General features: G+C 34.0%; 3 protein-coding genes, 1 long non-coding RNA gene and 1 pseudogene across 5 annotated transcripts; 1 reads left to right on the top strand and 4 right to left on the bottom strand.

Annotated features, from left to right (window-relative positions):
• Positions 1-731: 731 nt before the first annotated feature.
• LOC143244363 (uncharacterized) lies at positions 732-13,547 on the bottom strand. Its single transcript, XM_076488900.1, has 2 exons — positions 13,413-13,547; positions 732-1,307 (listed from the first exon to the last, which is right to left on the bottom strand). The coding sequence occupies exons 1-2, from the start codon at positions 13,476-13,478 to the stop codon at positions 1,068-1,070; spliced, it is 306 nt and encodes a 101-aa protein (XP_076345015.1). The 5' UTR covers positions 13,479-13,547; the 3' UTR covers positions 732-1,067.
• LOC143244361 (nocturnin-like) lies at positions 13,469-18,253 on the top strand. Its single transcript, XM_076488898.1, has 3 exons — positions 13,469-13,608; positions 15,879-16,116; positions 17,115-18,253. Exons 1-3 carry the CDS (start codon positions 13,603-13,605, stop codon positions 17,924-17,926), a joined length of 1,056 nt encoding a protein of 351 aa, XP_076345013.1. The 5' UTR covers positions 13,469-13,602; the 3' UTR covers positions 17,927-18,253.
• A 2,738-nt stretch (positions 18,254-20,991) lies between these two features.
• On the bottom strand, positions 20,992-26,490 carry LOC143244362 (uncharacterized). The gene is made up of 2 exons (XM_076488899.1): positions 24,009-26,490; positions 20,992-23,197 (listed from the first exon to the last, which is right to left on the bottom strand). Exon 2 carries the CDS (start codon positions 23,136-23,138, stop codon positions 22,650-22,652), a length of 489 nt encoding a protein of 162 aa, XP_076345014.1. The 5' UTR covers positions 23,139-23,197; positions 24,009-26,490; the 3' UTR covers positions 20,992-22,649.
• A 150-nt stretch (positions 26,491-26,640) lies between these two features.
• LOC143244364 (protein croquemort-like) lies at positions 26,641-80,221 on the bottom strand (annotated as a pseudogene). Its single transcript, XR_013025041.1, has 13 exons — positions 79,611-80,221; positions 73,439-73,599; positions 58,998-59,139; positions 56,775-56,968; positions 52,668-52,759; positions 50,406-50,452; positions 45,690-45,762; positions 44,869-45,050; positions 42,176-42,294; positions 38,456-38,529; positions 36,430-36,484; positions 35,017-35,172; positions 26,641-34,047 (listed from the first exon to the last, which is right to left on the bottom strand). The product of XR_013025041.1 is annotated as a protein croquemort-like (transcript).
• A 10,947-nt stretch (positions 80,222-91,168) lies between these two features.
• LOC143236060 (uncharacterized) lies at positions 91,169-97,270 on the bottom strand. Its single transcript, XR_013019438.1, has 3 exons — positions 97,088-97,270; positions 91,841-91,966; positions 91,169-91,694 (listed from the first exon to the last, which is right to left on the bottom strand). It is a non-coding gene; the product is annotated as an uncharacterized LOC143236060 (long non-coding RNA).
• Between the last annotated feature and the right edge of the window lie 24,626 nt (positions 97,271-121,896).

The following is a 121,896-nucleotide window of genomic DNA, read 5'->3' as shown; positions in this document are numbered from 1 at the left end:
ATCTCATCGTATCGAGAATTGTACTGAATAGAGAAGAAATGGTAAGACTCAAAATTCGTCCAAAACTACCTATCAATTAAACTGCTTTGTCTTTACTTCAAATGTTGTAAACTTTATGTATAATCGAAAGTTTATATACCGTACTAGAACCAATACAGAGAGGATAATAAAATGCTGAAAGTAACCTGTCATGTTGAGGATATTTTGAGGGAGGATTTTAATTCGAGAAGGTTTTAAATGTATATATATTTTATCTGTATTTCAATATCTACTTGCAAAACTATTTGGTAAATGTATATGGCACACTTGATTACTTTTTATTATAAAATAACTTAATGGTTGAACATTTGTTTCGTATTGTTACGACGACGGTTTAGATAAATAAATCTACAAGGTATAGCCTTATTTAGAGGAACGGTGCACGTTTTATATAACTGTGAAGATTCAATTATTTGAAAAAAAAAAAAACATTTCTGAGTGTTTAGGTGTTCTGAAGTTATTCGGTAGGTGAAACAGATATTTAAACTGGTTGAATTAGATGTCATTCGGCCTGAATTATATCTTGTTTCAACATATACTGCTCAGTTGATATTTGTAATTCGTTGTCTTAAATAATAACTGCTAATTATGAATTGTTAGATTGTGGGCAACTATCATAACAGTTTTATACATAAGATGAAGTATCCGATTTATGAAGTTAATATATGGATGGGGATTCTGTAATAACTAACACAAAAATCCTAATTTTTACACAATTTATTTATAATACATTATTAAAGTATTCACTGTTACATCGCCAAACGTTTTATGCAAGCTTTAAGAACTTAATATGCATATAGTTAGCACATGGTATATATACGCTGTGCGAGGGTTAGGGTTCAGTTTGTATGAAGAAGTAACGGTTTTTGTTTTGGTAGTAGGAGTACTTTATATTGATCGCTTTAAAAACCCGACTATTAATTTCCTTTGACAGTGATTTACGTGATTAGTTAACGGCCATTGGCCACAAAAGTGTCTTAAGAGGCGAAATTAGTTTCCTAGAATAGGTCAATTTTCTTATTTTGGTACTATGGGAGAAGACATTCCAGAACATCAGTCGGAAGACTTGAAGGCCACAGGATGGTATTGAATTTTTTGAAGTGTTTGTTCACGTGGTGAAATGAACGAGTAATTGGAAGTGGGAAGTTGATCAGTTCTTTCTTACAACGCTGAACCAATTCATAATGGGTTAGTTGTCCCGTCATTTCAACGTCGTTATCTGCTGTGTCTTCATTTACCGTTTTCTGATTCGAAATGTCCATCCCGTCCTGGAAAGTATTATTACTGTAACTAGTAGAAAAACTAAAATAGTGTCGAAAGTGATAATTTTAAACAGAAATTTGAAAATACAAGTACGTTGTGTAACGAAGTAATAAAATGTAAAAATACATTTCAATTGGTGATTATCTTTGTTGTTAATAAGTACAAAAATTCAAATTAATATAACCATTTCTAGCATTGTTTTAAATAATTCCATCCATATTTACTCTGAACATAATACTGTTGCTCGTAAATCGTTAGTTTGTTGTGACTGGTTAAAAAGAAGCAGGAACGGTTTCATATTTGTTAGTTTTTTAACATAAGAAAATATATGATGAAACATGTCTGTGCACTTCAGTAAAGTCGAGAAAGTCGATATTTGACCGTAGTTAACAACACACTGAAATTAAATAAAATCTTACTCAGTACACTTCACTTAAAATTGATTCATCTAAAATTTGACTTCTGACATCACCTCTCAGAAATCCTTAAAGCGTTTGTTTTTAAAACTGGTGTAATTTCTGGTGGCCAAAAAATACATTAAAAACGGTTTCAAGAACAAAATGATGCATGTGGATATTTTAAAACGAAATATTACCCATTGTCAAAAATTACAAAAAAGGGTTAAAAAGCAAAAACAAAATCAAATTACCAACAAAATCGGCCCTTCTCTTATTAGGAGTTGTTAAAATACATAGAAAAAGTTTTAAATTAGGAAAACTATTTTTTCTTTCTTAAATCAAATAAAACACTCAAATGGTTACTATAAACAAGCCATGGTAAATTAAACAGTTATAATGTATTTCCTCTGATAACGGTAAGTGCCTTTTAAAAGTTTATTCATTTAATATATCGGACCTCACCTCCGGATATGATACCACATGGAAGCTGTTAGAAAGCTTTAACAATGAATCTTTTTGGGTCGGGAATAACATAGTGACTAACGTACCGGGTTCTTGACCCTAGGATCATGAGTTGTGTCATGTTACCTCAAAAACAAAGCGATTCTCACTGTGAGGTCATGGGTACGTTATACGAAAGTTAAGTTCTACTAGTACATTAGGATAGACCGATGATGCCTTTACTGTAGCGAATAAATGATGAATTTGTGAAACATACAGATGTTTTGTTTTATCTCAATTTTTTTGAATACAATTTAATTAAATATATTACTGTATTATAAAGTTAAAAATACTATATTTGTTAAACAGATATTGTTTACAAAACTGAATAAGTTAAATAAGTTAGATTATGTATTATGGTAACTTATGATAATTTTCTGTGTTACCCGTGGGTATTTTGGTTGAATAACTTATATAAAAGCGACCTTGGAGTCTCTCCATGTAATTACAGCCATGGTGCAAATACAGTTATGTTCTAGCTGATCACCTTGAATCTTGACAAGAGCTTTGTAGCACAGATTTCATAGCAAAAAAAAAAAACACATCATAAAGCTTTCATGTTAAAAGCACATGAATGCTTTTTGCTGCTTTCCATAATCCATGGCCAGGTGGTTAAGGCATTCGACTCCGAGGGTCGGGGGTTCGAATCTCCGCCACATCAAACATGCTCTCTCTTTCAGCAGGTGGGTGGGGGATTTATAATGTGACGCTCAATCCCACTATTCATTGGTAAAAACGTAGCCCAAAAGTTGGCGGTGGGTGATGATGACTAGCTGCCTTCCTTTTAGTCTTACACTACTAAATTAGGGGCGGCTAGCACAGATAGCCCTCGTGTAGCTTTGAGCGAAAATTCAAAAGCAACAACAACGTAAAACCATTATCAAACCTACAATTTTGAGATCATAGCACAGTCAACGAATTGCGCAGAATTAAAACCAAACCGTAATCCACCTCGTGTATGAGGACAACGGCTCCCAACTATCATTTCAACAATGTGATCGTACAGAAATTCAAAGGCACTGTATCTAGTGATATTACCAGTATCTCTTTGTATGGAATAGCGTGGATATCTGTTTCTTTCTCCAGATACTTGAGGTATTACAATTGAGTGGATATACTCTAAAACAGCTGGTGTACATATCATTTGTGTCGCTTTTCCACACACAGATTCTTCTTGGTTGTGTTTTGTATTGCTATAAGACAATGCACTTTGCTTACTATAGCTAATGCACGACTTGTAGGTCTCTTTCCTGATGCTTCTCGTGTCTCAAACTGATTCGTATTCATTTGTTTTCTGGAGCCGTTAAGTACAAAAGGTGTTTCTATCTTAAAGTCTATGATTTGATATTTGCTGTTCCACTGACATTTTATATTGACTGTAGTTTTCATGTAACTCTTTGATTTTAATATTAATTACCATTTTAGCATAACTTACTCAACTCTTGCTCTCTACATTACAATACAGGAGAGATATAAATCACAATATGAACAATCACATCACCTAATCGTAGTAGTCTTGGTATACGAACATTTGTCCAACCTCGTTAAGTGTTATTAAGTTTATGACAGAATGCACCATCAGTCACGAAGATATTAAACCAATTACAAAGACAGAACGATCTTAAAAGTGTGTTGTAGCATGCCTGTTATTAGTTTTTGTGAGTTTTTTATTTATTAGTTGTAAGCAACTTGCAGTTGGAGGTCGTAATATAATTAACTAATTTAACCTAAAAAAAACAACTCCAATCAGAAATGTGTATCAAATAATTTCATCTTTACAATTCACTGACTAATAAAGTATAATAAAATATTTTAACCTATAAGATAAGTCGGAGGTACAGCGACATCTGGTGACCAATCTTGTATTGTCATTAGACAATATTATTTATTGTTTGACAATTTTATTTGGTTATTTTATGATTTAAATAACCAAAGACGCGTGGAACATTATACAAGCATATTAAAATTATTGTTGCTCTCTTAGTTTAGGAGATAAAATAAGAACATATGTAACAAGAACCTAAACGTTCTCGAAACTACAATATTCAACGCGAACCTTAAAACGTCTCTTACAGCTCAAGTTCTGAACTGCTGGCCAGATAAAAGGCTGTTATTTAGAATCGCCAGTCACTGAACATGATTTGTTTGTTTTTATTTAAACCAAATAACTAGATAGACCAACTTTCGTACCGTGCCTAACTAACTAAATGCTTGTTGAAAGAGCAGTGCATATTCCGCAATATTATTAACCCTAACCCTTCAATATGGAGGTCGGTACGGTAACCACAAGATTATATGAATTTTACTGCAGTTGATTAACAATAAACTCATCTTAGCACAAGTAAACGTACACGATAGACTGTCTGCGCTATGTCCATCGTGGGGAATCTAACCTCGGATTTTAGCGTTGTGTCTCCCTAAACTTACCACTAGACCAACGGTAGGCCCAGTAATAAACGATTAAACAACATTTAACATATTATGTTTTAAACCTTCACTCACGTATTGTTACTTTAACATAGAATGTTGGTCAAAGAAGTAACTAAGTTTCTTTCTCCCTACTTATCTATTGTACTGTGTCATCTCATCTAAAACCTATATTAATCTCTCGAATCGATGCGAATGAAAAAATTCGACACCACTGTTTTCCACTGTGGATTAGGTAATACCTTGAGGATATTATCTCCGTTACCATTCGACGTGAATTACGAACGCTACTGTAATCTGGTTAAATTAATTAGAACTGCCTCTTAATGACACTTTAAAAATTCAAATTTTATTCCAGTCAGATAAAATATGTGGTATTTTTATATATCTTCTCAATTTCTTGGCTAAACTCTTTGACCAAGACGAATTCTACCAGGCAGCGTCTTTTTAAATGGAATTATACCAACTATTTAATGTCTAAGTCTGCTCGGTTGTTGTACACTCTCTGTTATAAAAGGCTATTTGTGTTGTATTCACAGAGATTGTGCCCATAATTTTTCTTTTCTTAATAATACTCGTTCACAAATGCACTAGAGGTTGTATCCTTAATTTATCACCTAACCCAGAGTGAAAAACAATGCTGTCAAATTGTACAATTGACAGCGGTTCGAGAGGCTATTATAGATACTAGATGAATGACACAGTACAATACATAAGTAGGGCGAAAGGAACTTAGTTGCTTCTTTGACCAACATTCTATGTTAATGTTACAACATGCGAGTCAAAGTTTAAAGCCTAATCTGTTAAATGTCGTTTAATCGTTTATTATTGGACCTATCATTGGCAATATTTTTTTTCATTTTTTATCATAAATACACACACACACAATAAACTAGTGTTGTATAAATTTTCATGGCTTTAATTATGTAACAAATTACGTAAAGCGAAGCAGGTATTAATATGTGCTAAGAGCTGATTGAAGTACAAATATGAAGTACTCTTGTTTCATTAAAAAACAAAAAAACAAACAGTTACGTAAAACCTTGCCTCACGCACTGCTGAATATCCAACTAAACATCAACTGCTTTTAAGGCGGTTTTCTGCCATTAATACTAACAAATGATGATCACGTGGGAGTGTTCGAAATGCACGTCACTCACGTTCAATGAAATGTGAACTATATAATCAGTAAGGTCTAAGGGTCATTGCAGTACAAGGAAAAGAGGGGGAAACTAGAGCAAATATCACTTTGCTACACTGGGATTTCCTACTTTCGTTAACCTGGACTCAGACGTTACTGTAACGTATGACTCGCTCTAAGGTGGAGAGAAGGAGAGCGGGTTATAGAAGTACTTTGTAAACAATTTTGACTTTTCACTGCTATCAGTATGACCTCTATAGGCTCAAATCGTTTAAGACGATACTATAATCTTCTTTCGGGAGATTTATATAAATTCATTTTGTATGACAATTTGTTAAAAAAGAAAGTCGACTTCTTTTCTTGTTTTATTTTGCTTGTAATTTTGAATTTCGCGCAAAGCTACACGAGGGCTATTTGCACTATCCGTCCCTAATTTAGCAGTGTAAGACTAGAGAGAAGGCAGGCAGCTAATCATCACCACCCACAGCCAACTCTTAGGCTACTCTTTTAACAACAAATAGTGGGATTGACTGCCCCATTATAACGTCCCCACGGCTGAAAGGACGAATATGTTTGGTGCGACGGGGATTCGAACCCGTGATCTTCGGAGTTTTTTTCTTAAGAACACTTGCTGTAAAGCACAAATAGGAGTTCGAATGCAAACTTTTATTTCTTGGCTCCATAACACCAACGACTTTTCCTCCAGCGAGTCAGTGTTAAGCTCCAGGGTTTAAAACGCCATAATTTGGGGTTTTATCCCTGCAGCAGAGGCAACACATATGGCCCATTAAATAGCTTTTACTCAATAATTCTTCAAGTGTAATAAACGAAATATTAGAGTTCTGTACACTAGAAAGAGTTACCTAACGCGTGGTAGCTTACACCACTAGAAACCCAGTTTCGATACCTGTAGTGGGCAGAGCATAGATAGCCCATTGTGTGTTTACCTCAAAACAAACAAACGTTATATTCAACCAACAAGGAAATGGGAAATTCCAAGTTTGAACTAATAAAGTGGTCTTCTTGAAGCCGCTTGGCAGTTTCCGGTCATAACTAGGCCATAGAGGAAGTGACAGTTCGTAGATCCTGTAAGTTGGGTACGAACACGGATATTTCTTGACAGTAAACAAGCACAGGCGATATTGAAAAGCAGATGAATATTCGTTAATTTGTACACAATCTTTCTTCGTTCTTGAACTCGTGATATTCAAGGAAAATAAGGTTTAAACATCGATGTAAATGAAGTGAAGGTTTTATAATTGTTTTATTCCACGAGTGACTTCAATACGCCAGTCTTATAGTTAACGTTGAATAAAAATCAAGACATTTCCTTTATATTACGAAAATAAAAAAATAAAAGTATGACCAAGATACCTCCCGATTTCTGATGACGTGGCATGACCTAGTGGTTAGGGCATTCGACTCGCAACCTACAGGTCTTGGGTTCGATTCCCCGTCACCGAACTCACTAGCCCTTTCAACCGTGATGGTTAGTCCCAGTATTCGCTGGTAAAACAATGTGTTTGCTTGTTTCAAAGATGTTATTTTCTTTCGCGCTAAGCTACACAGTCGTTCACTTTATTTTAAGTTGCCCTAACTGAACTTTTAATATGGTCTATCTATCTGTGTATACTTCTTCGTACATATAACTATCTTAGATTTTTTATTCTAAATGTGAAAATAACTGTAAAAAATATATTTCTACAACTTCGTCAACTGAAGATATTATATATTTGAACATGAATTTTAAAGCTTTTGGTTGAGTATGTTAAGAACAAAGCAACACAAAACGATATCTGTGCTCTGTTCACTACGGGTATCGTAGCCTTAAGTTTGTTGTTTTAAGCCTTTAAACTTAACGTTGAACCCAGCTATTAATATTAAATGTTTGTCAGTTGATTACCTTATGTGTAAATTTATTATTTATAAAGTAACCACTTACAAATTCAACATTAGGATTACACCACTACTGTATTTATAACCAAACCCTCACTTTAATTCTCATTAGTTGTGATCAAATAACATTTATAAAAAAAAATACATTTCACCTTCCTAGTTCAGTTGCTAAGACCTTCACTTTTGAATCTGTATTCTTCTACTGATAACTAAAAACATTTCTGTGAGTTCACTATTCTGTTAATAATAACTAAAACCTTTACTTTTGGATCTGTATTATTGTACTGATAACTAAAAACATTTCTGGTAGTTCACTATTCTATTAATAATAACTAAAACCTTTACATTTGGATCTGTATTATTCTACTGATAATTCAAAACATTTCTGTAAGTTCACTATTTTATTAATAATAACCAAAACCTTTACTTTTGGATCTGTACTCTTTTAATAATATCCCCACAGTGGTACAGCGGCATATCTGTTGTATCACACCGCTAGCACCCGGGTTTCGATACCCGTGGTGGCCAGAGCACAAATAGCCCTTTTATTGATATGGGGTGAACAACGTTTCGACCATTCTAGGTCATCTTAAGGTTAAGAAACTCTTAATAACCTTAAGATGACCTAGAATGGTCGAAACGTTGTTCTCTCCTTATAAATAAAAGTGTCAATACCCATACTAGCTGTTCTGAGATACATTTTTATTTCATGTGGGTTTTTCATCATCAAGAAAAAGTCCTTTGTGTAGCTTTGTGCTTAATTACAAACAAATCAAACTTCTACTAATAATCAAAAACATTTGTTTAAGGTCACTATTCTATTAATGGTAACCAAAACGTTTAAGAAATTACAGATTTGTGTTTTGTTTTGAAGAGAAACGTTTTGTCTTTTATTTATTTTTTAAACGCACACATTTCCCAGTCCAATCTTCACTGTTCTACGTAACTTGCATACTCAGAACACCCAAAAGTTTGAGTGACGTAATTTCTCAATGGTTTAGGTAAACGTGACATAAGCGCGACCTATATTTTTAAAGCTACCATATCATTAAATTCCGAAAGACAAAACGACAAATTTAGCAGTACTTTCTTCTGAAATCTAAGAAACAAAAGAGGGGAAAATGACGCAATAAAGAATTATTGTTTGAAGTAATATAAAATCACTTGCAATACAACAATAATTTCATTGATAAAAAGTGATTTGTTGTCAGTAGGGTTCGTGCTCAAGAGTTTTTATATAGCCAGGAGTTCTTTCACAGTTCTCAATAAAAAAAGGTAACATATGTTTACTCTTTTATTTATTTTTAATAAAAGACAGAATAGAAAAATAGTCTTGATGAATGAAAAACAAAAATAGAGGGGGACATTTGTTACCCCTTTTGTTTTCTTTACTTTTATACGTCAATTCATTGTTAATAAATTACGAATAATTTATCATGTTTCAAAATTACTTGTGTAGAGGGCAACTCTCTGTTCTGTAGATCTTACGAAAGGCAGTCAAATTAACCTTGAACTTGCCCTACAAGCCCGTGAACTAATAAGATCAAATACGCACTGGGGTCAGGGCGAAGGTCGAGATGGATTTGGGAGCAATAATAAATGACTTTATTTTCTGTTAGATTAAACAGAATTGCGCTACTTATAAGGAAAACTCCTTAATTAGTGTCTGATATATTTATATTCTACAGATTTCGTCATTTGTAATTTATCTTGCCAGACAATACTAAGAGACGTTATAAAGATAAAAGTCCGACAGTATTAAAATAGACGCAGACATTAACGTCTTTGTTGTAGTTAGTTCTCAACTATCTGCAAATAACCGAGTTGAAAAGAGTTATTATGAAGGCCACAGTGTCTGTAACTGGTAAATGAATTGACATTTAGGTCAAACAACAAAATCGTGAACAGGTTCTGTACATTTATTAGAAAACAAAACATTGCTTATAGTATTATTAGGTGTACAAAATATTGGAAGCTTAAACAGTGATCAGGTATATAAAATATTGAAGGTTTATAGAGATATTAGGTATATAGAATACTGTAGGTTTATACAGTTGTTAACTACAAAATATTGCACGAGACTAATACAATTTTTAGGTATACGTCATATCGGAGGTTTATACTGTTATTAAATATGCAGAATATTGGCGGTTTATACGGTTATTAGATATACAGAAAATTGGAGGTTTATACATTTATTAGATGTATAGAATATTAAAGGTTTATACAGTTTTTTAGATATACAGAACATCTGAGGTTTATACAGTTTTTAGGTAAACAGAGTATTGGCGGTTTATACACTTATTATATGTATAGAATATTAAAGGTTGATACAGTTATTAGGTATACAGAAATGTTAGTTTAGGTAAATGTATACCATTACTAGCAATGGTTTCCTGTTTGGCATTTATTACACAAGTTTCAGGGTAAAAGTACAGTCTAGACTGTGCCGTTCGACATGTAGTTCTACTAACTAACTATATGTAACGACGTATTTTATTCTGTCCAACTTCACTATATTATATATTACGTAACTTGTCCTGAAGATTTAGATCAAACCTAACTACAAAACAACTTAATTGTGATGCCTGTCAGAGTTTGGAGGATTATTAAACATATGAAATACTGAAAGGTTATACAGTTATTAGTTATTTAGGATATTGCACATTTACCGTATTTCCCAGCGTCAAAGATGCTATTTTTTCCCAGAGTAAGTCTCAAAAATTTACCCTGCGTCTTCCAGGCCGAAGGTTTTGTTGCTCATAGGTCTACACCTAAACCTAGAGGAAGCGTTTCGATACTAGACAGTAATCCAAGCCCCTCTATACGACCCAGAATGAAATGTTTAAGTTACTTAGTATTAAATAACAAATAAATAAACAAGAACAAGTCACCGTACATATGATGCTGTAATACCGGCACTATTTTTAACCCCTCAGGCTTAGAATAACGTTATTGCTGGTAATAATACAGATATTCCAGAGATAATATAAGGTACACACTTTCAAAGGTAGATATGATAAACATATAGCTCACAAAAAACGAGAAGTGTGCAAGAGGATGTATGTACCACAAGTCACTAAACAATCCACGAAATATCTTGGTAAGATTGGTGGAAGTGCTGCGACCTTATTCTTATGTTTGTCTTTTTTTATCAAAATTTAGTTAATCAAAATGGGGGTACATCTTCGACGCCGAGAAACACGGTACTCACTTCCTTCATGGGTACTCTCGACTAGTGGAAAATGACAGCTAGAGGGAAAGCTACAGATTTATTGTGCCAATGTGAAAACTTTTTCTTTGTGTGTGTGTGTGACTATAGTAAATTTATTAGTGTTGAGAAGATTTGGGACTTTAAAGGTAGGTTCAACTTGATAACACCGAATCTACTACCAGAAGGGCGTTACATAACACCATATCAACAATGTAGATTCAATCCGATATCATAAACCTTATAACATTCATATGTATACATATCTGAGTACTAGGGACTAGGTAGCATTAATTCCCCTGGTAGAGGAATATTTGCGGTCATGGATTTCCCTTCCTTTCTGTTTTTTTTTACTTGTGATCAAGGGGGTACTATTTCCACGCTTCGGTATTCCCCGTGTCACTAAATAGTTGGTATTTCCGCATTTGCTAACTGATTTGTTACTGTCTTTCACAGCAAACAATATTCCAATTAATGAAAATAACATTTAGATGAATTATCACGAACTTCCTCGGTAGCTTCACTGCACGTTCCAAGCATATCATTACGTGATCGTTTTAAGTTCAGTATCTCACTAGAAGCCACTGTCTATGAGAGGATCCATATTTTAAGGAAGTAAAATAAGCCCGAAACTCAGTCGAATGTGTTCATTTACTCCATCTATATCGGGTAATCCCGAGGTTTGTTTTTACATCGAAACCGCATTAGAATGTTTGCTGTGTCTACCAAGAAAAATCGAACCTGGGATTCTAGCATTATAAGCACGCGAGCTTGCTGCTGTCCCAACGTGGGGACAACCAATTTCCAACAGTGACAAGTTTTGAGAACGGAGAGCTTGGGGTATGAAACAAAAGATAAATGACTAATATATACAAAACGTGTCTGAGTGTTTATACAACAGAAGAGAATTGTTTGTTTGTTTTTAAATTTCGCGCAAAGCTACTCGAGAGCTATCTGCGCTAGCCGTCCCTAATTTAGCGGTGTAAGAGGAAAGGCAGCTAGTCATCACCACCCACCGTCAATTCTTGGGATACTCTTTTACCAATGAATAGTGGGAGTGACTGTAACTTTATAACGCCCACACGGCTGAAAGGGCGAGCATGTTTGGTGCGACGAGGACTCGAACCCGCGACCCTCGGATTGCGAGTCGAACGCCTTAGCCCACCTGGCCATGCCGGGCCCAGAAGAGAATGTAAACTATTAGTTAACAGCGACGGTAACCAACTGATGAATCAATGCATATAGGCGCCCGCAAAAATTTTTCCAGGATGGATTAGGGGAAAAGCAATGTGAAGTAAATGAAATTCTTACACAATTCACATGCGTGTAGTGAATGAATAAAAAAAGGATTAAAGAATTATGCTTTTCATCTTTTTCAGGGGGACGTGCTCCCCTTCACCACAGACTCCAATATCGATGCATCTTACTATTTATAACTAAGAAAGTAAGAAATGTATATTTAATCAAATATAGCTATTACCAAAATGTCTTTTCAATTTCGCTCTTAGAAGCTTGCTGTGACTGGAAGGTAATACTGATAATTCAGTGTATGTTTTTACCAGGGGCGTAGATGTTTTACACCCGATGGGAGGATGATTTTTGCAACCACTTACGTGGACTGTTCCATTTGCAAATTAGTAATCTCTGATTACATGAACCTGAAAGCTGTAAACATGCAGTCACAGAGTAATCTTGTTGCCACGATACTTGCATGTATACTTAGGCCTACTGACTGATACTACGAACTATCGCTTATATCGAAAAGCTTAGAAGCACGCCTATATTAAAGATATACATTTCGGCTACTGAAAAAGCCTACATCTAGACCTAATTATGTAATTCGATTGGTAAGAACACGAGAATCACAAGAACAAACACACAATTTGTAGGCCTGTGATGCAATAAAACAATTCAACAGACCAAACTGTAGGGGGGATGATTATATGTACCATACCCCCCACCTAAATTGAAGGGGGGATGTATACCCCATCCCCTCAGGATTTATGCCCCTGGTTTTTACTGAAAATCTACTACGCTATCTAAATCAATTAAACTTTAATTACTTGCAGAGAAAAACACAAAAACATGCGCTATTAACCAAGCACAGAAGTATCACTTTTAATAAGATAAAATACAAATCACAAGTTTATGAAGTTGTATATTTTAAGATATATATTTTATAGTCTTTCTAATATAAAAACTCTTCCTTTTAAAACTCATAGAATATTCTATATGTATCTCTGTTTTACCTTGAACCACAGACACTGTTCCGAAGTTGAGCGGGTAAATCCCCCAATTTTTACTTCATTATATCTCATTATCAGTTCCTCCATTCCATTTCAATTTAAAACCTTAAATACAGCAGATGAAGAGCGTATTTCCCCAGTCACAATCTCAGATTCTTAATATTGAAATATTTTAAATAAGCTTAACAACAAGGGATACGAAAGTTTGTTTGGAAGGTAGATATTAAAGAGCAGGAATATTAGTGGTTTTTAGAAAGAATAGCGGTAGAATAATTTCAAAAATACATTACTAGCAAGACGAATGGACTTTGAGATTTATAAGAGGAGGCCTCGTCTGTCGGACACACTTTGTACATCAAGACCGTTCTCTCCTATAGGTGCTAGAGCAGCCGAAGTCGAGTTTGCTTCGTAGCAGAGTGTGTTCTTCGCTGACGACTCCGCCTATACGTACTAAGGTTAAATATTTGAAAAACGAAGAAAATGAGCGTAAGTATCGTTATTATTCAACACGCGTTTATTATTTTGGGTTAAGATTCTTGAATAAAGATTTCAAAAGGAATCATTTTTCTGTGTAAAGTAGCTTCTACTTTATTTGCATTTCATTAATCCTCGCTAAGATAATTTAGGCTAATCGTTTTTATACGAATGTTTTCACGGTTTCTATCTTTAGGCCGTGTACGATTTAGTAATGTCAAGTTTATATTATCAGTCTGTCTAATTCAGGCTTAAGAAACTGTGATATTCTTTTTCTAATGTGACACCAGTTATTTTGTTTTATTCTGTGGGATCTCGCTATTTGGTCTTTATCCAATATTGCTTTGAACCACGGCTCTTTTGGGAATTGGTGCAGCATGGACAGAAGGTTAAGACACTCGACTCATAATCTGAGGATCGGGGGTTCGAATCCCCATCACACCAAACATGCTCGCCCTTTCAGCCGTGGGTGGGGGCGTTATAATGTTACGGCCAATCCCACTATTCGTTGGTAAAAGAGTAGCCCAAGAGTTGGCGGTGAGTGGTGATGACTAGCTACCTTCCTTTTTGTCTTACACTGCTAAATTAGGGAGAGCTAGCGCAGCTAGCCCTCGTGTAGCTTTGCGTGAAATTCAAAAACAAACACATCTTCCGGGAATCCTATAAACTTAAGTTAATATTCACTAGTTTTAAAACACCAGTAATTATTTTTGAGTTTCGTAGGTTAACGAACTCCTTTTTAGATTATCTAGCTCAAATACACTCTATTAATAATTCTTAATCTATGGTTCTCTTCATATGGTCCATGGCATGGTTGGAAAGTTTGGAAAAGAAGCGGTGGGGTAGTGTATACATCTAACTTTAGTTGATCAATATATTTTTTAAAAATCAGGTGGTTTAGACTGATTGATTCGAATATTCGTACAAATCTTTTCGTGCTATTTGCGACCTGCGCTAGTTCTTCTTAGTTTTGAAGCAAAACACTAGGGAAAAGACAGCCACCTACCACCAACCTATCCTAATAAAATAGTGGGATTTGAATCTCGTGTAACGTACCCACGGCCTGCGGTAGCGTGACACATTCCATGGAACCTCGGTCCACACCCCAGCACACTAACCACTATGTTATGGTTTGGTTTGTGTCGAATTTCGAGCAAAGCTACTCGAGAGCTATCTGTGCTAGCTGTCCCTAATTCAGCAATGTAAGACTAGAGGGAAGGCAGCTAGTCATCACCACCCACCGCCAATTCTTGGGCTGCTCTTTTACCAACGAACAGTGGGATTGACCGTGATATTATAACGCCCCCCCGGCTGAGAGGGCAAGCATGTTTGGTGTGACGGCGATTCGAACCCGTGACCTTCAGATTATGAGTCGAGTGTCTTAACCACCTGGCCATGCCGGGTCTCACTATGTTACGCCCGACCTGAGAGATTTATAAGATTAAAGCGTATTGGTGTCATATTCAAAGGTCAGGCACTCGTATAGTAGATGGATAAACTTTTAAAAGGCACTTACGGCTGTCAAAGGAGATCCATTATCACTGTTTATAGTAACTATTTGAGTGTTTTATTTGGTTTAAGAAAGAAAAAAGCCTTTGTATGTATTTTAACAACTCCTAATAAGAGAAGAACCAATAATTTTAATAATTTGATTTGGGTTTTTTAACCCTTTTTTGTAAATTTTAACAATTGGTAATATTTCATTTTAAAATATCCACATGCATCATTTTGTTCTTGAAACCGTTTTTAATGTATTTTTTGGCCACCAGGAATTAAACCTGTTTTAAAAACAAACGCTTTAAGGATTTCTGAGAGATGATGTCAGAAGTCAAAGTTTAGATGAATCAATTTTAAGTGAAGTGTACTGAGTAAGATTTTATTTAATTTCAGTGTGTTGTTAACTACGGTCAAATATCGACTTTTTCAACTTTACTGAAGTGCACAGACATGTTTCATCATATATTTTCTTATGTTAAAAAACTAACAAATATGAAACCGTTCCTGCTTCTTTTTAACCAGTCACAACAAACTAACGATGTACGAGCAACAGTATTATGTTCAGAGTAAATATGGATGGAATTATTTAAAACAATGCTAGAAATGGTTATATTAATTTGAAATTTTGTACTTATTAACAACAAAGATAATCACCAATTGAAATGTATTTTTACATTTTATTACTTCGTTACACAACGTACTTGTATTTTCAAATTTCTGTTTAAAATTATCACTTTCGACACTATTTTAGTTTTTCTACTAGTTACAGTAATAATACTTTCCAGGACGGGATGGACATTTCGAATCAGAAAACGGTAAATGAAGACACAGCAGACAACGACGTTGAAATGACGGGACAACTAACCCGTTATGAATTGGTTCAGCGTTGTAAGAAAGAACTGATCAACTTCCCACTTCCAATTACTCGTTCATTTCACCACGTGAACAAACACTTCAAAGATACGGTACCATCCTCTAGCTCTCAAGTCTTCCGACTGTTGTCTTGGAACATCCTCTCCCAAGGTACCAAAACAATAGAAATAAAAATAATCTATTCGAGTAAAATGCTTTGAAAGTATTAAAATAAAAATAATACAACATCATGAAATGAATATCTGTTTATTTTAAAACTGTAATCTATTACAATAATTCTTGAGCAAGGGAAAACAGAACTATTTGAATGTTTTGATTGGTTATTTTGTATCAGACTTATGCATCTAATGTTTGTAGAGTGGACTTGTACTGCTAGAAACCAGGTTTCAATACCGGTAGTGGGCAGAGCACAGATAGCTCATTTGTAGTTTTGTACGTAATAACAAACAACAACAACATTTTTTTTTTCACTAATGAGTTTAAAACTGTAAATAATTTATTTATTATAATATATTTGAAATGTTTCTTGGGTTTCGCGTTTTACAGACGTTTATTATAATTCAAGATTTCTGTTAAATTCTATATTCAGTGAAATGAAAACTGATAGATGCAATATCTGCTCGGTAAATAGAATCACAGATTCCAATATCACCCAATCTCAGTTTTATTTTAAGGAAGTATGCATAGACTAGTGATTAGCATGCCGAGTTATGAAATAATAAGTCCAAGGCTCGAAGATGTGCCGCTGAAAATAAACCACACTTAAATTGTGGAGGCATTATAATTAAAACATTTAATCTTCTTATAAGGTTGAAAGTAACTGGTAGGTGGCAGGGTGACAGATACTGTTGATGGACTATCCTCTTTCTTGTTATCAGGTCAAAATTAGGATTAGTTTTGAAGTTAAGCACAAAGCTACACAATGGGTTATCTGTGCTCTGCCAACCACGGGTATCGAAAACCGGTTTCTAGCGTTGCAAGTTCGCAGACATACCGCTGTACCACTGGAGAGTGGGGCAGAAAAAGGAACAGCTATGCTAAAACTCTACGAATTTCGAGTTTCAAAATGTTATATTCTATATTTTACCGTGAGCTTTTAAAATTCTTATTATATTTATTTATTGATATTTTTCCATATTGTGCATTAGTTATAGGAGAAAAAATTGACCGTTTTGTGGCTTGCCCACTGGAGGTTCTGGACTGGAAGACTCGTCGGTGGAGGATTCTGGAAGAGATTCTCTTTTATCGATCTGATATAATCTGTCTACAAGAAGTGGACCATTTTGAATTTTTCAAGAAGACGTTAGGAACATTGGATTTTTCAGGTGTGTTCTTTCCTAAACCAGATTCTCTTTGTTATTACATTAAGGACAATAATGGACCAGATGGATGTGCTATTTTTTATGATAACACAAAATTCCGGTTACTCAAGACAGTCACCAGGGTGCTGGAAGTTCTAAACCACAAGACAAATCAAGTTGCAATTATCTGCATCTTGAAAAGAAAACTGGACAATCGCGAAATTTGTGTGGTCACCACTCATTTAAGAGCTCGACAAGGCCACGCCTTAGCAGAGTTCCGAAACAAGCAAGGGAAAGATCTTTTGCGGTTTATACAGGAAAATTACGGTAAAAGACCTCTGGTTCTTGCTGGAGATTTCAACGCAGAACCAACCGAGCCCGTATACAAGACCTTACTGTCTTGTCCAGCCCCAAAATTAAAGAGTTCTTACACGTATTTAAGTGATACACGAGAAGAACCATTTTTCACAACATGGAAGATACGAGAAGAAGGAGAAGTTTCCCGCACTTTGGACTACATTTTCTTCACACAACGAGATTTCAGAGTTGAACAACTCCTGAAACTGCCACTAGGGGAACAAATTGGAGCAAACCGAATCCCTTCTTTACGCTACCCTTCCGATCATTTTTCACTAGTATGCGATTTTAAATTCAACTAGCTTCTCACAGTTTAACAGTTTGGAGTTCTTACGTAGATGAGTAGAAAGAAATACTGTTTTATTTCTGTTACCTTGTTGACAGCGAGAGTGGCAAGCACGTGTCGAGATTAAAATGGAAACGCAGCACTATTTCCCTTGACCCACCAATGCAAATTTGCTTCCAGTGCCCCTGTTTGTACAAAAACAAGACATAATTATGTATAAAACTGTAAGAGCAGTTGGAAACAAGCTAGAATTCATAATTAGCACTCTCATATCTAATTATTTAAGACGGCGAGTGACATAGATCATGTGAACAATGCTCATTAACATCTTACAAGATATAATCGTACCAGAATGATATCTTATAAACATTTACTTCAACCTAACGACTTCTTCAGAACACAAGTATTTTTCGAATAAAAAAAATTGCATTTTTGTAAATAGAGCAAAAACATTAAAACATTTTGAGCGTTTCGACTGAGGTCGTATGTTTTAGGCTTAACAACACTTATACATAAGGGAAGGTGAAGCAATTTGCATAACGTTTAATTCAGCACGTGTCTTATGAATTCACAAACTTTCCCGCTTAGAAACATTTTTAAGTCGCGGTCCTGTAAGCAGTAGCGAATAATGGATGACTTGTTATGTATATCCTTGTCTTAACAATTAAAGAGATAAAAGTTTGGACACCCTGTTACTTTATGAATGGAAATAAAGATAAAAAAAAAAACGGTTTAAAGAACTTCGTATCTATATATCGTTACTGATTTCGTTTGTTTAGAATTTCGTGCAAAGCTACACGAGGGCTGTTGACCCTCGCCTCCCCTAATTTAACTGTGATAAAATATAGAGAAGTAGATAGTCAACACCACCTACCGTCAACTATTGGGTTATTCTTTTACCAACGAATAGTGGGATTGATCATAACATTATAACGTTTTCACGACTGAAAGGATGAGCTTGATTGGAAAGAGGAATTCGAATCCTAATTATTAGGCCTAATTCGTTATTACTTAAGTAACATAGAGGGGTGAAGACTGATAATAACTATTCTATATTTTTTTTAAATGTTAGCACGATTTATTCTAGCACAAATTAAAATTTTTGTTTTATTTTTTTACCCTTCAGTTAAAAATTATTACAACATGCTTTGTATGTTCAGCAACATTTTTAAAGTAATTGAATGTTGTATAAATCAAAGTGAAAGGATAAACGTTTCAAATTATTTTTACAACCAATTTTTCATAAGATTAAATGGATAAAACCAATTAATCATATAAGACGTGAATTTAAAAAGTTGTTTGTTTTTTGTTTGGTGTCTTATGGTGCAAAGCATCAGAGTTGAATTAAAAAAAACGTTTGGAAATTAATGAATGGCTTATAATTTACGATATATACGAGTTAACTAAGCCTACTGATTTTTGCATTGTCATAAACCTAATAAAAGTTGCTTTGGAAACATATCTCAGCAAAACGAAAACAAAACAAAAACTAAATAATTATTGTTATCAAAGTGTTCGATTTGTATCTGCTAAAAACCTTTCAAACAGAGGTTGACTTTCTTTCAACAAACCCAACAACACACAAGTTTGTTACATATGTTACCGATTATAATTTTTAACATATCATTTTTTAATAGCCCAAAACAGTTTCGCAAAACGAAAAATATAATACCATTTCATTTGCAAACGAAATGTATTACACATCACTACTGACAAAGCATTTCCTTTAATATAAGAGCTCATTAGGTCGGTTGGGCATGCAACATAACACTTTCCGTCGAAATGCTATTTATAACAGTCATTTATAAGATGTGCGTCCATATGGTATACAAATCGTATGTCAGTATGAGTGTCTATTCCTGACTCATCAAGAATTGCAAGGAGCTCCATAAGCATTTGTCGTTTTTATACATTTTGTTTTATTAATTTTATTTGCGGCAAATATACACGAAAATATTTCGAATTAATACTACAGGATGCCCCTAGAGTCTCAACGGTAATCTTTAAGACTCGTAATAGTTAAAGCTGGGACTTGGTCCTCGTGGTGAACACAGCACAGATAACCTACTGCAGCATTTCTCATACGGGGTCCACGAGAGTATTGCAAGAAGTTTGTGAGTAATGTCCGAATTATCATTAAAATGTTTATTATAAAAAATGATTTAGAGGATAAAAATATTCGTATAATTAGATTTATACGAATTAAAAGATTTAATTTCGGAATACAACTTTTCATACACACCGATTGGTTTGTGGATCCTCAGGTGTATGTATTTCACAACCACGCAAGAGGGGAACCACTTTAAAAAGAAACTAGTATCACCACATTCTAATGGTAACGTTGGGAATTTACCTTGACAGTTATAACCTTCGCCCAAGTAATTTATTTTTATCTAAACCATTGGTTATTAAAAAAAAAAAAAACAGCACTTGACGAAATCAGTAAAATCTTAATTTTGAACGATAATTGCGTAGGTTTTTATTTAAAATATACGCGGAAATAGGGGCTGACTGAAATCTAATCTTGTGTCCCTAATAATGGTTTAAGAAACTGTTAATAATTACGATGATGGTTAGCACCGTTCAAAGATATTTATATACAACCTCGCGCTAGTACAGTGGTAAGAATACGGATTTACAATCCTACAATCAGAGGTTCGATTCCACTCTGTAGATTAAGCAGATAGCCTGATGTGGCTTTGCTATAAGAATTTTGTTTTTGTTTTGAATTTCGCGCAAAGCTACACCAGGTCTATCTGAGCAAACCATCCCCAATTTGACACTGTAAGGTTAGAGGGAAGGCAGCTTTTCATCACCACCCATCGCCAACTACCGTCAACTATTGGGCTATTCTTTTACCAACGAATAGTGGGATTGATCATAACATTATAACGTTTTCACGACTGAAAGGATGAGCTTGATTGAAAGAGGAATTCGAAGCATTGTTTAATTCGTTATTACTTAAGTAACATAGAGGGTGAAGACTGATAATAACTATTCTATATTTTTTTAAATGTTAGCACGATTTATTCTAGCACAAATTAAAATTTATTTTTTACCCTTCAGTTAAAATTATTACAACATGCTTTGTATGTTCAGCAACATTTTTAAAGTAATTGAATGTTGTATAAAGCAAAGTTAAATGTGACGTTTGGCCAATGAAAAAACATCGCGAAACCTTCAATATTTTTTACACTCTCGTGTAGACAAGTTTAGACACTGTAAAGCACAAAGCTACACAGTGGGCTGTCTGTGCTCTTCTCGCCACAGGTATCGAAACCCTTATTTTAGCTTTGTCACCCCGTAGACATATTGCTGAGCCACTGGGTGGCGATCTGACAAGTAAAGGTATACCATAACTGACGTCCATCTTCATAAGTTGTAGTAAAGTACCACTAATATAATTAAAATGTTGCTTTTTTTTCGTTTATATTCACTGTACGTTGATTATTGTTATCAAAATACACAATGACAATAAGCTGCATTCCTATGGTAACTTAGAGCTAAGAGAAGTGTAGTTAACCCCATTATATGGCTCGGCATGACCAAGTGATTATAGCGCTCGACTCTAATCTGAGAGTGGCGGGCTCCAATCCACGTCACACCAAACATACATGCTCGCCCTTTAAGCCATGGGTGCGTTATAATGTGACGGTCAATCCTACTATTCGTTGGTAAAGAAGTACCCAAGAGTTGGCGATGAGTGGTGATGACTAGCTGCTTTCCCTCTAGTCTTACACTGCAAAATTAGGGATGGCTATCGCAGATAGCCCTCGTGTAGCTTTGCGCAAAATTGAAACGAAACCAAAATGTAATAGGTTGTAAGACTGGGAACAGTTTCATTTTATAAGCGTGTACAATAAATAGTTTTTTTTTTATTGAAAATTGAACTTCAGCTTTGAGTATATACACAAGCGCCGATTGAATATTAAATATTCCTTAAGTTTTTCCTTTGAGAGGGCCCGGCATGGCCAGGTGGTTAGGGCGTTCGCCTCACAATTTGAGGGTCGCAGGTTCGAATCCCCGTCACACTTAACATGCTCATCCTACCGGCCGTGGGGGCGTTATAATGTGACGGTCAATCCCACTATTCGTTGGTAAAAGAGTAGCCCAAGAGTTGGCGGTGGGTGGTGATGACTAGCTGCCTTCCCTCTAGCCTTACACTGCTAAATTAGGGAAGGCTAGCGCAGATAGCCCTCGTGTAGCTTTGAGCGAAAATTCAAAAGCAACAACAACGTAAAACCATTATCAAACCTACAATTTTGAGATCATAGCACAGTCAACGAACCCCTGTACGTCGTAACTAATTTAAGTAAATAAAGGAAATAAAATCTTCCATTCAACAGCCTTAAGTTTTAACCAAGGTAAATTTCAGAAAGGTGTGCTATTTTGAACTGCGTTTTCAATGCAGTTTTCATTGGAAACGCATACTGTGATTAATAATTCATTATTACAAATTAGAAATAATCTGTTTATGAAAATATGCGTATATGTAAAAAAGGAAGCTCACCTAAATTCCACCCAAGGTAATACATAATAATAAAGAAAATCAAGATTAGTTTAGATTGAACATTTAATATACCATTAAGAGTAAAGCTACAAATCAAAAGAAATATAACATAAAGACATAGTTAACATAGCAGAAACGAATTAGTCCATGTAAAGTTAATACACTCTGAGGAAAAGTAAGGTCACTATGAGGCTAACTATCTTTCATCATGTTGTGTTTATAGTTAATATTACTTCAAAACAATGCGCCTGTTCTGGTGATTGGCAGCAAATGTGTCTATAACAGTATCAATATCGAGTTGTTTTGCTCTCCTGGAGTTTACTGATACGACAGCAAGGTTGCTGGTGCGGTTGTTACCACTGCTGTTGCGTAAGTATGTCTTGAGAAGCTTCAGACACGAGAAACTTCTCTTACAGGCAGCTGAAGTGACAGGCAGGGTCACAGCGACGCATACAAGTTTGTGGAGATCCATGAAGGCATCCTTGTATGGCTCCAATGGTGTGGATACTTCCTGCCCCTTGTCTTTCTTTCTGACAATTAGCCGGTTCAACTGGTGGACCTCCACTGCGAAGTCATCCTCTGCCACATCATAGTTTGCTGCCATTCCTAAGAGTGCTTGCTTTTCCAGAAATGTGGAGTGTTTGGGGTTCAATGCAGTTGCACCCATTAGAACACTGCAGGCATCAGAGGAGAATCTTCTATTCAGCTCGTTGAGCATCCTGTCTATGATGGCATAGAAAGTGTGTCTCCTGGCATCCAGAACATATCCGTGAAATACTGTTAGAGAAAGTGTTTATCTTTAACCATATAGCACAAGTACTTAATTAGAGGTTAGTGATAATGTAAAATTACAGGGCTAATTAGGAACACAAACACAACTTTGATAGGGCATGTTGTAAAACTGTGGGCAGCTAATGGGAGTGAACATGGGGGGTAGCGTGCGACTGGCATCTGGATCTCGATCGGGCTGAGCCGATCGTTAGCCATACGCAGAGCGTACACCATGGTCAGCGGCTCGGTGATCATACGTTTAAGGCGTTCGAGGCGGAAATCGCGCGCTCGAACAAAGCAAACCCGCAGCCTGGATATTGAATGGTCATAGTAACACCAAAACAAAATGTCTAAATTGTAGTTGACCTTCACAGAAAGGCTGGTTTCTTCATAAGTTCACATTATTCATACAGGTCAAACTGTGATTGTGATATTGTTCTTATTATCATAAGTGTGACAAGCACCTGCTACAATAAAGTAACTACTACATTACATTAAATTAGGCACTTCTAAATAGCCTAATGGCAATTTCAAAATTCATTCTTGAATTGTTTAGAAATATTATTTAGTCAGTTGACATGTAAGGTTATTATCTAATCATAAGTATAACATTAATTGGATTGTAAGTCACAATTTTAAGTGTATGCCACAATCATCAGTACAATTTTGGATGGCTGATACACAATGCAAAATGATCTCACAGAGGACACAACACTGGCTAAATGCTTCATAGTTTTGACCTATACACAATACACTTATACATGCATGTTATGTTTTACTTTTCAATAAAAGATAAATGAAATTAATGGGTAAATACCTGTGAAACCTGTGGTTTATCAAGTAAAATCTCTGATGATCTGTTGTAACTTGAACTCAACTTGGTTGTCTAAACTTCGTCAAAGCTCAAGATAGAATAGCATTACACAGGGAGCGGCAATACAATGCATGAGTTTCAGTGCATTCAGTACGTTGCTATGGGACGCATGACACATACTTCCGTCTTAATGAAGACGTTGAGTTCTACAGATCAATGTCTCTTTGATGTTAATTGTTAAGCAACAACGACGATTGTGTTTTCCATATTTTATGATATGTAGGTAACAATATTGGGGAGGATGCTTGGTTCATTTTTGGGGGGGCTCAAGTCCCCCTTGGCGCCGCCACTATTTTATTAGATACCTAAGTAGAAAGTTAAAACACTTGATAGGCTTACTTCCTAACTCATGAATTTCTTTTCTACTACTAAGCAAACTATCTTAAAGTTGTCTTTTCACACTAAACATAAATCTGTATCAGGGTATCATTTTCTTTTACTTTTTAACAAAATTTAGCTTCAATGATTACAAATAGTAGCAGAAACGCTACCCAAAGGGCGGCTGTTTGTGCAGTAATTACTAATCGTGCTCTTCCTACCCCAGTGAAAAATGTTTTAGAAAAACTGAACATTTTCTAAAAACGGATTTTTCTAGGTTGTCTTGCACTGGAAAATGCTCGGATTGTGCTGATATAAACTGTGATGCCTTTACATATTAAACAAAATTTAACTGAAAAACAAAAAAGTATTTTGAAGAATTGTGTTGCACACATCAAGCTATTTTTCTAATTGTCTGAATCTTAATATCCAAACTATTAATTTTTATGGACTTTTATTTGTGATGCCATTCAATAAATTGCGCCCATTATATTTATTATTTCGGTCACGTATAAATAATTTATTTAAGGTTCGCTGTCCTTATTTTTTTCCCCGCTGATAGAGAGATACAACGCTACAATTAGGGGTACAAGTCCCCTCAATGGACTCAGTAGGTAGCCGGATGTGGCTTTTGTATAAGAAAACACAATAATTATTTTTAGGCCTATGGCCAGGTGGGTTAAGGCATGCGACTCGTAATCTGAGAGTTGCGGATTCGCGTCCCCGTCGCACCAAATATGCTCGCCTTTTCAGCCATGAGGCGTTATAATGTGACGGTCAACCCCACTATTCGTTGGTAAAATAGTAGCTCAAGAGTTGGCGGTGGGTGGTGATGACTAGCTGCCTTCCCTGTAGTCTTACACTGCTAAATGAAGGACGGCTAGCGCAGATAGCCCTCGAGTAGCTTTGTGCGAAATTCAAAAACAAACAATTTTTAGGCCTGACTTACTGAGAGTGTAGAGCTAAGATAAGCTAAAGTGTTTGATGATGTTCTATTGTAAGCTATATGTTTGATATTTTAACTTAGCTGTTTGTGTGCTAGATGGAGGTTGTCCCCGTAAGAAACAAATAATTATAATAAGATGACAAAAATATGGATTACAACAAAACGAAACATTGCAGGAAATATCTCAATACTTTGGTATGCTTCTATATGGATTGAAAATATCTTAAAATCTGGCTGATGGTCAACCTGGCTCTTCTCTGACAATCACACACACACAATCAGTGGTTCGATCCTATACGATAGACTAAACTTATAATTTTCAAAGAGTAGAATACAAGATGGTTCGTTTTTCATAAATACAAGAACTCATGGCAATGTTACGCATGATAAGTTCATTAAACGGTGCCATTTTTAAATACGAGTCCACAGTGCATTTTTGTCATTTTCACCTTCTATTACGTTTATTTTTAAGCGCATGGTAATACAATCGATTATTTATGATGTACTCATCACCAGTAATCGAACCTCGGATTTTAGCGTTATTAACCTGAAAGCTTATTGCAGAGCCACTAGAAAACATAATACAATGAAGATAAAATACGTTTCTTTCTTCAGTTTCTAAAAGGGTACCAGTAGTCTAAATCAATCCCAGTTATATATATATACGTTCAGTTTCGCTTTGTATGCTTCTTTGTAATATTTCATCACTACTTTATGGACTTTAATGGAGTAATAAATACTTTTTCCAGATAAGTTATTCATACGAAATGCGTGTTTGTGTCAGAGTAGGGTTTACAGTTTTTAACTCAACTTTCAGGCAAGTTAAACAACTCATCTAATGCTTACATAATTACATTCTTTATTAGTGTAGTGTTTTTCAAATATGTAGAAAGAAAATTCTAGTTTACCCTGTAATCTTCATTTCAAAATATTCGCAAACATACTTAATTTGTAAGAAAAAATTGTCTACAGTAAAGCTACCAAAATTAGGACTAACGAAGTAACTAAAATATGATCACAAAGCACGGGCTTTTTTTACAGTTGTTTGTTGTCATGTACAAAGCTACACAAAGGGCTATCTGTACTGTGTCCTCCACGAACACTAGAAACCGTTTCTTAGCGTTATAAGAACCTTTGTACTACAGCCATAACAAATTATTAAATATTCATATTCTTTAATTTTTTCAAGGAAGACGTTGTGAAACATAGGTCAAAAGTTCGTTTGAAAACGTGACTACAACGTTTTACTTTCTAATTTATTTATTATTTTTACGGGCGAAACCGAGGAAAAAGGACTTGTTTCACTCACGGTAAGTATAGAAAACTTTTTATTATACACATAAACACAAAGCATGCTGATATACAAAAAATAACCAGATTACAATAGTATTACAAAAATAGCGCCACTCGGAATGTAATTACCATTCACGCCTTGAAAAGGCACAAACATTACCACTTAATAACTAGAATTGCTTTGTTGTGATTGCTATTAAAAACATTTTAATTTCAAAGTGACAAATGGTTTATTATAGAATATTAAAACACTGGAAAAAAAAAGTGTCTTACAAACATTGGCTGTTAAAGACCAGTCATGAAAGTTGAAAAAATAGAAAACGAGCTCTAACACTATGTAAATATGACCAGTCATGAAAGTTGAAAAAATAGAAAACGAGCTCTAACACTATGTAAATATGACCAGTCATGAAAGTTGAAAAAATAGAAAACGAGCTCTAACACTATGTAAATATGACCAGTCATGAAAGTTGAAAAAATAGAAAACGAGCTCTAACACTATGTAAATATGTACTAAAATATATTTCAAAATTAAATTCTATTGCAAGTCTTCCACATAAAACAAGATAACACTGTACCATCTACGTGTATATGCAAGGCTATGAAGTGTAGTGGCCTGTGGTACCGGGTACACCAAATATTTCACAGTGATGTTAAATTATTATCATTATACCCAGTAGCCTTAGATTGACTAAGAACTTGAAATAGCCCTTAAAACTATCAGTATCAGATATAACTTTTTTCTTTTTTTTTCTTCTGTACCATAATCCAGCAAAATGTTTCACAATATGAACAGTATTAATATTTTATACATGGAAAACACTTGAAATTCCATACAGGTAAAAAAATAACGTATAAATTGTGTTCCAAGTTTTTCATTACTTAACTACACCACAGTTTACAAAACTGACCACAGCTAAATATTTAGGTTTAAAATAACATTATACTTGTTGAAACTGCAAATAATTATTGAAGGCTATAAACAGGTGCTTCTATTCTAGTCATTCATATACGTTGCCTTTGGTAACATGTGGTTTTCTGCAAACACTGGTACATTCAAGGAAATCCAGAACCATGAAGTATGTATTATAACTTGTGAATGTAATAATTATTTACACACATCTACATCATTTTTTAACAGACTAATTTGACAGAATATTAGTTATAAACGTGGTTATACAACCCTTAATCTGTAAGTGGTGATGTCACGAATAAACTGAATTTATGGTAACGAACTGAAGGTTTATTAACTTGGAAAAGCCCAAAACAACTGTCAGTTATTAGATGCTTTTTTACTTAAGTCACATCAAAAGAAACAAATCAACTGTTCACCACAGACGTAAATTTATCAGCTTTACTTAGAATAATGATATAAGTTACAAAACCTGGTTCATGACATATTAATTATAACTTCAAGCTCCCTACAACAACTCGAAGTTGGACTAACAAACCCTGTTTCAACTGGTTTATAAAAACAAAGACTTTATTGTAATTCTAACATTATACAAGTCTTGTAAAGTCACTAATGCTTTGTCTCATTCACAAGGGTTAAAAATGTGAAAGGCTTGGTAAGTTTTTTTAAAGTTCCATAAATATGTTCTACTTCTGTTAGGCCATTTGGTTTGAAAACATATTTTGTGGAAATGTTTGGGTTCCCCAGAAGAAGGACTAAACAATAATGAAAAAACACAACTGTACACTGTATCTTAGTTTTAGGCCCTGGTTATTCTTCAGGTTTACTTACACTACCTAACTCTATATTCATTAAATGTTCCCTTTTGGCTTTATTGCACAAATATAATAATAAAACAATTTTGTCAGTATTTCTTTTGCATCATATAATTTTCTTAATCTATGACAAAATTAATTACTTAGTTGTTTGAGGAATAATGACATTAAATATTCTGGGTTTTTGTCTTTTCCCTTTTTTGTATGAATCTAGAAAAAAAAGAACCAGATGAAAAGAAAATTAACTAGTGTAACAACTATTCTTTAATGTCTCTATTTCTGAAACAAGTTAGCCAGTGGTTTATAGTTTAAGAAATAATTTGCAGTTTGTTTACCTTTTGGTGGATCACTATCATAAATCACTGACTCGAGACTTTAATTACCAATTGTTCTTTGAAACTGTTTGTATGTCGTAGCAGTATCTTCATCTATCACATTTCCATTGTTGCTGCTGCAGATAAGTAACTGATAGCTCTGGGTAAAGGTGCAAGTTTGATTGATTGTTTCAAACATGTATCCCTTACCCTCTTTGACTGGAATCAACCAGTTAGTCTATTTTATTTACTAAAAAACAAACAAACAAACAACAATTATATTAATGCCCAACAGTAGTTTGTTATTTAAATAGTGGATAAGCTGAAAACATGGGACATGTGCCAGTTAAAGTTGTCCTCATAAGGCACAGTGGATAACTAACTATATGCTAGATAACCATCAGTGATGGGTTATCTTCAGAAGGCACAGTGGATTACTACATGCTAAAATATAATTGTAGTTGTTTTGAAATACCAAAATGGAATAAACAGTACATTGCCACTGTATTAAACAAGGTTTGTTTTTAGCTATAACTGGAACTTCATTATTTCATAGGTATTAAAAACACTTCATAAAACATAACATTTGTCTTTGATTTATACCAATATTTATAGTGCGAATGACAAAAACTTAACATCACATTCCATTCTCTGTTTCTATTATTTGATAATAATGCCATTACAATTTGTGTGCACGACTGGGATATGTTGACAGCTGTACAGACCGTGTTAGCTTCGTACCATTACTAGTAGACACAACTGACTATAACACACTTAAGGCTATGCCTGTGTTCTCTTAGTTTCCATTTAAAAAATTTCACAAAAATAACCACAGCAAGTTCTCAAGTTTGTCTGTTTCTGGTGTGTGTAATATATTTTACACAAACCAGTGAAACAGAATGCATACACAGAATCACATATTAAACTCCTCCAATTTACCAGTTTGTTTGTTTGTAGTCAACCAAAAAGCTACACAATGGGTTTGCTGAGCTGTGTCCACCATGGGTACTGAAACTCAATTTTTGGTGTTATGAGTTTGAAGACTTACTGCAGTGTGTTTTCTTCTCAAAAAGGGCCCAGTGAGCAGTGTTTCCATTATATACACATGCACACACTACTATTATACAAGAAGGAGAATGCTTTTATCTATCATATGTACAATTAATTATTCTATTTATGTCTTTGGTTTTTACCAGTTCTATACCCATCAAATATTGGTGTGAACTACAGGCAAACAGATGTACAGCTTATAATCCATTTACTCTCACCTGTTAATCTATATACCCTCCCTGCTAATCTCCCTTAACATCTTTGTATTGATAATCAATTATTCAGTCCTTCACTTATCCTACATACAACACAGTATGTATTCAGTCTGGATAAAAACAACTCCTGAAACTTCAGTGCCTCTTGTTTTTTATTCTCACAGCAGTGCATTATAATACTTTTAATCTGGAGACCATTGGGGGCACCTAAAACATGTATGTACAGTTACAGTCATGTGAAAAAGATAGGACACCCTATGAAAGCCTGTGTATTTTTGTAACATTTTTGGATATATAGATATTTAATCTCAATTTCAACAATACTGAGAGATTATAGGAATATAACTAAACAATTAAAACTGAAAATAAGATGTTTCAAGATCTTCTGTAAGTGTAATTCTACAAAAATGCATATTCTAACTGAGGAAAAGTTAGGACACCCCCACATTTATTCCCACTTAAAATGGCTCAACTCACATACAGGTGTATCACACCAGGGGCACATGATTAGAAGATCGTTACTCAGCATTTTGAATGAGGCTTGCCCTATTTAAACCTCAGACATTTAGTTTGGTGTGCTTCTGATTGTTGAAGTGAAAGTGAGCACTATGGTGAGAGCAAAAGAGCTGTCTGAGGTCTTCAGAAAGAAAATTGTAGCAGCTTATGAGTCTGGTAAGAGATTTAAAACATCCCAAAATATTTTGAAATCAACCATTCCACTGTCCAGAAAATAGTCAACAAGTGGAGGGCTTTCAAAACAACTGCCAACATGCCCAGGTCTGGTTGTTCAAGCAAGTTCACCCCGAGAGCAGACTGCAAGATGCTAAAAGAAGTCTCCAAACACCCTAACATATCGTCACGGGACATACAGCAGGCTCTGGCTACTGTTGATTTGAAAGTGCATGCCTCTACAATCAGAAAGGGACTGCACAAGTTTAACTTGCATGGGAGGTGTGCAAGGAGGAAACCTTTGCTTTCTAAAAGAGACATCAAGGCCAGATTGAAGTTTGCCAGAGAGAATGTAGACAAAGACCAGGACTTCTGGAATAATGTTCTTTGGACAGATGAGTCCAAAATTGAATTATTTGAACACGAGAACAGAGGACATGTTTAGCATAAACCAAATACAGCATTCCAGAAAAAGAACCTCATACCAACTGTGAAGCATGGAGGTTGAAGTGTCATAGTTTGGAGCTGCTTTGCTGCAGCAAGACCTGGACAGCTCACAATCATAGAATCCACCATGAATTCTACTGTGTATCAGAGGGTGCTTGAGGATCATGTGAGACCATCTGTATAAAAATTAAAGCTGAAGCAGGACTAGACCATGCAACACGACAATGACCCAAAACATACCAGTAAATCCACCAAGGACTGGCTGAAAACTAAGAAATGGAGAGTCCTGGAATGGCAAGGTCAAAGCCCAGATCTTAATCCCATTGAGACGCTGTGGGGTGACTTGAAACGGGCTGTAGATGCAAGAAACCCCTCAAACATTTCACAGCTGACAAAATTCTGCATTGAGGAGTGGGGCAAACGTTTTTCAGACCGATGTCAGAGACTGGTAGATGGCTACAAGAAGCGTTTCACTGCAGTTATTTCAGCCAAAGGGGGTAACACTAGCTATTAGGGGGTAGGTTGTCCTAACTTTTTCCTCAGTTCGAATATGCATTTTTTAGCATGACATTTACAGATCTTGAAAAGTCTTTTCTTCAGTTTCAATTGTTTAGTTATATTCCTATAATCTCTCAGTATTATTGAAATTGAGATTAAATATTTATATATCCAAAAATATTACAAAAATACACAGGCTTTCATAGGGTGTCCTAACTTTTTCACATGACTGTACATTTAAATCAGCCAATATTGTCATTACAAACTTGTAGTTGATAGCTACAGGTTAAATCCTTTTTCCTTATGTCTTATTTACATGCCAAATTATTGGCAAACTGTACTCTAAAAATCAGCTATCATCTATCTAAATATATGTATAAAGTTTAAAATAAAAATCACTATTTTACAATCAGTAATAGTTTTCTGACAGACAAAAACACAACTGTTTATTCTGTTTTGACTAAAAAAAAATAGAGAACCTAATTAAAATAAACAGTACACAAAACTTATAACTAGGTGAAATGTACTCTCTATCAAGAGATAAGTTGTGACTACTGTATATTAATCAATTCAGCTTTTGTGGAACTGTTTTTTTAAGACTTTTATAAAGGTTAATAATTTTAGTCCTATCTACGTTTTGGCCAGATTTCTCACTTAAATGTCACAAAGTTTTTAAACAAAAAAAACTAACATTACACTGCATGATAAGTTTCATCAAAATCTGTTTAATAATAGTTTTATATGGTTATATAGACAGATCATGATACTATATGTACATGTGAACTAAGCCAAGGCACAAAATCAGTTTCTAAATTTTGACACTTGTTAGAGAGAAGCATGCCATTTTTTTTTGTCTAGAAGCAAATAAACTCAGTTAAAATGTTAAATTTTATTCCAATGCAATTTATAGAGAAAAAATAAAGCAAAAATGTATAACTAAAATAGCACAAGTGAAAGAAAGAAATATAAATTTATGAAACCACACCTGTTTCATAAGTTTCTGTTCAAACATTTCTCTTATACATCTATTGTATGTTCTCTAGTTTGTTTACTTCTTCACAGTTTCATTAACGTTCACAAATTTGTAAAATATGGAGCTTAATATACATAATAACTATGTACAAACAAACAAGAAAAAGCACTTAGTAGCAGTAAGTTACTACTACTGGTACTATATATATATATATATATAAAAGCAGTTTGGTGTTGCTGAGTTGTATAGAACTTTAGAACACTGTAAAAGTATCAAATTTGGCCTTTACACACAGAACTGTTTTTCTTTTTGTTAATACCCTTAACTTAAAAAAAATGTTGTTCTATTGAATTTATTCTATGCAACTATGAATACGAAAGACCTTGTTTAAATCACCCATGAGAATTCACGTAACCACTTACATCTACAAAATATTTGATTTGGAGCTATTGTACAACAGTCACTGATTTTTCACAGTTTCATATATATTATTATTATTAGTAGTAGTATGCTAGAATGTTATCTCTATAACCCTGAAAATATAAAAAAATTACATGAACTAATGAATATTCAAATGACTTGTTAGGGAAGGACTATTTTATAGACATGGTATCTATAAACTGATCTGAAAAATTATTTGCGACTTTAAATCTCTAGTGATATTTAGATATGCAATTTATTCCTAGTTTTAAAACTCACACACCATTATAACAAGTTGGGTGAGTTTGGCATTTTATGGCACAAAGCCATCTGTCTATCTGCACCAATAACATGTTGTCTAGTCTGTTCTGCTAATAAGTGAATTTTTGGATGTACTGATGGAAAGTTTAGAGACAATGGGAAAAATTTTAAGTTGATTTATAATAAAATTAACATTGTATCTAGTCGGTAGTTACAAACATATATAACAATTGATACTTCAAACCATCTCTACTTAATTAAAGAACTGAGAAAAAACAAAGACAACTGTACGTTTCTCAAATATATCATTTATTCACTATCATTGATTCTCCAGTAAAGGCTATGTGAAACTATAGTCATGAATAAATGATGCATTTGTAAAACAGATGACTGCCTTATTTTTCCTCAATTCTGAATATATAATAACATCTAATTATTGATAACTCTTACTATGATACCATAAAGAAACATAACTAGTTGCCAGTCACATTAATAACTTGTACACATCTCAATAAGAATTCTTTTAAAAATGAGGTCATTGACAATCAAACACTTGTACATATTTAACACTGCTGAATGACATATAATTTTTGACAAAACGTCAATTAAAATTATCACATAACCAACATCTTTCTGTTTTGAAAGTTGTTCCTGATTCTCTTCATAAGTGGTTTCACCCTTCATATGTCTGTTTCCAGTCTTGACCAGTACCCACAAAAAACAAAAACAAACAAACTAGTACCTGAGTGTTGAAATGAAAGGTTCTTTGTTACAGCTTGTAATTCAAAATCTTCAATTTTCCTCAATAATCTTTCATAGGTACACCATCATATTTCACTTTACCTTGTTTCTGAATCAAATAAAATCACAAACATAATTTTTTAAACAAACAGAATATATAATCTCAGTTTAACCAATTAAAGGTTACATTTTTTTGTATTAACATTAGTAGGACAAGGTTAATTACTAAAATATCTTGTGTATGTTGTATATAATTATTTAGTGACATACAAAGAAATGGTTATTTACTAAAATAACTAGTACATGTTCTATATGGCTATTTATTGAAATAACTGGCACATGTTCTATGTGGCTATTTATTGAAATAACTGGTACATGTTCTACATTGTTAAAATACCTGCTGTTTGTTTTTGACCCACCTACTACATTATTAATTTATTACAATATTGGTGTTTGTTTGACTCATCTGGTACATTATTAACTTATTACAGTATTGGTGTTTGTTTGACCCACCTAGTACATTATTAATTTATTACAGTATTGGTGTTTGTTTGACTCACCTGGTACATTATTAATTTATTACAATATTGGTGTTTGTTTGACCCACCTAGTACATTATTAATTTATTACAGTATTGGTGTTTGTTTGACTCACCTAGTACAATATTAATTTATTACAGTATTGGTGTTTGTTTGACAAACCTGGTACATTAATTTATTAAAGTATTGGTGTTTGTTTTACACACCTGGTACATGCTGTACATTATTAGAGTACTGGTGGTCTCCCTAATTGTCAAGTACTTACTAAGTTAGTCAGTTATAAATTACTGAATTACCTGGAATTATTCAATTTATTAATTACTATAATTAGTGATAAAATGAATACCGAAGTCGAACTCATTCACATATAGAAAATATTACATTCTACCAACAGTTCTTATTTGTTCAGATTTATCCATTTTATTTTGTTATTATTGTTGTTGTTGTTGTTACTAATGTGAAAAAAATTTGATTATAGCAAAAAATGTTGTTAACTGAAAAACAATAAAAAACACGTATAACCAGAGAATAAAACTTACCCTTTTTCTTGCAATTCTTATAGCAAAGAAGAATGTAAAAGTCACTATTATTCCTCCCAGTATGACCAAAATAAAAGATCCAACAGTAACATAATTTGGAAGATCACTAGTAACAAGTTGAAGCCTTTTAGCAGATTCATCATCAACTGTAGCTACCTGTAATAGCAGAAACACTTTTAAATATGATCATTTTGAAACACCACAATTACAGCAAAACACATATTTTAAAGGAATAGTTTAGTTAAAAACTAGAGCACGAATTAAATGACTAAATTTTCCAAAAGAGTGTCTTCTAATGTTCAATTACTACTCAGATGTTGTTAAACAGTTTCCATTATTACAAAAAGAAAACTCTTGAATGCTGCCTGACCAACCTTTGAATGTTTAGAACGTAGAACCATCTTCAAATTTCTGAATAGCAAACAGAACACTGAAAATAACCCTAATTATCATTCAGTGTGATTTTACATTCTTATATTAATATAGCATTATTCTAGATTTATCAGTCATTTCTGAGTATACATAGTTTTCATATAACATGTGGTAAAGCATGTCATTATGCAGGTTTTGTTCTGTGTGCCTTTATCATTCTCTGGAGGTAACAGCTGTTCTACCCATGGTGGATATTGCTGTAATGTTGCATGCTGTGTAATAATTTTGACGATGGTAGGTAAAATTATATCTTGAATTATATCAGGTGATATCTTGAAGCTATAACCGTGTTTATCTTGGAACTGAATTGACCAACAGTGACATACGTCCTCAGGATACACTGTTACAGATATTAAGCATGTAATACTACAGTCTCTTAGTTAGACCTTTCTCTCTCTCTCAAGCTATTTGGTAAGTGTGTATAAGATATTTCTTAGTTATTAATGTAACTTAGAACTACATAGTAAAGGTGCTGTTCTTTCTCATGTGTTCAAAATAATTTGATTCTGACTAATTACAGATTGTTTCATTGCATTTATGTACATTTTCATACAGTCTCTTTCTTTCCCAAACTTGTTCAAAGTCAGCAAATTTGGAATTGCTTTATAATAAATATCTTGTTGAACCTCCTGGTTTTATGTGGATATATTCTTTTTTTCTAAAGTTACTTTAGTTCATAGGGAATATACCATATTCCTACTAATAAACTTTTAACAGGTTTTATACTACTTTACTAAAAACATTTTACCGTTCATCAAAATAATTACAACTAATGTAACCCTAAGTATGTGTAACTGTTAATAAAGTACAACATGCTATTTTCAGCAGTATGCTCTAAGTATCTTTACATGATTCAAGAGAGTGAACAGTATGCTAAATATTAATGGTTTACATAAAGGATCTATGCTTAAAATAAGATGGTAAACAGTATTATTGTAAATCCTGATACACTGAAGTTATCTTTTTATATTAAAATTTTACCTGACTAAACCAAAAAATAGGAATGTAGCGTCTCGATGTAATGTTTTGGAAAAACCTGTTGGAGAAATTTAAATACATTAATTTGTTATTCTTTATTGCTTTTTTTTTATAAAAAAAATCTATACACAGAGATGTATATACACATATTAATATATACAAAATTATAGTGTACAAACATGAAAGAAAAAACCTTTTTCAACCTCCTAAATGTTGAAGATTTCCCTGACGTCTTTTGATTAGATAAAGATTGTAACACTTTGAATTATGAAAACTGTTGCATACCTTATCCAACGTCTAACACTTTAAGTGTTACCTTTACTATAAAAGCCAAAAAGAGATGTTCCTCAATTAATGTACAATGATACATCAGTTTAATTACATTTTTGTTGGAGTTAAGAGTATCTGATATGTGATGGTCACTGTTTGTAGGATGATGAACACATACATCAGAGAACTGCAAGATAATGTATTGAAATTTGTTTCAGAAGCTCCATGGTCACTGTCTGTGGGGTTAACAAACATGCACTTAGGAAGACTGTGGGGTTACAAACATGTACGTGGGAAGACTGTGGGGTTACAAATGAGTATGTGGGAAGACTAAGGTTTTAAATTACTAAAATGCTTCTATACTGCATTTACATTTACAATATTTATAAGATAATGCTTTAAATTACAATAAAAGTAATCACAAGTGATTCCTTTTATAGCTCAAACACTGTATTTGCACAAAGAACCTTAAAATATAAATAACTGTATAGTAATGACAGACATCATTTTTATTTAAAAAAAGACTGTGTACAAAAGGTTATTAACCTTTGTCATTTGAAAGTATGTGAATGAAATCTTTCATTCAAGCCACTGGATGAGAGGTCAAATCTACACATAATTCCATGTTCAACCAACTGTTTTGATGCTTTAATTAATTTAAGATAACATGATACAGCAACAGTATTTGAAAGCAGTGTACAGTGCAGTCATATCTGTTGAAAACTGTGGAATAATTCTTTGTCAGGATCATTTTTTACAATACTTCCGAGAGATTCCTGCCCCCCTAGTTCCACCATTATGTACCTAGTTTTGCTTACATACAACTGCCCATAGCACGTACAAATGATGCAATAAACTATACGCTTAGATAAACAACCAAATGAGCTTCTACTGTCTATTGTTATAACAAAATGTTGCAGCAAGTGTAATCATAACCTTTTTATCTGTGAGAATGTTGCATGGGTCACTTTCAATAGGTACAACAACCAATGTTCTTATTGTGTCTATACAAATCAACATGATTTTTGTTGAAATTGTACCAGTAACACTATTTTTTTGTGATTTCAAGATATGTGAGCAGACAGGACTCATAAAGTGATTTTATATATATTATTTACAAGGACCTGCAATGAGGTTTTACGTATCCCGCGACGTGGTCACATGTTACTCATGGGAACCCGCGACGTGGTCACATGTTACTCATGGGAACTCGCGACGTGGTCACATACTACTCATGGGAACCCGTGATGTGGTTATATATTACTCATGGGAACCCGTGATGTGGTTATATATTACTTATGGGAACCTGTGATGTGGTTATATATTACTTATGGGAACCCGTGATGTGGTTATATATTATTCACATTATGCTGCAAAGCTGTTTTATGATTAATTTTGCCCATTTCCCACATGACTCTATGCAGAATATTGACTTGAGTTGTTCTCTAAAAGCCTAAACGTATCAGTGGGTAAATAATACACCCAAGTTGTAATGGTCCTGTCAAAATTATGTCGTAAAAAATCAAACATACTGTGTAGAAATGTTGTAGGTGTATTTAAATATAAGTTATTCAACTAATTTATACGTCTTCTTATCCGTCAATTTTACAAGTAGCCACCCCTATGACACTGTCAACGTAAACATAGTGTAAAGTAATGATTACAGGCACTAACATTTCATGTTTAATGTAACTTACTATTATAGTGATCTAATTTTTAAGTACATTAAAAAAAAAGGGGTAGTAAGAAATATACTTACTCCATGCCTTCTATCTTTTCAAAAATAATATTAATCTGCATTCTTGCTTCAACATTTACTGGCACTCCCATTTTCTGAAAATATTTATGAATAAACAACTTGTGTAGAAAAAACTTTACAAATGAAAAACTACTTTTACTCCTTCAGTACTAATAACCATTTTAAAATAGTGTTTTTAATAATAAAGTTTTCAGTTTGGTGATAAAACGTTCAAAGAAAATAAATAATTAAACAAAAAACAAACAACCTTCTTAAAATAGATTTGTTTAAATATTCTTTCAATGGTTTCAAAGAGAACTAGAACTATATTTTAACACAGATGTAATGTTGAGTTTCAGCTGTAAAGGATTGTTCCTACCTGCTTCGGGAGCATTACAACATTTTAGGTTCTATACTGAAGCCTGGAGAAGGCCTCAATATAAATACTGATATAAGTAGGTAGCCTGCTTTGATTATAAGTTAATGATACTATAAATAAGGCTAAACATAGTTACAGGAGTGTAGTGTTGCTATGTAAGAGTTGTTCTTTAATTCTTGTGTGTGTTTACTTTTGTAAATTATACCAGAATTTGTTGTCTAGAGTTCTGGTGGCAAGATGATGTGCATGGCTAGAGATTAATTATGCCATTATTATTGTAACTTGACCCGCAAAAAAATCCTACAAAGCTGTTGACTTGTACTGATAATGGTCCAACAATGTTAGAGCACATAGACCTAATGAGCCATCTGCTACCACTTGTTGGTGCACTGAAGAGATACATGTACCTTAGAGCATTTCCCTCTTCTCAAATTGAGTGGTATTAGCAATTCTTGGAATAGTAAATGTCAAAGCTGATCTTTCTAGTTGTTTACTTATATTTATGGGTATGTTTTAATGAAGTAGTAATGTTTTATTATTATAAATTTTGGAACATAAGTCTTTATTATTAAATCTAAAGGAAAATGTAAATAATACGAGTAACTAAACTCATTACTTATTAGATGCCACAAAAAATCAGCGAATCTCTTCAACATGTGGAAAACTGAAAGTTATAATTTAGAGCTGGTAAAATTAAATTTAGTACAACTCTAAGTTTATTTGCTTGTTTTTTATAGCAAAGACACACTGGGCTATCTGCTGTGTCCACTGCTGGGAATCAAACACTGGGTTATAACAATGCAAATCTGTCGATTTGTAGCTTTTCTGACAGTGGAAAGGACAAAACTAAGTAAATACTTTATATGAATTTTGATATTTTAATGAAATACTAAATTTCTGTATTAGTAGCAGAAGAAAATTAAGTGTTGGAAACTTGTAACTAGTTTAACTAGATAACTTTTTGTAACCAGTTTAATTAGATAACTTTTTGTAACTAGTTTAATTAGATAACTTTTGTCTTGTTCCTCAAGTTAAAAACCAAAACAAGTCAATGGTATTTAGTATTACTTGGTCTTTCATGAGTAATTATTAAACTTAGCAAATATTCATTCTTCATACTGTAACTACACAGTATTTATAATTGCACAAATGAAAGCAAACCAGAAATATGTTGCTATGACGTACATCACGCATGTTACTGGATTAGGCTAAGATACTGTTAAAGAGATAATTTCATATCTAATGCCAATCAGCTATCTGAATAGTTTTCTTCTTGACATTTACTTCTGATTGGTATTCCGGTATGTTATTTTATGTGTGTCTGTGTGTGTTTTAAAAGACCAACTTCCTTTAACCCTATTGCTACAGTTTTTTCCTACTGTCAGAGGTCAATGGGTATGTCCTGATGTTTGGAAACTTACATTCAGAATTTTATTCAACTAATATTTTATGAATTTATGTTTGTAAGTTTGGTATCAAATTGTAAATTAGATTATAATTTCAATTTTAGTTTTATACATTAGTTAATTTCTTAATTTAAAAATAAATATTAAAATATAATTCTAAATATTGGTTTAAATTAGATGTTTGCAACATCAAAAGTCTCTAATTTCTTTATGAATTAGGAACTCAAATTACCAATACTGACAAGCTAGCATCTAAAATAAGAATATTCTAGCTTTTCTATTTGTTAAAATATCACTATATTAAGTGAATTAAAATCAGTGGTTCTTCCCACCTCTTCCATTTTAGAAAATGGTTAATTATATACACCCACTTTGCACTGTCACACATTTATAACCAATCAGAATTTTTCCCATGTGGTTTTCTCAGCCTATTGAAAGTAGGAATTTCCCAACATTATTTCATTTGTCTTCAATCTCAGAAGAAAGGCGTAGGTGAAAATGTTGTTCAAAGTACCACACTATTTTGGACCCAAATACCTTTTAATAAGCCTGTTAAATTACAGTGAAATTATGTGATATCAGTAATTTATAATTTTTTGTTCTTTTAAAAGTTATTTTGTTTGATATCTTCCATGTGTAAAATCCAGCTTAGGCTTAGCATGCAAAGTATGCAGCATGCCAGCTATGGCAAACACGTACAAACGACTTTGCAATCATAAGTAGTAGACATCATTAAGAACTTATTTGTGGATAGTAACTTATAGGTAATTCATTATAAACAAAATTTGATTGTACATTATAAACAAGATATGTCACTTTGTAAAGGTTTCTTTTTATACTATTGGACAAAGCAACGTGAATACATGTGCGTTCATCATTGTAACTTCTGTAATGTTAGTCATACATCGCTAAAAAATAAAAATATATAAATGTGTAATATCATGAGATAAAGCTATTTAAGCTAAACATTCGTGGTTTTGTGTTGTAATATGTAGTTATTTTAGAATGAAAATAGCTCAATTTATATCTAGTTCTTAATTCTTTTATGGTGGTTACAAGGTCAGTCAAACAGATATAATAGCAATAATAACAGATATAATATAAAGTGTTTTCTAAAAAAACGAATGATAACTGTTTGCAGGTTTCTCGAATGTACTGTGATTTTGAATATGAAAATTAACAATTTTCTTGTGCATAAAAGAATTATAATCTTAAAATTAAAATAACTTTTTATGTTGGATAGTTAACATTAAAAACAAATTCATGAACAAATCATTACTTAAAAAATCTTAAAACCTTAATGACAAAATTTCTAATATTTTGCATATCAAAATCTTGTAATATTTACTGACAGTCTGCAAAATACTGCATTAGAAGTTATAGTAGAAAAATTATAACAAGCACAAAATAGTTATGAGGTACGTCCCTGAGACCAATCTGACAGTTAAGAGAGTTAACAGATAACAAGCACAAAATGGTTATGAGGTAAGTCCCTGAGACCAAGCTGACAGTTAGAGAGTTAACAGATAACAAGCACAAAATGGTTATGAGGCAAGTCCCTGAGATCAAGCTGACATTTAGAGAGTTAACAGATGGCAAGCACAAAATGGTTATGAGGTAAGTCCCTGAGACCAAGCTGACAGTTAGAGAGTTAACAGATAACAAGCACAAAATGGTTATGAGGTAAGTCCCTGAGACCAAGCTGACAGTTAGAGAGTTAACAGATAACAAGCACAAAATGGTTATGAGGCAAGTCCCTGAGACCAAGCTGACATTTAGAGAGTTAACAGATAACAAGCACAAAATGGTTACGAGGCAAGTCCCTGAGACCAAGCTGACAGTTAGAGCTAACAGATGGATTTCTTTGCTATAATTAATTTTTTTAATTCTGATTCAACATTCCTATATAAATGGCAATTACAGAATACTACTTTTAAATATGGGAACTCTATTTACTGGTTCAAGATCAATGAAAAACTGGTGAGCTTCTGGATCTGGTTTCATTCCATCTACAAGTTGTCTATAGGAGGAGTCGGCATATAAGAAATGTGGATAAGAAATGACCACTGGCACACCTTGAGGAAAATAATGTTACTTTAGAAATTGATTTCATGGTTGTATCAAAACTGAGCATGTCAAAATGTCGACATTGTTAATAATAATTGAAACATATAGCAATTATCTAAAGTTAACTATAATTAAAACAATATTAACATTTGGTCAAAGCAAGTTATTCACAAAAATCAAACTAAAAATTAATCCAATGATGAACATAGCTAATTTGATATACTGTTATTACTTAGAAAAATTAAAATCTATTGCTTCATTAGATGGATACCCTTGCTGTTAGTCATATTTTTTGCCATAAACCGAACAATATCTCATGAGATTCAGTCAGCTCAGTTGTAACTGTATTTAAAGTTAACAAAGGAAAATAATTATTGTGAACATTAATATATAATCACCAGCAGTTTGTTTAATGCAATATTGTAGATTTCATGTTCCTAGGAAAACATAACACATGTATTACAATCCTTCTTAAGAATAGCTTGTTACAAATGAAAACCTATCAAATGGTTTCAACTGTGTAGCTTGATATCCGAGATAAGTCACCATGAAAATGTTATGATACAGTTATTTGTTAACACAAGGTATGCATAATTATGAGGAAAAACAAAATTTGAGCCCTTTACCTTCTCAGCTTGGTCAAGCATAACAAATCTATCAAACTCATTAGAGAAGCCCCTCCCATCTGTCCTGCCTCTTAGAAACAATCATGTATATATTTTGCATATGCTGTTGTACATGTTTATAACTAACAAAAATAACAGATTTTTTCTACCTAAAGCTTATTACACTGTTATTTATTTTCAGCAGACATAAATAAACAACTGGCCTTAAATTATTTGTCACTGGTTGTTTCACTCTGATCAGCTAATGAAAGTATGCTACACTACTGATAGCTTATTTTGAAAGACATAAATTATAGTAGTTTTGTGACATTATGTTCTAGTGACTCATATACATTTTGTGTTTGAAAGTTAAATGAAGTATTATATGTGGCATGTTACAATAGTAATAGAAAATGCTGATTACAAATTATACTTCAATGAATATTGTACAGACTGTACAAAAATCACATTGGTTGGTACAAAAATTAGTATCAGTCTAATTAAGAATAAATAAAGTTATTGTCATCAAGGATTTAAAACTTTTTCTTGGCAAAGCTGAAAATGTTTTTGTTTGTTTAAAAATTTCTTTTCAAGGTTTAATGCTAATTAACTAAATTAATTTGAATTGCTTAAGAAGAAAGTGAAATCCCTAGTTGGAAAAACACTAAGCTGAAAAACCAGAAATGAATTCACATCTACAACTAGGTCAACAGACTAATGATTTCACTTTTTTCTTAAGCAATTCAAAAATTCACAAATATATCTATACTGATCTTATTATTACTGCATTTTGCCATCTATAAAGAAGAGCAACAGAATGAGAAAAGGAGAGAATAAGAACACTACTACAGGAGGAAAAATTCCAGGAAAGAAAGAAAGATGAAGACAGATGCTTCTCTCAACAGTTGATAAGGAACTAGGAACTATCACTATGGAAACAAGTGCAATGAGAGACAGGAATCAGTGGAGTACCATGCTCACCAATGCCTTAGATGGACATGGTATCCAGAGAGAGAGAGAATGAAAGACATTTAAGAGATACACAGGAATAATAATACATTTGATGACAATACTGAGGTTATGTCATAAAAGTTCACTAGTTTTTATAAATGCAATGACCAAAATAAACACAAATGTTTCTTATATTAATCTTTCTTTGTTGAAAAAAACAACAAAAAACATCACACAATTTCTTGCTATAACAGAGGAATGTCTTTTTATTAACTGAATAAGCATTTGGTTGATCCATCAGATGGGCTACATACTGAAGAAGGAATGTTGACTTTAATTTTAAACTCACTATGTATATTTACAAGAAACATGGCAAGCATGTTGCATGCAAAAAGAGTGATGTATTAGAAAACTTCCTGTTATTCCAGCAGTGATTGGCTGATTGCAATTATGTTGTAGTATGAATTTGCCCACCAATCACTGCTCACGTAACACTTCTCTGTTATGCCATCAATGACTGGTTGAATTGTAACTATGCTGTAGCTAGGATTTGTAAAACACTTGTATGAAGACAGCATTTATGCAGATTTAATATTTTTACTGAAATGTTTGCAAAAAAAACTAGGAATATTAAAAAAAAATTATAAAACTCAATAAAACAATAAATTTAATTTTCACATGCCTGATTCAGACAATAATTCAGCAGATTTTGCAACATAAAAACTTTTACTTCCACTCATCCCAAATAACAGATTAAGAGAGATTTTGTTCACGGTGGCATGATTTTTGAAGTGAAAGAATTATCATTAATATTTTATAGAAATTCTTATAATGATGTCCAAATTGAGGGACTTGTAAGTCACATAAGTCTTGGGCATTTGAAAAGTAGTTTTATACTAAGCAAAAACTGTAAAGAGAGCATAAATCTAGTGTTATCCGAGAAATGTTTTCTCCATTTGAAACACAGTGAAAAAAATAAGTATATAAACAGATACTTTATGCAAGTAAACTAGTTGCAAAGACTACCTTCTGAACACGTTGATGCATTAAGTCCACCTGCAGGAAGACACTGGGTTCCATTGGAAGAACAGAAGCATTTGTTGTTAAGGTCAAGCTTGCCGTTATCCAGAACAGTGTTATCAGCCCAATAATGGAAAGCTGTTATACCCTTAATTTCTGTTTCTTTAAGAAAGGAGAGAGAAACAGATCTGTGGAAAGCATGAGATAAAAAAAACAATTTACTATACAGAAATAATAAAATGAAACTTAGCACTGTTGGTTACTTCTTGCTCAAAACGTTATGAAGTGTACATATAAACATTTCCATATTCTTATACCGGTAAAACAGGACCCAAAGATCACCTCTAAAGATAGTTGAATTAGAACTGACTAGAAACTTAACCTTGGATTTTAGCAATGAAGTCCACAGATTTACTACTGTCCGTTTAAAGATTTATACACATTCAATATCACTTTGTTGATAATAAAAATGTTTTCATGTTTTCCTTTGAGCTTGGATGTTTTATAATTTGAAGGGTGGCATCTGAAAGGTTGTATTAAAACATTCAGAGACAGAGAAGAGAAACTGCACGAGAAACAAAATACTGGCATGGAACGTTTCTTTTGGGAATGGAAAAATCATCATAGAAATAAACTGTTTATAGAACAGACCTTGGAGAGGACTATAGTTGTAAGTATGAAGATTTTTAAAAAAATTTTCTGTAAGTATAACATTAAGTAAATATTTGAAAATGATAATATATTAACTAGAAAAAAAAATTTTGGAGTAAAAAAATTGTTGAAACAATCAGAGTTACTATCTTTGCTTAAATTTACAAACCCCTTACCTACAAATGTCAGAAACGTAAACTGTCAACTTGTCGTCCTTTGATTCCCGGAATGGTGGCCACATGTCCCCAGCTATGAATAAAAATAAAATATTTTTACATATGTATGTTTGCAGTAGAATAGAATACAAGACTTTTAAGTAATAATAAAAAAACAAAAACAATTTAAATACTACAAATGTTATATTTTAAGAGGAAAATTCAAATGTTACTGATATTAGTTGTTGTTGCTATTGAAATTAACTGGTAAATAAAAAAAAAGATAAAAGCCAGACTTCTGTTACAATCTCATGTAATCATACTTATAAAAAAAAACAATATTGTACTAAGACCTGCAGAAAAAAGATTTTATGAGTAAAAATATAAATAACCTTTACAATTATAATGTTGTTTAAAAAATCTTCAAACACCACTTAAAACATTTGAATCAAAAGAAGCATATTGTGGTATACCAAGATTCATTGATATCCCTTAAGAGTACTTGGATAAAAGCTGCAGAATAACAGGAGATTTGCAAGGAAATGTTTTACAGAGCCAAAATTTTGAATTCTCAGATTCCTAATGAGACTAAATTATGCCAACACAGTGAATCTATCTTTCATTTTGAAAAACAACAATATACAGCTTAAAACCATTGCAGCTTTTGTGGCAATTTTTCTGAATGGCTTTCAAAATCCTACTTTTGCTAAAATTTCTCAGAAACTAGCATCATCATGTTCTAAACTCAGAAAATATAGCATAAAATACTAAAAATTCACAATTATTCTTCTAAAGGTGAAGATGCTACCTGCATGATAAATGGTAATTCTTGCTTCAAAATAAGGGGTATTATTCCATTTATGGTGTATCACACAACTTTCGAATAAAAAAAAATCACTGTTAATTTTTATACAGCAAAATCCTAGTAAGTTACAACAATCTTTCCTAAAAGAAAGTGCATGTAATACCCTTTCTGAATGACCTAGTTCCACAAGTAACTAGGGTGATAACCACCATTTTATACTAAGATTACATACACAATATGTAGTGAAATTTTTGAAACTTTTATATCAGCCACATGGATAAGATGCATATGGAATGCCTATGTATTACAACATTACCCATATATTTAATGAAAAGTAACTTAATTATACCACATCAGTGAGAGGAAAACGTGTTTAGGCTTAGAATTCAAGTAATTAATACCTTTGCTTACAGGTCAGTGAAAAAAACATGGATACCAGTAATGCCCCAAAATGGCTCACAATATGACAAAATAATAAAATGTGACAAATATGATTTTCTAACTAATTTTCAACATGTTATCTATCACAAACAAAACAAAAACTTATGTTATACCCACCAATTTAATGGTAATATGTTCCATAATTGAGCTATAATACAGAAAATAGAGGGAAAAATGGCATAACCTGATTCCAATGGTCATCTCTGAAAGAACAAATTGAAACTTACATAAAATATTGTACACATGGAGATGTTAGTTTGTGGCAAGTTTCAAGTTAATGCTCCATGGTTTGAACACCTATGATACACCACCAGTTGGGACAATAAGTATGTGGCTGGTACTGTCAGTGTCATTCAAGAACATCAACAATAGTACTGCAGTCATACTGCATCTGTTATGGTACACAGGCAATTACTCTTTTACTAAAGAAATAGCTTAACCCTCTAAACATGGGTGGCTTAAAGTGTGCACCTCACAACCCTTTTAGAGACTTATGTTTCAAATTTAATTCAATGAGTTTATTACTAATGTATATCAATAAATTTGGCAAAAACATAATTTGTAATTCGAATTTTGATATAAGTTTTAATTTCAAATGCAGATATCTAAATAAGTTCTTCACCTTCGCTTCTTTGTATCATGTGAAACGTATTAGCTTTAAATTACCCATTTTGAATTTTCTTTTCATCCTTATATTATATTCTAAGTTTTTCAGTTTTGTACACTTATATGTTAGTTACTCCAGAGCTAAAATATAAAGATATAGTATTTAAACGTTTTTGATTTATAGAGATATGAACAAGAAAGTCAAACAAATGTGCCATGCTCTGCCTAGTATATCCTGTCTTTCAAAAATGTCATTAATTTGCTATGGCAGTGTTTCCCAAACTTTTGTCCTCCACCTTCACTAAACATGGTTTCCTGTGCAGCTCTCTCCATTTGTTGAATGAGAGAAAGGGCGAGTTAAGTGACGAGATATAATATATGGATAAACTATGGCATTTACTATTGGATTATTTCTAATAAAAGGAAAGAAAAAATTCTAATTTACTAAATGAGACAAGGCTAGTAGATTTATATGCAAAAACGGCTCGTTTGGGTTGAGAAAATATTTTACATAGAAGAGCGAACAACGTTTCGACCTTCTTCGGTCATCATCAGGTTCACAAAGAAAGAGGTAACTGACCGGAAGCTGACCACATGTTTGAAAGGGGTTGTGTAACGGTGTGTCGAAATGTAGATGGTGGTATTAGATGTTTGAATATATAATTTTATTTATTTATTATATTAATATAGGTATAAAGGCGTTCCTTTATATTGGTTTATTTTGGGTTTAAGTTGTTGTATAAGTAAGGCTTCTTTAATTTTGCGTTTGTTTATGTTTGTTTCTTTATTTAGTATTTGAGTGTTATCTATGGTTATGTTGTGTTTATTTGACTTGCAGTGTTCGAAAACGTGTGAAGGTGACTTTTTATGTTCTTTGAATCTGGTTTCCATTTTTCTACTTGTTTCTCCAATATAGAAGTCGTGGCAGTTATCACATTGTATTTTATAAATAATGTTGGTGTGGTGTTTGTCAGTGTAGTTTTTACATAGTATAGACCTCAGTTTTGTGCCTGGTTTTATACTATGTAAAAACTACACTGACAAACACCACACCAACATTATTTATAAAATACAATGTGATAACTGCCACGACTTCTATATTGGAGAAACAAGTAGAAAAATGGAAACCAGATTCAAAGAACATAAAAAGTCACCTTCACACGTTTTCGAACACTGCAAGTCAAATAAACACAACATAACCATAGATAACACTCAAATACTAAATAAAGAAACAAACATAAACAAACGCAAAATTAAAGAAGCCTTACTTATACAACAACTTAAACCCAAAATAAACCAATATAAAGGAACGCCTTTATACCTATATTAATATAATAAATAAATAAAATTATATATTCAAACATCTAATACCACCATCTACATTTCGACACACCGTTACACAACCCCTTTCAAACATGTGGTCAGCTTCCGGTCAGTTACCTCTTTCTTTGTGAACCTGATGATGACCGAAGAAGGTCGAAACGTTGTTCGCTCTTCTATGTAAAATATTTTCTTAACCCAAACGAGCCGTTTTTGCATATAAATTTTCTCAACAAGTGGGTTTCTCAACATCACTGAAGGCTAGTAGATGTTAGGATAACTAGTTTTGAAGGTTTCAGTATTATTTTCTTTTGTTTGCCAGCATGGGAGCTCTGCTTGACTACCTAATTGAATTATTCAACCAATTTCAAACTTAGTTAGAAAGCAACATTTTGTATTATAAGTTGCATATTTAATTTTTTAAAAATTCTCAGAGCAAACTATAGTTACTGAAAATTAGGATTAGGCCATGACACAAATTTTTAAATCACTTAGTTACAACTATGAAGGCAAAAGCCTGAAAAAGAGACAAGATTAGAGACATAGGCACTAAATGTCTTGTCTTTTATGTATATATTTTTTATCTACTATTACAAAAGGAACTAGAATGTAAAAATTAGAAACTTATTGGGTTAGATAAGAAAAATTCAATAAATAGTTGTGTATTGGTGTTCAGCATGAGTGTGATTATGTAAATTGACAAACAAATGCTGGTAACTTAATTTGTTTTGTTTAAACAAAGCTTTTCCATGTAAAATGTAACTATTGCTGTAGCTTGAGAGAGAGAGAGTATGTGCAGTTGTAAAGAAATAAAAACCAATTAACTTTAGCTGTAAAAAATAATGTGTAATTGTCTGTTAAAATGTGGAATTATTCTAGAAGAAAAGGCAGTTTTGATTTATTTCATATATTTTGTAGTGGTTACAAGACTGATCAAATGAACCAAGCCTGTATACAGTATTGGTGTACAGAAAAAGACAGTTTCATAGCAGAAACACTTACTCTATTAAAAGTTATAAGGTTTAGTTTCATGGTTGCAGGGTTGGCCAAAATGACCAACCTTGAATGGTACCTGATCTCAAGAGTTAAAACTGAGCATATAAATATAGAGAAATTACCAACCACAGCCTTGTACGGTTTCAAAAAATACATTAACTGATCAGATAGCTTTAGATGCTCATGTACTAAAAATGATTGAAATGATCAAAAACTAATTTTCTCCTTTCTAAAAATTTAGAAAAAAAAAAGCTGTAATGAGTAGTATTTGTTATTGCTGAACTACCTTGGCTGATTAGTGAAGAATACAGAAAAATGTTTGTCTTCAAATGGTCATGTTATCAGTGTTATCTAACAAAGCAATTACATTTAACTTGACTTTGGTTATGGAGATAAGGTTCTTTCTCTCTCTCTCTCTTTTTTTTTTTTTTTTTTAAATAGATAATTCTTGTACCATTACACCTTGTTGTATTAATATTATTTGAGAGAATCACAGAAATATGGAGATTAAATAACTAATTTTTATTGCAATTTTCCTTAATTTGAGTAAAATACTTGTTGGTACTAACCTGATCCATTAATCATGTCACATGTACCATCCCAAGCACCAGCTGCCCTGTTTAAAAATATACAGTAAAGAAAATGTAGGTTTAACTTATTTCATTTCTACAACTCTTTAGAAATATTATGCAACAGAGCTAAAGTTTGGCAAGATTAAATACAGCTAAAATTTGGCAAGATTAAGGCCAGTCTAGTGTGCCAAAAACATTCGTACTTCATATGTTCAGCATCATAAAAAACAACATTTTTATTATTATTCACAAACAAATATAATACAAAATAACCAAATGGTAATTAAAGTTTTCCAGTTTACCTTTATAGCTAAAATTACCAATTTTACTAACCGGAATACATGAATTATTGGTATTTACATTTTATATCCAAAATCACTTGTGACAAGCAAGTTCCAAACTCTTTTCACTAATGACACCTAAACCCAATTACCTTGACTTGTGGAACACTCTTATGTTCTTATTTATTCTTTGTTTGATAAAACTCTTAGTACCTTGTTGCAACACACAGTTTGGAAACCACTGTTCTAATGATGTATTTTAGAATGTGCTAAATCTCATTATATATACAAGTTATACAAAAGAATGTATGGAAATATAAATGTAATTTTGTACTATACAGAGATATGAGAGATTTCATATTGCCAGAAATCTTGTACTTCTCTATTTGTAAATGTAGTGCACAACATTTCTGCTTATTGGAGTCATTTTCTACTCATTGGTCACATATGCATCCGTATACATTGAAACACTAACACTATACATTGGGCACTACTTTTATAATATAATGTTTAGTGTTAAGTGACAAATATTTGTAGTTTTGGTCTATATTTAGGGCAAGCTGATTACTAATAAGCACCCCAAGAAGGGGCACCCCCTGTACATTACACAAAAAAATTGCATTTATAACAATATAAATTTAAAACTATAGTTAAACTATTTTTTAAACTATTATATTTTTTATTAAAACTGTAAATTCATGTTTAAGACATGTAACATTAATTTAGTCAGTTGACTTGCACTGTGAAAACTCAATTACTCCTAGAGTAATGAGACAGGTCTACTGAATAATACAAGATCTGGCAAAGTATCTATCACAGAGTAATACCGAGTTTCTCTAAACTCCCGAGTTTGCACGAATGGAATAGAGATTGAATACACTATTTATTAAAATATAACACCAACACAATGTATGTATTTGCTTTGGCTGATAGACTTTTGTTCATGGTCAATTGCATCTAATTACTTGCACTTGTTGGACCTAGATAATCCACTGCACTATTTTAATTTAATCTTCCTTGCTTCACAGGTAACATTAAATTTACTCACAGTGACTAGCACTATCCACGTGACTAATTATTTTCATTCAAACACAGAGGAGACTAACATCAAAATACCACCTTACGTACAGTTAAAGAACACCTCTGTCTACATTCATTCACTATTATGAATATTTACCCTATGGACAGAACAAGTGATCTCAAAGAGAGCAAAAGCAGCTAAAGTGATATCAACTTACTTTCTTGACCATGTTATGCAAAAAAATCTACAGATTCTCAGGATAACTGACAAATTTATTATAATACTATATTAATATTAATATAAAATACACAATATTTTCATATACTGCACTGTCAATTGTATTTAATTGTGATATTTTGATAGCTTAGCCTCGATGTGATGACAGGCAGGTTGAAACCAACTCTGCCCTTAGTGTTAAAAAACTTAAATTATAGCCTAATATAGGAGAACTATTAATCTAAAAATGTAGTGCAGAAAATGAAATAAATACATCCCTAAATAAATACACTGTATTTACCTTACATGTCTATCATACTTCTTTATAAAATCTGTAGGGTTTATTTTTTTTCTATATATATATATATATTTTATAGAAAAAACTGTGCTAAACTTATGATGATAAATATGTTGCAAATAAATCATTTCCACCATAAACTGTGTTTTTTTTAAATACACCTTTAGTTATTTAACAAAGACTTCACATAACAAAAACCACAAAATAATTTTTGAATATATTATGAAAAAGTTTTTGTTGTACAGAAAACTGTAAATGAACAAAACATCAGAAAAAACATGCAACCCTTAAAGATGTAATTTTTGGAATTAACGATACTTATGAATCAGCTTCATATATACATAGTACCTATGAAATTCAAAGGATACATGAAAATATTAGTTTTCTGATGTAAAAATGATATATTATCTCTGAAAATTAGAAATAATTTGCGACGTACTAACCCACTTCCTTTCCACATGTTAACATGTCCAAGATTTTCTATTTTATCCTTTCCAGTGAAAATTGTATAAATTCCATCATCTGTGTTATTTTTCTGCAACATAATAATTGACATGTAGTTAGAACACTAAATGAAACTGTATCAAAACATTTTAACCTGAAATATGAATTTCCACGACTGTGTTGTGTGTGCATACATACATACATAATCAATAGGTCTAAGTAAAAGCAAATCTTCTTTAACTTTATGAAAAAGTTATTTCCATTTTTAAAATCATTATAATTATTATAACAAGGAAGGTTTAGTAACCCTACACAATACCTTAACGTTTATACATTTTAGCAGTCACAGAAATATGTTTTCATTGCTAAAGTAACAATTCAGTTCTTTGATATTACTGTTTTACCCTGTAGTTTCTCATTCTTGAAACCTTAGATCTTTTTTTATACTTGTCTTTTTCTCATTTCTGATAAGCATATTTTAATTATTCTACCTCTTAAGTGCAGAAATGTTTCAAGGACTGCATAACTTATGCAAACATGTACAGTATTATAAGGTGACCATTCATTATTCATCCAAAACATCACACTTCTGTACATTCCACACAAAAAGAACAGCAGTCTCCCAGTTGATGTTTGCAATAATTTCTGGTAAATTTGTTGCAAATGCTGTCCCTCTTACTGAATTTCTGTAGGTGTATTGCATAGATCCTGTCTGTTACATATTCCACATCACTGCAGCATTTGCAATGATTGTGTCCAAGATGCTTACCAATTTTAAACTAAACGAATGTGGCAGGGATTCAGTTTAGAGATAGAGAAATCTAAAGAATTCTCTCTCCAACTGGGGTGGTCAGGAAAGTTGTAGTTCCTTTTCTTCCCCTCACATGAGAAATTGTTTGAATTTTCATGGTTTTTTTTTTCCTTTACTTTTATTTTTATACTTTTAAGGAAGAATGGGGTATTTGAGAGTAATACGAAAGACGGGAGAACTGGACGAGGGCAGCATAAGTGAAATTAGCCAGACCTTGGCCCAGGGTCAGAATATGCTGGCATCTGGAGAGTTGATTTAAAATGAACTAAAACTGGATAAACTATATTACCAATTTTAGCAAGCACTGTTGTTTATAAAGAGCTCCTCTGTGTACATTGTGGTGGACATGCATAGGAAGAGGAGACATCAGGTAAATAATGCAAGTATAGTTAAAACTGTGTTCTCTGTGGTTGTACAGGTGGTACACAGATGCAATGACTTTCAACAGGTAAGCTACAAGCAAGCAGTAGATCCAAGGAGCATTTTGAAAAGAATAAATCAAACATGAACAGCAAAGCACTCAAGTATCTTTAATCACACAAACAAAGAAAGGCACTGATGTTTTACTGGCAAAGTTAATTTTATAAATTCTCTACAGATGAAGATGTAGAATGAAATGTTTATGTTAAGTATTGTCTCATAACTAGAATAGCACTATATTACAATAATTCTTGATTACGAGAAACCCACTTGAAGTAAAAATGTATCTCAGAATGGCTGGTATGGGTAGTAACAGTTTTACTAATAAAGCAGAGAACAATGTTTCGACCTTCCTAGGTCATCTTCAGGTTAACGCTTTTTTTTTTATACTTTTATTTGGTGTTATTTTAAAGCAAACACTTGGGAATTGTTTTTACAACAATTAAATTATTCTACAGTTAACCTAAAGATGACCTAGGAAGGTCAAAATGTTGTTCTCTGCTTTATTAGTAAAAGTGTTGATACCCATACCAGTTATTCCAAGATACAGCATTTTACAAGGTTAAGTCCAGACCAAAGATTCTAGTGTGTATAATATTCAACATGTAGATAAACTATGCCAACAATCACTATCTTCTACAAATCCAAGGCAAGATAAATAATCTCTTGGAAAATTACTTATAGAAATCTCTAGGCTATATTTCAACTTGGACATGATCCTTATCTGAAAGCAGTGTTTTATATAAAAATAAAATGAAGTAAGTGCTAACCTCTTCAACATATTCTTGTATTCTTTATCTATGGCAAAATATTAGTGAATATTTATAACCTTTCACATTTTGTAACAAAAACAATCAGTAAATTTAACACAGAACACTTTACCTTGACATAAATACACATAAATGTTTGTATCAATAACAATTCAATGTGGTTTCATTACAAGGTAAATACATATTATTACGGCCATAGCTAGAGTGAAAATTTACCTGTGGTCCAAACAAGGAAAAAGCACCTAGGGCCAGCCCCACATATTGTGTACCTTTTCCATGTAGGTGTAAAATTAAGTAGTGTATTACATTTAATCTTAAATTTTTACTAAGGTCTGGACTTTAGTGACCTCATCAGTTAAAAAAGACAAAAATACAACCCGAGTCCTTTTTTTGCCTTACTGTTTTTCATTTAATTGGTTTTGTAGCATCACAGTCGTCTCTTAGTATGAAAACGCTTTTTTTTTCTTCAAAAAGCAATAAAAGTTTAGTTTAAAACCTAATAACTAGGAGTCAATAACCAATATTAAAATATCTTTAATGTTCATGATAAAAGTAACATAATACACACACTACAGGCATTATTATTGAAAAATGTTTTTCAATAGTGTTTCTTTGGAGTTGTTCTCAGTATAGTATATATACCACAACTTTCGGTCTCCTGATTATTAAACTTCTCACCTCCTACTTTCTTTAAATTAAAATGTAAGGAAGTGATAAAATCGTCAACAATGAAAGGATTCATTTTTTTTTAAATACATGTAAGTATATATACCTAAATAACATCATTCTGTTTAAGTTGCAGCTGCAGCATGGCCAGGTGGTTAAGGCAACCAACTCGTAACCTGAGGGTCGCGAGTTTGAATCCCCATCACACCAAACCTGCTCCCCTTTCACCCTTAGGAGTGTTATAAGGGGATGGTCAATCCCACTGCTCATTGGTAAAAGAGTAGCCCAAGAGTTGGCAGTAGGTGTTGATGATTAGCTGCCTTCCATTTAGTCTTACACTGCTGAGTTAGGGAAGGCTAGTGCAGATAGCCTTTGTGTAGCTTTGCATGAAATGCAAAACAAAACAAACCAATCTTTTTAAGTTACGAAAGTATAAAATACTTAAATTGTTCATGAACAACAGATACGCTAAACAAACTCTGATAATCTTACATGAATAGAATTTGAAAAACTTTATGTGTGGGTTAACCATATTAGTAGAGTTGCCTAATAGCTTTAGGTGTTCTCAATCATTTACGGTCGAAAATCTGGGCTTTCATCTAATTGTAAGCTTGTTAAAGTTCTGAATGAAGATACCTTTATTGAATTTCTACAAATATTCATTTAAGTTTTTCATTAGTTACAGTAAAAAATCTGGGCTTTCGTCTAATTGTAAGCTTGTTAAAGTTATAACATATAAAGTTTTTACGACAAATGTTTTTGTTTCCCTATACCTTTTGTTGTGTTATTTTAAAGTGACACTTGGGAATTGTTTTTACTACAGTTAAATAATTCTACATCATATATAAATGTAAGAATGGTTGTGCAAGCTTTACACTGTTATTCTGTGATGAACATTATAAAAATGTTCTTAAGAATCTATACAATTCCACTTTTTTTTTTTTTAATAGTTTCACACGTGCAGAACAATGTCATTAGAAATGGTCAGTAGTGCATTTGTTAGATTGGAATTTATAATGGGCTGTTTCTGTCTTACATTAGTAAGTAAAACATTTTGGTCTGGAATTAATTGGGTTGTTGAGTGTTCTATGTTTCTGTAATTTAAGTTAATTGACAGTATAGAATGACCCAAAATTTTTCTACAAGAACTGGTAAATGTTTGCAGAAAGGAAGTAAGAGAATGTCCAGATGTTACCCATCTCCAATCCTCAGTCCTGGTTGAGAGGTGGTTGGTACATTTTAATGCAGAAAGACTGTGTAGAGATCAAAATGTCATTCCATTTGTCACACAATGCAGAAAGGGTCATTATAAATTCCATCTCTACAACATTTATGCCGTCTGAAATATCAGTAAAATGAGTATACTTGTTGTTTGGATGTACACTATTAAAATTTTGTTAACCACAGTAAGAAGACGTTACATTCTTGTTATTATGTACCTCATAAAACCATCCAAACTTTTCTTGAGCTGTAGGAAGAAAACTTTTCACAGCTTTGAGGAAAATATCTTCATAACCATCGAACAGAAGTTTTGTATTGGCTGATGAATGAACCATGTGCTATTAGCTTTGTTCAACAACATGTCAATCATTTTAAGGCCAAATATTTCATTCTTCATTTTCTGTGCTGCAGCCTAAAAAATGTATGGAAAAAAAAAAAAGAGTTGATTACTTGGGCTGATTGTGTAGACTATGAAAAAATATGAATAATTAAAAGATTATCAATTACAAAAAAGTCCACAAAACCATAAAAACTTACCATATGAAATACAATGTAGAAATGTGAATATCTTATGATTTAGAACTATTTTCAACAAACATATCAATCATGGAATACTGTTTCATCATGTAGCAACTATAAATACAGTCCTTTGATAGATTGTTTAAGCAGAGTATTCATGATGAAACTTTGTAGAATGGACAGCAACTGCCTGTTGTGGAGACACAAGTATAGAGGGCAACATTTCGAAAGTCTTCTGCCGTCTATTCAACAAAGCTTCATTATAAATACAGTTAATTCGTGTTAAATTCAGTCAAACATTCTCCATATTTTATGGTGAATCATATAATGACTGAAATCCTTTACTCAATGTACTACATGTTTGTTATGTTACCAGGTAAACGACTTTGTCCAAAGTTAGGGATATTTTCTAAAAATGAAAATACTAATTCCTTCATAATTTATTCAACCATTTGGATGCTATAATCAAGTTTATCTGACTTGACAACACTTGACATTTTGTGTGACACAAGAGTTTACTGTCAGAAGTGCTGTTGTTCCTCGTAATGTGACACTCAAACATACTCAAATTTCCCACCTTAGTAGCATACATATATACATCACTGAGCAAAGTGCAATTAGTGGATCTGATATTGAGAAAACGGTAAGAAGACTGAATTCAAAATTTAATTTATGAGTAGATAACCAACACTTTTCATGAAGCCATGTTACATTTATGATTCATGATGACAAAAAACCCACTTGAAGTAAAAATGTATCTCAGGACAGTTGGTATGGGTATTAACACTTTTATTTTAATTAAAGTGCTAATACTCATACCAGCTGTCTTGAAAATACATGTTAAATTTAGTTATGCACTCAGAATTAAGCAAAAACTTGTAGAACATGGAGGAAGTACTTCTTTAGAAATGCACATCTGGAATAGTGGTATACCAGATTAACAGTTGACTACAGCAATAATATTTGAACATGTATGAGAATCACTATAAAATGTACGAAAATGCACTACAGCTATAGAAGTTCTTAGCAAGCATCTATTTTATTAAACAAGAAAACCTGATGCTAAGCTTCACCTGGTTGCTGTTTACAAAATCATATTTATAGGTTTTCTTTCATACACTTTCATCATAAAGACACTGACAGATACCAGGCTGGAATATGTTAGACAGTTTCATAGTTGTTGTTGAAAACTAACTTTTTTCATATCTATTTAATAGAGTGAGACAGTCACTGAAACATATGATGATCTCACCAAACAACTGTGTTGAATAATGTCTTGGGTCCCATGCAACAGTTGAAAGATACAGACTAATTACAGCATGTATCCAGTATTGTTGGCTATTAAAGCAGCTGGAAAGGACGTCATAATTTGTAAATAATCAAGCATACATTACATTGTGTCTTAAAAATAAATACAAATAATTATCTCTAAATACAAAAGTATTGTTCTAACCTACAGTAAAGTGACCCTAATTAGAAAATTGATTACAGTAAAGAAATTAACTAAAAAATATAAAATACAATATAATTAAAGTATTTCACTTTATTAGGAAAGATCTATGAAATTTATACAAAATTTTAATTTTCAACTTGTTTCCAGCCAATTAAAAACTGAGACCAATTATAAACCTATAAGAATAACTTTTAACTTCTTTGTTTGGTGGCTTTAATATAACACAAGTAATTATCATGTATTAACATACTACACTTGATGGGCTTCGAAATTCTTTGGTCAGTTTATGAAAGAAATATATTTATATTACACTTCATGCAATATACTACAGTTTCTAATTATTTTAGATCTAAGGTATAAGTTCATTGACAACAATAATGTTTCAAAAAATCATTCCAATTCATACAGCATTCAGTCCAAATTCCATAAGATACATTACGGTAATTGCACTAATTGTGATAATACTCACTATTGCAGGCACATTCAATGTTGTGATGATATCATCAAGAGAGCCAATGGTCAAATCTGGCTCAAAATGCCATGTACGGACCTGTATGTATGAAACAGTATCATTCTCGTTCCATGTGACATTCACCTTCTTTCTACTTTCTCTGTACAAACGTAAAGAAAGAAGAAACAAAATATCATACGAAGAACTAAGCCTCATAAGAATTTAACACAACACGTATGTTTAGCAATAATTTAAAACTGGAAATGAACCTGGTTCTCCATACATTATTACCAGTAAAATACTCGTGAGGTTAATACTGTCACATATCCAATACACATAAATTTTGTAAAAAATTATTTTAAATATATTTAGCAAGTAACTTATTATGTATGCTTCACTTAATAGTTCTTCTTTCAAAAGATAAACTGAGAGTGGATATTTTTTTACACAGACAAGAAACAAAACTTTTCACTTATAGTACTTTGATCATACAATTCTATGGAAAGTTACAAATACCCGTTGTATTAATTGTTACTTCCTCATGGCTACAAATGTAGCTATTTGTATACATACGAAAGATTCCAGAGATTGGATTAATTTAAATTTGCATGACACCATATCTGTAGACCGACTTAAGTTTCTCTTATAAAAATTATGGAACATATTTTTGACTAGTATAGAAAGTAAAAACATAAGGCATCATACACCAACAACATAATATATCTCTGAAAAAATAAACAATAACTGAAAGCAAACTTCTAAAAATCAATTGTGGCCAAAAGAAGATATATTTTAAATCTATAATCAGATGGAGCTGGACAGTTAAATAAACTTACTAATCAATTAATTGTGAAACTTTTCAATTACATTTACTTATTTATTACTCTTACATGAGACTCTGATAGCTGTAATGACTAAAAAACAGTAATAATTGGAAACATTAATTTATTACAATGAACAGCTACTAATTAAATGAAAATAATAATGAAAATATAAAGGTAATGTTTCAATTACTGGAATAGATGCAATACTCAAAAACAGTATTTATCAGAAATACTAATTTCAATAAATAGATACAGGTAAATAAAAAACAAGTAGACTGAACATGACAAAATATTTCTCATAGAACCTTTGAAAATTAACAAACGTGTTGTTTCAAGGCATAGAACAACTTCGATTTCATATGTTCTTTACACTAAAAAGTTATATACAACAGTAAAAAGACCACACTTACAAAGGTATAAAAGTTAATGTGACAACATTAAATCTGTAATTATGTTTAATTTGGCAAGTTAACATATATGTTATAGGAAGCTATGTTGAGAACCACACAAACATGATGGTTTAGAATAAATCCAATGAAATATCATTGCCTAGTTTCTCACCACCCTAAATATTGACCTCATTTATTTTGTTAAATTTGTTACACAAGGCAGTTCTCTACCAGCTAGACAGTTCAATATTTCACTACAAGGCAGGAATAAATTTTAATTATTAAAACTGAAAGTGTAGTTTTCAACATAATTCTGCTAGAGCTTAAATGAAGAAATATGAATTTAAAAATAACTACTTGTCTAATGTACGTTATTATTTTAAGGTCATCTATCTGAGGTAATTCAGTCTTGATCATAGAGCTCCCTCCCATTTAGATGATGAGATCAGTTAGATGGATTTTGTGAAGCATGACTCTTCAAAGTCTTAATAATAAGCAAAGATTATTTAATAAATTAATTTATTATAGAATTGGAGATAAACAGAATGTTAGATGTTGTAAGGTAGAAAATTGTTATAAAAAAGCATTTGTTTTGATTGACATAGTACGTGACTAGAGGGATGTTTTTAGGACCACCTGAGCAATTTTGTTCCCTATGTTAATGACTTACTACTTGGGCAATTACCTTTCCAAAATTGATGTTAAGATACTGGAAAAACTGATTTTATGACTGTTTCTTTAAGCTGAAGAACCTAAACAAATTTAGGATAAGGAATAGTGTAAAATTATCCACGTGAGTTGAGAACATTTGGAAAAGGTTTTTGTACAAAAAGAACATTGATAACTGAAGAGACAAAAAAGAAAGACTCAGATGTGATTATTGGTAATTATCTCAAAACTTATGCTGGATAGTTTGAGTGAAAAACAGACATAACTGTAAATACCCCACAAATATGGCACAAACAGGCCCAACTAGAGGGAGATCAGGGATGTCAGTGACCCAGGGCCCAAGTGTCTAGGGGGCCTGGGAGGAAAGCCTATATATAATGCCTTGCCTCTTAGTGTGTGCGGGAGCCCCTTAATGCTTGCTGCCCCGGGGCCAGTAATGGCTCTTGACTACCCTGGGCACAAAAATCACACTAAACAAAAACACAAAAGAAGTGACAATACACTAAACAAAAGATAAAGACCACAAAACTCTTAACAAAAACAACTAGTCATTTTACAAATGTTCATACAACTATTTAATTAGTTAAATTATTTGCACAACAGCTGCAAAAAGAAAAGTGACAATAAGGTGCCACTTTATTGGGTATGATAAAAAAATTAAAGGAAAAAAATGCTACAAATTTTGATTGTTATATCTGTATAAAATTCTAGTAAGACCCATCATGGAGAGTCTGAAACTTTGAGAAAAAAAGTGAAAAGTTGGTGAAAGAAACTGAAAGATAGAGGTGGGCTTGCTAACCAAATGATGTGGCAAGGTTCAGTGAAAAGAAGCCAGGACTTGTTTTGAATTTACAGGTTGTTTTTTTTTTTATGCTGGAAAAACTTGAAAAACTTTGACAAGACAGAGGGTAGCAGGGATAACTAATGTAGTGAGAGGTTTTAAAATTTGGAAGCTTAAATAATAATAACAATTTGGAGCTATGAAGAAAATATTTTTTTCTAAATTCTTAATAAACTGAACATGATTTGATTCAAGGACTTAAATTACTATAGGCTATAATAAACAGCCCAAAACAGATCTTTTGAATTTAAAACTTAAATAAATACTAATTTTAGAGTTTCATGTTTGTTTATCCCTCAGACAAATTTTGCACTTTGTGCTAGTTTAAAGAAATGTGGTTTAGTTTACTAGATAATATAGTAGGTGTGCCAGTTTAAATTTATTTAATCACTTATTGTCAGACACACAGGGGGTTACATTTTAAAAAATGGATTGTATACTTTGGTTGGTTGTTTTGGCAAATGGTGGATTTCATGGCCAACTGCCCTCTCTGATTTGATCTTGTGTTCTAATACAAATAACAAACAAATTAACCACATAAATTTGAAATATTTAATTTTCATTCCTTGATCATGCTTTCTTGAACAACATTCTTTCCTCAGATGTTGTCAATATATAATTAAATATAAAAGAAATAAACCTGATTAACGTTCATAAATACATTTAGAGAAGAATTAGAAAAGGTAGATAGGCATAACATAATTAAAAACTGGACATGCAATATGAAAAAGAAAATAAAGAAAAACTTTTGTCAGTAACATCAATTTAAATTTTCTTATTTCCTGTTTTTATGCAAATAATTCTCTACTTTGACATCTTAGGCTTAAAGACACTGAAGTGTTAAAAATAAATTATTAAAATAGGAAAATTACTAAAAATATCAAAATACTTGTATATAAGCATAAAAAACTTTTCATTTTGCAAATGTGCTGCTCTAAAGCACATCTATCTTTCATGATAAGGATATTATCCTAGCATTGTAGGCCTGCAAATGAACTACATGTATAAACCACGCTAATCATGACACAATAAATATTCCATGATCTTGTTGCTTGTACAGAAGGTATAAACAGTGCCAGTACATTTGGTAATATCTAAACTAGGGACAGCTCTACCTTTCTTTTTGCTTGAACCATCATGCACACCACAAAAATTATTTTTCTTTCTTAAGTGGCTCTAATTAATGTAACGTTTGTTTCTTCAACAGTTAACATCTGACCTTGTTTAAAGTAAACGTTTCACAAAACGTAAAGGCACTTACACCTAAACCTAGATGGCCTTGGACATTTTTTCTTAGTAGGATTTCTGTGTTTACTTTGTGAAGGTATTTATAATGGCTACGATCCCGGAAAAATGAAAGGTATCGTATCACAACTACAGTAAAAAAACAACCCATAACTCGTCCCAGTAAGTGGGTTTTTTTTTTTTTTAAATTGTACTTCTCAAGGCTATCAAGTCCTGTCGAAGTACAAATATTTGCGATTTATCTTAACACCACGTGAAACGCTTCCTTCTGTTGAAAGACTCGCTATAGTGATTATTACAGAGTTATTCCGGTCACTATTAAAGTAAAGGTGCACTCTGTATGTAAATTTAAGCTAATACTCTCGGCCCCGACCGGAGTGAATGAGAGGGTATTGCAATCCAGTCCGTGTGTGTTTGTGTTTCTGAGAACGTATTTCGAAAGCTAACAAATCGATGTATTCGAAAGTTTTACGCACGATGGAAGTTACAATGGGACAATCCTCCTTAAATGTGATACAAATCCGGATCTGGATCACTTTGAGGATTTTTTTCCTTTAATCCTCGGGAATATATGACATTTTCGTAGTTTTGGGTTAATATCTCTGTAAAATGTGATCGCACTTGTACCAAATTTCATTGGCACACTAAGAATTCAGAAAGATTTTGTGAGTTTTCAAATGTGAAATTGAATGTTATCCAATATAAACGCATAAAATCTCAAAAAGGAAGGTCGCGGGTTCGAATCCCCCTCACACCAAACATGTTCGCCATTTCACCCGTGAGAGCATTATAATGTGTCAGTCAATCCTACTATTCGTTGGTAAAAAGAGTAGCCCAAGAGTTGGTAGTGAGTGGGTGAAGATTAGTTGCCTTCCCTCTAGTTTTAAACTGCAAAATTAGTGACGGCTAGCGCAGATAGCCTTCGTGTAGCTTTGCGCAAAATTCAAACTTAACCAAATCAAAAGAGGAAAGGAGGGGGCGAGAATATGAAAATCTCTATTTCCTCGTTTTACTGTGGGCTATTAAACAGACGTATACTACGTTACTACTTGTAATGGAATATCAGAAAACTATCCCTACAATAATACACTTTGTCAATTTTATTTTAACTTAATTTATATTGAAGAAATATATATGTTGCAGATGCTCTAAATAGAAGATGCGTGTAACGTTAAGAAACTTTATCACCATCCTACTAGTACACAACATAAACAATGCATATAACCCTCGTTTACGAGTGCAAAGATGGTTAATAGAATATAAAATGCAGCGTACTAGTGTTAAAATATAAAACTTACATGTAAACTTTTCAGACAAAAGTTGAGATTAAAGCAAATGTTAGATAATTTGAAAGTTTATTTCATCACTTTATGTGTAATATCACTTTAGTAATGCAATGACATAGATGATATGAAATACTTTTAATATATGGTGGTATTTTTCACACCAGCTCTACATTCTAGATTCTCATTACATTTTCTGGTGTACATATGGTGTTTGTTTCCTGAACTTTCTCCTAAACTCACTACTGGTCCTGTATAGCAAGGTAGTTAAGGCACTCGACTCGTAATCTGAGGGTTGCGGCTTCAAATCCCCGTGACACCAAACATGTTCGTCCTCTCAGCCGTGGGGGCGTTATAATGTTACGGTCAATCCCACTATTCGGTGGTGAAAGAGTAGCCCAAGAGTAAGTGGTGATGACTAGCTGCCTTCCTTTTACTCTTACACTGCAAAATTAGAGTCGGCTAGCGTAGATAGCCCTCTAACTTTTCGCGAAATCCAAAACAAACCAAAACCAAACCTCATTACACACTAGCTACGCAATATCCTCCCATATTTACTACCACAACGAAAGTCACCTGTTGATGCACAAGCCAGTGAAACATACAGGCTATCTAACGCAAAGCACGATGGGATAGGATGTACCAGACTGTGAACCTTATAAACTTCCTGTTTATGACTCATAGTCAACAAAGTATTTCATCCTTTCCTAGTTAGTTGTTTTTATTAACGACATTGCTGTAGCTTTTTCCTTACCTAATTCTTATTCGAGTTTGAAGAATGATTTGTGGCAGTGGCTGTTGAAGCACTTAAAAGTTAAGCCTAGAAAGCCAGCTAAGTTTGAAATCATGCGAGTAGTGTTGTTTCTATAAATTGGCACACAATTGACGATCAGTAATGTCGCAACAGACAATGATGCCACTTGAATAAGTCAGATTTTTTTTAGTATAATTGTTTATGTAATTGTTTGTTTGTTTTTTAAATTTAGATTTCCGGTAGCTGCTGTAAGTAATCAAGTTTTGTTTCTTTTCCTATTAACGCGGACGTATTAAATATATTTCATATCGCATATGCCCCCAGTGGCATATGCCTGCGGACTTAAACTACTAAAAACTGAAATTCGAAGCCCGTGGTGGGCAGAACACTGATAGCCCTATGTGTAGCTTTGCGTATAATAATAATACAATCAATCAAACGGTCATATCGCATATATAAGTATAAAATTCATTCTTCAGTGCACAAACAAATTAATCTAAAGAGCTATATATCGCAAATTTTATAACTCTGTAGATTGGTAAATCTACATCAGGCCCGGCATAGCCAGGTTAGTTAAAGCGTTCGACTCGTAATCTGAAGATCGCGGGTTTGAATCTCCGTCGCTCCAAACATGCTCACCCTTTCAGTCATGTGGGCGTTATAATGTGACGGTCAATCCCACTATTCGTTGGTAAAAGAGTAGCCCAAGAGTTGGCGGTGGGTGGTGATGACTAGCTGTCTTTCCTGTAGTTTTACACCGCAAAATTAGGGACGGCTAGCGCAGATAGTTCTCGTATAGCTTTGCGCAAAATTAAAAAAAACAAAAAAAAACAATAATTCTATTTTAACGTTTCACGAAATATCTAGAAAATATTGAAGCATGATTATTAACAGTATGGGCCCGGCATGGCCAAGCGTGTTGAGGCGTGCGACTCGTAATCTGAGGGTCGCGGGTTCGCATCCCGGTCGCGCCAAACATGCTCGCCCTTTCAGCCGTGGGGGCGTTATAATGTAACGGTCAATCCCACTATTCGTTGGTAAAAGAGTAGCCCAAGAGTTAGCGGTGGGTGGTGATGAGTAGCTGCCTTCCCTCTAGTCTTACACTGCTAAATTAGAGATGGCTAGCACAGATAGCCCTCGAGTAGCTTTGTGCGAAATTCCAAAACAAACAGTATGATTTTTATGTTTTTGACGTCATCAGCAGCACTCTTACGACTGGACAGTTTATTTTGTTTTTCATTCAATCACGTGAGCAGACATTGCCATCCTACGTATATCATTATTGTTCTAGGATTACTTTTGAATTTTTTTATTTTGTTATGCATTTTATCCGCCAACTTTAAAACATTTCTGTTTTAAAAACTTGAATGTTTATTTGGCAAATGTAGATAAATGTTAATGTTTTTCAGTGTGTATGCAGTTCGATGATACAGTTAAAAGAAATACATAATGACGTAATAATGCTAGCGAACGTGTATTTTAATAAAACGTGTTTTAAATTAGAACTTTCTTTTTTAAATACATAGAACAACGTTTCGACCTTCTTCGGTCATCGTCAGGTTCACAAAAGAAGGTCGAAACGCTCTTCTATGTAAAGTGTTTTCAGCCCAAACGAGCCATCTCAACAAGTGGGTTTCTCGTCATCACTGATTATTTTGGCGAACACAAGCTCAAAATGTTAAGTATACAGCAGTTAAAAGTCAAGGAAGTAGCGAAGGGGGGTTAGGATGAGTTTGTCAGCATAAACCCAAGTTTGTGTGAATTCTGTTTGGAAAAAAATATTCGTCTTTTTTTTTTTTTGGGGAGGTCTCGGGCAAAAGATATTTGATGTAGCGACGAATATCTGTGCAAACAACAAAAATGCTGAGAGAAAATCGACAGACTTTCAGTGACAGCAGATAATATTCGTAATTGGATCATTTGAATATGCTACGATAATAATGCAAAAAGTGAAACACTACGAGTCCGAGAACCACTGTCCACACTCCAGCAACGCCCATTTTCTCCGTGGAATACTGAAAGTATCCTCCCCCCCCCCAAACAAATATAGGGACTACCCTTCACCGTTGGTTAAAAGAGCTTTTGAAAACAACGAGTTTTGATGATGAAAGAATATAAGTTGCGTAATTGAAACAAATTATTTATAATGTGTTCATTTCTTTATAACGTACATTTAACAGCGCTGTTAAGACACTATGTCGTCTGATATATTTGAACATATGGTATTATGTTTGATGTGCTTGTGTTCAGCTTGATGAGTGTGTTTTCTTATAGCAAAGCCACATCGGGCTATCTGCTGAGCCCACCGAGGGGAATCGAACCCCTGATTTTAACATTGTAAATCCGGGGACATACCGCTATACTAGCGGCGGGCTCAGCTTGATGAACAAGCACACAACATTTATTTATATTATTAAAATACAAGTGCAACAATACATAGTTATAACACAGATAATAGCAGGATTATAATACTACATTAACTAACTAGCTGAAGTACCCGTCCTCGGGACGAAAATTATGCAAATTCACGGTTAACAGTTATCGCAGTACATGAAAAGTTGCTTCCCTTATATGTAACTGTTACAAAAGCTCACAAAAACTGCAAAGCACAAAATGTGAAACCGCAAGTTTACATGTGGCTTCAAGAAACTTTCATGCCAAATTTGGTGCAGATCCACCAACAGGGGCCGAGGTAGTGATAAAAATTGCAAAAAAAAAAAAAAAAAATTATAAAAACTGGAAAACGCAAAATTAAAAAAAAAAAAGTCTCGCCATGAACCCAAAGACCCTCCACACTAAATATGGTGAAGATCCACCTACAGGAGGGTAAGGTAGTGGTTAAAAACCCGCAAAATTGAAGATTTGTACGTAACCCCACACTGACCTAATGAACCTCCAGACAAATTGGATGAAGGTCTCTCCACACCCTGCCAAGTAGTTACATTGACATACAACAGACAGCACTGTCATATGTATATAGATTCATGATCGTTCTACTCGTGGGAACTGTGCAGCCTGAAATCTCTGTGGCACTAGTATCTCCCCTAATATCCTCAGCGTCTTTTTCTGAGTCAGTCACCAGGGAAATCAGACAAAGATGTACAATTCCAACTTGTTTTCGACTGTTTTCCTTTCTTCAGACTTTGAAGAGCGTCTTTCCTGAGAGTACAGTTCTCAAACTTGGTGAAACATCTGTATTGAGCTCCATCATACATATTATCTTCTGGTCATATTACCTTCTCTTGCCCCAGAAACACCTACTGGTGCCTTCATCTAACACTTCTTCCCTTACACTAAACCATCACTTGGTGGGAACATTTAGACTTACGATCATTTTCGATCTGCAGATTTGCAAACTTTCATAATCATTATCAGGACGTTTAAGAAATATATAGCTTAATTTTAACTTATAAATAATTTAATTAAACCATTTTGTTCCACCCTGAGGCAGAAATTTATTAATCAAAAACTGAGAATCTTCAAATCCTGTCTTCGCGTTTCTATCATTGACCAAGGTAAGCATGAACCAGGATTTTAGGTCTCAAGGAACGTAATTAACTCTCTACAATCGGGTTATATAACAAAGGAAAGCCTCAAGTTTTCCAAAAGAGGATACAAGTTAGACACTTCAATTTTTAGAATACATACGACATCTGGTTAGCTATGATTTTTAATGAATTTTATGAATAAACAAATAATTATTGAAAATAGGAAGGCGAAAAGCTGTCAAATATTTATACCTTACTATTTTGTTTCTGGTCAGGCCAAGAAACAAGCACGAATTTAAATTACCCGGAATTAAGCTTTCTGCGCTTCAGTAAATTCACATATATTCTCCTACTGACTCAAAGTCAGTCATGAGTCATGCTTAAAAATCACAGTTCGTAAGCTAACAAAGCCAGTTCTACACGGCATGCTGGGATCAAATGTACCTATTATGTGATCTACCATCTGTGCACACATCGTTCCAGAAAATTAACCATTTTTATTTCGTGTGAAGTAAACTACAGTTTGTCATTTACCAGGTTTTGATAACAATGAGTACACAGACAAGTAACTGCAAAAGTTTAGTTAGCTCATTTATAAAAATTAAGACTGGTGTTACACGTGGAATTTTCTGTTCTGTTACATCATATCACGTGAAAATAGTTTCTCAGTAGACTGATTACACCGAATCCTAGGCAGTATTTAATGTATTACAAAACAAACAAGCCTTACGTTTCCTTTAGGTGTTGAAATTCTCACGATAACTTCTTACTTTTAGAAGGAACTATGTTCTTAAATAAAGTAAACTTCAAATAGATTTTACAGAACACAAACTATCGTACACAAACTAACTGTTTTACATAAACAATATTAACTGGACACTTGGTCAGGTCTGTTTATTAACGATATCCTCTCGTGTCTCAATTTGGTTGGTTGAAAAACAGAAGAAATAAAATGCTAACCGACCTGAAAACGTTACCCGTATTTTCTTATAAAATTGGGGCAACCACACTATAGCTTCAAATTTTTATTTTTATGAAACGAGCAATTATCTTGCAAACAGAAGTGCGGGTTCGAACCACAGCTTGTTTTAGATCTGTATCTTGGTTGTAAAAAACCTAACCTAGAAAACAGACCCTCTGTTCCATTTCAGTGCTCGTTCTTCCAGAAGAAGCCATTAAAGAGAAGGCTTAACGACTCTTTACGTTTGCAATGCAACGTGAAGTTATGAGATTGTAGTCATTCTTTTCTCTCTTTCTTTTTCTTATTATTTTTTCTTTGAAATTTGTTCGGGGACAAAGAGGAAACAATTTATCAGTTGAGGATGGTGCTAAACTCCAAAAAATTTGTTGAATTTCAGCACAAAAACCTACAAGTTTTTCAACAGATAAGACAACAACCCCTCTAACACTGCATTTCCCGCGACTCTGAATTGGAATACAATACAAAAATAACTTGTATAAATAAGTAGACCACGGATATTCCGTTATTGGGTGAATATCACATCCGTAAGCCGACATAAGACACTACTTAAGATCCTGTCGTGTAATTATTCCGTCAATTATCAAACGTCACGCCCACAAATATCTACACTATAAGCAATGACGTCATTCGTTCGTTATGTCTTTCTTTTTCATCTCGAACTTTCTGTAACAGCCTACATAATGGTCAGTTTGTGATTAATGCTGATTGGCTATTTCCTGTTTTAATGTCGACTTCTTTTACTGTGTCTGAAGCTATATACACGAGACTGAGACGGGTTCTCATGTACAACCCTGCCGACCCTCAGTGAGGGTAATAATATCAATCCTTAGCTTTTTCATTAAGTGATGAGAAAAACACAGTCCCTGAGCCCAAAGTAGCCAATAACACATAATGAAGGGTGCAGAAGAACAAAAGTCAATATCTTTATAAATATAATAGTACTGTCTGTTGTCTGTCCATGTAACTACTTCGCAGGTTGTGGATGGATCATCACTAGATTGGGTATGGAGATTCATTGGGTCCATGTGGGGAGAGAGGGTTACATAGAGATTTTCAGTTTTCGCTTTGCGATTTTTATGGATAGTTTTGCATTTTTAACCACTACTTCGCCTTCCTGAAGATGGATATTCACCAAATTGGGTATGGAGGTTCAAAGGGTCCATTGGGAGGGGGAGGTGGTTACATACAGATTTTCAGTTTTCGTTTTGCAATTTTTATGGGTAGTTTTGCATTTTTAACCACTAATTCGCCTTCCTGAAGATGGATATTCACCAAATTGGGTATGAAGGTTCATTGGGTCAATGAGGAAATATATACAAGTTTCCAGTTTCACATTTTGTGTTTTGCAGTTTTTATTATATTTTTAGATATAAAGGAAACAACTTTTCTTGTCTTGAAATAACCTTTTATTAATCATGAATTTACATTAGGATACGGGTACTCCTGCTAGTATAACATAAATAAATTCCATGTTCCAAACACACGGTTATTATTTAATATGATATAGTCTTCGACAGTGCTATTAAATATTATTCTTAACTTTATTTAATACAAACTGGAACGCACTACTAATAAGGTACACAAAATACGACCAATATCTCCAGAATGTATCTTAATTATCTCAGTATTGTTAATGTATCAACGTTTGGTTAACAGCTCGCGATTATGTCCAACTTCGTTTCAAGCGAATGCTAAGTTATCGGCAATCAAAGCGACCTTCTATGAGCGAAACATTGAGGTACTAAAGATACATATTGGAGATATGGATTGCTATATTCACTCACCCCTGATCTAGTGGAAAATACCAAGTGCGTTTACATATATTTCACAGTCTGTAACTGTATGGTTTACCACTGCAGTTTGTCAACAGTTTTCCAAAATCGCAAAGAAAATAATTCTTCGTTCCTTGAAAAATTCTAACATATTTGGGAAATTTTGTCTACATTTCTCCCGATTTTACTAATTAGTGTATGGTTTTAATAGCATAATAACGCGATACTTGAAAGGCATGCAACTAAATTAATACCCGAAAGTCTTTAAATTTTTTGATAAACTGTCGAGGATGAAGACAAGGTCAAGAGTTTTAATTTACTCGTATGTAAAAATACATTTACTAACTGGAAAAGAGCCCGGCATGGCCAGGTGGGCTAAGGCGTTCGAATCGCAATCCACGGGCGTTATAATGTAACGGTCAATCCCACTATTCGTTGGTAAAAGAGTAGCCCAAGAGTTGGCGGTGAGTGATGATGACTAGCTGCCTTCCCTCCTGTCTTATGCTGCTAAATTAGGAGCAGCTGGTGCAGATAACCCTCATGTAACTTTGTGCGAAATTCAAAACAAACAAACAAACAAACTAACTAACTAACTAACTGAAACTGGTAATCGAAGGTTAAACGAATAATCGCTAGTTATGTAACGCGTTTCTTTTAGTGCAAAGCAGTCTTGGATTATCTGCTATGATCACCGTTGGGAATCGAGTCGTTGAATTTTAGTCTTGGAAGTCCGTAAAATTATCACTGTCTCGCTGGAGGATCCATACAATTTGTCAGGAACAGGCAGAAGATATCATATTGCTGTTTTTCCCTCTTATTACAAGCAAAATCTTTATTCGAGCGGCACTCTAACCAACGTGTTTCATAACGAGGTTCGCTTTCCGTAGCCCTAACACGTTGCAAACCTGCCTTCATTCGTTTTGTCGGCACTGTATCTACAATTAGTTGGTAATAGCCACTGAACAGAAGAACCCGGACATACAATATAACTCATTTAATTTTTTTATTACTTTAATTAGTCATGCTATTTAAATGAAATGTGGCTTTTACCCTGAGACTATTTTTTTCCTAGCCAAAATTGTGACTTTTTCCTGTGACTATTTCCTTTCTCATCTTATTGGTAAAACACGGTGCACTATTATACCTGACATTATAACGGTATCTAATGAAACGTTGTAATTTGTAAAATTGTTTATTTACAATTCGTATATAAAGTATTATAGTGATTCGGTTTCATAAATGATTATTTGCATATTACTTCAAACTTTTTTATAAAAAAAATACTACAGGTCTTTTCTAATGGTTTTTCAAAATTACAAAACAAACTGACGCGAGAAATCAAATATTTAGGCCTAGCTTCTAGAGTTTTTTTTTTTTTTATATACTTTTGTACATGATTGTCTCTTTTCGGATTCAAAACATAGTACTTGCAAGTTGATATCTTTGTAATAAAGCCGAACTATTTGCTTTTAAACGGCTAAGAGTAAGTTTCAAAAAGAGAGAGGGAGAGAGAAAGAACTAGTTTTATTAGACTAGTAGTAACAAACACCATTTCATAATACTGAATATAATATTTATAGAAAATATTAGAACCTTTTATGTTCGTTTGCAGTTAAACACAAAGCTACACAATGAGCTATCTGTGTTGTCCACTAAGCGTATCGAAACTAGGTTTCTAGCGTTATAAAGTTCGAAGACTTAATTCACATTGTACTCGTTAAAAATAATTTACTATTTAAAAGTAACAAATTACAGTTAAAGCTCCACCATCCAGTGTGATAATCAGTGTTGAAAAATAACCATAAAAACTGAAGCAAAAACAGAATTAAGCCTAAACGTTCATAATATTTTGTGGGTAAAAAATAGAACATACAAACATACATTTTTTCAGGTTTGAAAATATGAACTTAAGCCTAAATTACTTGATTTTTTATTGAATTTAATAAACAGATGCTCCCCAGTGGCTCAGCGGTATGTCTGCGGACTTACAACGCTACAAACCGGGTTTCGATACCTGTGGTGGGTAGAGCACAGTTAGCCCATTGTGTAGCTTTGTGCTTGATTCAAAATAACAACAACAAATAGATAATATGAAAATATATCTGTGGTTTTTGTCTAGTTTATAACATGATATATTTTTGCTGTGAATGGTATTATTTCTGTAAAATAAGGACAAGTAATCTAGCAGATAAATATTTACTACATAATGTACCTGAATACATAAGGTCCGACTTCTGTCAGGTGTGGCTTCTCTGTCAGTGACAATACTCCATCGGGATTTGTTAGGTTGAAGAAATAAAAGTTTATAAATATAGGTACTGGAACGTTCTTCCACTGCTCAAAAGTTTCTGATTCTGGGCTCAGTATTAAGTGCTTAAAAAACAAACAAAAAATCTTTATCAAAAATACAATAAACAATGCACGTGATGAAATTAAAATTACGTATATAGAGAAAGTGGTGTTTCAATATTCAATGAAACTGTTGGGGCTTTTTGGATAGGTAGAATGAATGCATAAGACAGTTTCGTCACTCATCACGGAGAAACTTGAGTGCTTTACATTTGACTGATACAGAATTACATTATATTATATTTTGTTTAGACGTGTACTTACGCTGCAACTTTACTATTTTGTTTCGTTTTCAGCAATTATGTGTATTCCTAGAATTTCAATTTAACCATTTCTTCATGAGCTTATTTTACATCTCCTAGACTTGTATCGTTTGTTTTCAAAGCTTTAATTGTATCAAAATCAAAAGACAAACTGGGATATAGAATTAATAATTCTGATATTAAACAAGAACCAACGGAAGTGACATCATTGCTATGAGACAATGCCATTTCCGATTAGTTTCAAACAATGAACCCGCCCCAGCATAAACTCACAGAAATGTACTTACACAAATGCTACAGATTCTTAAACGCCAATGGCTCCAATCTGCAAGTTCAACTTACTTGTTTTCTATTTCTTTCGACATGCTATCTAAATTACATCTTAATTGCAACACAATTTTCAACTAGTACATGCTTGAAATAATGGAGAATGTGTACAAAACGTTGTAAATAATTATGAGTTATCAATTACAGAGCAAAAATGTTCATTTTTCTTTTCATAAAATCATAGTCATTGTATATTATATGAATAATTTATGGCGATTGTACAGACGTGAGGTACTTATCGCTAGTTCAAGTGGAAAAAACAGCAACAAAACAACATTAACTGAACAGTAGCGACACTCAACCAATGTAAAGTAAGCTTCTGAGAGCAAGCACGACGTCCATTGTTACAAGATATTTTAACCGGGAAGAAGGAAGAAGAAATTTTACGGGTATAGTCAGGGAAATATCCAAAACCCTAATTGTACTGTACTCAGAAAATAAAAGTAATTTGAATAAAAAAATTCAGACGATAATAAACTTTTCAACATAATTACGAAAATATATAACTATCAGTGTCTGCGTGTGTTCTTTATATAAAGAAACTTAGTACCACTATACCACAACCCGCCAACAGACAGATTTTAAATTAATAGCTGTATTCATTGTATTATCTTGTATCAGCTATTATGTTAACCTGGCATATATGGTAAACATTAAAAATAAGAGGCAATTGTTTTAATGAAGATATCGATTTTTCACGATCGGTCAAAATTGTAGTTTCAAAATAATAACTTGTCTCATTTCCAAATTCGTATTTTTCGCGTATGTTTGAACGTTTTAAATCAAACTGCATCGCAAAATTTCCACTTTGAGAACAACAGCCTCGTGTTTTCTAACTCTTATCTGTTCGCGAAAACATATACGTAGATGTGGTATATGAATTTAACTGTGAGTAATTAAGTAGTTTTCGCAAAAACAATATTTAGAATGGATTACGTATCGCGCACAGTGAATTAATATTACCACAGATGTCGAGAAAAACGACATGGAAACAAAAGGTTTGTTTTTTTATTTCGCACAAAGATACACGAGGGCTATCTGCGCTAACCGTCCCTAATTTTGCAGTTTAAGACTAGAGGGAAGGCAGCTAGTCATCACCACCCACCGCCAATTCTTGGGCTACTCTTTGATCTATAGAAGTGAATACTTGTCAGTGATTAATACAAATAAATATTATACGTGCTAATTTCCATGAACAGTTTCAAACAGTGTTTTCCCTTAATCAATAAATATATGTATTACACCACGATCTTCTCAGAATTCTTATTCAAATTTTTCTTCGAAACACCATAACAACTTTTATTGCTTCATCGTGTGAACATTACTCTGAAACAATGGTGTAAACAAAGGCATACAATATGCGTAACTGTTTGTGTTTTCTCCCTACCGTACTAGAATCACGTTCTCTTTTTTATTTTTCCAAACATACTTAAAAATATTGTTCTTATAGCTACTACCCTACTTTAGTTGCCTTATTAAAGCAACGTAACTATATGATATATTAATTTTCCCTTCTGGTTCTCACATTTCTGGTTAAACTGTACCCCTCCGCTCCCGCTTTTTTACCTGGAGAATGAACAGAAATAATATTATATATTCAGTATATATCAGAAACACATAAAACATTTTATCAAAAAGGAAGGCGTTCACGAAGTGTACAAGTAATACATTTTGTTAAAGAAGAAGGCGTTCACGAAGCCTACAGATAAAACATCTTGTTAAAGAAGAGGACGTTCATGGAGCCTACAGATAAAACATTTTGTTAAAGAAGAGGGCGTTCATGGAGCCTACAGATAAAACATTTTGTTAAAGAAGAGGGCGTTCATGGAGCCTACAGATAAAACATCTTGTTGAACAGTTAAACCAAATAAACCGAGTTATTCCTCCCAGACCTGTCTATCTAAAGTGAATTCAAGACACAAGAACAAGACAAAAACAATCGTTAAAAGAAAACTAGAATATTTATATAGTGTAGTATATTAATTTTACCTTAACGTTAGGTATCATAATTTGAGGAAAGTACTGAAACGTTATTACGAACAAACTTGAAACACTAAAACTACACTAGAGAAAAAAACAATTATGAATGTGCATTGCAAACCACAAGAATATGTTAGTAATGTTCAGTCTATAAAAATCAGTAACCGTAGATCCGGGCTGCAAATAAATATAACAAAAATTGGCGAGAGGGAAAAATAAACAAACAAGTGAAAAAGTGTCGATAAATGATGTGTTACTCTCATGGGAAAGGAAAGGGCTGTAAGCTATTAGTTCCGTGTCACGTATCACCATGGCAAACAGAAAGGTCGGCATTTTTGACATGCAAATATCGCAACTATGAAATTTCTACTCATCCACGAGCATCAAGCGACTTATATGGATTCAGGCTGAGAAACAACAGTTTGGTGTCTCAAAGATTGATTCACAATTTGTGTTCGAGAGTAATGGGAAAATCTCGTAGTCCTAGAAACATAGTAAACGAGTGTCAAAAACACTGGACGCAAATAGCCAAGCATCAGATTTCAACACTCTACAGCTGTGGTGCCCTCCCTCCTTCCTAAGAAAGGTGAGAGTCGGAAGGGAACAGCACAACTGTTTGTTTTTTGAATTTCGTGCAAAGCTACACGAGGGCTATCTGCATTAGTAGTAACTAATTTAGCAGTGTAAGACTAGAGGAAAGGCAGCTAGTCATCACCATACACCGCCAACTCTTGGGCTACTCTTTTACCAACGAATAGTGGGATTGACCGTCACATTATAACGCCCCCACGGTTGAAAGGGCGAGCATATTTGGTGTGATGGGGATTTAAATTTGATGAATTTGTTTGTTTATTTGAACTTAAGCACAGAGCTACAAAATGGGCTATCTGCACTCTGCCCAACACGGGTATCGAAACTCAGTTTTTAGTGTTGTTAGTTCGCAGACGCATCGCTATGCCACTAGGGGGCTACCAATGCTTTACGGTTAGAGAAGAGGCGAGGGATAAAACGTACGTCACTGTAATTCAATATTATTTAAATTTACAAATAAATAACGACAGAATATTTTATTTTTGTGACATATACAAGGTTCTATTTTATAGGAAATCGTTACGTCAGTTTAACACAGTAGATTATCTTTAACGAAAAATTTGACCACTCTATAGATTTAGTCAAGTATATGTTATCACGGAGGTCTCCAATATAGGCTATATAAATAATTAACATATTTTTATTTTAAAATTATCTATACGAAATGAGCTTAAAAAAAGAAAAAGAGTATTATTTACTGAAATATACATAATACAACAGTACCCACTCCCCAAATTTACCATGTACCCCAAAAACTTATCTGGCTGTTGGGTTGGGTCATGACTTGATAACCCGTGTGCAATTATAAACGTCACTACTGATATGAAGAGAGTTTAACAGTACACAGATACACCAAAAAAGGAAAAAACACACAATAAAACAAGAAAGAATGTGAGGGTCAGTAGTAGAAAATAAATATTTTATCATATCAGTGAACGGCCCTGAAGAATCACTTCACATTGTAGGAACACATCTTTTGTTTCAGTAACTGTTGACATATTTAATTCCCGATAATAACAGCAAATCGCAAACGTACAGATAGATACTCTAGCGACAAGAAAAATAAACTTTGTGAAGTATTGTATTATATGATAATAAACATATGGTAAGTTCCAGTATCTAGCAAATTTCAAATCAAGAGTCCCTGTTGAAATGCGTGACCCGAAAAACCTTGAACTCTTACAGGACTTTGAACCCAGACGATACGGAGCACGTGCTTTGCAGGTGCTTGATTCTCTCTCTACAGGAAGAGAATACTCTCCTACTCAAATATTCACCCAGATTAGATTAAAAACAATTTTACAATTCTAATTATCATTAGTTTCTACTATAATAAAATCGCTACCATTTCTGGGCATATTTTTTGCCATGCAAGAATTCATATATTAAATCCCTTTGGAGACAGCATCCACAAATTAATTATCGAAAATTAATTTAAGCGACTACTCAAATATGAAGGTAGTGATAAGTCCACATGAACGACAGACAAAAAAAGTTTAAAAGACAGAAAGTTCCCTAGTGATTCAACGTTAAGTTCATGGGCTTACAACTTTAAAATCGAGGGGTTCAGTTCCCTGAAGTTCAAAGAGCGCAAATATCTCAATGTGTGCGATAAGACACCCAGAAGATGGAGACATTCTAACTAGGTAGTACTTATCTTTTTACTACATGGAAACGATTAACTGATTTATTATCCATTTAATTAATTACATAATGAAACAACGAACCTGTCTTAATTAACGGGGCTGTATATTCAGCAACAATATATTGGAAAGTATAAATACAGAGTTTAGGTTTTAGCATTGAAAATAAAACAGTTATAAAAGAAAGAAATCGACACAGATATATATCGATCTACAGGCCTCACATGAATATTTAACATATATCGCATAAAATATTAATTCTGCGTTTAATCTAATACTGCCTAAATAAATATATTTTCAGTAATTGTTTTACCTAGCTTTGTCAACTTGCATATATTATTTTTTATTCAAATTATGTTGCTCTTTTAACCACATTAATTGTAGAAAAGTGGGAAAATAAAAAGTTTATCTGAAAAAATAGTAGTAATAATAACAAGATATTTACAAAATAAATTAGACAATGAATTTTCATATAAAATAGTGTGTTTCACAAGTTGTAATCATTTTTAAGTGCAATCGAATAGTTGTAATGGCTTTAAGGACAGTTTTTAACGTGTGCCATCCCCTCTAGTACAAGTTCGCAGTAAAACTGAAAATATAATGCGAAATAATCTTGTTTAGATACAAACTTGTTTAATTGTTAGTGTTATTACTAGCGTTACTTGTTAAAAGTAAATCCATACTATGGGCTATCTGCGCTGTGTAGTAATAATAGTATTTAGGCCTTAGTAATTAAGACCTTACGGAAGAACTATCATAATAATATTAACATAATTAGTCAAACTCAGGTTAAACTTAGATAATTACTTATGATTATCTACTGAAGTTAAAGGTTTTATTAAATTACGTTTGTAAAGTGATACTGTTTTATACGCTTAGTGTCAATGTTAAGGATATAACGTGCTTCCTCCCTCTATCTTACAGAAGGGTCAAACTAGATTTTCCTGTGTGTACTAGATACTATACCGTTAACTTTATCATGCAGCTAAAAATCAAAAATAGTTATTCTCTAAGTATGAAGACCAGTAATAATTTAATTTTTTTTTCCAATATCGCTGTACATCTAAGTTATACTGTTCCAAAATTTACAACTAAATACAACTTACTTGCTTTAAAAGTTAAACTCACTGCAGAGTTTTCAGTTCAACTAAAACAATAACCTATTTAGGCCTACATTAATTCGTGAAATTAGTTTTAACATATGAGGCAACCTTTTTTAAAAAAAACTTACCTCTCTGACCTGCCATCTCAGTATATTAGGAAAAATCAAGTAGGCTACAAGGCCTGCAATAGCCAGTAATAGACCTAAAGAGACTAATATTCCAGCTTTACAAACAACTCCCATCTCACGGCTGTGTATTACCAGTTAAGTAGGTTACAAACTTGTGATAAACACAGGCGAGTGAGTAGTTCAGCACGTGATATGTTGAAGGGATAACACGATTTCGGGATGAAATTGATGGATTTTCTGACATACAACAAAAAAGTACTTTTAAGTATAAGCGAGCAATAGTGACACAGAAAATAAATGTGGTTAGACAGAGTCCAAGTTTCAGCCAATAACTACCCGTTGAAAGTTCTACAGTAAGCACCATTGAGCAGCAAACTTCTAAATTTTTTGAACAATAGATCAACGTTCCCCGTGGTCAAAGGTTAATTTTTGACTTATCCGATTCCATTATTGTTTTGCGGGTTAGAACCTGTTGCTTAGTTTACACGTTCGACAATTCGTTTGACTGTTGCTAGGCTCCTTTCATACAATACATGATACAAAAGTCCGAGCAGTAGTTACTTCTACCATTAGTCTTGTCCCGCTTCTGCTATGTAGTCACATGATTTAAAGTTACCAACAGTGAAACGAGATGTGACGAGAACTGGCTTTACAGCTGTTTGTTGGTTCGTCGTAGGGCTTTGTTCAAAAAGAGCAAAGAAATACGATTGTAGGTCAGTTTGCAGAGAGCAGAGAAGTGAATTTCGTTTACGTCTTAGATTTAGGACAATGCTAACTGTCGTAGTTGAGATCTGTGACAGCTACTAGTGAGTTTATATCTTAGTGAACATTTAAGAAGGCTAAAAAAACGTTTTAATAGTTTCGTTAAATATTGTGATCACAGCGATAACAGAAAAAAACAATCTTATTCCATTTCGGTCTCTTGCAGCTATCGAATATTGACTCTTAAAATCAAATTTTCTTAAGTAAATTGATTTTTTATCAGTGTAATAAAGCTACTATTTTTTAAAATGAAAAACGTACTGCTGCAATCATTCTTATCACAGAGTTCTGATAAGGCGTCCAAAGGTGATTATAGGTTTCAGTCACCTAGATGTACTCGAATTGTGTATGTTTTGTTACATCAAATTCAGAACGCGCTGTGTAAATCCGACGACTTAATGGCAGTTCCACCGGGGAACGTACTTGAATTTACGACAAATAAAAATAATATAGCTTAAATATTATTATATATTGGATCAGGTATGTTTTATATAGCAGTTTAAACGTCACCACATTCTATTCTATTCATATTAACTAGATAGTGTTTTTTCCTAACCACAAAATTAAGAGATATTTTATAAATAAGGTACAACCATTTTTGTTAATTTTTCTAAAAATATTTAACCATAATTTTATAAATACTCCTGCTTAAACATTTTCACTGTGAGTAATCGCGCTCCAAATTTTAGCTTTATAAGCTTGTACACTTATTTCGATAGATAAGCAACTGGCGAATACTTACTTTTAACGGTAATCAAACGTACTGCACGTGGCTGAGTAATTAGCGTGCCCAGACTATGAGTTGGTGGTTCGACTTTCGTTGTCTTATAGACGCCCTCCACACTTTGGGATTGTGGATTCACTGTAAATGTAAAGGTTAAATTCCACAAAGAGACTGGTCAGACAAGAGTTGGCAGTTAGCGCTATTTGGTCAACAAATAACTTACTATTAAAGAGTAATGTTATTTTATAATAGTATGATTTCCTTAAGCCTAATGAGTAAATCATATTATTTGCCAGAAAACTTGAAGATAGGTGAACGTAACTAAATAATATTTCTTTAAATAGCTAACCTTCAGTTTATCATAGTGCTGAAAACCCTACATGCAAGATTCAATCTTTGATCCGAATATGGCGAAAGGTGGAGAATATTAGAAGTTGTAATTTTATATCACACCATGATAACAAAATGACCCTCGCTGAACGTAACCGTTCACATTACACCGGTTTACTGTTTTATTATTTTTATTTTTCAAGACTATAGCTTAAAAGCTAGCATTTCTTATTAACTACCTCCTTTTTTTTCTTCTCTTAAAGTTCTGGAGATTTATTTGAGTTCGATCTTCTATTTAATATTTTACTTGATCGAGACACTAATTTTGAAACAAACCCTTTGATTAAACATCGAAGCAATAACTTTATACACTGAATGATGAAAGAACATGATCCGCATGCGTAAGTACAGGCGACTTACTCTGGGGAAGGAGGAGAGAACGTTTTAAAATATCTTTCTCAAGGACTAAAAAATCATATGATTTAAAAAAACGATATTACTATTTGAACCTCTATAAAGAACAAACTTGGGTGGGTCAGAGTAAAATCTGAGGGAGTATGCCACCCCTCTCCTAGTACAGGTCATGAATGTATGTTTGTTTGTTTTATAATTTCGCGAAAAGCTACACGAGGACTATCTGCGCTAGCCGTTCCTAATTTAGCAGTGCAAGACTAGAAGGAGGACAGCTTGTGATCACCACCCACCGTCAACTCTTGGGCTACTCTTTTTACCAACGAATAGTGGGATTGACCGTCACGTTAAAACGCCTCAACGGCTGAAAGGGCGAACATGTTTGGTGGGATGGGGATCCGAACCCCCGACCCTCAGATTACGTGTCGAATGCCGGGCCTTTTTCTCATTAGACAGCATCAAATATTGTAGCTTTAAGTTGTGAATTAATGGAAACATGCATGGCAAGGTGATTAAGGCACTCGACTGCAGATTCCATATTTATATTAAAAAAAAAAGACTGATACTAAACAAAAATCAAAATAACAATTAAATGTAGCAATTATAAGTAGCGCAGACGTTAATATTTTTGAAGCCTTAATATTACAAATAATCTTAAAGCGATCAGAGAAGCTACTTTCGTAATAACGTATTGTCATATGATTTAGTAATTATTATTTTAAACCCTAACATGAAGTATTTACTGTGATTGATTTGTTTGTTTGTTTGTTTGGAAATTTCGCACAAAGCTACTCGAGGGCTATCTGTGCTAGCCGTCCCTAATTTTGCAGTGTAAGACTAGAGGGAAGGCAGCTAGTCATCACCACCGACCGCCAACTCTTGGGCTACTCTTTTACCAACGAATAGTGGGATTGACCGTCACATTATACACCCCCACGGCTGGGAGGGCGAGCATGTTGAGCGCGACGCGCGGCGCGAACCCGCGACCCTCGGATTACGAGTCGCAGAGCCTACGCGTCATGTGGTATGAAGCATTTTTTAACTTTGCCTAGGAATACAGCAAAAATATGATAATTCATTCAAACCTAATTTACAATTTCGGACATCTCGCCAGAATTTTTAGCCACATTTTGAGCTAAAGTTAGACAGATGAGTACTCTGTGTATTGGCAAAATCACACGTTGATGGGCTGTTCTATTTTGAAAGTTAAACAATTTTTAAACTATATTTGTTCTTCAAATGAAATTAAAATCTTCAATGAAATGTTAAACTTTAAGATTTATATGTAAGCCCGGAGATGTAGGCTTAATACACTATGTAACAGCACGAATTAATAAGATTTTAGTAAAACTGAAAACAGAAGAGGGGAAGGCAGAATAAAACACTTATTCACTGATGATTTCGGGCACCATGTCGTTTGTACAATGTGTATTAACATGTAGTAATATAGTAGCGCATGCGAACTGATTGGTTTTGTTTAAGTTTTTCCAAAGTCTGTCCCAGACATTTAACAGAGTGCACCAGCTCTTCCCATAATGCTTGATAAAAGAAGGTAGCTTTAATATTGGTAGCTTGTTTCCTGCCCGGCGTGGCCAGGTGGTTAAGGTACTCAACTCATGATTCGAGGGTCGCGGGTTCGAATTCCCGTCACACCAAACATGCTTGCCCTTTCAGCCGTGGGGGCATTATAATATGACAGTCAATCCTCTTTATTCGTTGGTAAAAGAGTAGCCCAAGAATTGACGGTGGGTGGTGATGATTAGCTGCCTTCCATCTAGTTTGCACTGTTATATTAGGGACGACAAGCGCAGATAGTCCTCGGGTTGCTTGGCGCGAAATTCAAAACAAATCACGCTTGTTCCTTGTATCTAACTATTACTAGATGGCACATGTACGTTCAACAGTTTCTTCGTCAACCTTACTCACTGCGTATAAAATAATCTAACTTACTTTGTTACAATATCTAGAATATCTAACACTTTAATCAACATATTTACTATAACTTGAAGCTCTTTACACAAACCCAAATGCATCTTTTCTTAAATTAGGATTCCTTTGTTTGTTTGGAATTACGCGAAAGGCTGCACGAGGGCTACCTGCGCTAGCCGTCCCCAATTTAGCAGCGTAAGACTAGAGGGAAGGCAGCTAGTCATCACCACCCAACGCCAATTCTTAAACTACTCTTTTACCAACGAATAGTGAGATTGACCGATATTATAACGTCCCCACGGCTAAAAGGGCGACCATGTTTGGTGTGACGAAAATTCGAACCCGCGATCCCAGGCCTCTTAAATTATAAATTATTTTTACTAAAATTATTATAAGAGCCACTGGCCAAAATTTGTTCAGTCCTTTGTTTAGTCAAAATGCTACAAAATACAATTGCTAGGCCATGGAAGTCTTATTAAAGATATAAATGTTTTACAGGAACAAAACTGAAATAAACAATTATAAGGGTGGCACACAATTCAAAATCACGAACTGTATGTTGTGTATTGATACTGTATGTAATGGAAAAATATGTGCACAGAACAAATATCTGAAAATAATAAGACACCAAAGAAACGCCGAAAGATCAAATTTCCTAGCGTAAGTACATTTAGTATCAGTAAATATAATACGTCAGCGCTTTATTTCTATCGTTAAGACTACCGAAAGTTGACGTCTTTTGTACGTGGTGGCATCTAGTGGTGAAATATCTTTTGCGTTATAACGTGTAATTGTTTTACACAAATTTACTTACAAGACTGTACCCTTTATGCACCATTTTATTGTTTCTAAAAAGGTGGCACAAATTCTAATAATCGCGCCTATATTTCTTTATGTTGAACTGGCTGTTGTTGGTCACGTTTATTGGGTATACAATTGCATTGTTGGATAATTGTACTTTGTTCGAAGCAGTCGAAGTACTTAGCTAATGGAAACCGACAACATCACAGACAAAATTCTTATACAGTGGTACCTCGGTTCTCGAACGACTCCCTTCTCGAACAATTCGGTTTTCGAACATATTGTTTGAGAAAAAAAATGTCTCGGTTGTCGAACATAAACTCGGTTCCCGAACCAAGCTGTCGTGGTCCGAACTCCCGAAATAACCCGACTGGTGACCCGAACGACCCTTCGACCATTTTCGGCCCACGCCAAGCTTGCCCAAAACATTTTACCCGCACCTGTCGCTCAGTCCACACCCCCGCTAAAATCTGCTGTGAACGTTCTCGTTTTTCTTTTTTGTTTTTCTAAATATTCTGATTAGATAAGCCACCATGGGGTCAAAGAAGGATAATGAAAGCAGCAAACCAAAAAGAAAAGTTGTTAGAGCCACAATAGAGGTAAAAAAAGATCTCATAGCGAAGTATGAGAGTGGTGTTCGCGTGTCTGACCTTGCTACACAGTTTGGTGTGGCGAAGTCTACAGTCTGCACCATACTGAAAAATAAAGAGGTCATCAAAGGGGCTGATGTTGCAAAAGGAGTGACAGTGTTTACGAAACAAAGATCACAAACAATGGAAGAGGTAGAAAAACTGTTGTTGATTTGGGTAAACGAAAAACAGTTAGCTGGTGATAGCATTTCTGAGACCATCATTTGTGAGAAAGCAAAGCAGTTGCATGCTGACCTCCTGGAAAACACCCCTGGAATGAGTGCTGATACAAGTGATGCCTTTAAGACTAGTAGGGGTGGTTTGAAAAATGTAGGAGGAGAAGTGGCACACATAGTGTGGTGAGATATGGGGAGGGTGCCAGTTCTAACAAAGACGCTGCTGATAAATTTGTTGGAGAATTTAAGGACTATGTAGAAGCTGAGGGTTTTATTCCCCAACAAGTGTTCAACTGTGATGAGACAGGCCTTTTTCGGAAGAAAATGCCAAAGAGGACCTACACCATTAAGGAGGAGAAGTCACTGCTAGGACACAAGCCAATGAAGGACAGGCTAACTCTATTATTATGTAGTAATGCAAGTGGAGACTTAAAACTTAAGCCTTTACTTGTGTATCATTCTGAAAACCTGAGGGTTTTTAAGAAAAATAATGTCCTGAAAGGTAAACTAAATGTCATGTGGAGGGCTAATAGTAAAGCATGGGTAACCAGGCAATTTTTTATGGAGTGGGTCCATGAATTGTTTGCCCCAAGTGTAAAGAATTACCTCACGGAAAAACAGTTGCCACTCAAGGCCCTTCTTGTGATGGACAATGCACCTGCTTACCCACCAGGCTTGGAGGACGAGTATGTGGAGGAGTACAGTTTCATTACGGTGAAGCTCTTGTCCCCTAACACGACTCCTCTCATTCAGCCCATGGACCAGCAGGTCATATCGATCTTTAAGAAACTCTACATCAAAGAACTGTTTCAAAGGTGCTTTGAAGTGACCTCTGATACAGAGTTAACCCTCAGAGAGTTCTGGTAAAATCACTTTTATAACCTCCACTGCTTGAGGATCATAGACAAAATCAGGAGGGAAGTGTTTTTGAGGACCATGAATTCAACCTGAAAGAAATTGTGGCCACTCTCAGTAGCAGATAGAGATACTTTGAAGTCTTTAAGGCTGAGCCTGTTGTGAATGATATTGTCTCACTAGACAAGTGTATGGGCTTGAATGTGAGTGGTGATGATGTGGAGGAGTTGATGGAAGACCACAACACTGAGCTCACCATAGAAGAACTCCAAGACCTTCAGAAGGAGCAGCAACAGAAGGCAACTGAGGAACTGTCTTCAGATGAGGAGGAGGGAAGGGAGGATGTTCCTAGTTTACTAATGAAGGAAATGTGTAGAAAATGGGGAGAGTTACAAAGTTTTGTTGAAAAATTTCACCCTGACAAAGCTGTAGCAAACCGCAGCATAAATGTTTTCAATGACAATGCCATGTCTTACTTCAGAAACATTTTAAAATGCAGGCAGAAACAAACCTCATTAGACAAGTTTTTAGCGAGAAATAGGTCCAGTGAGTCTCAAGCAGATTGTAGCGGTGTAAAGAGACAGAAAAGAGAGAGAACCCCAGAAGGAGAGTTACCTGATGTTTTTATGGAAGGTTACTCTCCTTCCAAACAATAATAACCCTCCTACTCTCCACGTTCCTCACCACCTTTCACTTATGCCATCAGCTCTCCTCTGCACAGGTAAAGTGCAGTTAAATTTTCACATATTGTTTTTTTATTGTGTTTATAGTTTTTGTGGTTGATTTTATGCATGTAAGTATTATTATACAGGCATAAATAAGCAATATTTTTACTTGATATGCTTCATAATGCGTAAATTTTGGATGTCTGTAACGGATTAATTTAATTTACAGTATTTCTTATGGGAAAAATTGATTCGGTTTTCGAACAGCTTTCTGGAACGGATTAAGTTCGAGAACCGAGTTACCACTGTATTTCATTTGTTAATTGTTACCTATCCGTATGAAAATTTTCCATTTTCATAATACAAAATGATTATCTTAAAATCGACGAAGTTTAATTTGGCAAACTGCCAAACGACTGATTTTACGAGGAATTTGTAATATAGACATCTTTTTTCTATTGTTAGATTAATCTGTGTTTTTTTGTTATCTCTTGGTGAAATATTTCAAAATCTTCGTTATGGCTGAATAGACAATTTATACAATTCTTTTCTTGAGTGTTAAGTCGCGAGAAAAAAGTATTATCTCTCTGACGCAATTTGTCGTCTTATCATAGTGTTTCGTTTGTTTGTTTGTTTTTTGAATTTCGCACAAAGCTACTCGAGGGCTATCTGTGCTAGCCGTTTCTAATTTAGCAGTGTAAGACTAGAGGGAAGGCAGCTAGTCATCACCACCCACCGCCAACTCTTGGGCTACTCTTTTACCAACGAATAATGAAATTTACTGTGACATTATAACGTCCCCACGGCTGAAAGGGCGAGCATGTTTGGCGCGAAGGGGGTGCGAACCCGCGACCCTCAGATTACGAGTCGAGTGCCTTAACCCGCTTGGCCATGCCGGGCCCATAGTGTTTCATTTACGACAATGGTGACGACATAATTATTTATTGTAATGGTAATTACGATTTAATCGAGTTATACAACAACATGTACGAGAGCTTGTTTGTTTGTTTGTTTGTGAATTTCGCACAAAGCATCTCGAGGGCTATCTGTGCTAGCCGTCCCTAATTTAGCAGTGTAAGACTAGAGGGAAGGCAGCTAGTCACCACCACCCACTGCCAACTCTTGGACTACTCTTTTACCAACGAATAGTGAGGATTGACCGTAACATTACACCGTTCCCACGGCTAAAAGAGCGAGCATGTTTAGTGTGACGGGGATTCGAACTCCCGACCTCAGATTACGAGTCGAGTGTCTCAACCACGTGGCCATGCCGGGCCGGGCCAGGCCGGGCCGGGCCTGGCTGAATAGATGAGGTGCCGTATTTCGAACTCTGAATGAAAAATAGCAAGTGACGTAGTTACTGTGCAGAGGAGACCAAAATGCTTAGGACCTTCGAGAGCTCAGGGGACCCGGTAGAGTTAAACAATATGTTAATAATGTTTATATAAAATTAAGATTTCTAAACCGGTGCGCTTTATTTACGTATTTGTTACTTAAAAAAATAAATAAATGAATGTAATTGAGTCGTTTTCCATTTGGTGCTCACTCACATTTCGTTTTGTAAAACAACTCCGGTAATGCAGTAAATTAATTAAAAATAAAACGTTATGCGACATCTATTTAACAAATTCTGCGATATTAAAAAAACGTATAAAAAGTAAATCTTCATCTTGTGTCTATTTCCCCACATAAGTTCACGAGTTAAATATCAGACGATGAGTTCCGCATGAGTTTCAAAACGATATGTTGGTCGAACTGAAATAATACTTTCAATTTATCTTACGCTTTGTGTGGGGTGGGAAAGGCTTTGCCAATAGTTGTGTTATTTCTAGGACCACATGTAACATCGCTGTAATTAAAGAGTTCTGTTTTCAGTTAGGCTTATGCACAACTAAGTACAGTGTTTTCCAAAGTGTGGGCCCGGCATGGCCAGGTGGTTAAGGCACTCGACTCGTAATCCGAGGATCACGGGTCCCCGTCACGCTAATCATGCCCGCGCTTTCAGCCGTGGGGGCGTTATAATGTGACGGTCAATCCCGCTATTCGTTGGTAAAAGACTAGCCCAAGAGTTGGCGGTAGGTGGTGATGACTAGCTGCCTTCCCTCTAGTCTCACACTGCTAAATTAGGGACAGCTAGCGCAGATAGCTCTCGTGTAGCTTTGCGCGAAACTCAAAACAAACCCAAACCAATCCAGAGTATGTGGCGCGCCCCCTGGAGGGATGTGGCCTTCCGGTAGAGATCCCTAAAGTAACGACCTTAATCTAACTGAACTATCACTTTGCTCTCAAAGTGTTGTTGTTTTTTCTCCTTGTTACTCACTCCTTACAAACATTTGTTCTTTTCATTTTAAAAGCGGGTAAATGTTGATTTTTGCCGTGTTCCTGATGGAAAGTATTTCAACGTAAAGGGAGTGAGTGGAAGTAACTGGAAGTTTGTTGAGTCATGTGAGCACCGCTGTTTAAAGCTTGGAAAAGCAGTGACTTGTTGGATATTAAAATATTTTTAGTAAACTGTACAACGTACAATGGTAAAAAGCTGGGAGACTTTGTATCAACTAATATCTAGAACCTTCGTCGGTCTGGTAAATAAAAGGATGGATTAAGTTAAATATATCAAACGACAAAAGTAAATACAAAAAAAATATTTAGAAAAACAGTGTTGCATATGGGCTTGCGCTTCACTTATGGCCTCTCATACTATGCATTTATGTGTATTCATGCATATATGTGAGATTTTCCATTTTTTTGCTTTTAGGTCTCTCTCTTATCTCCAACAAGTCACTATCAAAGATGTTTTCTTGAAGTTAAGCGCATATCTATACAATGAGCGATTTGCGCAGTGCCCACCAAAGGTATTGAAAAGTTTTTTGTTTTGTTTTTAGCGTTACAAGCCTCCAGATTTACTGTTGTGCCACTAGGGTGTACGCCAACAATAACTCATTTCGTTCGATATTAAAACTCGTCAAGAGCAAATAGCTACTTGGGGAGCGAATTTTAAGAGGAAAAACATCATCTAAAAAGATACTTTTTATACGCCTTTGATTTGGAACCGCAATGAACAAACTAAAAGAAATAAAAAGAACTTTTAGGCTTTATGGTTTATAGTACCTCGTCGTAACTTTTAGATACGTTTCATTTCGTAACACTTAATTAGTTTACATTTTTATGAGTTTATTAATGCTGCAAAACCTTAGGATTAACAAAAGATTTTTTATCACGGTTATGAGTATCTGAGATTAAAAAACAATGAAACTTTCTTAGAGTTATTGAGAAAAGCTGATCATATTGAAATTTAAAAATATAATTTAGTATTAACTTTTTATTTGTCCCGGACACATCAGTAAACTTGAGGTGTTATAACATTAGAATTCGAGGCTCTACCCATACGGTACCAGTAGTACAGTGGTAAGTCTGAAGGTCGTGGTGGATACAGCTGAGATATCCAACTGTTTAGTTTTGTATAACCCATCGTACTATTAAGGGTAAATAGAAGATAGAGCAAATCCATGATGACGAGAAACCTACTTGAAGTAAAAAATTGTATTTTCAAAATGGCTGATATAGGTGTTAAAACTTTAATTAAAATAAAGTCAAGAACAATGTTTCGACCTTCTTAGACCATTTTCAGGTTAACGAAGAGAGTTTGCACCCGTTTTTAGAATACAAAATAGAGCAAAAGTTTTGAAGTATAGCTTCCCTGCGCGACACCTAATTAGATCAATTCTTCTTAAACGGATTGCAAACGGAAAGAGCTTTAAATAGTTCATGAAACTGAGGGTGAAATAAGGTAAACGAAGGGCGTTGACTAATTTTCTTTTTCCTATATTAATGTTAGGTTAAAATGACACCTAAGCTATAAAACTTAAAGCTAAGCCTAATGGCACGAAACTCGTGCATTCACTGCAGCACCTGTACGTCTTGATGGAGACGTCTTACGGTTTTTGCAAAACCTAAAGGTAATGATATCTCTGTAGACAGGACTCGCCATTTCGTTGTAATGTAGGCACTTTAACAGTATAGTTTAACGTGTATGCACATGACAGAACTATTGCTCAAATTCAGGAAGTTTGAAAATTTTAATAAAGAGATTGGACTTCAGGTCAAGAGGATTTTGATCGTTGTGTTTTCGGCATAAAATGCAATAATTTATGTGTGTTTGTACATAATTTGCAGTTATTTTACAAAATTATAGCTATATATTGCTTAAATAATGCCTCTTTTCTCTTGTTTTTAAATAATAAAAAGAAATTGAGTGCATGAAATTTATTATTACCAATCAAATGTCAACATACATATCACAATATAATAACATCTATCACATATCAAGTCAACAAACATATCATAATATCACCTATTTCGTTATCAGTGCATACGAAATAGTACTTGTACCACCTACAAAGATCAGTGTGCAAATATATCTTGATGGATTAGTGTTATACTTGAAAGCCCTCACAATGTCAGTTCTAGATTATACTCAAAATAATCACAAAGGCTGTTAAACTTTACACTGAGGAGACTGTGAATGGTATTTTCATGTCGGTTGTCTCTGGAATCTATTTGGATCCTCCTCACAGTAGATGTCCTCTCAGAGTCAGCATCACTTTGCTCAACTGGCGAAGAATATCAGATTTAATCTTTTTACCTGGTAGCTTAAACTTTCCAAAACTTGGACAAAGTGGTGTGCTGATCGTCAAATTTAGGAAGGTCAGCTTTCGGAGTAAGGATATAGTCTCTTGTTTGATCTTCTAACTAGCTCTTTTGTTCTGGCGAGATTGGTATAAATCTGTCAGATAGATTGGCAACTGTAAAGGAAAAATCAAAGGATTGCAAAGGGTTCCATATACACTTTAAAAATACTAATGTTATAACACTTTTATAGTAGCTTATATTATTTTTATTAAATAAAAAAACAACAACAAAAACAAAAATAGAAACTACTCAAAATTACCATCTTCTGGAGTAACTATCTTTAGTCTCAGGATTCAGGTGTGAGATGGCCTGTAATACTGGGCCCTTGAATGAAAACTTTTCAATCACAGTAGACACTACGGTTCAGTAAAACTGCTTCGCAAAACTGAAATAGAATACAGTATATCTGTAATTGCTATAGCAAAAATAAGGATACATATTTAACTTAAATTCGGTGTATTTTTTATTTTAAACTTTGTAAAATCATGAAAATTTACAACTGTAATACTTTGGCATAAATTAATCTCTACTTAATCAAAGTATATTGAATAATTGTATTAGATATCGTTATACTTAAAACTTTCAAATTCTGAACACTGCTTTTTTTACTAAACTAAAAATGTATATCTGAAGAATTTGTTGATTACAGCTGGGGAAAGCCATCAAGTTCATTAAGGTACTCTCTGGACGTTCAACCAATGGCAATCTTGTCGACACGAGGGCTATCTATGCTTTGGTTTGGTTTTTGTTTGTTTTTTTAATTTTGCGCAAAGCTACACGAGGACTATCTGCGGTAGCCGTTCCTAATTTTGCAGTGTAAGACTAGAGGAACGGCAGTTAGTTATCACCACCCACCGCCAACTCTTGGGCTATTCTTTTACCAACGAATAGTAGGATTGACCGTCATTTTATAACGCCCCCACGGCTGAAAGGGCGAGCATGTTTGGCGCGACGGGGATGCGAACCCGTGACCCTCAGATTATGAGTCGCACGCCTTAACACGCTTGGCCATGTCGGGCTCGGGTGGCGATGACTAGTTGCCTTCCCTCTAGTCTTACACTGCAAAATTAGGAACGGCTACCTTTACGATCACGTAATGGTTTCATAAGTTCTTGGTATATTTTGTAACGGACATTTGAACTAGTGTCTGAGCGTTCCCTTATGTTCTTTTGTGCATTATTCTTTATTCGTGTGAATCTTAATTTCATTATGGGGCATGTACTTATCAGTTCTTCCGTATAAATCAAACAGTTTTCATTGTTGTTTACAATTTGCCTTTGATGATGAGAAAGGCACACCTTTCCAAAGCGCTCGGGCTAGAGGATATCGTATTGTTGTGTTTTTACCATTATCAACAAGATTTATAACAAATGTTGGTATATATTTGGAGTATGACATAACCTAGAAGTGATTAATTTTTGGAGGGGTCAAGATCAAAGGTCAAAGTGACGAAAATTCAAAATATCTTTATCTGTTAACGTAGGGACGGATTTTTCGCACTATGTTTGCTCTATAACTCAGTCAGAAACTATAGGTTATGAACAGATTTCTGATGAAACTTAGTGGACGTGTGAACAATATGTTATGTTACTTCTCATTGTGCTGTAAACATGGCCTGTGTGTCCATCGTTATCAATGGGGCCTCGGCATAGTCAGGTGGTTAGGGAGTTTGACTTGCAATCTGAGGATCGCGAGATCGAGTCGCCGGCACACAAAACATGCTCGTTCTTTCAGCCGTGAGGGCTATATAATGTTATGGTCAATCCCACTATTTGTTGGTAATAGAGTAGCTTAAGGGTTGACGGTGGGTAGTAATAACTAGCTGTCTTCCCTCTAGTCTTACGCTGCTAAATTAGGAAAGGCTAGCGCAGATAGCCCTCGTGTAGCTTTGCGCTAAATTCAAAAACAACAAACGTTATCAACAAACACATTTTCGTATTTTTTGAAAACTGGTTACGATAGACCCTGCGTGACGGAATTGTGGACTTTTTCTGTTTCGCACAATAGAAACTGTCTCTAAATTCCATGTCTACCTGTTCGAACACTAAGGGAAGCTTTCTTTGGAGGTGTTGTTTGTTATTATTTTTATGCTAACAGCTCGAGCGTTTTTTCGGATCTGTCTTGAATCAAGAAAAGCTTAACATCCATTGTAGCGCACTCAAACCCAGGATTTAGTCTCAATGACTCGTAGACTGGTCGTTAATGATAAATAAGAAAACTACATGCTCAACTTAAAGGTTCCAAATGACCCAGTGGAAATATTGAAATATGAGGGTTCCAAGCCATCCAGTGTCCTGAATTACCAATTCATACATTCTTTCATCTATTCACTGTACTCACAGGGTAACAACATATATACTTTAGGTGGTGGAACACAGGAATGGTTAATTCATATTTTTTTTTCATCCCAAATGCTCTCAAATTGTTGGTGAGATGCTGATTTTGTATGTCTGGAACAATCGTTTATTCTGCCATGCACCACAGAAAAATCTATGTGACAAACTGTACAAAACGCATGACTGTCACTGACTTTTGATGAAATGACTGGATATTTTGGACTCTACTCTTTCCTAAATTTTTGATTCACAGTTTTAGTCCTTTTAGATTCGTCAGAAGCAAGACAATCTGGTGAACGAGGCCTCTTTTTTTCCATCTTGTAAATGATCGCATTGGTGTTTCTATGTCGCTTAGAAAACGAGAAATACCCATTTACGCGATCGCTGATTGGCTGACAAGCACTGATGACGTAATTATGGATTTCCCCACATACCCAGTATGGAGAAGCACCGCGCTCAAACTATTGGTAGTCGTCGGAGATACAAATATTTTTTTTTTATTATTTTAAGCACAAACGTGATCATCGCAAGTAGTCATTTGGACTATGTCTTTTATTATCAAAATATATTTGTATCTCACTAGAAATTTTCTTTTCATCCCTTTCAAGCCCTGGGGGAACAATTTATCACTTTATTGTATAGGCCTATATAATATACAATAATTTGGGAGTTGCAACAAGTCGTAATATTTGTCTATATGAGCGTATAGTCGTAATATATACACCAAAATCGTAATGATTACGCTCAAATAGTAATGGTTGGCATCTCTGCACTAACGTACCTAGCTATTTCTGTTTAACCAAATACTACCTATATTGTTCATTACTATAATTACAGTAACGCATACACGTGCCAAGCTATTTCTACTTAACCATACTTCCTGTATTGTCTTTAGGTATTATTTAATATTGCTGGTAAGCACCGTATGCTGGAGAGCTGGATACATTCGTGATGTACAGGTTACCATAGATATTTTAGTTCTCTAGTTATTCAGAATGTTTTATGAGCGATCTATATTTGGCCTAACTATTTTACCAACGTTTTGTTTCGTGCTGAACTTAATGACAATCACCTCGAATGTGTCATTTTAACACTTTGTCTTGATTAGAGACTGTGTGACTGAACCATGATATGATTGACTGAATTCTTCCTGACTCTACCAGAATTAATAAAATAATTTAAGGAAGATGAAAGCGATGGAAGATTTAACGAAAATTGAGAAAGGAAATTAGAAGAACGTGACACGTGACGAAGTGAAGAGTTAAATGATGACGTAATATTCTAATACTAACAATAGAAACAGATCTCGTTGAAAATAGATCTATCGAGAATAACCCCAATATCATGGTACAGTTACGGTTAACCTTTCATAGAATTTTCTAAAAAAGTCTCAATATCAGGGTACAATTACGGTTAACCTTATTTTCTTTCTGGTCGTTTTATCCAGTTACAATATATTTTATTTATTGTATAGAAACTTCTAATTTATATTGTTTTATTTACATAACCACAACTTTCATCTCCCTCTGGAACAACTTCTGCCTTCGTTTTTTTTAAACAAGACAATGTTGACTAGTAACTCTTTTGATGACGTAACTGTTTCTATGTTCCCCGAGTCTTATTGATTAATCTTTTTTATCCTGGTTGTCAAGGTTGGAAGTACTTGTTGTTAAGCAAACTTTGGAAGCAGTAGTTGCTAATGGAAACCAAACTTTAGAGTTTACGTCGCTAAGCAGAATAATTTTAAAACTATTTTATTGGTCCGAATTGTGCTGTCATTTCTTCCAACAAGCCTAGCAAACAGATTATAAGTTTCGGTTCTACTAAATGAATTTCTGGTTTAGTGTCAAAGTAGGACACAGCTTACGAAAGCCGCGATTGTGTCGTACGTCATCGAATCAAGGAAGTATCGCGGAGCAACTTAAGCTCGTGCTGTTCTTGTCTTATTCTTTCTAGACACGTGCTAATTATAGAAGGAAATATTCTCTTCTTTCATTCAACATTCATAACATGATGTCAGCAAAAGTTGTTGCTTGACGTTAAGCACAACGCAACACAAGGGGCTATCTGTGCTTTGCCTATCAGGGGTATCAAAACCAGATTTTTAAAGTTGTGTGTCCGTGGAAATGCCGTTATGCCACTGGGAGGAGGGCTTTCTGAGCTGATCACACCAGAGAACCAGAGCAAACAATTTTACGTTTTCTTTGATTTTAGTTTCAGTGCTTTACAGGCCCTGGGATGGCCAGGTGTTTAAGGCACGCGACTCGTAATCTCAGAATCGCGGGTTCGAATCCCTGTCACACCAAACATGTTCGCCATTTCAGCCGTGGGGGCATTATAATGTTACGGTCAATCCCACTATTCGTTGGCAAAAGAGTAGCCCAAGAGTTGGTGGTGAAGACTAGCTGTCTTCCCTCTAGTTTTACACTGCTAAATTAGGGACGGCTAGCGCAGATAGTCGTCGTATAGCTTTGAGCGAAATTCAAAACTAATCAAACCAGTGCTTTACAGTTAATATAAGTATAGAGATAGTGAACGAGTTTAGTACGCATGTTTCTAAGCCAGTTGTAAATTAATTAATCCTCAAGCTCTCACTGATTCCACAAGTCATATCTTAATTTTATTCACTGTTTTGTTTTGTTTTATTATTATAATAAATTATTTCTTGTGGCTTCTTACTTCCAATTATTCAACATAACTCACTATCGTGATTTTACAGAAAACAAAAGGATGTAAAACTATGGACAAGGAACAAAATTTTCAACCTACATATTCTATATTAAACTGCTGGTCTTCCATATTAGCCCAGTTGATTTATTGACGTTGGATGATAGTGACAAGTTGCTTACAGATACGTAGGTAATACCTTAAGGTTCTCCGATTATTAGAAACGATTGTCGAGGAACATATACACGTATTTCTACAAAATGTTATTTGATTTATATAATATCAGTTTATACTTTCTTTTCCCAAGACACGATTTCTTTCAGCTACAGTAAGATAATTTTGAATAAGCGACTCGTCCCCATGGAGAGTTTAGTTACGATAACAGTTATATTTACGTAAATAACTGTTTATGTAGGTGGGTTTCATGTTTTTTTTCAATATAATATTCTTTATGGGGTACTTTACATTATTAATACAAAATAAAAATGAAAATCACCCCTTACCTTAGGGCTTAGTTCCTCTTGCTTCGTGGGAGGTCTTAGTATAACTACACGCAAACGTAGGTATTTCATGCATTAAAAACAGACAAAACAAATGATAGACTTAATATAGTTAGGCTTGCTTCTTAAATAAATACTTAACAATACAGGTACTGTTTAAACTTTAAAGTTAATTGCTAATTACTTAATTATTTATAAAGATGTTTAATGTACTAACTTATTATAAGATTTTAGATTACACTTTATACTATTCATATAGAAGCACCAGAAGGCGATGATGTCATAGTTCAATGAAGTGACACCAGAGGGTATGCTAGAAGAGGGTAGGATTTGTTTTGTAATGACAAGTAAACCACTTGAAGTAAAAATGTATCTCAGGACGGCTAGTATGGGTATTAATACTTTTACTAATAAAACAGAGAACAACGTTTCGACCTGAAGATAATCTAAGAATTTTTTCTCTGATTTATTAGTAAGAGTAATATTTGTTTGTTTGTTATTAAGTATAAAGCTACACAAAGAGCTATTTGTGCTCTGCCCACCACGGGTAACGAAACCCGGTTTCTAATAGAATAAGTCCGCAGATGAACCGCTGTGCCGCTAGGGGCAGAGGGTAGGCAGATGAGGTCATCTATGATAAACACATAGATAGCAAATGTATCACAATAGGGTGAAGCACATAGGATATTAATGTGTCTCAACATGTGATTACATTTTTAACTTTACTGTTGGGGTCAGTAACAATCAGAGTCTTAAAATTTATATCCTAGTTGTATAATATTTTATCTATAGTTATCGGTGATGAAATGTTTCTGATCTGTATTACATTATATTTTCGCCTTATAAGTAAAACTTATACTAAGTCTGCTAGTTTAGTTTTTAATTCTTATTATTATCGTAAAATGTATAGTTTGTGTATATATGTACCTGAATTACGTACGTTTTACAAAGGCAAATGTTGTTACTATAGGCGGATAGTGTTATTAAGAGCAGTGTTAGTATACCTTTGTACAAGGTCCGGCATGGCCAAGCGCGTTAAGGCGTGCGACTCGTAATCCGAGGGTCGCGGGTTCGCATCCCCGTCGCGCCAAACATGCTCGCCCTTTCAGCCGTGGGAGCGTTATAATGTGACGGTCAATCCCACTATTCGTTGGTAAAAGAGTAGCCCAAGAGTTGGCGGTGGGTGATGATGACTAGCTGCCTTCCCTCTAGTCTTATACTGCAAAATTAGGGACGGCTAGCGCAGATAGCCCTCGTGTTGCTTTGCGCGAAATTCAAAACAAACTATAGCTTTGTAAGGTATATACATACTTAAACTTGTCCCAACGTATTTTTATAGATCTTATTAATATATTGAATTGTATATTATAAGTTTTACAATGAAGGATGGTGTTTCTAAAGATAGGCAGTGTTACTGTACTTCTATAGAACTACATACGTATTTAAACTTGTTTCAACTTATGTTTTCATTTTTATATTTAATCGTGTGTGTGTGTGTGTTTTTTTTGTTTTTTTTTTTTGTTATAGCAAAGCAATATCGGGCTATTTGCTGAGTTCACCGATATTTAATTGTACTACGTACACCTCACAAAGTCGAATTGTGTTTCTCCAGGCAGAAAATTTTACTAACACATTTAACACTCTAAATAAAAGTTGTTCATTTCGACTACCAGGCATAGTCACGTCTATTTTATTCTTTAGTGATATCGTGGTCGCTGTCAAATTGACTATCTAAAATGTATCAATAAGCAAGATGACTATAAGTACGTGGGTACATGAGCGCAAGAATACTGGTGACAGCACACAGATACACTGGATACATAAGATATATGGATGGGTAGGGACTTACGGGCCACCCTGTACTTTGTGGTCAGGAAGACCAACACCATAGTCAGCATTAACTTATGAATTGACACTCTTGATGTTTCTTATAGCATTAAGGCGCAGTTCAAACAAATGATTGTATACATACATTTTGTTCCATAAATACAACAACTGAAACGTAACCAGGACTAAACTTTCCAAGAATTTATTTATTTATTTATTTACTTTTATTTGGAGGGGGAATAAATTTCTTTCACACAAAATAAATCCTACCTAAATAAATCTTATTTATCGACCACTACTATTTCTTCACTGTTTTATTTGACAATTGTGTTTTTATATTGTTGTGTGCGTGTGTTGGAATATTCGAATATGAAATCAAATAATCAATACATTTATTATTACAATCCACAACGATCTAAGTTATGACTGAAATAAGCTCTCTTTATGTTTTTAATACTCGCGCTGACACTACACGTGCGGGAAATGCATCCGATTCGTCTCGTGGTCCGCAGCGCAAATCGAGTACAAATGAAAAGCGGCTACAATAGGCGCGAGCGAGACTATCTCTTTTCCAGAGGGTGTACCAGGTCGAGTTTATCTGAAGGCGGGAGTTCCTTGTGCAAGGAGGGCTGTAGGTGTTATTTGTGAAGAGAGGTTGATCATTCCTCAAGGTGGTCGAGGGGAGATTTAGGGGCTCACATACAACAATACATACACAGGGGGGAGTGAAGACGGCACGGTCCACTCCTTAACGGCAGCCGAAGGTAGGGATGACACTATAAACCAAAGGGAGCGGGGAGGGGAGAAATCATACACAGCAATATTTTGTAGCACATTAGAGAATTACATATGACGTTTATAGAATTTATAATGACCGAAACTTGTATTGACACTGCACAATTGCTATGCAACCGCGCAGATAACGGAAAGAAGAAAATCCAGGTAAATATTAATCGTTTATGTCTTATTTTCCTATACCATGTTTCAATAAAACAATATAAGAATACGAATGTCTAACTTTCTAGATTAGCTGAAGTGAATCCATTCGTATGTTTTTGTACAACTCGTTATTTGTAAACAAGGATGGTTGCCCGTTACATTGTGTAGGTCTGTACTACTGTAATCTAGTAGTAGTAGAGTAGGAATATTTATATTTAGGTAATGTTTTGAAGCAAGTATGAAATCGAAAACATTTCCCAGTCTTGACGTCACAAATGCACATATTTGGTATCTTGAATGCATATCCTGTGGTAGAATCAAAAGCTCGCAATGATCCATGTTGCTGCTCTGTTAAATTTAGCGTCAACCACACCGCTGCTACAAAGATTTGTTACGGCCACCGCTACACAGATGAGTGTTGTATATTCATTAAAAAGGACCTCGTCTGTTATTATTTTATAGACTTTTGATAATGAAAGATGACATACGATAATACGTAAATAATAAATCCTTATTTTCAATAAATCAGCAGAGCTACAAATGCTAAAGCGTACACACTTATGCGACGTGTGTATTATGGCGGGACCCACTGACACAGCCAACAATGGAGTTACAAATGGGGCGCCAAGACAAATAATTTGAAAACAGCGAAAAAGTGAAATATATATTGTGTTTAATGTGTGTGTTTTTTTTAATTTAATATTACAAACTATCTAAAAATCTCTTTAGGTACAAAATGTATTTAAATTTTTAAACTCTATACTTGGAAATCGAATGGTGCGAGATAGGAGCCAGCGTCAGGCCGTACACTATGAATAGAAGGCCTGTGATCCTGCAAAATATTCCCCCAACTCCTCTCCCTTCTTTGCTCTCATGGAACATTCTCAGGGAACTTTTTATGGGGTCCCTCCTACAATCCATACCACATCCATACCGGTGAGAGAAATGTAGGATCCGGGGGATATTGCATCGAATCATGAGCAACCGAGTTGTGTAGTTAAAATAATAAAAATTGTATAGCCTTACAAAAATCGGGGGATTCTATGGATCACGCATTAGCATGCGTATGCGTCTGCAGAGATTTCCTTGTGTTCACTCTACAGTCCACAATGCCTTTCGACAGTCTTCAATTTTTTTCAGTGATCTGTTTCTTTGTTCTTTGGGGAAACCTTTTTTCTATTGTCAAAGATACCAAACTGTTAATTATCACAGGCATCTTCATGCTTACATTATAGAGTCAATGAGAAGCTATGAACTCCTGAGCATTCCAGATCTTTATGATCATTACCCATTGCCTTGTTATGTGAACAAAGGTGAAAATATGATCATCCTACATCACTACATTCGTGGCGACTGAATGATGACAAATTTTAAACAGCAACTTAGCATTCAAGCCTTGGCCAGTATCCTTTAAGCTGGAAAATTTGTCAAGTCTGCCTAGATCTACTGCTTTGCTGTTGTCGCAAGGGAAGTCTATTGAGAAAGAAGGTCGCTTCCATTTACTGAATGCGGTCTACACTGAGGTTTCCAACTATACCTTGTAAGTGCTGTGAAGTGAATACCATGTGTACCATTTCTGATTGCAAGCGTGTAATTATATCTCTTCAGATGTCTTCATCTGTATTTGATAGCCTGCCCAACCTCTGTTTTTCAGATATCCCACTACAAGGCAGAATGATCAAGTAGTGGATGAAATATGTAAGCACTACCCTCAGCTGTCAGATGTTCCAAATCTAACGCCCCAAGGTGTTCGTTAAGTACTATCCACATGTGCATTATGTTATGTTTGTTGTGAAATATATTTTCATCACAAATATATTCTTTTATCTATGCATTTGAGTTTATGAGCGCAAAAGCCAATGAACCAAATACCAAATACAATTCTTTCTAAAGTACATAACAGGAATGACCATATCACCACTTGTAAGGGTATAAATTTATTCTGCAAGAAATATATTCATTAGTTACAAAATAAATTAAATGGTATTTTTGTGTTGCATAATATTAGTGAAGAAACAAGTGAAAATTTTGTGGGAAGTTATATTTTTTAAAATACACACAAGTACATATATCTACCAAGGAGGGGCTGTGGAAAATACTGTTTTGATACTTTGAAATATTTGTTGTGTTGTATACGATGTAACATGACTCAACTAATGAAACTCAACTAAATTGACGCTAAAGAGAATACATTGTCAAGATGAACTCGTACAACTGATTTATTAACCAGTATGTGTATGACTTTGTTTCTCAGATTAAACCTGAAAAATGCCAAAAATGGTTTAAAAGAAATACTGTTTAAAGTAATTATAGTTATACCAGGGCAGTTTTGTTATTCATTCTCAATAGAACTCATTCTGTCAATTTTAATTGCAGGAGCTGTGGAGGATAAGGCTTCGTCAGAAATTCTAGAATAATAGAAAGCGGAAGGATTCATCATTACCTATAGTCCAAGAAAGAAAGAAAAAGATGAAAACTGCAACAGATGAAACCACATCTCATAACAGAGGCTATATGGATTAAAGCAATACTTGTGTGAAAAGCCAGTTGGGGAGGATGAAATTCCACCGAAAAACACAAGGAATGGATGAAAACTCGTCTGTATTGCAAAAAAAAGGTGATCTTTGTAAAGTGGACTTGCTTATGGATAAAACTCTGCATGATCGTAGGAAACTGGTCATTGACAACACTCCTGTAAATGAACTTATAGAGCATTATACTTTCCTTGTGGCATCATCAGCACAGCTATTGAATGAATTTAAGCGGCTAGGAAATGATGCAGAAAAAGGAGTGTCCAACTTTCTTAATATAAGGACTCAGTAAATTCTCACCTACAGGACAGAAACATATCATCAGAAAATAATCCATTGGTAGCATTTCTTATGAAACAGTCCTCACACATGTCTGATGTTACATCTAGTATTGCCATTCTTGGTATCCGTTTTCTTCTAAAAGAAAGTGAAAGTATCATGGTGGGTACTGAAGTTAGGGAACCTGTTGAGAGTGGTATATACATTCAATGTGGTTCAATTTCTCAGTTCTGTGATCAGGAATTCAAACTATATGTTGATGGTTTTGATATTTGTGCCACTGAAGATTTTGTGGAAGCATTCACGATGTATATAGGGAGTTTTTATATCTTCAACTTTACATTTCCAACAAAGTTCAGTTGTTTGTTTTCAACTTGTTGCTGCATTTTGAATTTTATTTTGGTACATGTATATTGGTGTACACTTGTGTTCAGTTTGGAATAAAAATGGTGATGCTAAAATGCATTTTATATTATTTAGGATAGTGGTAGGTTACTGGGATTTAGGTTGAATCATCAGATGGCTGCGGGATTGACTGCTCAGTGATGGTTCTGCTGACCACAACTGACTGAAGATGGTCTCTTTGCCTAACAGTGACATTGCAGAGGTGGTCCTGACCGGGTCATCATGACTTATCTTCCATGGTCGTTGGATAGTTAAAATGACAACAGTCCATTGTGAATGAATGGTCATAATGACAACCGCTCCTTAGACGAATAGGGTCATACTGACTATGTCATGACTACTCTGTTGTGGTTTGCAGGTAGGCAATGAGATTATTGTCAGGTAGTCAGCATTGGTCAGAATGACTACCTAACGAAAGTCATAACAATTATCATAGACCAGTCAAATGTATTACCTGCCAGGTATCCCTGCCACCATCACCTGACTATTTTACGACTACACAATAGTAAAAATGACTAATATTTAATAGTCATATTAGGTAGTCATCGATTTTAGCGACTACTTAGAGAGTCTTTTTCGGCATCGCTTGACTATCTGATTGACTATTCAAAAGTCGTCGCCTTGACTGGTTCTTATTTTGAATGAACATTCTTTGAAATATAATTATAATTTTTACTTCTATATTTAATTTGAGTTACACATGTGTTCTTTGTTTTGTATGCAACACATTTATAACTAATTCATTTGTATTTATTTCTATAATTAATATATTGTATAACTTATTAGCCATAGAAAGGGAATTTATTAAATCTCTAAATAATATACAGTAATTTAATTTTTGATGTTTAGTTTTATAAGCTCATATGCTTCGCCAAAATTTAGTTTTAAAAAGATTGTACATAAACAGTTGTGTTTAAACATTACCATAGTAGAAAATTATATTCTTATACGTCTATGGATTTTCTAGCAATTTTTTCTGTAAACCTTGTTTGTTGTTGGTATGGAAAAAAAAAAATCATTTTAGTGCTGATTGATCTCTACTAAAACTAATACGTTTCCACTTCTAACCGAGATTACCTTTGAAAGTATATTATAGAAAAGTCACATACAGAAATTCTAAACAATGTGGGTATTTAAAACCTATTGCTTATTAAGTCAAACTCGTCAAATAGTTGACACGATCTGCCTCTCCATCTAACTAACTAAATAATTAAAAGTAAATGTGAAAACAAGTTAAATAATACATTTGAAATGCAGAGTATGCTTATATTATATTGAAACAGTTTACGTAAGTTGTACAAACTTTACATAAATTCAAAATAGTAGATTATATTATAATTTATTAGCAGTAAAATAAAAGACATGACAAGAAAAGACACATTATGTAAAGAAAATTGTATACCAGTGTTTTATTTTGTAAAACATTTAGTTTTATTAATGTAAACTTAATTTAAAATTCTGTAGACATAATTTATTGAATAGTTCACATTACATAACGTAGATTAGAGTGTTCCGGTAATGTAGTTCCCCCCACCTCTTTTTGAATATTTATTAAGGATCCAACAGTATTTAGTCGACACCAGATGAAGACTGTCCATTATCCATTAATATACAAGAATTACAAGTTAAAATCTGTTTGCTGTCGTGTGAAGTATTTAGTTTAACAGTATCACATCGAATCGGATTGGCTAGGGATATGTAGATGTGAAATAGCAGCCACAACCTTCTGGAACATACTAACTTATTTAAATGTGAATAAAAATAGGAAGGACCTATTCAGGCTAAACTGTGGTGTTTATTTGGCCACCAGATAACAGAACGGTCTTGTACTTTTCTGTTCACACTGTACTTAAAAACAGATCTGCTCATTGTTCAGTGTGGTTACATACGTTATGGTTGAACTAAGAACATAGGTGTCGCTGTTAACCTGACGTACAGTGAACTTCTGAGTATTGATTGTAGAAACCGAACGTCAGCCATGAGATGGTGTAGTGATAGGTGCTGATCCTGGCTAACGAAGTGGCGAAGGTGCTTGAATAATTAAAATGTTTTATAAATAACGTAATATCCAAAGACTATTCTGGGTGTCTTAGTCGTCATTTTATTAAAAGTTTTAGCCTGACGTGATAGCAAATTTAAGGAATGCAAGTGGAACGTTTTCAGTCAACAATTTTTTTCCATTGAAAATCAATAAAAATAATAATGGCCAATACAGAAAATAATAACTAATAATTCTTAATTTTGTATTTGAGGATTTTGTTTGTAATATTGATTTGGAAAGGTAAAATTATCAAACTAAAAAATTCATCCTCGAAACAGGTGACGAACTTGAAAAGAAACCATTACTTGAGTATAGTATTATAGGATTCTGGTGTAGCCTTGTACGCTATTTTGCTTGGCTGAGAGTCGTAAAACCTTAGGTTCGAGTTGCGATATTTCGTTAAACAAGTTTCACATTTTAAACAACAGCAGTTAATCCCACTATTCGGCCAAGAGTACCGCTGTAGACGGTTGGTGTTGCAGAGTGGTTGCCCTCCATCTTATCAGTAATTCTCAGCTGGAGATGGTCACGCATTAACATATGTAGGTAGTATACTTATGAGCAACGAGCCATCTGAACATGAGGTTACTCTGCTCAGCCAAACCAAGTGGTTTTAATGTTACAAAATGTCGCCAGAGCAGCCCTCTAAAGGATAATTGTAAATGAAACACTACTAAATTTTAAACGTTTTTTCTGGAAGTGTAAAAACAAATAATTGCTGCTGTAGTACGTACATGGTCGTTTTGTTTTGTTTTTAATTGGAAACTCTTGAAAGAAAAACCAACCCTTTATCTAGGAATTGAGGTTAAATATACTGAATATATACATCAGAGGGGGGTTAACAAGTGCCACTCAGACATTCAGAAGATTCAACGTCAATAAATATAAATGATATAAGATATCAGCTGAGAGACAACATCACATAGACCACTCCGGACAAGGAAACTTCATTATGTAGTTTGTTTACAATCTCTTCCGGAACGATGCCCAGCGTGACTGATGTATTTCGAAAAGTGTAAGATTAAGTGCCACAGGGCTAAAAACTTGTGTCACAAGTGTAATTAAATTTTAATTGTAGTATATTATTTCGTAATGCACGCCAGCTGTTTGTAACATCAACTTTATACTTCGAGCCAAAGGGCAATAGTTTGTATTAGAAAAAGTAATATTTCTGTTTTAATTGTAAGATAATTCTTAAATACAAAATAAGTCATGATGTAACTAATATTTGAAAAATAATAAAAGTGTTATTACTGTTGGCTGGTAGCTTATGAATTTAACAAAATAAACAAAATACCTTTAAATATTGTCGAAACACATTCAGTCTAGCTCTTCTGTGCTCATTACCATATCAATTAATCATGACACAGAAGAGCTAGACTGAATGTGTTTCGACAATATTTAAAGGTATTTTATTTATTTTGTTAAATTCATAAGCTACCAGCCAACAGTAATAACACTTTTATTATTTAGTAATAAATAATTTAGTAGTATAAGACTAGAGAGGAGGCAGCTAGTCATCACCACCCACCGCCATTTCGTGGGCTACTCTTTTACTAACGAATAGTGCGACTAACCTTAATGTATTTATTAACGTCCCCACGCTGAAAGGGCAAGCATGCTTAGTGGGACGGGGATTCGAACCCGCGACTCTCTGATTGCAAGTCAAGCGTCTCCTAACCACGTGTTACGAAGGGTTTTGTTTGTTTCTTGATAAACACCAAGCTGAACAATTGGTTTTAGGTTCTCTGGCACTCGATTTGTAGCATTCTAAGCCAATACATTTCATCTTAGCACTGCATGGGGCTTTTTTTTGTATTAGAACAATTTCCAACTCATATTTATAATAATACATTAATTTTCTTTGGGTTTGTGAACCAGTTTGTCGGTGGAGTTTGTTTTCTTTCTCTCAGACATTTTGTTAATATTTGGCGACACATTTTTAGATACCAGATTACCGATTTGGTATTCCTGCTTCTGTTCTGATGTTGTTATTTAGAATCTGTAAATGCTTGTCGAATCAAGAACTGTTTTTTTGTAATCCTTTCTCTGTCCTCACTAGCTACCTTTGCATCAGATTTCATATTTCAAAAGACATTGTATTCATTAGAACTCACTGGTTTTGAAATTACTGCTATTCAATGCATCATCATTCGCAAGCCCCCAGCAAAATTCAGTAAATAGAGCCCCAGAATGATAAGAAAACTAAGAAGAAAATTGAAAAGCATACAATCTGGGACTCTTTCATTTGTGGGGCACTGGGCAAATGTTCAGATTGTCCAGATGGTTTTGTTTGTTTTTAATTTCTCGCAAAGCTACACGAAGGCTATCTGCGCTAGCCGTCCCTGATTTAGCAGTGTAAGACTAGAGGAAAGGCAGCTAGTGATCATCACCCACCGCCAACTCTTGGGCTACTCTTTTATCAACGAATGGTAAGATTGACCGTCACATTATAATGTTTCCACAGTTGAAAAGGCGAACATGTTTGATGTGACAGAAATTCGAACCCATGACCCTCAGATTATGAGTCGACCCCCTAACCATCTGATCATGCCGAGCTTGCCCAAAAGGTAAGACTGCCGTGACTCAATATATAACACTAGAAAAAAAAACCTTCTCAGACGCCAATGAGATCAAATCTGAAAAATGTTGTGCGGGAAAGGTAAATATCAGACCTATCTTATAGGCCTAGCATGGCCAGGTGGTTAGAGCGCTCGACTCGAAATTTGAGGGCTGCAGGTTCGAACCCTGTCACCGATCACTGTCGTCCTTTCAAAAGTGAAGGCGTTTTAACGTCATGGCCAATCCAGTTATGCGTTGGTAAAATAGTAGTCCAAGAGTTGGCGACGAGTGGTGTTGACTAGTTACCTTTCCTTTAGTCTACTGTTGCTAATTTAGAGGAGCTACATGCGAAATTCAAAAATAAAGGAACATTCAATAGTTGAGTATAATTAATTAACAGTCTGATAATAGATTAACTGTGATCACGTTTAAGTTGCATCTTATCGATTGGTTGTTCTATATGTTGCATGCTTTAATTAGTTAGAGCCACAGGAAATCTGTTAACTGTCAAAGCTTTCATTAGTTCTGGTGAACCGAATCTTTAAAACGTGGTCTGTGATCAAATGAAGTAACGTGACTTAACGTTTTGTGGTTGTTTAAGAATTTAAAACTGAGTTTATTCATTGTTTGTTTCTTTTGAATTAAGCTCAAATCTACACAATGGCCTAAATAAACGTTTCAAGACATATTTTACAACTATTTAAAAATTCTTCATGTTTAAAGATATTCAAAAAAGTTATCGGGATTTCTTTAGATTTCTAATTAATTTATTAAGTATTCTTTAAGTTGGATTTGTTGATTTATTATGAAAATCAATCATAATTTTAAGTTTCCATATAGTACAACAATATTTAGCAAAATTATGGAAATAAATGACGTAGAAATGATTAATTACTTTTCCAGTTTAAGACAGTTTGTTCCCACCAGGACAGCGGTGAGCCTACAACACTAAAATAAGCGGTACAATTCCCTTCGGTGGACACAGCAGATAGTCCAGTATGGTTTGGTTATAAGAGAAACACAGAGTACAGCTTTTATTCTTTTGAGATTTCAGTAGCATTTAAGACAAACAGAACTTTTTTTGTGTGCTCATACTACGAGTGAGTTCTTAGTCAATGATTAATTATTTACTTAACCACTACTATGACACTTTTACCGAATATGAATAAATAATGATAAACGTGAATTTGTAGCATACTATTAATCACGTACAAAAATGATCAATTTGTACACATTCATTCCATTGAAAAGAAGTGTACAAATGTTTCAAAGCCATCAAGTTCTGAAATTAAGAATAAAATGATAATAAACGCTCCATTAAGGCTTAAAGTACTTTCGACTTAAAAAAAGCAAATAAAACGATAGCTGATATTATTCAAACACGTTTGTTTGTTTTTGAATTTCGCGCAAAGCTACTCGAGGGCTATCTGTGCTAGCCGTCCCTGATTTAGTAGTGTAAGACTAGAGGGAAGGCAGCTAGTCATCCTTACCTACCGCCAACTCTTGGGCTACTCTTTTACCAACGAATAGGGGGATTGACCGTAACATTATAACGACCCCACCGCTAGGAGTGCGAGCATGTTTGGTGTGACGGAGATTCGAACCCGCGACCCTGGGATTACGAGCCAAACGCCTTAACATGCTTGGCCATGCCGGACCCTATTCGAACACGCTGCCATACTAACATCCTTCTCTTCTTATGCAAGTTCGAAATATGCTGTTTCAAAGTTGAAAACAACAATCTAATTCAAATGTCACTTTCTCAAGCTACGTGTGACGTTTTAATGTAATTTTTACAATTTATATCTCTCAGTAGTGCGAATAAAACCACCAAGGAATTTTTTACTTTGCGAAATAATGTACTTTTTTATCTTCTGTGACCTTTGACACATCAAAGAAAGTTAAGCCTTTTTACGTTTGTAGGAAAAAATGCCGTATAAGACAGGAAAGGAAAAAATAAAACAATAACGTACAGAAGTCCTTAGTGGTAAGTGTAAAAACAACCAAACTTCGAGGTTCGTTTAACTTACACAAAAAACCCCAAGACTAGAAGTCTACTAAACTCATACAAACCCTTCAAGGTCAAAGTTAAATCAACTTATAGAAACAACACAAAACTAAAGTTAAGAGTCACTCGACTAATACAAACAAACAAAAACAACAGTATTTACTCGACTTATACAAACAACTCAGTACCAAGATTTATTCAGTTTTCACAAACAAACCGAAATAAAAGTTTCCCCAACGTGTAACTTCACTTATACAAACAATCGAGCAGTCCAAAATCATGACTTGCTTTATTTTTAGAAACAAACAAATAGCTCAAGGTTAAGAGTCACTTAACTTCTACAAACAGTAAAGTAGTCGAATAATAAAATTCACTTAACTTGCACAAACTATCAAATAGTCTCAGATCAAAATTCTCTTAATTTGTACAAACAATTAAACAGTCCAAAATTAAGATTTGTTTTATTTGTAGAAACAATAAAATAGACAAATATTAAGATAAACTTAACTTGCACAAACAGTACAAGAATGAAATTCACTTAACTTATACAAACAATCCAATATTAATCGACTAACTGAAACAAACTGAGATCGAGATTCACTCATCTTCCACAAACAACAAAAGACCAGAACGCATCAGATTTACACAAACAATATGTTGATCCAGAGGCACCCTTTTGCCTTCTAATGCATTTGCGACGAGTTTACGTACTTACAACACTAAAATTCGTGGCTCGATTCCCCCTTTTAAAGAAGACAGACAGCCTACTGCGTAGATTTGTGCTAAAACTATCAAAGAATCCAATTCTTAACCTTTTCAAGTAACCCAGGGCCAGAAGACGCTTACACAAACAATTAATCTAACTTGAAGACATAATGAAAAAATGAGGTGAACTTAATGTATTACTTCCTAACATCTTTTTTCTTGTATTCTCTTTTTGATGTAAAAAAAATAAAATAACATAAGTTGAAATGGTTGTATTGAACTTCCCTGTGTTAAGCCTAATAATCATATTACTAATTACACAAGTGGTAACTGCAAAAAAACTCTTCCTAGCTAATACCTTCTCATAGATACGAATTATATGGGATGTCGTTATGCGTTAAATAAAGTTCCTGAATGAAAATAAACTGATCGAAGTTTTAGACAGATTCAACGTTTCAATTTTTACTGAAACGTTAGCCATTCCTTACAATTAAATTTGCGCAGAATTCGAATTTAGAAATGGATGAAGGGCTTTTAAGATTTTATTTCGAATATGTTTGAATAGGATTATAAGTTTTGAACTTATAATGTGGGTTTCAGCGCTCAAAAACAGGCAAATTTGTTTCTTTTCTATTCTAGGATGACACTCGTCTCGTAAACGCTGCTATAACGTGTTTTAGAGGTCATTAGCATAAAGGTTTTCAGCTGGATGTTTCCATAGTATTATTATCTAAAGGTTTGGAACTTATTCTTTCGTCTAAACCTAAACTTATGACATTTTCACAGAACGTAGGTCACAGACAGATGTGAAGAAAATATATCATGTGCCGTTTAAGCTCCATAGACTCTCCAAAATAAATTATAAAACGATTTCTACAACGTGATCCTTGTAAGTAAGAGCATTTTTTGGTTCGTAAATTACGCTTTCTATCATAAGTTCTTATAAGTTCAACGGACCGTCTAAATCACAGCAGTATTAGTTGTTGAAGGGAAAATTGCATCATTTAATCTTCTCCGATTCTATTGGGAATAAAGTAGCGAAAGACATCCGTAATTGTAGTAATCCATTCAGAAGTAATAATAATAGAAAAAGATATTGTACAGTTTGAACTGTATCTGTGCAGAGCTAAGTTAATGTGAGCTGAGTAGCTTTGAAGTAAAAAAAAGAAAGTGAAATTTGTCTAAAAGTTACTTACGTAAATTGAATAACAGCAGTCGCTGTGATTCGATTTGACAAAATATGCACACATATATTTATATACATATATAATAATAAAAATAAAAGCAACATATACTTAGTTTATATCGAACCGAACAAAAACATTCGTACCTAAGAGAATCAAGTTAGCCATTTGTAGATTTATTAACCTTTGGTCTGTTTTAACAGTAATTTTGTTTTACAAAATGCTGGAAGGATTGTTTGTTTCTTTTTTTTGAATTTCCAGCAAAACTACATGAGAGCTTTCTCGTTTACCCTAATTTAGCAGTGTATGACTAGAGGGAAGGCAGCTATTCATCACCACCCACCCTCCAACTCTTGGATAACTCTTTTACCAACGAATAGTGGGATGACGGTGTGTTATAACACCTCACGGCTGAAAGGGCGAGCATGTTTGGTGTCATGAGAATTCGGGTTCGCGACCCTCAGATTACGACTCGAGCGCCCCTAACCACCTAGTCATACGGGGCCCACTGGAAGGAAACGAAGTTTAGTAAAGATATGTAATTAATTACGAATTGTATATCTTCAGTAAGAATAAACATTATAATATTTATGTGATGCATAGTTGACAGTATACACGAGTAAAACAACATTTTGAGCTTACAGTGGGATGGAAACCAGAGCCATATACGCTTCAGTTTCACCGAAACAAATCCGCAAAACAAACTGTTTGTTTAATTAAAATAAATGGAAGATGGGAGAAACTTCCCCTTAGTGCTGAACGTATATAAAGCACGTGCAATTCGTGTCGCGACCGGGTTTCAAAAATGTCAACTAACTCCGTTTGCTAAAGTAAAAAACAACAGACAGTTGCCATTCATTCTACAAAGTTTTATCAATATTAACTTCTGATCAACGAAAGTTTCTAACATTCAACATCGAATATATCTAATTAAATGTACTTCTTTTATATACGTTTATTCACTTGTATGCTTTTACTTCTAACTATATTTTCGGCGGTAAACCCAGTAAATGTCTCCCGACATTCAACCAGCTTATAGTAGAGCAATGTTAGTCTTGGAATGATGTACTAAGATAATCAAAAAATATAATAACACATTATTAAACTAGTCAAACTCTTAATTATAGTAACATTAAAGATTTAGTTGTGCGTTTTAGAGCAGAGCCACGTTGGACTATCCGCTGTGCCTATCACGGGAATCGAACTCTGCATTTTAGTATCATAAGTCTTTAAACTTACGGATATCACAATGGAGTGCGTAATACCAAAAAAAATATAGTGTTGCTCACTTGTTATGCATAAACAATAACTGTTAGTATTTATGTTACGGAGGTTTTTAGACCTAATCGCGAGCGAATAAATGAAACTCTTAGGCACTTCTATAAAAAAAATGCTTTGTTTAGATATCAGCTAACAGGATGTCTGTAGTAACATAGGAAGTGATTTCCTTTTCTTTCACAAAAGATCCCGTACTAAATTTACACCCTGTCTTATCAGCTTATTATCAGGTCGTTTCATAAGTAATGTGTCAAATTTTAGGTTCAGAAAAAGAGAGGGATTTCAAACGCTTTCAATGTTATTTAATTATTAATGTATGTTCCATTATTATTAATTACTTCATGCCAATGATTCACAAACTTCTGAATGCCACTTCTATAACATTCTTGGGGTTTGGAGGAATATAATGTAAAGAGAGTAGTTTTGACATCTTCATGTGTTCCAAACTCTTTTCCATCAAGATAGTTCTGCAAACTTTGGAATAGATGATAATCAGATGGGCAAGGTCTGGAGAATAAGGAGAATGTGGAAGTTTTTCCAGTCTAGTTCTTCAAACTTTGCAGATGTGATCCTTGCTGTTTGGGGCAGTGCATTATCCTGGTGTAACACAACACCTTTACGATTGATCAAAGCAGGCTTCTTTTCTTTCAGAGCAACATTCAAGCGTTCTAACTGTTGACAATAGAGGTCTGATGTAATCGTTGAGTGGCAGCAACTCAAAATAGATCACACCAATAATATCCCACCAAACACTTTACAAGTCATTTTTAGGGTGTAGGCCCATTTTGGGCCATGCTTTAGCCGGTTTACCTGCACTGAGCCATTGTCTGCGGTGCTTAACACTTTTATAACATATCCATTTTCCATCTCCGGTTACTAATCTGTCCAAGAAAGGTAAGTTACATTCACGAGAGTTAGAGAAGTGCTCTAAGATTGGCTTCTGTCAAATCATGGGGGACCAATTTTCCAAGTTTTGACACTTTTCCAAGCTGTTGCAGATAACAATAAACTGTTGAATGGGTTGAATTAAACTTTTGTGCTGGTTCTTCAACTGTTACAGCACAATTTTCATCAAGTGCAACCAGCAGCAAGTCATCATTAAACTTAACAGGACAACCTAAACGTGGCGCATCATTTAAGCTGTAGTCACCTTTTTAAATTCATAAAGCATTATATGCCTAATGTGCGCCTCAGACACATCCATCTTCTAAAGAGTTTATTTGATTAATGATCTGAAAAAGTGGAGTTAAGTTAGTTTCTTTTATTTGTCTGAACATTTTTATACACGTCCTACTACATATTTTAGTCATTAAAGCCTTCTACAAACACAGAAATGATGATGTACTTTCTGTATTCAATTTTCGGACATTAATTATGGGATGACCTGATATAAAGAACTTTCACGTCAGCATACAACTGAACAACTAAATCCAATTGGCCTGTTCTAGACGCACGCGAGAACTGGTAATACAAATCTGATTAATGTTTCAAGTTCATGAATCGCCCAATAGTATACACACATGTACATGAATTTATAACTGTCTCCTAAGCCAAAACGTTATCCTACATTCTATTAAAGATTGTGCATCTAGAATATTAATAATGTTACTGTACACACTAATTAAATAATATTACATCCACGTAAGATTTCAGTTCCTCAAATGTTGTTTACGTTTGAAAGTAATACAATAGAAGTAAAAGCAGCCGACATGTTTGTATAAGTTACATATGGACTGGGACTGAACATCAGCTAATTATCTTACTATAAGTTACATGCTTTTGTTTGTATATATCTATATTAGTGCATATATCTTTCTGAACCCACCTTCCCCCCATAGCGGCACAGCAGGATGTCTACGGACGTACAACGTCGTATTATAACGCTCTCACGGCTAAAAGGGCGAGCGTGTTTGGTGTGACGTGGATTCGAACCCGCTACCCTCAGATTACGAGTCGAGCATAATCATCAGGCCATGATCTACGCCGCTATTTATATTTACGTAACTGACGTTAGTTTAAATATTTAGGTCTATGATCGAAACGTAACACCCATCAAATACATATCTTTTTTAGGGTGAAAGTAATCATTTGTATAGAATTAACCCACTGGCTGCGGCTGCTTTAAACGCGCGCGGGATTTTTGCAAGCCGTACACCTTTGTACGGCATCAACTGTCGGACAGGACTCTACCTTGTTCGGCGAATCAACAGTCACTGGGTTACTAAATATTTGTTATCTTCATGTACCGTTGTAGGTGTCGTGTTTTACATTCTGAGGATTTAACAGAACGTGAAATATTATTGTTTGCTTATTTATTAAGGGTAAGATTATCTAAGCTATATTTCTAAAGATGTGTAAAAAGTGTAACATTTCTTATAAATATTCAGCTTATCGAGAGGTTTAACTTCTCTATGATATGAAAGAATAGTGATCGAGAGATATTCTTTCTTAACAGTTTGATAATACGTACGATACTTTAAAGATTTGTTATGTAAAGAAGTTCCCGAACATGCAAGTATCCAAATATTTACATTATAAAATAAGTCAAAAAGCGTGAGTTTATTCAGAACTTTGTTATGTAAAAAACGTCACTAAAACGTTAAATTAGCCAGAGATTAACTTTTTATAAAATGCGATATAATATTTAGGCAAGGACGTTACAGAACGCGGAATTGTTTAGAGATTTTCTTTCTAAAGTTAACAAATGTGATTTTTTTACGCGACAAATGATTTTGTAATATTTTGTACGTGTTAAAAACAGAACCATCGTGACCTCTCTATCTCCAGATAGGATACGTTCTAAAAATAAGTCTTGTGTTTTAAATGCTTACCGCCTTTGTTCTTATAACGACTTCAAATTGGTGTGAAATTAATAGATATTAACGATTTTTTTTCCTCAAGAGTTCTTTTATATGAGGAGATTCATTGTAATAAAACTAGTGTTAACTATGTAATGTATGTTTTCTTACAGCAAAGCCACATCGGGCTATCTGCTGAGCTCACCGAGGGGAAAACTATGTAATAAGACAAGTGTCAGCCATCTGACAAGACTAGTGCCAACTATCTAATAACACTAGTGCCAACTATCTAATAACACTAGTGCCAACTATCTAATAACACTAGTGCCAACTATCTAATAACACTAGTGCCAACTATCTAATAACACTAGTGCCAACTATGTTATAAGAAAAGTGTCAGCCATCTAATAAAACTAGTGTCAAGTATGTACTGAGACTAGTGTCAGCTTTGTAATAAGACTTGTGTCAGTTATCTAGTAAGACTTGACAAGTGTCTTATAACACTAGCGTCAACTATGTAGTGACAATTACGTAATAACACTAGCACCAACTATCTAGTGAGATTAATGTTGCTTATCTACTGAGACTAGTGTTAAACATGTAGTGAGTTTAGTGTGAACAATATGTGAGCTTCAAATGTGGTGTTGAAAAGAAAGATAGTATCGAAGGCTTATTTTAGGCAAATTTAAACCTGAGAATCTGTTTAGTGATGGAAACAAGTAACATTTTCTCCGTTCATTACCGTGGAAGATTGTACGTTCATATTTGTTAAATTACGGCAGTTTTGGAATGCAAGTCACTCGTATTTGTATAGCTGTCATTATGCATGTTAACTGAACAATGTTCAAAAATGTTTTACAGATTTCAACAGATGTTCAACAGATGTATACATTACAGATGTATACGTTCTCTCCGAGGTTATTGGTTAATATACATAATAGACTGTGTATTTTCTCTGTTTACGCGCCTTCACCGTAAAAAACGTTAAAATAAAGTGATGGCAAGAGAAAATTTGACATCTCTCTCTCTCTGTGTATATTTCTGTTTATATGAATATTATAAAAGTGTTTTTTAACACGAGAGGGCGCATTTCGGACTGACGTTACGAAATAAGGTAGACGATAATCGGGAGAAGACGAGCTAACCAATACACATCCAGCTATCGATAAGGTCTGGACGCACTTTAAGGAAGAGAAAATTGTTAACGCGTTTTGTTTTTCTGGCCTCATATTATTTATGTATATAATAACTAAATTAAAAAGAAGTAATATGGGAATAAAAACTCGTCAACTTTGATGGTTTCCTATTTGAAATCAGTTGGTAATATATTTGATTTTATTTGTATGAAATTCTGAGTCGATAAGAAAAGAAATTTCTCTCTCGAGTCACAACGAGGAAGTTAAAAAAAAACAATAACAAACAACAACGTAAATAGAGTAGTAACTTTAACTTACTGAAGAGTAAATTGGTATGGAAACGTCCACAGGTAACGCAACGTTAAATAATAGCGAGACGATGAGCACAAAGTCATCAGCTGAAATGAAATGGTCAGTCGATAAAATAAGCATCGTATGTATGTATTGTATTATATTTATCTTCGCAGTTCTGGGGAACGCTTTGGTCATTGTGACTCTGGTACAGAACAAGAGGATGAAAACAGTGACTAATGTCTTTCTGATGAACCTAGCTGTGAGTGACCTCCTCCTTGGGGTCTTTTGTATGCCCTTTACCCTTATAGGCAGTTTATTGAGAAACTTTATTTTTGGGAACATTATGTGCCGTCTCATTCCATACCTCCAAGGTGAGTTTTTTGGTATCTGTCTGTCTCCTTATTCATCTCTTAAGTTTGATGGTACTTCTGATAGTGATGTCGCGAGAAGTTAGGAAAATAAGATTCTGTTAGTCATAGAAAAAATTATTTACTCAAAATCGATAACCTGAGAATCAGGATTTTAAGTTTTATTACAAAACTACATGGAGTTAGTAGGTTTTACGTTTCCTTGTTTCGATTTGATGTCGTAACTTTAAATCTTAATGTTGGAGATAAAACCAGTTAGTTAAAACGTAATAAATAACGAGATAATTTTGACGTCAGTTAAAAACATCTAAATCTCCAAAAATATAATATGACGGAAGTTCAAGTATTTTGTTGGATGTGTAGTTAAGACGGGATTCATATGTGTAAAGTAATGATAAGAGAAATAAAGAAAATATGGATACCGTACTAAGACAAGGGATCACCTGAGACGCAAGTTTAATGTGTAATATTGTGGCGTTCCAATAATATTTCTGTATCTCAGTGTAACAATAAAACAAAAACTCTCTATGATGAAACTTTTCAAACCCTTGGAAGAGACAAAACTGAAGAATTAATTGAGTTGGTGATACATAGACTGGACAGAGGAGTGGAACACCTAGAAGGAATCATGTGTAGATGGAGACCTAGACTTCACAGAAGGGCTGGATCATCTATGTGGAACCACATGTAGGTGGTGATATGGACTGCATTGAAGGCACAAAAAAGAACTGGTTCAATTATGCGGAACCAACTGTAGGTGGTAACGTGGGCTGCATAGAAAATAACGAAACAGCTTAGGTAAACTGGGCGCGACGTTGAGTTGGTGATGATATGGACAGCACAGAAAGGAATGACATGAGCTATATTAAAACACACAAACTAAATATGTCCCTTACCTAAAAAACAGAAGCTGATCCAAAAAAAAAATCAAATGTAGGGATTTGAACACTTTCTACCTCGTCACGGATCTTGTATCAGTCTTAACTTTTGTCATAATTGTTAGAGTTTTAATACGTAAACGGATGTAACAAACGAGTGTAAATAGTGTATTCCTTAATATAAATAAGGACAATTGTACCTTATATAAAACGATAAACCAAACTGGTGCATGCATCTGTAATATAAAGATGTAACTGTACCTTATGTAATATAAAGGTGTAACTGTACTTCATATAATGTAAAGGTGTAACTGTAGCTTCTATAATATAAACGCATATATGTACCTTCAATAATATAAAGATGTAACTGTACCTTATGTAATATAAAGGTGTAACTGTACTTCCTACAATGTAAAGGTGTAACTGTAGTTTCTATAATATAAATGTGTAACTGTACCTTCTATAATATAAAAGTGTAACAGTACCTTCTATAATATAAAGATGTAACTGTACCTTCTTTCATATAAAGGTGTAACTGTACAGCGAGTAATATAATACGAAGGTGTAAGTGTGCCTTCTATAATATAAAGTTGCAATTATACCTTCTATAATATAAATGTGTAACTGTACCTTCTATAATATAAAGATGTAACTGTACCTTGGATAACATAATGGTGTATCTGTGCCTTCTATAATATAATAGTGTAATTGTGACTTATATAATATAAAGGTGTAACTGTACTTTCTATAACATAGAGATGTAACTGTACATTCTACAATATAAAGGTGTAAATGTACCTTTTATAGTATAAAGGTGTAACTTTACCTTTTATAATATAAAGGTGTAACAGTACCTTCTATAATATAAAGGTGTAACTGTACCTGCTATAGTATAAAGGTGTAACTGTACCTGCTATAATATAAAGGTGTAAAGGTGTAATTGTGACTTATGTAATATAAAGGTGTAACTGTACTTTCTATAACAGAGATGTAACTGTACATTCTACAATATAAAGGTGTAAATGTACCTTTTATAGTATAAAGGTGTAACTTTACCTTTATAATATAAAGGTGTAACAGTACCTTCTATAATATAAAGGTGTAACAGTACCTTCTATAATATAAAGGTGTAACAGTACCATCTATAATATAAAGGTGTAACAGTGCCATCTATAGTATAAAGGTGTATCTGTACTGTGACTTATGTAATGTGAAGATGTAACTGTACTTCCTATAATATAAAGATGTAATTGTGCCTTGTATAAAATAGAGATGTATCTGTACGTTCTATAATATAAAGGTGTAACTGTATCTTCTATAATATAAAGGTGTATCTGTACCTTCTATGACATAAAGATGTAACTGTACCTTCTATAAAATAAAGATGCAACAACGACTTCGATAATATAATGGTGTAACTGTGCCTTCTAAAACATAAAGGTGTAACTGTACCTTCTATAATATAAAGATGTATCTGTACTTTCTTTAACATTAGGTGTAACTGTACAGTGAGTATTATAATATGAAGGTGTAACTGTGCCTTCTATAATATAAAGGTTTTATTGCGACTTATATAATATAAAGGTGTAACTGCGCCTTGTATAACATAATGGTGTAACTGTGTCTTCTATAGATGAAGGTATAACTGTACTTCCTATAATATAAAGGTGTAATTGTGTTTTGTATAACATAGAGATGTAACTGTGCATTCTATAATATAAAGGTGTAATTGTATTTTCTATAACATAAAGGTATATCTGTACCTTCTATAATATAAAGGCCTAACTTTGCCTTCTATAATACAAAGGTATAAGTGTACCTTCTATAACATAGATGTTATATCTGTACCTTCTATGACATAAACATGTAACTGTACCTTCTATGACATAAACATGTAACTGTACCTTCTATGACATAAAGATGTAACTGTACCTTCTATAAAATAAAGATGCAACAACGACTTCGATAATATAATGGTGTAACTGTGCCTTCTAAAACATAAAGGTGTAACTGTACCTTCTATAATATAAAGATGTATCTGTACTTTCTTTAACATTAGGTGTAACTGTACAGTGAGTATTATAATATGAAGGTGTAACTGTGCCTTCTATAATATAAAGGTTTTATTGCGACTTATATAATATAAAGGTGTAACTGTACCTTATGTAATATAAAGGTGTAACTGTACTTCCTACAATGTAAAGGTGTAACTGTAGTTTCTATAATATAAATGTGTAACTGTACCTTCTATAATATAAAAGTGTAACAGTACCTTCTATAATATAAAGATGTAACTGTACCTTCTTTCATATAAAGGTGTAACTGTACAGCGAGTAATATAATACGAAGGTGTAAGTGTGCCTTCTATAATATAAAGTTGCAATTATACCTTCTATAATATAAATGTGTAACTGTACCTTCTATAATATAAAGATGTAACTGTACCTTGGATAACATAATGGTGTATCTGTGCCTTCTATAATATAATAGTGTAATTGTGACTTATATAATATAAAGGTGTAACTGTACTTTCTATAACATAGAGATGTAACTGTACATTCTACAATATAAAGGTGTAAATGTACCTTTTATAGTATAAAGGTGTAACTTTACCTTTTATAATATAAAGGTGTAACAGTACCTTCTATAATATAAAGGTGTAACTGTACCTGCTATAGTATAAAGGTGTAACTGTACCTGCTATAATATAAAGGTGTAAAGGTGTAATTGTGACTTATGTAATATAAAGGTGTAACTGTACTTTCTATAACAGAGATGTAACTGTACATTCTACAATATAAAGGTGTAAATGTACCTTTATAGTATAAAGGTGTAACTTTACCTTTTATAATATAAAGGTGTAACAGTACCTTCTATAATATAAAGGTGTAACAGTACCTTCTATAATATAAAGGTGTAACAGTACCATCTATAATATAAAGGTGTAACAGTGCCATCTATAGTATAAAGGTGTATCTGTACTGTGACTTATGTAATGTGAAGATGTAACTGTACTTCCTATAATATAAAGATGTAATTGTGCCTTGTATAAAATAGAGATGTATCTGTACGTTCTATAATATAAAGGTGTAACTGTATCTTCTATAATATAAAGGTGTATCTGTACCTTCTATGACATAAAGATGTAACTGTACCTTCTATAAAATAAAGATGCAACAACGACTTCGATAATATAATGGTGTAACTGTGCCTTCTAAAACATAAAGGTGTAACTGTACCTTCTATAATATAAAGATGTATCTGTACTTTCTTTAACATTAGGTGTAACTGTACAGTGAGTATTATAATATGAAGGTGTAACTGTGCCTTCTATAATATAAAGGTTTTATTGCGACTTATATAATATAAAGGTGTAACTGCGCCTTGTATAACATAATGGTGTAACTGTGTCTTCTATAGATGAAGGTATAACTGTACTTCCTATAATATAAAGGTGTAATTGTGTTTTGTATAACATAGAGATGTAACTGTGCATTCTATAATATAAAGGTGTAATTGTATTTTCTATAACATAAAGGTATATCTGTACCTTCTATAATATAAAGGCCTAACTTTGCC

The sequence above is a fragment of the Tachypleus tridentatus genome, chromosome 2, assembly GCF_004210375.1.
Source record: "Tachypleus tridentatus isolate NWPU-2018 chromosome 2, ASM421037v1, whole genome shotgun sequence".
Taxonomy (NCBI): domain Eukaryota; kingdom Metazoa; phylum Arthropoda; class Merostomata; order Xiphosura; family Limulidae; genus Tachypleus; species Tachypleus tridentatus.
The sequence above is the reverse complement of the archived record's forward strand: the minus strand, read 5'-3'. Positions and strand labels throughout refer to the sequence as shown.

Coding starts and splice junctions, on each gene's coding strand:
- LOC143244363 (XM_076488900.1), bottom strand. CDS start 13,478: ATGTACAAAGTGTGTCCGACAGACGAGGCCTCCTCTTATAAATCTCAA. Junction 1,308..13,412: donor AAAGTCCATTCGTCTTGCTA/GTAATGTATTTT, acceptor AATACTTTCCAG/GACGGGATGGACATTTCGAA.
- LOC143244361 (XM_076488898.1), top strand. Junction 16,117..17,114: donor TTGGAACATCCTCTCCCAAG/GTACCAAAACAA, acceptor ATTGTGCATTAG/TTATAGGAGAAAAAATTGAC.
- LOC143244362 (XM_076488899.1), bottom strand. CDS start 23,138: ATGCTCAACGAGCTGAATAGAAGATTCTCCTCTGATGCCTGCAGTGTT.